At 46.2% G+C, this 141178-nt stretch overlaps 4 protein-coding genes across 19 annotated transcripts; 2 read left to right on the top strand and 2 right to left on the bottom strand.

Annotated features, from left to right (window-relative positions):
* Positions 1 to 35999: 35999 nt before the first annotated feature.
* On the bottom strand, positions 36000 to 51191 carry ZC4H2 (zinc finger C4H2-type containing). 3 transcript variants are annotated; one of them, XM_005229160.4, is made up of 5 exons: positions 49909 to 51191; positions 44225 to 44396; positions 42798 to 42970; positions 41515 to 41677; positions 36000 to 40367 (listed from the first exon to the last, which is right to left on the bottom strand). In XM_005229160.4, exons 1-5 carry the CDS (start codon positions 49959 to 49961, stop codon positions 40254 to 40256), a joined length of 675 nt encoding a protein of 224 aa, XP_005229217.1. In that variant the 5' UTR covers positions 49962 to 51191; the 3' UTR covers positions 36000 to 40253. The 3 variants fall into 3 exon arrangements, with proteins under 3 accessions (XP_005229217.1, XP_027637074.1, XP_055674258.1); XM_027781273.2 differs by lacking the exon at positions 49909 to 51191 and adding an exon at positions 49782 to 49902; XM_055818283.1 differs by lacking the exon at positions 49909 to 51191 and adding an exon at positions 47462 to 47862.
* Positions 51192 to 56433: 5242 nt separating this feature from the next.
* On the top strand, positions 56434 to 91508 carry ZC3H12B (zinc finger CCCH-type containing 12B). Of its 6 annotated transcripts, none has more exons than XM_055818281.1 (7): positions 56438 to 56517; positions 79624 to 80395; positions 83632 to 83771; positions 84526 to 84760; positions 84853 to 84959; positions 85526 to 85592; positions 86252 to 86483. In XM_055818281.1, the coding sequence occupies exons 2-7, from the start codon at positions 79785 to 79787 to the stop codon at positions 86334 to 86336; spliced, it is 1245 nt and encodes a 414-aa protein (XP_055674256.1). In that variant the 5' UTR covers positions 56438 to 56517; positions 79624 to 79784; the 3' UTR covers positions 86337 to 86483. The 6 variants fall into 6 exon arrangements, with proteins under 6 accessions (XP_055674253.1, XP_055674256.1, XP_055674257.1 ...); XM_055818282.1 differs by having other exon boundaries at positions 56439 to 56517; positions 86255 to 86483; XM_055818278.1 differs by having other exon boundaries at positions 56434 to 56517; positions 85526 to 91508.
* A 3154-nt stretch (positions 91509 to 94662) lies between these two features.
* Positions 94663 to 123076, bottom strand: LAS1L (LAS1 like ribosome biogenesis factor). Its single transcript, XM_055817906.1, has 13 exons — positions 122814 to 123076; positions 122080 to 122205; positions 121823 to 121892; positions 120609 to 120690; positions 119454 to 119645; positions 117499 to 117545; positions 114238 to 114347; positions 105546 to 105631; positions 104593 to 104808; positions 103239 to 103377; positions 102266 to 102648; positions 99618 to 99759; positions 94663 to 95068 (listed from the first exon to the last, which is right to left on the bottom strand). Exons 1-13 carry the CDS (start codon positions 123059 to 123061, stop codon positions 94978 to 94980), a joined length of 1932 nt encoding a protein of 643 aa, XP_055673881.1. The 5' UTR covers positions 123062 to 123076; the 3' UTR covers positions 94663 to 94977.
* A 95-nt stretch (positions 123077 to 123171) lies between these two features.
* LOC101916395 (potassium voltage-gated channel subfamily C member 1-like) lies at positions 123172 to 130967 on the top strand. 9 transcript variants are annotated; one of them, XM_027781350.2, is made up of 5 exons: positions 123173 to 123318; positions 126076 to 126122; positions 127574 to 127798; positions 127912 to 128449; positions 129054 to 130967. In XM_027781350.2, exons 4-5 carry the CDS (start codon positions 127958 to 127960, stop codon positions 129855 to 129857), a joined length of 1296 nt encoding a protein of 431 aa, XP_027637151.1. In that variant the 5' UTR covers positions 123173 to 123318; positions 126076 to 126122; positions 127574 to 127798; positions 127912 to 127957; the 3' UTR covers positions 129858 to 130967. The 9 variants fall into 9 exon arrangements, with proteins under 9 accessions (XP_055673883.1, XP_027637185.1, XP_027637151.1 ...); XM_027781342.2 differs by having other exon boundaries at positions 123173 to 123659; XM_055817908.1 differs by lacking the exon at positions 127574 to 127798 and having other exon boundaries at positions 123172 to 123318; positions 127958 to 128449.
* Positions 130968 to 141178: the final 10211 nt, after the last annotated feature.

The following is a 141178-nucleotide window of genomic DNA, read 5'->3' as shown; positions in this document are numbered from 1 at the left end:
GGAAAGGCGGGTTCACTGCCGGCCCGCGCGGCGCGCTGGAGCGGCCGTGGAGGTGCGGAGCCTTCGCCGGGAGCCCGGGAGACTTTCGGGCCGGGACGTGCGGCGGCGCGCTCGGGCTGAAGGGCGGCCGGGGGCCGGCGGGCAGCGCCCCGGTCGGGGGGGATGTGGCGGCCCGGCGCTCGGCCGCGGCAGGGAGCGCCTGGTGCCGGCGGCGGGCGGGCTGAGGCAGGCGGGCGGCCCGGCCCGGGACCGGCGGGGCTGCCGCCGGTTCTCGTCTCCCCGGCAGGGACGGTGGTCAGCGGGCTCCTCACGGGGCTGCCCTTTTCTGGGTGGGTGGTGTTTTGTTTTGGTTTTTTTTTTTTTTTTTCTCTCGGAGCCGCGCCGCTACCTCGGCGAGGAGCGGCGGCGGGGCGGCCCCGGTGCTCGCTTGGGGCGGCGGCGCCCGGGAGAGAGGGGTCGGCCCGCGCCGCCCCGCCGCCCACCCGCCGCCGCCTCCGGGCTGCCCGGGCAGCCGCCGCAGCTCTGCGCGGGGCTTTGTCTTTCCCCCAGCCGCTGGCCTGAGCCGTGGCAGCCGGCTGGGGCTGCCGGCTCCCGCGGGCCGCAGAGAGGCTGCCTCGGGGCCTGCGGTAACGCTGTCGCGGGGGGGTGTGTGCGTGTGTGTGTGCGTGTGTGTGTGCGTGTGTGTGTGTGTGTGTGGCTCAGGAGCCTCTTCCCGCCCCTGCCAGCGGGCCAGAGCAAGAAAAGGCAGCCGGCAGCGGAATCCCCAGCCGTCGCCCCCGACTGCTGCTTTCTCCGCAAGCCTTTTAACTGCCGGGGAGGGCTGGGAGGCAGCGGCAGCTCAGGTGTCTGGCTGGTCTTGTGTCGTGACAGTCAGCTCCGGGGCCGGAGCAGCCGAGGGGAAGAGGCCTTTTGGTTTGCTTCCCAGCGAAACGGGGGTCTTTTGTTTTCCCTTTGTCCCTAGGTTCGTCCGGAAGCGTCCGTCGACAAGTCAAGGGGAGCGGAACCGAAGGTCGCTCGAGATGTTACTTCGCCAGGCGTGCCTCGTGCTTGCGAGTCGGACTGCTGACTACGGAGGGATCCCTTTTGTAGCCGCCGAGGGCCCGCGAGGCTCCGTGTGCCCGCCGCTTCCGAGTGCTGCGCTGCGGCTCGGGCAACGGCCGGGGAGGAATTGTCGGTCCCTCCTGGTAACGCAGCCGGGCCTGCTAGGCGCTTAAAGCAGCGCGTCCGGCCGGGCGGTGTTGTTTTCCGAGGCTGTAAAGGAGCCCGAGGTATAAACCCGCTTGACGTTTCCGTACGGCGGTGCGCTTTGTCGGAGGGCTCGGCCGTACTGACGGAGCTGGCACAGGGTTCCCGCGGGACTCCGGCTTTGCCCGTCTCGTGGAAAGGCTCCAGAGCCTGCTTGGGAAGCCGCTTGACAAGGCACGGCTTTGCCGTGATTTTTACGCCGGAATTCCGACGGTAACGCCGATGCCACGTGTTAGCCTTTCTCCAGCAGCTCTTCAAAGCAGAGTGAGCCTTAAGAATCGGACTGCCTTGTAACGAAATTCGAAACAAAGCGGCGGGGTGAAGCGGCTGGAAGCGTCCTGCCAGTCTGCCGTGGGTATCGCTGCCGTGCATGTTACCTGCCTGTCTGCCGATCGCTCCTGCCTCTTGTTGTGCCCCGGTAATTCCTCTGGGGAAGGCGTTGGGCTCTGACTGCGGCGCACCCCGACTCCCTCCTGACCCCGGCGAGACGTGATCGGTGTTTGCCTTCCTCCCCTTTCACAGGGCCTCGGCTGTTGCGTGCAGAGAAGCTGTCAGCCTTGTGAGAGAGCACGCCGCCGGCAAGCGCGTCGTGGTGCTTCGGTACCGAGCTGAGACCGCAGGCGTCCGTCTTTTGTTTGCGAAAAGGGATCGCGAGGAAAGGTGCTGACCTCGGAGGGGGAGAGGTGGCGGGGGAACAGGTAGGAGGCAGCTCTTTCAACCGGTTTTAGGCTTAACTCCTGGGTGCCTGAGCACGGTTCTGGGCTTCGGGGAGTTGGCTTTCGGCTTTTCGCCTTCAGCGCGTCCTCCGTCACCGCTGTCGGCGCGCGCTGAGCTGCGGCTCAGGGGACCGCGGCGATACAGGCCGTGTGCGTGCCAGCCGTCCTCAAGGCTAGAGCTGTATTCTGCTTGTTACCCTGATGAAAGCGTTTCTTTTTTTCTAGGGGGCGTTCCCACAAGGCAGTGGTGTGGAGCCGAAGGGGACTGCGATTGAACGGGGACGGAGCCGTTTGGACCGAGTCTTGAAGATCTCTCGGGTTTTTGTCCGAGGAAACTTCGTCTCGAGACGGTCCTATCGCTCGCTGGCAACGTGGTAGGAAACTGCTTTGTTCATCTTGACGGCGCAGTGTGTTGGGAGTGTTAAGATTCCTCGAGAGCTCAGAAGCGAGTAGGTTGTTTCTCTAAGGGAAAGGGGAATAGGCCTGTATCGTTAAAGGGAAGACTCAGAGCGGGTTTTGTTTCTCTTAAGTACAAAGCGCCCCATCTCAAGTGATTGCAAAGTCTGAAACGATGGTTCAAAAGCAGACTTGTGCTGTTTGCAAAGCGTCTGTTGCACTGCTCAAAGACAAAAGGCGCTCACCCGAGAAAGCTTTTGGAAACCGATGTCCGATAGGCACGGGGAAAGAGCTGCAGAGGTTTACGTCTCGTCTGTCGAATTCTGTTCTCTTTCGTGCCCTTCCATTTTACAATAAAAACTTTCGTGACCCCTTTTCCCGTTCAGGCACTGTTGCTAGTGTTTTTATAAGGGGGGAAAAAAAGCGTATGCCTAGTCTCTCGAGTGATTATTATTTTTTATTTTTTTTTCTTTTTCTCTAGACTAGTCGAATCGAGAATGTTCGCTGTAAGAACTTCATCCACCGGGATGGGAAGCCAGGCAACTTCCGAACGGGCCGTGGGCAGAGTTCCCTTCTTGATGCCGTGCCTATATAATAAACTGTGCAGTCTCGTTAGCTAGACGGGCTGCAGTACCCAATTTTTTTCGCCAGGCGGCAGCACCGCGCCTCCCAGGCGGAGTAAGGGCAGCGCATGCGCAGACGCGGCCTGACGCCGAAGGGGGCGGGGCTTCCGGCCCCGTGCGTCCGGGCCGATGACGCAATCCCGCTTTGGCGCATGCGCAGAAGGGCTTTCTGGCCAAGTAAGGTCAGCGCATGCGCAGAAGCGGCTTTGACCCTCAGGGGCGGGGCTTCCGGCCCCGTGCGTCCGGGCCGATGACGCAATCCCGCTTTGGCGCATGCGCAGAAGGGCTTTCTGGCCAAGTAAGGTCAGCGCATGCGCAGAAGCGGCTTTGACCCTCAGGGGCGGGGCTTCCGGCCCCGTGCGTCCGGGCCGATGACGCAATCCCGCTTTGGCGCATGCGCAGAAGGGCTTTCTGGCCAAGTAAGGTCAGCGCATGCGCAGAAGCGGCTTTGACCCTCAGGGGCGGGGCTTCCGGCCCCGTGCGTCTGGGCCGATGACGCAATCCCGCTTTGGCGCATGCGCAGAAGCCTTGCTGGCCGACGGAGGGCGGCGCATGCGCAGAAGCGGCTTTGACCCCCCCCCTAGGGGCGGGGCTTCCGGCCTCGTGCGTAGGGGCAGAGGACGCATCCGGCCCGGGAAAGGCGGGTTCACTGCCGGCCCGCGCGGCGCGCTGGAGCGGCCGTGGAGGTGCGGAGCCTTCGCCGGGAGCCCGGGAGACTTTCGGGCCGGGACGTGCGGCGGCGCGCTCGGGCTGAAGGGCGGCCGGGGGCCGGCGGGCAGCGCCCCGGTCGGGGGGGATGTGGCGGCCCGGCGCTCGGCCGCGGCAGGGAGCGCCTGGTGCCGGCGGCGGGCGGGCTGAGGCAGGCGGGCGGCCCGGCCCGGCACCGGCGGGGCTGCCGCCGGTTCTCGTCTCCCCGGCAGGGACGGTGGTCAGCGGGCTCCTCACGGGGCTGCCCTTTTCTGGGTGGGTGGTGTTTTGTTTTGGTTTTTTTTTTTTTTTTTCTCTCGGAGCCGCGCCGCTACCTCGGCGAGGAGCGGCGGCGGGGCGGCCCCGGTGCTCGCTTGGGGCGGCGGCGCCCGGGAGAGAGGGGTCGGCCCGCGCCGCCCCGCCGCCCACCCGCCGCCGCCTCCGGGCTGCCCGGGCAGCCGCCGCAGCTCTGCGCGGGGCTTTGTCTTTCCCCCAGCCGCTGGCCTGAGCCGTGGCAGCCGGCTGGGGCTGCCGGCTCCCGCGGGCCGCAGAGAGGCTGCCTCGGGGCCTGCGGTAACGCTGTCGCGGGGGGGTGTGTGCGTGTGTGTGTGCGTGTGTGTGTGCGTGTGTGTGTGTGTGTGTGGCTCAGGAGCCTCTTCCCGCCCCTGCCAGCGGGCCAGAGCAAGAAAAGGCAGCCGGCAGCGGAATCCCCAGCCGTCGCCCCCGACTGCTGCTTTCTCCGCAAGCCTTTTAACTGCCGGGGAGGGCTGGGAGGCAGCGGCAGCTCAGGTGTCTGGCTGGTCTTGTGTCGTGACAGTCAGCTCCGGGGCCGGAGCAGCCGAGGGGAAGAGGCCTTTTGGTTTGCTTCCCAGCGAAACGGGGGTCTTTTGTTTTCCCTTTGTCCCTAGGTTCGTCCGGAAGCGTCCGTCGACAAGTCAAGGGGAGCGGAACCGAAGGTCGCTCGAGATGTTACTTCGCCAGGCGTGCCTCGTGCTTGCGAGTCGGACTGCTGACTACGGAGGGATCCCTTTTGTAGCCGCCGAGGGCCCGCGAGGCTCCGTGTGCCCGCCGCTTCCGAGTGCTGCGCTGCGGCTCGGGCAACGGCCGGGGAGGAATTGTCGGTCCCTCCTGGTAACGCAGCCGGGCCTGCTAGGCGCTTAAAGCAGCGCGTCCGGCCGGGCGGTGTTGTTTTCCGAGGCTGTAAAGGAGCCCGAGGTATAAACCCGCTTGACGTTTCCGTACGGCGGTGCGCTTTGTCGGAGGGCTCGGCCGTACTGACGGAGCTGGCACAGGGTTCCCGCGGGACTCCGGCTTTGCCCGTCTCGTGGAAAGGCTCCAGAGCCTGCTTGGGAAGCCGCTTGACAAGGCACGGCTTTGCCGTGATTTTTACGCCGGAATTCCGACGGTAACGCCGATGCCACGTGTTAGCCTTTCTCCAGCAGCTCTTCAAAGCAGAGTGAGCCTTAAGAATCGGACTGCCTTGTAACGAAATTCGAAACAAAGCGGCGGGGTGAAGCGGCTGGAAGCGTCCTGCCAGTCTGCCGTGGGTATCGCTGCCGTGCGTGTTACCTGCCTGTCTGCCGATCGCTCCTGCCTCTTGTTGTGCCCCGGTAATTCCTCTGGGGAAGGCGTTGGGCTCTGACTGCGGCGCACCCCGACTCCCTCCTGACCCCGGCGAGACGTGATCGGTGTTTGCCTTCCTCCCCTTTCACAGGGCCTCGGCTGTTGCGTGCAGAGAAGCTGTCAGCCTTGTGAGAGAGCACGCCGCCGGCAAGCGCGTCGTGGTGCTTCGGTACCGAGCTGAGACCGCAGGCGTCCGTCTTTTGTTTGCGAAAAGGGATCGCGAGGAAAGGTGCTGACCTCGGAGGGGGAGAGGTGGCGGGGGGAACAGGTAGGAGGCAGCTCTTTCAACCGGTTTTAGGCTTAACTCCTGGGTGCCTGAGCACGGTTCTGGGCTTCGGGGGGTTGGCTTTCGGCTTTTCGCCTTCAGCGCGTCCTCCGTCACCGCTGTCGGCGCGCGCTGAGCTGCGGCTCGGGGAGGGGACCGCGGCGATACAGGCCGTGTGCGTGCCAGCCGTCCTCAAGGCTAGAGCTGTATTCTGCTTGTTACCCTGATGAAAGCGTTTCTTTTTTTCTAGGGGGCGTTCCCACAAGGCAGTGGTGTGGAGCCGAAGGGGACTGCGATTGAACGGGGACGGAGCCGTTTGGACCGAGTCTTGAAGATCTCTCGGGTTTTTGTCCGAGGAAACTTCGTCTCGAGACGGTCCTATCGCTCGCTGGCAACGTGGTAGGAAACTGCTTTGTTCATCTTGACGGCGCAGTGTGTTGGGAGTGTTAAGATTCCTCGAGAGCTCAGAAGCGAGTAGGTTGTTTCTCTAAGGGAAAGGGGAATAGGCCTGTATCGTTAAAGGGAAGACTCAGAGCGGGTTTTGTTTCTCTTAAGTACAAAGCGCCCCATCTCAAGTGATTGCAAAGTCTGAAACGATGGTTCAAAAGCAGACTTGTGCTGTTTGCAAAGCGTCTGTTGCACTGCTCAAAGACAAAAGGCGCTCACCCGAGAAAGCTTTTGGAAACCGATGTCCGATAGGCACGGGGAAAGAGCTGCAGAGGTTTACGTCTCGTCTGTCGAATTCTGTTCTCTTTCGTGCCCTTCCATTTTACAATAAAAACTTTCGTGACCCCTTTTCCCGTTCAGGCACTGTTGCTAGTGTTTTTATAAGGGGGGAAAAAAAGCGTATGCCTAGTCTCTCGAGTGATTATTATTTTTTATTTTTTTTTCTTTTTCTCTAGACTAGTCGAATCGAGAATGTTCGCTGTAAGAACTTCATCCACCGGGATGGGAAGCCAGGCAACTTCCGAACGGGCCGTGGGCAGAGTTCCCTTCTTGATGCCGTGCCTATATAATAAACTGTGCTGTCTCGTTAGCTAGACGGGCTGCAGTACCCAATTTTTTTCGCCAGGCGGCAGCACGGCGCGCCCCCCCGGCGGAGTAAGGGCAGCGCATGCGCAGACGCGGCCTGACGCCGAAGGGGGCGGGGCTTCCGGCCCCGTGCGTCCGGGCCGATGACGCAATCCCGCTTTGGCGCATGCGCAGAAGGGCTTTCTGGCCAAGTAAGGTCAGCGCATGCGCAGAAGCGGCTTTGACCCTCAGGGGCGGGGCTTCCGGCCCCGTGCGTCCGGGCCGATGACGCAATCCCGCTTTGGCGCATGCGCAGAAGGGCTTTCTGGCCAAGTAAGGTCAGCGCATGCGCAGAAGCGGCTTTGACCCTCAGGGGCGGGGCTTCCGGCCCCGTGCGTCTGGGCCGATGACGCAATCCCGCTTTGGCGCATGCGCAGAAGCCTTGCTGGCCGACGGAGGGCGGCGCATGCGCAGAAGCGGCTTTGACCCCCCCCCTAGGGGCGGGGCTTCCGGCCTCGTGCGTAGGGGCAGAGGACGCATCCGGCCCGGGAAAGGCGGGTTCACTGCCGGCCCGCGCGGCGCGCTGGAGCGGCCGTGGAGGTGCGGAGCCTTCGCCGGGAGCCCGGGAGACTTTCGGGCCGGGACGTGCGGCGGCGCGCTCGGGCTGAAGGGCGGCCGGGGGCCGGCGGGCAGCGCCCCGGTCGGGGGGGATGTGGCGGCCCGGCGCTCGGCCGCGGCAGGGAGCGCCTGGTGCCGGCGGCGGGCGGGCTGAGGCAGGCGGGCGGCCCGGCCCGGGACCGGCGGGGCTGCCGCCGGTTCTCGTCTCCCCGGCAGGGACGGTGGTCAGCGGGCTCCTCACGGGGCTGCCCTTTTCTGGGTGGGTGGTGTTTTGTTTTGGTTTTTTTTTTTTTTTTTCTCTCGGAGCCGCGCCGCTACCTCGGCGAGGAGCGGCGGCGGGGCGGCCCCGGTGCTCGCTTGGGGCGGCGGCGCCCGGGAGAGAGGGGTCGGCCCGCGCCGCCCCGCCGCCCACCCGCCGCCGCCTCCGGGCTGCCCGGGCAGCCGCCGCAGCTCTGCGCGGGGCTTTGTCTTTCCCCCAGCCGCTGGCCTGAGCCGTGGCAGCCGGCTGGGGCTGCCGGCTCCCGCGGGCCGCAGAGAGGCTGCCTCGGGGCCTGCGGTAACGCTGTCGCGGGGGGGTGTGTGCGTGTGTGTGTGCGTGTGTGTGTGTGTGTGTGGCTCAGGAGCCTCTTCCCGCCCCTGCCAGCGGGCCAGAGCAAGAAAAGGCAGCCGGCAGCGGAATCCCCAGCCGTCGCCCCCGACTGCTGCTTTCTCCGCAAGCCTTTTAACTGCCGGGGAGGGCTGGGAGGCAGCGGCAGCTCAGGTGTCTGGCTGGTCTTGTGTCGTGACAGTCAGCTCCGGGGCCGGAGCAGCCGAGGGGAAGAGGCCTTTTGGTTTGCTTCCCAGCGAAACGGGGGTCTTTTGTTTTCCCTTTGTCCCTAGGTTCGTCCGGAAGCGTCCGTCGACAAGTCAAGGGGAGCGGAACCGAAGGTCGCTCGAGATGTTACTTCGCCAGGCGTGCCTCGTGCTTGCGAGTCGGACTGCTGACTACGGAGGGATCCCTTTTGTAGCCGCCGAGGGCCCGCGAGGCTCCGTGTGCCCGCCGCTTCCGAGTGCTGCGCTGCGGCTCGGGCAACGGCCGGGGAGGAATTGTCGGTCCCTCCTGGTAACGCAGCCGGGCCTGCTAGGCGCTTAAAGCAGCGCGTCCGGCCGGGCGGTGTTGTTTTCCGAGGCTGTAAAGGAGCCCGAGGTATAAACCCGCTTGACGTTTCCGTACGGCGGTGCGCTTTGTCGGAGGGCTCGGCCGTACTGACGGAGCTGGCACAGGGTTCCCGCGGGACTCCGGCTTTGCCCGTCTCGTGGAAAGGCTCCAGAGCCTGCTTGGGAAGCCGCTTGACAAGGCACGGCTTTGCCGTGATTTTTACGCCGGAATTCCGACGGTAACGCCGATGCCACGTGTTAGCCTTTCTCCAGCAGCTCTTCAAAGCAGAGTGAGCCTTAAGAATCGGACTGCCTTTTAACGAAATTCGAAACAAAGCGGCGGGGTGAAGCGGCTGGAAGCGTCCTGCCAGTCTGCCGTGGGTATCGCTGCCGTGCGTGTTACCTGCCTGTCTGCCGATCGCTCCTGCCTCTTGTTGTGCCCCGGTAATTCCTCTGGGGAAGGCGTTGGGCTCTGACTGCGGCGCACCCCGACTCCCTCCTGACCCCGGCGAGACGTGATCGGTGTTTGCCTTCCTCCCCTTTCACAGGGCCTCGGCTGTTGCGTGCAGAGAAGCTGTCAGCCTTGTGAGAGAGCACGCCGCCGGCAAGCGCGTCGTGGTGCTTCGGTACCGAGCTGAGACCGCAGGCGTCCGTCTTTTGTTTGCGAAAAGGGATCGCGAGGAAAGGTGCTGACCTCGGAGGGGGAGAGGTGGCGGGGGAACAGGTAGGAGGCAGCTCTTTCAACCGGTTTTAGGCTTAACTCCTGGGTGCCTGAGCACGGTTCTGGGCTTCGGGGGGTTGGCTTTCGGCTTTTCGCCTTCAGCGCGTCCTCCGTCACCGCTGTCGGCGCGCGCTGAGCTGCGGCTCAGGGGACCGCGGCGATACAGGCCGTGTGCGTGCCAGCCGTCCTCAAGGCTAGAGCTGTATTCTGCTTGTTACCCTGATGAAAGCGTTTCTTTTTTTCTAGGGGGCGTTCCCACAAGGCAGTGGTGTGGAGCCGAAGGGGACTGCGATTGAACGGGGACGGAGCCGTTTGGACCGAGTCTTGAAGATCTCTCGGGTTTTTGTCCGAGGAAACTTCGTCTCGAGACGGTCCTATCGCTCGCTGGCAACGTGGTAGGAAACTGCTTTGTTCATCTTGACGGCGCAGTGTGTTGGGAGTGTTAAGATTCCTCGAGAGCTCAGAAGCGAGTAGGTTGTTTCTCTAAGGGAAAGGGGAATAGGCCTGTATCGTTAAAGGGAAGACTCAGAGCGGGTTTTGTTTCTCTTAAGTACAAAGCGCCCCATCTCAAGTGATTGCAAAGTCTGAAACGATGGTTCAAAAGCAGACTTGTGCTGTTTGCAAAGCGTCTGTTGCACTGCTCAAAGACAAAAGGCGCTCACCCGAGAAAGCTTTTGGAAACCGATGTCCGATAGGCACGGGGAAAGAGCTGCAGAGGTTTACGTCTCGTCTGTCGAATTCTGTTCTCTTTCGTGCCCTTCCATTTTACAATAAAAACTTTCGTGACCCCTTTTCCCGTTCAGGCACTGTTGCTAGTGTTTTTATAAGGGGGGAAAAAAAGCGTATGCCTAGTCTCTCGAGTGATTATTATTTTTTATTTTTTTTTCTTTTTCTCTAGACTAGTCGAATCGAGAATGTTCGCTGTAAGAACTTCATCCACCGGGATGGGAAGCCAGGCAACTTCCGAACGGGCCGTGGGCAGAGTTCCCTTCTTGATGCCGTGCCTATATAATAAACTGTGCAGTCTCGTTAGCTAGACGGGCTGCAGTACCCAATTTTTTTCGCCAGGCGGCAGCACCGCGCCTCTCAGGCGGAGTAAGGGCAGCGCATGCGCAGACGCGGCCTGACGCCGAAGGGGGCGGGGCTTCCGGCCCCGTGCGTCCGGGCCGATGACGCAATCCCGCTTTGGCGCATGCGCAGAAGGGCTTTCTGGCCAAGTAAGGTCAGCGCATGCGCAGAAGCGGCTTTGACCCTCAGGGGCGGGGCTTCCGGCCCCGTGCGTCCGGGCCGATGACGCAATCCCGCTTTGGCGCATGCGCAGAAGGGCTTTCTGGCCAAGTAAGGTCAGCGCATGCGCAGAAGCGGCTTTGACCCTCAGGGGCGGGGCTTCCGGCCCCGTGCGTCCGGGCCGATGACGCAATCCCGCTTTGGCGCATGCGCAGAAGGGCTTTCTGGCCAAGTAAGGTCAGCGCATGCGCAGAAGCGGCTTTGACCCTCAGGGGCGGGGCTTCCGGCCCCGTGCGTCTGGGCCGATGACGCAATCCCGCTTTGGCGCATGCGCAGAAGCCTTGCTGGCCGACGGAGGGCGGCGCATGCGCAGAAGCGGCTTTGACCCCCCCCCCTAGGGGCGGGGCTTCCGGCCTCGTGCGTAGGGGCAGAGGACGCATCCGGCCCGGGAAAGGCGGGTTCACTGCCGGCCCGCGCGGCGCGCTGGAGCGGCCGTGGAGGTGCGGAGCCTTCGCCGGGAGCCCGGGAGACTTTCGGGCCGGGACGTGCGGCGGCGCGCTCGGGCTGAAGGGCGGCCGGGGGCCGGCGGGCAGCGCCCCGGTCGGGGGGGATGTGGCGGCCCGGCGCTCGGCCGCGGCAGGGAGCGCCTGGTGCCGGCGGCGGGCGGGCTGAGGCAGGCGGGCGGCCCGGCCCGGCACCGGCGGGGCTGCCGCCGGTTCTCGTCTCCCCGGCAGGGACGGTGGTCAGCGGGCTCCTCACGGGGCTGCCCTTTTCTGGGTGGGTGGTGTTTTGTTTTGGTTTTTTTTTTTTTTTTTTCTCTCGGAGCCGCGCCGCTACCTCGGCGAGGAGCGGCGGCGGGGCGGCCCCGGTGCTCGCTTGGGGCGGCGGCGCCCGGGAGAGAGGGGTCGGCCCGCGCCGCCCCGCCGCCCACCCGCCGCCGCCTCCGGGCTGCCCGGGCAGCCGCCGCAGCTCTGCGCGGGGCTTTGTCTTTCCCCCAGCCGCTGGCCTGAGCCGTGGCAGCCGGCTGGGGCTGCCGGCTCCCGCGGGCCGCAGAGAGGCTGCCTCGGGGCCTGCGGTAACGCTGTCGCGGGGGGGTGTGTGCGTGTGTGTGTGCGTGTGTGTGTGTGTGTGTGGCTCAGGAGCCTCTTCCCGCCCCTGCCAGCGGGCCAGAGCAAGAAAAGGCAGCCGGCAGCGGAATCCCCAGCCGTCGCCCCCGACTGCTGCTTTCTCCGCAAGCCTTTTAACTGCCGGGGAGGGCTGGGAGGCAGCGGCAGCTCAGGTGTCTGGCTGGTCTTGTGTCGTGACAGTCAGCTCCGGGGCCGGAGCAGCCGAGGGGAAGAGGCCTTTTGGTTTGCTTCCCAGCGAAACGGGGGTCTTTTGTTTTCCCTTTGTCCCTAGGTTCGTCCGGAAGCGTCCGTCGACAAGTCAAGGGGAGCGGAACCGAAGGTCGCTCGAGATGTTACTTCGCCAGGCGTGCCTCGTGCTTGCGAGTCGGACTGCTGACTACGGAGGGATCCCTTTTGTAGCCGCCGAGGGCCCGCGAGGCTCCGTGTGCCCGCCGCTTCCGAGTGCTGCGCTGCGGCTCGGGCAACGGCCGGGGAGGAATTGTCGGTCCCTCCTGGTAACGCAGCCGGGCCTGCTAGGCGCTTAAAGCAGCGCGTCCGGCCGGGCGGTGTTGTTTTCCGAGGCTGTAAAGGAGCCCGAGGTATAAACCCGCTTGACGTTTCCGTACGGCGGTGCGCTTTGTCGGAGGGCTCGGCCGTACTGACGGAGCTGGCACAGGGTTCCCGCGGGACTCCGGCTTTGCCCGTCTCGTGGAAAGGCTCCAGAGCCTGCTTGGGAAGCCGCTTGACAAGGCACGGCTTTGCCGTGATTTTTACGCCGGAATTCCGACGGTAACGCCGATGCCACGTGTTAGCCTTTCTCCAGCAGCTCTTCAAAGCAGAGTGAGCCTTAAGAATCGGACTGCCTTGTAACGAAATTCGAAACAAAGCGGCGGGGTGAAGCGGCTGGAAGCGTCCTGCCAGTCTGCCGTGGGTATCGCTGCCGTGCGTGTTACCTGCCTGTCTGCCGATCGCTCCTGCCTCTTGTTGTGCCCCGGTAATTCCTCTGGGGAAGGCGTTGGGCTCTGACTGCGGCGCACCCCGACTCCCTCCTGACCCCGGCGAGACGTGATCGGTGTTTGCCTTCCTCCCCTTTCACAGGGCCTCGGCTGTTGCGTGCAGAGAAGCTGTCAGCCTTGTGAGAGAGCACGCCGCCGGCAAGCGCGTCGTGGTGCTTCGGTACCGAGCTGAGACCGCAGGCGTCCGTCTTTTGTTTGCGAAAAGGGATCGCGAGGAAAGGTGCTGACCTCGGAGGGGGAGAGGTGGCGGGGGAACAGGTAGGAGGCAGCTCTTTCAACCGGTTTTAGGCTTAACTCCTGGGTGCCTGAGCACGGTTCTGGGCTTCGGGGGGTTGGCTTTCGGCTTTTCGCCTTCAGCGCGTCCTCCGTCACCGCTGTCGGCGCGCGCTGAGCTGCGGCTCAGGGGACCGCGGCGATACAGGCCGTGTGCGTGCCAGCCGTCCTCAAGGCTAGAGCTGTATTCTGCTTGTTACCCTGATGAAAGCGTTTCTTTTTTTCTAGGGGGCGTTCCCACAAGGCAGTGGTGTGGAGCCGAAGGGGACTGCGATTGAACGGGGACGGAGCCGTTTGGACCGAGTCTTGAAGATCTCTCGGGTTTTTGTCCGAGGAAACTTCGTCTCGAGACGGTCCTATCGCTCGCTGGCAACGTGGTAGGAAACTGCTTTGTTCATCTTGACGGCGCAGTGTGTTGGGAGTGTTAAGATTCCTCGAGAGCTCAGAAGCGAGTAGGTTGTTTCTCTAAGGGAAAGGGGAATAGGCCTGTATCGTTAAAGGGAAGACTCAGAGCGGGTTTTGTTTCTCTTAAGTACAAAGCGCCCCATCTCAAGTGATTGCAAAGTCTGAAACGATGGTTCAAAAGCAGACTTGTGCTGTTTGCAAAGCGTCTGTTGCACTGCTCAAAGACAAAAGGCGCTCACCCGAGAAAGCTTTTGGAAACCGATGTCCGATAGGCACGGGGAAAGAGCTGCAGAGGTTTACGTCTCGTCTGTCGAATTCTGTTCTCTTTCGTGCCCTTCCATTTTACAATAAAAACTTTCGTGACCCCTTTTCCCGTTCAGGCACTGTTGCTAGTGTTTTTATAAGGGGGGAAAAAAAGCGTATGCCTAGTCTCTCGAGTGATTATTATTTTTTATTTTTTTTTCTTTTTCTCTAGACTAGTCGAATCGAGAATGTTCGCTGTAAGAACTTCATCCACCGGGATGGGAAGCCAGGCAACTTCCGAACGGGCCGTGGGCAGAGTTCCCTTCTTGATGCCGTGCCTATATAATAAACTGTGCAGTCTCGTTAGCTAGACGGGCTGCAGTACCCAATTTTTTTCGCCAGGCGGCAGCACCGCGCCTCCCAGGCGGAGTAAGGGCAGCGCATGCGCAGACGCGGCCTGACGCCGAAGGGGGCGGGGCTTCCGGCCCCGTGCGTCCGGGCCGATGACGCAATCCCGCTTTGGCGCATGCGCAGAAGGGCTTTCTGGCCAAGTAAGGTCAGCGCATGCGCAGAAGCGGCTTTGACCCTCAGGGGCGGGGCTTCCGGCCCCGTGCGTCCGGGCCGATGACGCAATCCCGCTTTGGCGCATGCGCAGAAGGGCTTTCTGGCCAAGTAAGGTCAGCGCATGCGCAGAAGCGGCTTTGACCCTCAGGGGCGGGGCTTCCGGCCCCGTGCGTCCGGGCCGATGACGCAATCCCGCTTTGGCGCATGCGCAGAAGGGCTTTCTGGCCAAGTAAGGTCAGCGCATGCGCAGAAGCGGCTTTGACCCTCAGGGGCGGGGCTTCCGGCCCCGTGCGTCTGGGCCGATGACGCAATCCCGCTTTGGCGCATGCGCAGAAGCCTTGCTGGCCGACGGAGGGCGGCGCATGCGCAGAAGCGGCTTTGACCCCCCCCTAGGGGCGGGGCTTCCGGCCTCGTGCGTAGGGGCAGAGGACGCATCCGGCCCGGGAAAGGCGGGTTCACTGCCGGCCCGCGCGGCGCGCTGGAGCGGCCGTGGAGGTGCGGAGCCTTCGCCGGGAGCCCGGGAGACTTTCGGGCCGGGACGTGCGGCGGCGCGCTCGGGCTGAAGGGCGGCCGGGGGCCGGCGGGCAGCGCCCCGGTCGGGGGGGATGTGGCGGCCCGGCGCTCGGCCGCGGCAGGGAGCGCCTGGTGCCGGCGGCGGGCGGGCTGAGGCAGGCGGGCGGCCCGGCCCGGCACCGGCGGGGCTGCCGCCGGTTCTCGTCTCCCCGGCAGGGACGGTGGTCAGCGGGCTCCTCACGGGGCTGCCCTTTTCTGGGTGGGTGGTGTTTTGTTTTGGTTTTTTTTTTTTTTTTTCTCTCGGAGCCGCGCCGCTACCTCGGCGAGGAGCGGCGGCGGGGCGGCCCCGGTGCTCGCTTGGGGCGGCGGCGCCCGGGAGAGAGGGGTCGGCCCGCGCCGCCCCGCCGCCCACCCGCCGCCGCCTCCGGGCTGCCCGGGCAGCCGCCGCAGCTCTGCGCGGGGCTTTGTCTTTCCCCCAGCCGCTGGCCTGAGCCGTGGCAGCCGGCTGGGGCTGCCGGCTCCCGCGGGCCGCAGAGAGGCTGCCTCGGGGCCTGCGGTAACGCTGTCGCGGGGGGGTGTGTGCGTGTGTGTGTGCGTGTGTGTGTGCGTGTGTGTGTGTGTGTGTGGCTCAGGAGCCTCTTCCCGCCCCTGCCAGCGGGCCAGAGCAAGAAAAGGCAGCCGGCAGCGGAATCCCCAGCCGTCGCCCCCGACTGCTGCTTTCTCCGCAAGCCTTTTAACTGCCGGGGAGGGCTGGGAGGCAGCGGCAGCTCAGGTGTCTGGCTGGTCTTGTGTCGTGACAGTCAGCTCCGGGGCCGGAGCAGCCGAGGGGAAGAGGCCTTTTGGTTTGCTTCCCAGCGAAACGGGGGTCTTTTGTTTTCCCTTTGTCCCTAGGTTCGTCCGGAAGCGTCCGTCGACAAGTCAAGGGGAGCGGAACCGAAGGTCGCTCGAGATGTTACTTCGCCAGGCGTGCCTCGTGCTTGCGAGTCGGACTGCTGACTACGGAGGGATCCCTTTTGTAGCCGCCGAGGGCCCGCGAGGCTCCGTGTGCCCGCCGCTTCCGAGTGCTGCGCTGCGGCTCGGGCAACGGCCGGGGAGGAATTGTCGGTCCCTCCTGGTAACGCAGCCGGGCCTGCTAGGCGCTTAAAGCAGCGCGTCCGGCCGGGCGGTGTTGTTTTCCGAGGCTGTAAAGGAGCCCGAGGTATAAACCCGCTTGACGTTTCCGTACGGCGGTGCGCTTTGTCGGAGGGCTCGGCCGTACTGACGGAGCTGGCACAGGGTTCCCGCGGGACTCCGGCTTTGCCCGTCTCGTGGAAAGGCTCCAGAGCCTGCTTGGGAAGCCGCTTGACAAGGCACGGCTTTGCCGTGATTTTTACGCCGGAATTCCGACGGTAACGCCGATGCCACGTGTTAGCCTTTCTCCAGCAGCTCTTCAAAGCAGAGTGAGCCTTAAGAATCGGACTGCCTTGTAACGAAATTCGAAACAAAGCGGCGGGGTGAAGCGGCTGGAAGCGTCCTGCCAGTCTGCCGTGGGTATCGCTGCCGTGCGTGTTACCTGCCTGTCTGCCGATCGCTCCTGCCTCTTGTTGTGCCCCGGTAATTCCTCTGGGGAAGGCGTTGGGCTCTGACTGCGGCGCACCCCGACTCCCTCCTGACCCCGGCGAGACGTGATCGGTGTTTGCCTTCCTCCCCTTTCACAGGGCCTCGGCTGTTGCGTGCAGAGAAGCTGTCAGCCTTGTGAGAGAGCACGCCGCCGGCAAGCGCGTCGTGGTGCTTCGGTACCGAGCTGAGACCGCAGGCGTCCGTCTTTTGTTTGCGAAAAGGGATCGCGAGGAAAGGTGCTGACCTCGGAGGGGGAGAGGTGGCGGGGGAACAGGTAGGAGGCAGCTCTTTCAACCGGTTTTAGGCTTAACTCCTGGGTGCCTGAGCACGGTTCTGGGCTTCGGGGGGTTGGCTTTCGGCTTTTCGCCTTCAGCGCGTCCTCCGTCACCGCTGTCGGCGCGCGCTGAGCTGCGGCTCGGGGAGGGGACCGCGGCGATACAGGCCGTGTGCGTGCCAGCCGTCCTCAAGGCTAGAGCTGTATTCTGCTTGTTACCCTGATGAAAGCGTTTCTTTTTTTCTAGGGGGCGTTCCCACAAGGCAGTGGTGTGGAGCCGAAGGGGACTGCGATTGAACGGGGACGGAGCCGTTTGGACCGAGTCTTGAAGATCTCTCGGGTTTTTGTCCGAGGAAACTTCGTCTCGAGACGGTCCTATCGCTCGCTGGCAACGTGGTAGGAAACTGCTTTGTTCATCTTGACGGCGCAGTGTGTTGGGAGTGTTAAGATTCCTCGAGAGCTCAGAAGCGAGTAGGTTGTTTCTCTAAGGGAAAGGGGAATAGGCCTGTATCGTTAAAGGGAAGACTCAGAGCGGGTTTTGTTTCTCTTAAGTACAAAGCGCCCCATCTCAAGTGATTGCAAAGTCTGAAACGATGGTTCAAAAGCAGACTTGTGCTGTTTGCAAAGCGTCTGTTGCACTGCTCAAAGACAAAAGGCGCTCACCCGAGAAAGCTTTTGGAAACCGATGTCCGATAGGCACGGGGAAAGAGCTGCAGAGGTTTACGTCTCGTCTGTCGAATTCTGTTCTCTTTCGTGCCCTTCCATTTTACAATAAAAACTTTCGTGACCCCTTTTCCCGTTCAGGCACTGTTGCTAGTGTTTTTATAAGGGGGGAAAAAAAGCGTATGCCTAGTCTCTCGAGTGATTATTATTTTTTATTTTTTTTTCTTTTTCTCTAGACTAGTCGAATCGAGAATGTTCGCTGTAAGAACTTCATCCACCGGGATGGGAAGCCAGGCAACTTCCGAACGGGCCGTGGGCAGAGTTCCCTTCTTGATGCCGTGCCTATATAATAAACTGTGCAGTCTCGTTAGCTAGACGGGCTGCAGTACCCAATTTTTTTCGCCAGGCGGCAGCACGGCGCGCCCCCCCGGCGGAGTAAGGGCAGCGCATGCGCAGACGCGGCCTGACGCCGAAGGGGGCGGGGCTTCCGGCCCCGTGCGTCCGGGCCGATGACGCAATCCCGCTTTGGCGCATGCGCAGAAGGGCTTTCTGGCCAAGTAAGGTCAGCGCATGCGCAGAAGCGGCTTTGACCCTCAGGGGCGGGGCTTCCGGCCCCGTGCGTCCGGGCCGATGACGCAATCCCGTTTTGGCGCATGCGCAGAAGGGCTTTCTGGCCAAGTAAGGTCAGCGCATGCGCAGAAGCGGCTTTGACCCTCAGGGGCGGGGCTTCCGGCCCCGTGCGTCTGGGCCGATGACGCAATCCCGCTTTGGCGCATGCGCAGAAGCCTTGCTGGCCGACGGAGGGCGGCGCATGCGCAGAAGCGGCTTTGACCCCCCCCCCTAGGGGCGGGGCTTCCGGCCTCGTGCGTAGGGGCAGAGGACGCATCCGGCCCGGGAAAGGCGGGTTCACTGCCGGCCCGCGCGGCGCGCTGGAGCGGCCGTGGAGGTGCGGAGCCTTCGCCGGGAGCCCGGGAGACTTTCGGGCCGGGACGTGCGGCGGCGCGCTCGGGCTGAAGGGCGGCCGGGGGCCGGCGGGCAGCGCCCCGGTCGGGGGGGATGTGGCGGCCCGGCGCTCGGCCGCGGCAGGGAGCGCCTGGTGCCGGCGGCGGGCGGGCTGAGGCAGGCGGGCGGCCCGGCCCGGGACCGGCGGGGCTGCCGCCGGTTCTCGTCTCCCCGGCAGGGACGGTGGTCAGCGGGCTCCTCACGGGGCTGCCCTTTTCTGGGTGGGTGGTGTTTTGTTTTGGTTTTTTTTTTTTTTTTTCTCTCGGAGCCGCGCCGCTACCTCGGCGAGGAGCGGCGGCGGGGCGGCCCCGGTGCTCGCTTGGGGCGGCGGCGCCCGGGAGAGAGGGGTCGGCCCGCGCCGCCCCGCCGCCCACCCGCCGCCGCCTCCGGGCTGCCCGGGCAGCCGCCGCAGCTCTGCGCGGGGCTTTGTCTTTCCCCCAGCCGCTGGCCTGAGCCGTGGCAGCCGGCTGGGGCTGCCGGCTCCCGCGGGCCGCAGAGAGGCTGCCTCGGGGCCTGCGGTAACGCTGTCGCGGGGGGGTGTGTGCGTGTGTGTGTGCGTGTGTGTGTGTGTGTGTGGCTCAGGAGCCTCTTCCCGCCCCTGCCAGCGGGCCAGAGCAAGAAAAGGCAGCCGGCAGCGGAATCCCCAGCCGTCGCCCCCGACTGCTGCTTTCTCCGCAAGCCTTTTAACTGCCGGGGAGGGCTGGGAGGCAGCGGCAGCTCAGGTGTCTGGCTGGTCTTGTGTCGTGACAGTCAGCTCCGGGGCCGGAGCAGCCGAGGGGAAGAGGCCTTTTGGTTTGCTTCCCAGCGAAACGGGGGTCTTTTGTTTTCCCTTTGTCCCTAGGTTCGTCCGGAAGCGTCCGTCGACAAGTCAAGGGGAGCGGAACCGAAGGTCGCTCGAGATGTTACTTCGCCAGGCGTGCCTCGTGCTTGCGAGTCGGACTGCTGACTACGGAGGGATCCCTTTTGTAGCCGCCGAGGGCCCGCGAGGCTCCGTGTGCCCGCCGCTTCCGAGTGCTGCGCTGCGGCTCGGGCAACGGCCGGGGAGGAATTGTCGGTCCCTCCTGGTAACGCAGCCGGGCCTGCTAGGCGCTTAAAGCAGCGCGTCCGGCCGGGCGGTGTTGTTTTCCGAGGCTGTAAAGGAGCCCGAGGTATAAACCCGCTTGACGTTTCCGTACGGCGGTGCGCTTTGTCGGAGGGCTCGGCCGTACTGACGGAGCTGGCACAGGGTTCCCGCGGGACTCCGGCTTTGCCCGTCTCGTGGAAAGGCTCCAGAGCCTGCTTGGGAAGCCGCTTGACAAGGCACGGCTTTGCCGTGATTTTTACGCCGGAATTCCGACGGTAACGCCGATGCCACGTGTTAGCCTTTCTCCAGCAGCTCTTCAAAGCAGAGTGAGCCTTAAGAATCGGACTGCCTTTTAACGAAATTCGAAACAAAGCGGCGGGGTGAAGCGGCTGGAAGCGTCCTGCCAGTCTGCCGTGGGTATCGCTGCCGTGCGTGTTACCTGCCTGTCTGCCGATCGCTCCTGCCTCTTGTTGTGCCCCGGTAATTCCTCTGGGGAAGGCGTTGGGCTCTGACTGCGGCGCACCCCGACTCCCTCCTGACCCCGGCGAGACGTGATCGGTGTTTGCCTTCCTCCCCTTTCACAGGGCCTCGGCTGTTGCGTGCAGAGAAGCTGTCAGCCTTGTGAGAGAGCACGCCGCCGGCAAGCGCGTCGTGGTGCTTCGGTACCGAGCTGAGACCGCAGGCGTCCGTCTTTTGTTTGCGAAAAGGGATCGCGAGGAAAGGTGCTGACCTCGGAGGGGGAGAGGTGGCGGGGGAACAGGTAGGAGGCAGCTCTTTCAACCGGTTTTAGGCTTAACTCCTGGGTGCCTGAGCACGGTTCTGGGCTTCGGGGGGTTGGCTTTCGGCTTTTCGCCTTCAGCGCGTCCTCCGTCACCGCTGTCGGCGCGCGCTGAGCTGCGGCTCAGGGGACCGCGGCGATACAGGCCGTGTGCGTGCCAGCCGTCCTCAAGGCTAGAGCTGTATTCTGCTTGTTACCCTGATGAAAGCGTTTCTTTTTTTCTAGGGGGCGTTCCCACAAGGCAGTGGTGTGGAGCCGAAGGGGACTGCGATTGAACGGGGACGGAGCCGTTTGGACCGAGTCTTGAAGATCTCTCGGGTTTTTGTCCGAGGAAACTTCGTCTCGAGACGGTCCTATCGCTCGCTGGCAACGTGGTAGGAAACTGCTTTGTTCATCTTGACGGCGCAGTGTGTTGGGAGTGTTAAGATTCCTCGAGAGCTCAGAAGCGAGTAGGTTGTTTCTCTAAGGGAAAGGGGAATAGGCCTGTATCGTTAAAGGGAAGACTCAGAGCGGGTTTTGTTTCTCTTAAGTACAAAGCGCCCCATCTCAAGTGATTGCAAAGTCTGAAACGATGGTTCAAAAGCAGACTTGTGCTGTTTGCAAAGCGTCTGTTGCACTGCTCAAAGACAAAAGGCGCTCACCCGAGAAAGCTTTTGGAAACCGATGTCCGATAGGCACGGGGAAAGAGCTGCAGAGGTTTACGTCTCGTCTGTCGAATTCTGTTCTCTTTCGTGCCCTTCCATTTTACAATAAAAACTTTCGTGACCCCTTTTCCCGTTCAGGCACTGTTGCTAGTGTTTTTATAAGGGGGGAAAAAAAGCGTATGCCTAGTCTCTCGAGTGATTATTATTTTTTATTTTTTTTTCTTTTTCTCTAGACTAGTCGAATCGAGAATGTTCGCTGTAAGAACTTCATCCACCGGGATGGGAAGCCAGGCAACTTCCGAACGGGCCGTGGGCAGAGTTCCCTTCTTGATGCCGTGCCTATATAATAAACTGTGCAGTCTCGTTAGCTAGACGGGCTGCAGTACCCAATTTTTTTCGCCAGGCGGCAGCACCGCGCCTCTCAGGCGGAGTAAGGGCAGCGCATGCGCAGACGCGGCCTGACGCCGAAGGGGGCGGGGCTTCCGGCCCCGTGCGTCCGGGCCGATGACGCAATCCCGCTTTGGCGCATGCGCAGAAGGGCTTTCTGGCCAAGTAAGGTCAGCGCATGCGCAGAAGCGGCTTTGACCCTCAGGGGCGGGGCTTCCGGCCCCGTGCGTCCGGGCCGATGACGCAATCCCGCTTTGGCGCATGCGCAGAAGGGCTTTCTGGCCAAGTAAGGTCAGCGCATGCGCAGAAGCGGCTTTGACCCTCAGGGGCGGGGCTTCCGGCCCCGTGCGTCCGGGCCGATGACGCAATCCCGCTTTGGCGCATGCGCAGAAGGGCTTTCTGGCCAAGTAAGGTCAGCGCATGCGCAGAAGCGGCTTTGACCCTCAGGGGCGGGGCTTCCGGCCCCGTGCGTCTGGGCCGATGACGCAATCCCGCTTTGGCGCATGCGCAGAAGCCTTGCTGGCCGACGGAGGGCGGCGCATGCGCAGAAGCGGCTTTGACCCCCCCCCTAGGGGCGGGGCTTCCGGCCTCGTGCGTAGGGGCAGAGGACGCATCCGGCCCGGGAAAGGCGGGTTCACTGCCGGCCCGCGCGGCGCGCTGGAGCGGCCGTGGAGGTGCGGAGCCTTCGCCGGGAGCCCGGGAGACTTTCGGGCCGGGACGTGCGGCGGCGCGCTCGGGCTGAAGGGCGGCCGGGGGCCGGCGGGCAGCGCCCCGGTCGGGGGGGATGTGGCGGCCCGGCGCTCGGCCGCGGCAGGGAGCGCCTGGTGCCGGCGGCGGGCGGGCTGAGGCAGGCGGGCGGCCCGGCCCGGCACCGGCGGGGCTGCCGCCGGTTCTCGTCTCCCCGGCAGGGACGGTGGTCAGCGGGCTCCTCACGGGGCTGCCCTTTTCTGGGTGGGTGGTGTTTTGTTTTGGTTTTTTTTTTTTTTTTTCTCTCGGAGCCGCGCCGCTACCTCGGCGAGGAGCGGCGGCGGGGCGGCCCCGGTGCTCGCTTGGGGCGGCGGCGCCCGGGAGAGAGGGGTCGGCCCGCGCCGCCCCGCCGCCCACCCGCCGCCGCCTCCGGGCTGCCCGGGCAGCCGCCGCAGCTCTGCGCGGGGCTTTGTCTTTCCCCCAGCCGCTGGCCTGAGCCGTGGCAGCCGGCTGGGGCTGCCGGCTCCCGCGGGCCGCAGAGAGGCTGCCTCGGGGCCTGCGGTAACGCTGTCGCGGGGGGGTGTGTGCGTGTGTGTGTGCGTGTGTGTGTGCGTGTGTGTGTGTGTGTGTGGCTCAGGAGCCTCTTCCCGCCCCTGCCAGCGGGCCAGAGCAAGAAAAGGCAGCCGGCAGCGGAATCCCCAGCCGTCGCCCCCGACTGCTGCTTTCTCCGCAAGCCTTTTAACTGCCGGGGAGGGCTGGGAGGCAGCGGCAGCTCAGGTGTCTGGCTGGTCTTGTGTCGTGACAGTCAGCTCCGGGGCCGGAGCAGCCGAGGGGAAGAGGCCTTTTGGTTTGCTTCCCAGCGAAACGGGGGTCTTTTGTTTTCCCTTTGTCCCTAGGTTCGTCCGGAAGCGTCCGTCGACAAGTCAAGGGGAGCGGAACCGAAGGTCGCTCGAGATGTTACTTCGCCAGGCGTGCCTCGTGCTTGCGAGTCGGACTGCTGACTACGGAGGGATCCCTTTTGTAGCCGCCGAGGGCCCGCGAGGCTCCGTGTGCCCGCCGCTTCCGAGTGCTGCGCTGCGGCTCGGGCAACGGCCGGGGAGGAATTGTCGGTCCCTCCTGGTAACGCAGCCGGGCCTGCTAGGCGCTTAAAGCAGCGCGTCCGGCCGGGCGGTGTTGTTTTCCGAGGCTGTAAAGGAGCCCGAGGTATAAACCCGCTTGACGTTTCCGTACGGCGGTGCGCTTTGTCGGAGGGCTCGGCCGTACTGACGGAGCTGGCACAGGGTTCCCGCGGGACTCCGGCTTTGCCCGTCTCGTGGAAAGGCTCCAGAGCCTGCTTGGGAAGCCGCTTGACAAGGCACGGCTTTGCCGTGATTTTTACGCCGGAATTCCGACGGTAACGCCGATGCCACGTGTTAGCCTTTCTCCAGCAGCTCTTCAAAGCAGAGTGAGCCTTAAGAATCGGACTGCCTTGTAACGAAATTCGAAACAAAGCGGCGGGGTGAAGCGGCTGGAAGCGTCCTGCCAGTCTGCCGTGGGTATCGCTGCCGTGCGTGTTACCTGCCTGTCTGCCGATCGCTCCTGCCTCTTGTTGTGCCCCGGTAATTCCTCTGGGGAAGGCGTTGGGCTCTGACTGCGGCGCACCCCGACTCCCTCCTGACCCCGGCGAGACGTGATCGGTGTTTGCCTTCCTCCCCTTTCACAGGGCCTCGGCTGTTGCGTGCAGAGAAGCTGTCAGCCTTGTGAGAGAGCACGCCGCCGGCAAGCGCGTCGTGGTGCTTCGGTACCGAGCTGAGACCGCAGGCGTCCGTCTTTTGTTTGCGAAAAGGGATCGCGAGGAAAGGTGCTGACCTCGGAGGGGGAGAGGTGGCGGGGGAACAGGTAGGAGGCAGCTCTTTCAACCGGTTTTAGGCTTAACTCCTGGGTGCCTGAGCACGGTTCTGGGCTTCGGGGGGTTGGCTTTCGGCTTTTCGCCTTCAGCGCGTCCTCCGTCACCGCTGTCGGCGCGCGCTGAGCTGCGGCTCAGGGGACCGCGGCGATACAGGCCGTGTGCGTGCCAGCCGTCCTCAAGGCTAGAGCTGTATTCTGCTTGTTACCCTGATGAAAGCGTTTCTTTTTTTCTAGGGGGCGTTCCCACAAGGCAGTGGTGTGGAGCCGAAGGGGACTGCGATTGAACGGGGACGGAGCCGTTTGGACCGAGTCTTGAAGATCTCTCGGGTTTTTGTCCGAGGAAACTTCGTCTCGAGACGGTCCTATCGCTCGCTGGCAACGTGGTAGGAAACTGCTTTGTTCATCTTGACGGCGCAGTGTGTTGGGAGTGTTAAGATTCCTCGAGAGCTCAGAAGCGAGTAGGTTGTTTCTCTAAGGGAAAGGGGAATAGGCCTGTATCGTTAAAGGGAAGACTCAGAGCGGGTTTTGTTTCTCTTAAGTACAAAGCGCCCCATCTCAAGTGATTGCAAAGTCTGAAACGATGGTTCAAAAGCAGACTTGTGCTGTTTGCAAAGCGTCTGTTGCACTGCTCAAAGACAAAAGGCGCTCACCCGAGAAAGCTTTTGGAAACCGATGTCCGATAGGCACGGGGAAAGAGCTGCAGAGGTTTACGTCTCGTCTGTCGAATTCTGTTCTCTTTCGTGCCCTTCCATTTTACAATAAAAACTTTCGTGACCCCTTTTCCCGTTCAGGCACTGTTGCTAGTGTTTTTATAAGGGGGGAAAAAAAGCGTATGCCTAGTCTCTCGAGTGATTATTATTTTTTATTTTTTTTTCTTTTTCTCTAGACTAGTCGAATCGAGAATGTTCGCTGTAAGAACTTCATCCACCGGGATGGGAAGCCAGGCAACTTCCGAACGGGCCGTGGGCAGAGTTCCCTTCTTGATGCCGTGCCTATATAATAAACTGTGCAGTCTCGTTAGCTAGACGGGCTGCAGTACCCAATTTTTTTCGCCAGGCGGCAGCACCGCGCCTCTCAGGCGGAGTAAGGGCAGCGCATGCGCAGACGCGGCCTGACGCCGAAGGGGGCGGGGCTTCCGGCCCCGTGCGTCCGGGCCGATGACGCAATCCCGCTTTGGCTCATGCGCAGAAGGGCTTTCTGGCCAAGTAAGGTCAGCGCATGCGCAGAAGCGGCTTTGACCCTCAGGGGCGGGGCTTCCGGCCCCGTGCGTCCGGGCCGATGACGCAATCCCGCTTTGGCGCATGCGCAGAAGGGCTTTCTGGCCAAGTAAGGTCAGCGCATGCGCAGAAGCGGCTTTGACCCTCAGGGGCGGGGCTTCCGGCCCCGTGCGTCCGGGCCGATGACGCAATCCCGCTTTGGCGCATGCGCAGAAGGGCTTTCTGGCCAAGTAAGGTCAGCGCATGCGCAGAAGCGGCTTTGACCCTCAGGGGCGGGGCTTCCGGCCCCGTGCGTCTGGGCCGATGACGCAATCCCGCTTTGGCGCATGCGCAGAAGCCTTGCTGGCCGACGGAGGGCGGCGCATGCGCAGAAGCGGCTTTGACCCCCCCCCTAGGGGCGGGGCTTCCGGCCTCGTGCGTAGGGGCAGAGGACGCATCCGGCCCGGGAAAGGCGGGTTCACTGCCGGCCCGCGCGGCGCGCTGGAGCGGCCGTGGAGGTGCGGAGCCTTCGCCGGGAGCCCGGGAGACTTTCGGGCCGGGACGTGCGGCGGCGCGCTCGGGCTGAAGGGCGGCCGGGGGCCGGCGGGCAGCGCCCCGGTCGGGGGGGATGTGGCGGCCCGGCGCTCGGCCGCGGCAGGGAGCGCCTGGTGCCGGCGGCGGGCGGGCTGAGGCAGGCGGGCGGCCCGGCCCGGCACCGGCGGGGCTGCCGCCGGTTCTCGTCTCCCCGGCAGGGACGGTGGTCAGCGGGCTCCTCACGGGGCTGCCCTTTTCTGGGTGGGTGGTGTTTTGTTTTGGTTTTTTTTTTTTTTTTTTCTCTCGGAGCCGCGCCGCTACCTCGGCGAGGAGCGGCGGCGGGGCGGCCCCGGTGCTCGCTTGGGGCGGCGGCGCCCGGGAGAGAGGGGTCGGCCCGCGCCGCCCCGCCGCCCACCCGCCGCCGCCTCCGGGCTGCCCGGGCAGCCGCCGCAGCTCTGCGCGGGGCTTTGTCTTTCCCCCAGCCGCTGGCCTGAGCCGTGGCAGCCGGCTGGGGCTGCCGGCTCCCGCGGGCCGCAGAGAGGCTGCCTCGGGGCCTGCGGTAACGCTGTCGCGGGGGGGTGTGTGCGTGTGTGTGTGCGTGTGTGTGTGTGTGTGTGGCTCAGGAGCCTCTTCCCGCCCCTGCCAGCGGGCCAGAGCAAGAAAAGGCAGCCGGCAGCGGAATCCCCAGCCGTCGCCCCCGACTGCTGCTTTCTCCGCAAGCCTTTTAACTGCCGGGGAGGGCTGGGAGGCAGCAGCAGCTCAGGTGTCTGGCTGGTCTTGTGTCGTGACAGTCAGCTCCGGGGCCGGAGCAGCCGAGGGGAAGAGGCCTTTTGGTTTGCTTCCCAGCGAAACGGGGGTCTTTTGTTTTCCCTTTGTCCCTAGCTTCGTCCGGAAGCGTCCGTCGACAAGTCAAGGGGAGCGGAACCGAAGGTCGCTCGAGATGTTACCTCGCCCCGCGTGCCTCGTGCTTGCGAGTCGGACTGCTGACTACGGAGGGATCCCTTTTGTAGCCGCCGAGGGCCCGCGAGGCTCCGTGTGCCCGCCGCTTCCGAGTGCTGCGCTGCGGCTCGGGCAACGGCCGGGGAGGAATTGTCGGTCCCTCCTGGTAACGCAGCCGGGCCTGCTAGGCGCTTAAAGCAGCGCGTCCGGCCGGGCGGTGTTGTTTTCCGAGGCTGTAAAGGAGCCCGAGGTATAAACCCGCTTGACGTTTCCGTACGGCGGTGCGCTTTGTCGGAGGGCTCGGCCGTACTGACGGAGCTGGCACAGGGTTCCCGCGGGACTCCGGCTTTGCCCGTCTCGTGGAAAGGCTCCAGAGCCTGCTTGGGAAGCCGCTTGACAAGGCACGGCTTTGCCGTGATTTTTACGCCGGAATTCCGACGGTAACGCCGATGCCACGTGTTAGCCTTTCTCCAGCAGCTCTTCAAAGCAGAGTGAGCCTTAAGAATCGGACTGCCTTGTAACGAAATTCGAAACAAAGCGGCGGGGTGAAGCGGCTGGAAGCGTCCTGCCAGTCTGCCGTGGGTATCGCTGCCGTGCGTGTTACCTGCCTGTCTGCCGATCGCTCCTGCCTCTTGTTCTGCTGTGGTAATTCCTTTGGGTAATGCGTTGGGCTCTGAATGTAGTGCATCTTGACTTCCTCCCGACCCCCTGAGATGTTATCGGTCTTTGCCTTCCTCATGTTTCACAGGGCATGGGAAGGCCAGAGAGACTGGAAGCCTCGGCTGTTGTGTGCGGAGAAGCTGTCAGCCTACTAAGAGAGCATGTAGCCAGCAAGTGCATCATGGTGCTTCGATACCAAGCAGGATCCAGACCTCAATATTTTTGTGAAAACAGATCACAAGGAAATGTGCTGATGTTGAAGGGGGAAAGGTGGCAGGGGAAGAGGTAGAGGGCAGCTTTCAACCAATTTTAGGCTTAACTCCTGTGTTCCTGAAAATGGTTCTGGGCTTTGAGGGGTTTGCTTTTGGATTTTTGCCTTAAGCGTGTCTACCTTTCAGGGTAACGCTTTCTTGGAAGTTGGAAACAGTCCTTCTTGGACACCAAACCAGACCCCATACCTGGGAGGGCCATTTAATATGCTGTACCGTGTGTTTTATTCCCTGTTGGTCACTTGACCCTAGCCACGCACGCTCTCCCGGTTTGGCACGTTCTTACCCTGCTGGCTGAAAAATTCTGTCTTTTCACTTCCTCAGCTTGCCACAGGCCATAACAACTGTGTGTTCATAGACAGCTTTGCTTGCTTGCTGCTTTCAAATTTGAGTGTGGATGCCATGGATGTAGCAGGAGAGCAGCAGCTGGACGTAGAGCACAAGCCATTTAAACAACGCTTGGATAAAGCTGCCAATCATGTGACTCCAGAAGCCGAGAGATACGGTAAGATGCTATTCTGCCTTTCTTGGATGGATGCTCTCGTAGTCTTTCCAACACTGTATGCCTGCTATGAGGTTCATGGGAACAAGGGATGGCTGAATTCAGAGCATTTTAAACACCACAAATTCTTGAAGAGTTCATAGGACACCAGTCTATTACACTCACAGATGCGACCAGCTCCTGTTTGTTATAGTCGGTACTTTTGTGAGGCAAGTCTTTGCCTAGTCCCTCTGAAATTGCAACAAGGACTTATGGCTGCATTTCAGGAGTAAAGCTTCTGAGTGAACAGGCTTTTCCTACTAGAAATCAAGGAGCTGTTCTCGCCAAACTTGACTTTGGTTGCATCTTTAAATCCTGGTAGGCTGACAAATGGGACAAGCTGGTTAGAGGAATGAGCCTCTCTTCAGGGAAGGCTCCACTGTCTTGACCCTTAAGCCTAAACTTGCATCTTACTACATTTATGTTGTGTGTTTTAATGCATACCTCATAAATATATTTCAGTTGATTTATCAGTTAGTTACAAGTTGGAGTAAGGGATCCTTTGCTATACATAAACCTCTCCTGCATTTTTACGTGTTATGCCTTATGACTTACTGTTGTATTTCAATACAAACCAGGAACAATTCTGGTAGTGTTGCAATCTAAGTGTCCTGACTTTTCCTTTCCGAAACGTGAGCTCCTTATTAGTTGTTCTGGGAGATAGTGTAGTTCTGTGTATTGGCATGAACTAAATTTGTTGATTTGTTGTCACTCAGATTTAACTTTTCTATTCTTGAAGCTGAAAGGCTAAACTAAGCCAAGAGCTGAACAGTGGGTAGGTGCAAGAGCTTCTGCTGTTGTCACGGGTGTGGTGATAGCATACTTACTGTTGTGTCATTTAGCAGCCTTTCTGTATTCAGAGGCTGTGGTGTTACGAATGTAATCTCTGGGCACAAACCCCGCTTTTCTGGATCTAATTTTCTGTTAACGCATGTAGGCCTCCTGCCTTACTTGTGTTGCCAGCCTCCACCGGGATTACTCGGTCTGAACTGGTTGTTCTTGCTCTTTATATTATCAATGGAGAGGAAACTTGTAGGGAGCAAACAGTCTCATCTAGAAGAGGCATTTTGACAGCGATCAAGTTGCATTGCATGCAACAAGGAATTTCTTCTGCCATCTGGAAAAAGTACGTGGCTAGTTAGATGATGGTTTTTGTTTGGATCATCTTTGTAGTACAGGAAACAACTGTCCAAATTTTGGTCCTCTGTTAACATGATGATTTTCTTTTTTCCTTTTTTTTTTATTTCTCCTTCTTGTAACTCTTAAGGAATAATGAGCACAAGCTGACCCATTGTCAGCGAACAGAGCTGAAGTAAGTTTTCTTTGGTGCCTGTGTTTAGCTCTTCTAAGAAATCCTGTAGACAGCAGGATGTTGTTTGAGGTTGCAGAGGCCAAGTTAGGTCTTAAAGTTTTTGTGTGCTCTATGGTTTTTTTTCAGCAACACAACTTCTGTGTCACTGGATTCAGAATTCAACAGTCTTAATCTCCACCTTGAAGGGATTTCTGAATGACTTCTCAGTTGGCTTATGGAGGATTTTTTTTTTTAGCAAGATGGCATTGTATTCTTTGATCCATTTCTGAAACAGCCTGCACTTTTACCAAAATGCTACAAAGGTGTCCCAAGGTGTTTCTCATGTGCTGCATGTAAGATAAGGCCTTTGCGATATCTAAACTCGATGTTATTCAGCATGTGTGTCGCTCCCTCAGTACTTGCTAGTGTGAATGATGCTTGCCAAGTGGCTATTCCACTGTGCTGGTCTTGGAAAAATTATAGGTGTATTTGTAAGAAACTGCAGATGAAAACTACTAAATCCTGGTATATCTGACTTGGTTTTGTGTGAGGCTAAGTCTGGTGTTACTGCACGAATCATAAAATCATGGAATCTGTGAATCAGCAGACTGCCTACTATTGAGTGAGAAACATTACCCAATGATTGTCTTCTTGCTGCTCATCTCTGAGCCCTGTATCATATATGCACCTTCACCTTTGCATGTCTATGAGCATTTAAAGGAAAACACTGTGGAAATAAATACAGCATAATGCAGGTGATCCATCCAGGTTTCCTGCATCTTGTTAGTCCATGTCTTGCCCATGCCCATGGGTCTGGTCCTGGCATTGTGTTCAGATCTTGTTTCACAGCCACTAGAAAGTGCTGAACTGTAAGAACAGTTTCAGTGCAGTATGCTTTGCTTCTTGTCCCCAGTGCCACTACACGCACCTGAAAGAAGTGTGATTTCTTGTCTCGTATCCAGAACCCTGGCATACAGGGCTTAGGCTGGCTGGATCAGGCTGTCAGGGCCTGCGTGGTGCTTCCAGGCCACCATGCTGTAGCCAGTGATGCCTGTCAGTGGTGGTGGGGCCAGAGACATGACACATGTCAGCTGGTTGGGCAGGCCATGCACCGTGATTTAGTCTGACCTCTTTACCTCAGCGGTTGAGCAGAGCCGTGGCAGTCCATGTCCTCTACAGCTGTCTGTGTAGATGTTTGAGGAGCCGTGTTTTGGCTTTTGAGCTTCCATTTGGCTTTCAGCTTTACAGGTCACCTGTGGCCCTGGGTGATGGACCTCTTCCTGCCGATTGCTCACGGACTGAGTTTTGTCAAATACCTTCTGTATTTTTGAAGGACCATGTAAATAAAGATCGGTTATATGGTAATAGTAAGGCTCATAGCACCTTTTTTAGTTAAAGAGAAAAGTATACAACAAAGCCATCATCTTTTGAGACCAGCCAGACTTGCAACTGAGAGATTTGCCGTTGTTTTATGATTGTGAAATGTTGTTTTCTAAGCTCTTTGTGCTGATAAAGGGGAGCTTTAATTGTGACCTAACAGTAATACAAATTGTATTGTTACTTTTATATTCATTTAGTTGACTACACCTTTAAGATGCAGCACTTAAACCAGCTTCTAGCTGATATTTTGAAGTTTTCTGAGAAAAGAATCCTGAGGGAAGAAATGCTGAAAGCATATGTTAGGAAGTTTTGTTTGAGGACTTGAGGCAGTGAGGGCAAATGAGTGGCTGCCATACTGAATGATTTGTCTTCCCTCTTTCTATAGGAAATTGTACTGGTAGAGTTAAAGAAACTGGATCCAAGACTGTATTGCTACAGTTTGTGGCAGTTTCAGACAAGATTGGTGTTCTGTGGCATTTTCATGTTTATGTGGAGCTAATAAAATGTAGAACGTACTGGTATGCTTATGACTTGGAAATCACTGTTATGACTTTTAATGTGTGTTGTTCTTCTGGAGAAACAGTTTGTCAAATCCCTGCTGTCTGTTCTAGAATTAAGTGGGCTGGTTGGTTTGGTGACAAAGCTTCCACAAGCTTCGTTGCTTCCCCTCCCCCACCCCAAAGAGTAAATTGCAGAGTATAAATTGTTCTCTTTGTTTTACCTTTACGGTGTTCATTGCTACAGAGTACAGCAGGAAGTTCTCAGGTACTTTCTGAGGTGGAGGGTGGTGCCAAGTCATCTGTGGTGGAAGAGCAGTGTTCTCTTAAAGATCAATTCTTCCACAGCTTTCTTGCATAGTCACTGAGTGTTTTCTACTAGAAAACCACATTTATAAAACAGGCGAGGTGAATGTCTGCCAGTGGCAGTATAATGTCTGTTAGTGACGAGTACTAAAGTTTGGACAGAAAGTTTAGCTTTAACTGGTCTTGTTAAAGCAGCAGCAGGGTTTGCCCTGAGTTATTTTCTTTGCTTATTTTTCTAGGCACAGAGTCAAGCCAGGGGATAAGGATTCTGTCTTCACTAGTCCAAATTTCACATCAGAATCATCCAAACAGGTATGTGTCTTTGCGTTACTGTGAAATACTACTGTGCCTTATTACTGGAATGATGCATACTTTCCAATTCATCAGAAGATATTGCAGCTTCTTGCATCTCTCTGTTACTGTAATCGTGGCCTGTTCTCTTTGATCAGCACGTTTTGTGTAAGGACTTACAGCTGCTTCTCATGTCTATGTATTTTATGTTATTATGTCCTTGCAGAAATATTTAGTTGCTTGCTTGTTCACTCTTATCCTTCTCTCCCTTTGCTTTTCTCATCTTTCCCTCTAGGAATTTGTTTTACTTTAACAAGCTCTAATTGTAAGAACTAGCTGAATAAAGCAGTGATTACAAATAAACTCAGTATCTCCTTAGGTGGTGGTAACACTTTGGAGGAGAAACAAGCATCCTGCTGTGGTTGGTAATATTTCTGGCGTAACTCTGGGATAAGCCTCTGTGCAGAGTATTCATTCTAGTTGCGTGCTCTATGGTCCACTCCCTGAATGGTTTTCTCAATGTGTTGGAAGTGTTTCTGGTAAATACTGTAGTTTCCCAAGTTTTTCACCGTATTCTCGCCAGTATGGGATGCCATTGTAGCGGGGAGAGGCAGCCAACTCATGTACAGGCAACTCTGAGCACAGCACAAGTGTGCCTTTGGGGAGGTCCCTCTGCTCTGCAGTTTCTCTGCTGAGGTTAAAGGCCAGGTGTTCAGGTGTCACATGTTCGTTTTCCCATTCTTTTACCAAGGTTATTGGGTGTCCTTCAGTTATTCTCTTTTGGACTGTCCATTTCTCTTGTGTTAAAATGGCATAAGCTTGTAGCCCCACAGGTAATTAAATTCCCTATTTCCTTTGGCACTAGTTAAGAGTAACTACATACCTTTGTGACAGTGTGAGGAAGCCCGTGGCCTCCACAGACTGGTGTGAAGGCAGTGCTGTGTTCCCCTGCAGATCAGCAGCAGGTCAGACCCCTTGCTGTGTGCTTCCCCAGAGCTGTGGGAGGTGGCAAGTCCATGCTGGGAAGGCTGGGGGGCAGCTCAGGACCCACAAACTGAGGGCACTCGGGCTGGGGGGTGCAGCTGGGGAGGGCAGGGGGCACTGCCCCACACCCCTGCCAGCCCTGCCCCCTATCCACTGCTAACTTCAGTCCCCCCACCGGCCCCTGCTCCAACCTGCAATGTGGTTACCTGCTGTTAATTATAACAGCCTGGTTTTATTTTTAACAACATTGATTTCTGAAAGGTTTTCTAATGGATATTTTCACAGGACCTCTGTCCCGCCCCCATCCCCACAAAAACTCCTTGGCTTTTCACTATTGGAGAAAAAGGAATTTTCAGCATCTTTTGGTGAGCGAGATGCTGGGTGGATGCATAGATAATGTTTGCTTGTTTCTTTGTTTGGTTTTTCTCTCTTCTTTTCTTCAAAGCCATCTTTCAGAATGCTCTGTCTATATAACTCTCTAAATGTGCCCATTCTGGTAGAGCATCACGCTGCAGAATCCTTAAGGGGAACATGAAGGTAAAATTTTAAGCTAAGGAAAAGCCTAAGAAAATCAAAGGGTCAGGAAGAGCCAAAAAGGACACTGAAGGACTATGGAAAATCTCAGCCATTCTGCAAAACACAGCATGGGTTTTAGGCACGTCCTCTGCAAAGGAGAAATCCCTCCAGCTGATGGGATAATAGGCACTATTAATTACCAACTTTATTACAATACCAGAAGTGTTGTAAAAGCAGAAGAAACTATAGATGTCTGGCACTGTGGCCTGGTGGATTATGGAGTAAATGTAAACCTTTAAAAACAAAGCAAACAAAAAAACCCCCAAAAACGACAGAACATGTTAGTTAACCTAAAGCAAACTGTTTAGGCTTCAGTAACAGAACTGCGTAGCTTTGTGTAATGAGAGGTTATTCCATCAATCGCAGTTAAAGCTTTGGAAAAATGCTCAGAAATACGATAGCCTATTTGGTCTCAATGTTCTTTGTTCTGCAGGTTAATCCTCCGAAGGAGGGCACTTGAAGAGGAGCAGCTGGACATAGTAATACAGTAGTAATACATGTCACTCATTTTCTTTGAAGCAAGCATCCAAGTATAGGAGACGTATGAAAAAGGCAATAGGTTTAAACCAGCAGGAACTAGTTAAGTGCTTTCACTCTTCTAGGTAGTTAAGCATTGAAAGAAATGTGAGTTAAGTGTTTCTATATGAAACTTTAAAAGGGAGTACTGAGCATAAGAACACCAGAAGCTGCTTGGAGCTGTGGCAGAACCAGGTTTGTTCACTGATTCAAACCTTTTATTTTTTACTATTCTCTTACAAATATGAATGAAAGCAAAACAAAAATTGTGACATTTGTCTGAAAACCCCAGACTATTTGGGGATCTCTTTATATAAATTAGTGGGGGAAGATGAAAATCAGGATGCAGGAGGCAGTAGTTTTCCAGGAAAATGGGTACAGAAGTGTGCAGTTTTTATCCGCTGCTCAGAGCTTCAACACGGATGACTGTACTTGTGTTTGGCTGTATTAAATGAGGTCTGTATCACTAACGAGACTTTGTATTTAATGATGTTTATGTCAAGTGGATTTTGTTTTGAAGCTTAAACCGCTGGAACTTCAGTCTGACTGCTTGATCAGAACAGCAAACTAAGAGAATTGAGATGCTGCAGACCTCTTAGAGAAAACCTATGTAGCAAATCATCTGTTCTAACTACATGCATGTAATATCTGTACTGTGATAGAAGCTTGTGTGCATTGGGAACAGAAAAAAAGCCCTTCTAAAATTCTGTTTCCATTCAGTCAGAAAATGAGTCTTTTAAATAGTTGTCTGTACTATTGTACTAGTTTGACTGTAGCTGAAAAAAGGCTGTATTTCAAGTATTCTACTTCCCTACTTATAGTGAGAGCTACTGTGGTCTACTGGATTCAGTTACTGTTACAGAGTCAGGACAATTTTGTTTCTGTGATGGACATATAAAATTGTGCTAATTAAAGGAGGACAAAGAACAAAGAAGTAGGCAGTGGGACAGAGTAAGCAGAAAAACTCAGGTGCTGCAAGGCACTGAAGATCTTTAGTGGGTCACAGATAAGTAGATATCACTGATCTATTGGGTCTTTACTGGTTTCTGGGAAGAAAGCCAAGTTAGAGTAAGGTTAGTGAGACTAAAGGCTGAAGAGCACAACAGTAGATATTTTTAAGGAGTGGATTTAAGGCGGGGGGCTTCCCCCCCCTCCTCGCAATATATTAGGTGATTTTTAATGCTACACTTAAATAATTGAGTTAGGAAGCTTGGGGCTCTGGGAGATCATTTTACTGCAGAATCTTGCTAAGCTCAGGAAAATATGATAGAAGCTGATGTCAGTTACAGGAATATTTCAGGATTCTTGGCAAGGTATGAGTCAGTGCATTAGCTTTGTGACTAATGTTATAAGTAATGTTACAGCGTGGGTTAGGATTAAGGAACTGGGAAGAGCAGCTGTGGATGAACAGATTAGTGCGGGATGTTTCAAAGTTTGAACAATTCAGATAGGAGTAACTGCACAGAATTCAAAATTATTACTTTTATCTTGCAATAGCTGTCATGGTACAAAGGAGGATTAGGGCAGTCATTACGTTTTGTGGTTTGAAGACAGTGCCTATGGAAAAATCATGCTGTTTGTACTTAACCAAGCACAAGTTGTGAGGTCTGCGACAGACATTATTGTCTGAATCTAGGCATGCCAATGTAGTTACCTGCAATAGGTTACCTCCTTTGCTGGCACTGTACGTGATATGTGACTTTCTTGACAGCACTGGGTTAGGGAGTGCTTCTGTAAACTCCTCAGTCACCAGTGTTGAGAGAAGTAACTTCCAGCAACCGCTGGTGGAAGATATAATGTCCTAATGGCAAAGCAGGACTCTGGAAGACAGCTATCCCCCACCTTAAATCAGAGAGAGAACTGTGTGTCTCACTGCTTTCAATTTAACTTTAGGGATCGAAACAAAATAGGGTTCCTCAGTGGTCAGGAACTGTGAAGAATATATCTGAGTTTTGGCCTCTTTGCAATCTAGCACCTGACAGAAGGGGTTGGATATAACTCTTTAAACTGAAACTTGTCTGAGTAACACTTGTTCTCACCTAAGAATCTTTTGGTTTGAATTGGTTTAACTTGACTGGGAACTAGTTCAAGCTGAAGCTCTGTGAATTGGTCAAAAACTGAAATAAATGCCCCAGTCAGAGCTTTCAATGGTTGAACTGCAGCACAGGGACATGATTTTCTTGTTACTCTTCTGGGTCTGAGTTTCATAATTGGACACCTGCAAGTGCAAATCAGGCAATTTTATGCACGCAAACTATCCGGTTCCAGTGTTAGTAGCCAGCGGTAGCAGAGGATAGGTTTGTTTCAGAAGTACCTGGTTTGGAGAGTTAGACATGGTTTCTTTGACTCCTACGCAGAAATTGCAGAGCTTAGGCACACAGTAGTCTGCATTCCAGAAATGTGACTGAGAAGTTTGGCTAGGTTAAAATGTGCCTTGCTATCTCCTTTTCTTTTCTGTTTTGTAAAGCTCATTAGAGTGGATAGTTATTTCCCCATATATACCCTTATAGAAACTTTGTGGAGATATAATGGAATTGTGGCTAATAACATCCTGTAAAATTAAGAGAGCTGGGTGTTACCTCTCAGGATTTGGCTGCTGCTTAGTAGCATAAGCAAATAACAGATGTGAAAATACTCTGCAGGAAGAAAGCACGACATGAAACAAACATTTATTAAAAAGGACTGTACAGACAAATGAAATGGGTAGCACACTGTTACTCCTACTGGGCACAGGAGTAAAGTATTTAAAACACAGAAGCCAGTGAAAACGCCAGATATTGCTAGAATACCTAAATGCTAAAATGAAAACCTATGTTGGAGGAATTAGAAAACTGTAAAATAAATGAAAGCACTTTTATTTAAAGTGCTCATCTAAGTCTTAATTTCTTGAACAGTCTCCCATTTAGAGTAACACACAAATGGCTATTGTTTCTAAATTAGATTCTGTAACTTGAAGCCACTGGCAGGTTCACTTGGTCAGTGTGCTGTTTAGAAAGCTAAAGTCGAATTCAGGAGGTGCGAGTATTAAATTCTGTCTTACACTTTCTCTATAGTTAATGGGGTCCTTGGCACTAAAGTTTAAACAACTGATCTACCCCAGGTTGGGTACAAAAATTACTACAGCAAAGCCTTTAGACACAGTAGAGGGTTCACATCCTTCTAGTATGAGCTTAAGGTGGGGTGTGGGGCGAGTGATTTTTTTTTTTGTTTGTTCGTTTGTTTTGTTTGACTGTTTGGTTGCAGAACAGTGGTGCTATCCTTTGAGGCAAGAAAAAGGCTGGAAACCTTCTGTAACAAAAGAATCTGGTGATGATGTTGTTGCTTGAATACCCGTTGAAAAGGGAATGACAAAGCCAGGGTTAAACCAGATTTTAGTAATACAAGTCTTGTAAACTTTGAGAAGGGTCTCTGTGGCTATTAAGATAATTTAACCCAAATAAGAATTAATTTAAGACAAGTGAAGAAGTATCCTCAAAGAATCCTGCATACAAAGGAAGAGGCCGTTCTTGTTCCATGGAGCAAAAATGCGGTAGAGTTGTGATAAGAACTGTACTTCAAACAGCTTCCTCCTCTGACTAAAACCCAATAAGTAAGTATTTCACAATTATCCCTCTAGTCTCTTGGGAAAGATGCCTGGGGGAAAAGGGCGTGGGGCTGCTACAAGAAGAGCTCTTCAATTACACTTCCTTAATTAGCCTGTGAGGGAAAAGGGGAGAATACTGGTTCCCTATGAAAGAAGGTGCTTTGCTTGCTCACCACCACCCCCCACCCACCCCCAGGATTCCTTCAATATGTAACACAGATTTTGTCTCCTTGAAATAATTGGAATCATAGAATATCTCAAGTTGGAAGGGACCCATAAGGGCCATCAAGTCCAACTCGCTGCTCCTCACAGGACTACCTAACACTAAGCCATATGACTAAGAGCATAGTCCTGATGCTCTTTGAACTCTGACAGGCTTGGTGCTGTGACTGCTTCCCTGGGAAGCCTGTTCTAGTAACTGACCACCCTCTCAAGTGAAAAACCTTTTCCTCGTGTTCAGGCTGAACTTCCCCTGACACAGCTTCATTCCATTCCCTTGTGCCCTGTTGCTGGTCACCAGAGAGAGGAGACCAGCACCTCCCCCTCCGATGTCCCCTGCCCCCAGGAAGGTACGGGCTGCGATAAGGGCACTCCTCAGCCTTCTCCAGGCTGAACAAGCCAAGTGACCTCAGCTGCTCCTCATAAGTCTGGCCCTTGAGATTATTCACCATCTTGGTCACCCTCCTCTGGACACTGTAATAGTTTGATGTCCTTGTTATGTTGAGGCATCCAAAACTGTGCTCAGTGCTTGGGGCTGTGCCAGCACAGTGTAGCATGGGACAGTGACCTCCCTTAGCTAGCTAGTGATGTGTGCGTGATGCACCATCCCAGGACATGGCTGGCCCTTTTGGCTGCCAGGGCACACTGCTGACTCGTATTCAGTTAGGCTCATTCTCAGCAGCACATGCTATTCATATGGCAGAACTCTGAAAAGGATGTGAAAACAGATTTGTAAACGCTAGTGTATGATTGATACAAACACAGTATGTCATATTCACATTTTTTCTTTTTTTTTTTTTTTTTAAAAAAAAAACCTTGTTAAACACAAGGGCACAAGAGACTAGTTTAAAAAAGTAAAAATACAAAAACTGCCACACTAAAGTAGTAAATGGTGCATCCTTAAAAACACTTCAGTTTAGAGCTCTAGACATCTCCCAAGAAAGGATCTGGCAAAGTAACAGTGAAGTGAGAGCAGCTATGACTAACCCCATCTATTTCAGAACTGTAAATCGAAGTTTCTACACATCTATCCTCCTATTTGCGCTACTTCATTGCAGACTGTTCTCCATTGTCACTACTGAAATCTACGTACAGTTGTCATTGAAGTATGCTGCTCTCATGCATGCACTTTGGGGGAGTCCATATACTGTCCTTAAACTCTGTGTGCATTTTTCTTTAAACTCAATAGGAGTTGTTCTGAACAGGGCCCGCAGCATGTGCCAGCTCTGACATTTAAAAGTAGAATCCACTATCTGTGCTGGGAAGCATACATAACGATAGACTTTGCGCACTGCTGCCGTTTGGAGCGTGGGGTCAGGCTATCCTTTGTTACTGCTATCTCACAGAATCTGAACCCCAGCCATTCAGCTAGCAAGATCTGCTCTTCACCTATTTTCAGGGGCGTGTGATCCATGATCTGTCTCTGCTGCTGACAGATATTTATTTGGCTATGAGACTCTAAGATGGGAGAATTACCAACTGAACTTGGTATACATTATAGGACTATATTCAATAAAATACTCTTAAACTTTTTGGCATAGTTGGGAAATTAATAGCGACATATGTGATTTAGGCAGCAAAACTGGTTAATGTGGCTTTTTACAGTCCCAAGCATTTGGCAGAGTTCTGGCTGGAGACTTGGGGCTTCCCTGCTCTTCCTGTTGAACGAGCAAAGTTCTCAGTATAACCACTCCAGCATAGTAGTAGAGGAAAACCTGGGCTAAAGAGAGAAGAATGTAAGCAGGCAGTCCATGCCTCCTGGAGTTAGCAAAAAGAATATTTAATGCTTGACATCAATTTAGACAACCAAGGCAGTGACAAAACTGGGATTGGACATGAGTAAATTCTAAGCCCCAGCTCTGCAGTTGGGTTGCTGCCCTCTCCATTGGAGGAACTGTTGTTACGCGAGGTGAAGCAAAGGGGAGACGCTGATACAGGGAGTGGTCTAAAATAGCCTTTAGTCGGGGCTCTATTGCCACACATACAAAGCAAGAAAAAAACCTGCGTTGAAATAGAGCTTGCTTGAAAATGACCTATTAAAAGATAGAAAAACAGGATATTTTGGTTGAGGAGCAATGACTCCAAAGCCAGGTGGTTCTGGTGAAATATGTAATTTTAAGTTGACGCTGTTCCTGGCGCGTGTTACTGACCTTCCCTGTGCTTCAGTGGAGGATATGTCTGCCAAGGGAGATTTTGGCTGTAGAAACCAGGAACAGAAGCTTTGCAGAATGGCTGATGTTGCAGTCTGTGTGCATAGAGACTTGGGATATTTCATGCATGTTTCGTAAAGAAGCACAGTGAGCTGGTTGGCCGTAGGGCCTAGGAGGGCCACTAATACAGTTCATTTGAGCCTTGTACTTAAGTCAATTAGTCATCTGACTGCTGAAAATAATACCATGTTAAGATATTAAAGCATCACAAATTACATTATTTTGAGAAATTCATACACAGCCACCAACTTGATTCCCCTTCCAAATTTTAAGTCAAGTTTGAGGGAGTGATACAATCAAACTCCAGTAAATCAAAACTTGCATGTGTCCTTTAATGCACTGATGTCCTGTATAACCAATTTCTTTTTCGCTCTGAATATTTTCTGTATAAAAAGAGCTCTACTGGATACCCAAACCTAAGCGGTCTTGCTAGCTTGGAAAACAAAATTGTCCTTTAGTGGAACAATCAGACAGTCTGCTATTTCAGCACTTCAAATAGTCTCCTGTTATCAGAAGAAAACAGAATAACCTTTTAGTAACATCTGTTTCTCAAAAGAACATAAAAGCATTTGTGGTAGTCACATTTGGCCAATAGGAATAGCCTGGCATTTAGGATACTTGCATAAGAATTGTACTTTGTTTAGGAGTCCAAAATATGGAATGATTGAAATGTTAAACTGTAGCACCAGTAATACTTACTTTCCTAAAACCAAATCCTAAGGACTGGAAGGAAATTAGGACAGGAACATTGTGCTTACACTGCATTAAATAGAAAAAAATGTGTTGGTCATACTTGAGCCTGCACTTCGGTAAAGTCTGGCCACGTTTGCAGTTCTGCTGGAAGAGTACTGGAATAGGTCACGTGTTTGCTTGTCAGTCATCTGGGTTTCATTCATCCTGTTTCCTCTTGGGCTTTTTGGGATTCCGAGATCGGCTCTTTGCTTTGCAGAGTGGACATATAGGTGCATTCCGATGAATTTGTTGGTGACAGGATAAACATGCCTGAAACACAACATTGCAGCCTCGTTACAAACACTTAAGTGGTGGTGTTATATGGCCTATCAAGTATCATGTTCTAAGTCATAGTACAGAAAAAAATAACTTAAGGCTGCCTGCCTTCAGAGGCAAACCAATGCCACATTGTAATCCATCCAGGTCTCTGGAATGTACAGTAACTTTGGGCCAACCGGAAAACTAGAGTATCTCTCTGAATTGAAACTACAGTTCAGTAGACACGCAGTTAAGGCGCGTATTGATAACTTTAGCATTAAATTCTGTTTTGTGATTAATGTTCTGCTTGCTTTAAAGATGTTTACGTGCATAATAGCTCACTGAGTCAGAGAAATTACAGTGAAGGCCAGCCGCCGCGGTATCACAGAATTCAAGCCAGGAGCAGATGATTAGATGGATTCCATGTATTTAATGCAAGACACAGAACTCTGCCCCTTTTGCTCCATACTAAGCCCTCTAAGTTCCATTTGACTGAAGCGTATTATTTTCAGAAAGGCTTTTCAATGGCCTAACTCCAGATGGTAAGTGCCTGACTATGGAGCGTACCTGTCAGTTTGCCTCCTTAGTGAATCTTTCGACCTTGGGTGGGATGAATACCCCCTATGGAATTACCTAGCTCTTTTTACTGACTACAGAAGGAGCTGAGTAAAACTGTCACTTAAATGCCTGTGGTTAGGTTAAATTAACCCCTATGTTAGTCTTGACTTGAAGAGCCCAAGCAGTGCAGAAACAATCACCTTTCCTGGTAATTTGTACCATCAGTTCCCTCATAAAATATGTGCATTGCTTCTAATACGAATCCATTTGGGATTAACTCCCAGCTATTAGTTTTTCTTTTGGCCGGCATTTTTTTTTTTCTCATGTGCTTTCTCCCACATAAAACACCAGAGTAGGAACTGCCTCCCTCTCTGCTGATGGCGACTCATAAAGGAGTCAGATAATAGCGAGCCTTGTCCTTAACCCTTGATGACTGGCGCTACTACTTTAAGTCTGCTGGGGCTGCTTTTGATTTGAACTACCGCAGGAAAAATCAGAATTGGGACACATAATTTTTCCTTTTTGTAATTATTGATCAACTTTATAAACATAATACATTCCAATGACAACAGAGAAGACCCAGCACATTCTATCTCCTGACCTTCATTGGAGGTGGCTGTTGTCTGAACGTTGCTGTCTGTCTGGTATCTTGTTTCCTAGCCACTTGCAGCTGTTGGGCAGCCGCTGCAGCTGCAGCCAGAGACTCTGGGATGGGAGGCTCCTGTGGTTCTGTCTGCCATTCCGCTTTCTGCTTTTCAAAGTAGCTAGACAAAATAAGAACAAAGCAAAAAAATATAACCATCTTCTGCAATATTCCATTAGTTTGTAAAGGCTATTTTGTGTTAAAGTATAATGATGGATACATTTTTCTATTGTGTTCCTCCACTAGCATCAAATTGCCTACACTTGGACACCACTTGGACTGGTTCGTAAGTGGAATCGGTGCTATCTTCCTCTGCATTTGTACACTTCAGCCAGATTCCAGATTGTCAGCTTCTGAGGTATCTTGGTGTACAACTAGATATACATCTAATAGGACATAAAATAGACAACATATGTGTTTAACAGCTTTAGATGCACCTCTGTCAAACAATTTTTTTTTGTTTTATTCTGTTAAAATGAGTAACTGTTGTATGCAGTAGGTTAATACATTCTTTGTAGTGTCAAGGTGCCTGGAATAGAAAACAGTATTTCTGAAGAAATGCAAAAGCTGTCTTGAAAATTGTGTGTCTGTGAAAATAATGCCAAATGTGCTGGGCATTTGTAAGTTTCTTAAAACATCACTTGCATTTTAAACCGATCTGTTAAACAAAGGACACTGTTCTTTGAATAGTAGCTAATTCTGTCACTCTCCCCCACCTAGGTTATACGTAAAAATGAAACTGATTTATTATCCAAATCTAGTCCACAGCTAGGGTAGACTTCCTTGATGACAGTCACAGGTGTATGGATAAATGCTGCCACGTGCATGTAGCAAAAAGTAAAATTCTGACTAGCAGCAGCACAAACCAACTGAAGGATACTTGTTTTGTACTGTTTCCTAACTGCTTGCTAACAAGCAAAAAACCCCATTATTTTCAGGAAAAAAAAATGTTGCTAGAAAAAACAGCATACAGTATAAAAATCTAGGGAACCAACAATCCTTGAATTTTTGCATGTCATACATAGAGTTTGCAGCTCGGGATAACCTAAATTTAACTTGCAGCAAATTCAGACTGAATGTTATCAAATAATGTGGTCCCACATCCCTTTTTTGTCAACTTCAGTTTTCATGCTTACCTCCTAAGTTCTTTTTTCCACCTACCAACAAAAGTAAAATGACAAAGTAACTCATAGCATCAAAAGAAAGTATAAAGCCAGATAATGTTTGCTTTGGAGACTTACTCAAGGGACAGTTTCTCTTCCTCCTCGCATAGATCTGGCAGCCTCTGCAATCCCAGAGTCATCCGCAGAGCATCTACGTGTTCCTTCAGGGGTTTGTACTCCTCGTGCAGGCGACGAGTAGATTCCAAGAGCTTATTGAGGTCATTCTCAGACTGCTTGATAGTATTCTCCATCTGAAACAGGAGGATGGGCATGCTTCTAAAGAACTGTTCCTTGAATAGCTCTCTGATTGAGCAAGAGATCACATCAGAAAGAAGAGATTTTTCTTGCTCAAGTTGGAAGAGATTGGAGATAATGCAATAGTAAAGAGTTAAGATACTGGGAGGATGAAAACAGGGCAAAGAAGAAACACCTCAAAGTGACATACAAGATGCATTTTCATTTTAAAGAGGTGCATTCAACCTATATGATCTTCTGAACAACAGAAAAAGCAGGCAGACAGGCTACAGGTAAGTCAGCAAGTGAGGAGCTATGGAAAACTTTCAAGGGAGATTAAAAAAGAAATCAAAGTTAGAATAATTTGCTGTATTTCTAAGATACCTGAACACTGATGGTTAGAAGTTTTAACAAACAAGCTAAGGAAAGGTTCCTGTGTCTCTTACAAGAAAAAGGAGAGGATAAAACAGAGACTGAGGTTATGCAGCTGGGTAGGGAAAGAGATATTTCAAGTGATCAAGAAATGTAGTCTGCACATCCAGTATGTAGCTTGTACTTGCTTACAGTGTGGGAGATATTTTTCTTCTGGCACAAAGCACAGATACTTTCAGAGCCAGAAAGCACAGTACAGTCAGCACTGGAAGTGCCCTAACATTACATAAAAATTGCAGGTTCAAAAATATATTCCCCATTTAGCCCTTCTAATTTGCTGGTCTTCCTTGTCTATAAACTGGTTTTCTCTTACTTGTATTAATTCCCTTCAGGCTGGTGCTTCTTAATCTTTGGTGGTTCCATGTAGTGATGAAGGTCAGCTCTTACTAAGAACTTAACAAATACCATGTACCAAAATCTCTTTCCTTCCAAAAACCTCCAATCAAAAGTCCCGCCTAGCTGCCAAAGTTTCTCTGTTTCCAGGTGCTAAATGAGAAAAGACTTAACGGGAAGGACAGTTTTCTGTCGGACTGCCAGAGCCATGTTACTGTGCCTACTGCTGAAGCTGCAGCCACAGGGGAGCTTGGTTACCTATCCCCTTGGTGCAAATGATTACCATGCCAACATTACAAAAGACCCTGCCCGACACAGACAGGAAAAAAACAATTATCCTGAGGTAAATTTACTTTTCACTCTTTGTAGGATCCTAGGATGGTGGTGTAAAGTCCAGACCATTGAACTAGTGATAGTTCACTGATACACACAATTCCAAAACCTGTGGAATGATTCATAGAGGGCTGCGTCCTAGTCAGGCTGTCTGCAGCTGAACTGTTGCGTACCACGTTAATGTCAGCATGGATCAGTCGCAGCTCCTCCACGTGGGCCATCTTCTCTTGCAGCAGCAGGTCCATTTCCTGTTTGTATTCTTTCAGGTGCCTCTCCTCTGACTCCAGGGCTTCAAATTCTGCTTTCAGTCGTGCCTTGATTTTTTCCATCTGCAAAGTTTTATTCCTGGATCCCAGTAATAATGAAAAATGTAGAAAGACAACAGTAAGTCACTGTAACATATATTTGCATGGTGTCACTTTATATAGGAAAAGATGGAAGAAGGTAATAACTGTAATAGACAGGGAGACTAATCATGTATCTGAGAAAGGATGAGGTGCAATGGGAGAACTGAATTCCAATCCCAGCTCTTCCGCTGAGCTTTTCAGTGCTATGAGAATTCTTGTACTGAATTATGAAATTAAGAGTCCATTGTCAGACTTCAGCAGTTACTGTAGATTCAGAGAATTTGTACTGATAAGAATTGTACTTCATCAGTTAATTCAGATTAAACCCTAGTTACAAAGTAGAGAAATCCAGAAAATCTGGGAAGTTTAGCACAGGATCCTGAGAAATGTAAAATGAATTGGAAGTGATGATAGCGTCATATACACTGACCACAACTACGTGGACAGTAATCTGAACTGTTAAAATACTAACTTCAATGTCAGGTTAAAGAAAATTCCAGAGCAATGACACACCAGAATAGTAAAAACTCAAATGACGCTAGCCATCAACGTGCTGCTTGCAAGTACCTCTGCATTCTCTTGGTTCTTTGCTAAGATCTAGTACCTGTCATGTATCTGTAGATGTTTCTGCCCATATCCTGCATTCTGATTTTTTTTTCCTATTTGTGCCAATCTCCGTAGCAAAAATGTTTAGATACTCAGTCCTTATCTCTCTCTTCAAAGCCAAAAATCAAGGAGTGTTTTCATCATCAGTTTTAAGCAGCAGAACAAACTACTGCTGTTGTGATTCAACACTTGTCCAAGATGTAGAGCAGAACAAACTGTTCTTGTTCCTAAGATTTAGTTAATGATGAGGTCTTAAGTTATTTTTCCTGTACTGGAAGTTAAAATATGGTCCTAGGTAACCAGTGTAGCAGCAACACTTACACGTTTCTAACAAGAGGCTACAATGTCACGTTTCAGACGTGTAACCAAAGAGTCTCAGGACTCCTCACTTTACCTCATGTGAAGCAAACAAGCAGGTAGCATTGCTTTTTAGTCACCTAACAGCTAGCACACATAGATCCACATTGGTTTCCAAGCGCACTGCTGAATAATGCAGGGGGCTGCCTACAGGCATGATGTCAGAGGGGGCTGCGGCAGAAGAGGTTTGCATTCATGTATAAATACCCTATTCCTATCCCAGTGCAAAGGGGGCTGAGTGGGATTCAAATTCACTGTCAGACAGCAATGCTGACTGCAGAATGCAGTCTGTAGATTATAGGAAGCTGCCTCTCAGATCAGCAATGAGATCCCAGAAGAGGGCTCTCACCTGATCCTAGACCTGGGTGTGTGCCTTCCCTTCCCTCTAGGCTGACTAGCTCCCGCTGACACGTCTGACATTTCTAATGGAAGCAGAAGGCACTGAGCCCCCTGGAAGGGGCTGGTCTGTCACCTGCTTCTAGGAAAGGGGGTTCCTAAACCTCCGTGTGGCTTTTGTTCCCTGTGCAAACTGCTTCCGTACCCAGTCCCCAAGGGCTCCTTCTGAAATGGCTCCCACAGCACTGAGGGATGGATAGTTTATCTCAGTGTTATTCTGTATCATACTTGTAAAAGTAGGAGAATATATATATCCTGAGCTTTAACAGAGTTACTGTTTTCTCTCACTCCAACCAAAATTCCCAAAGAAGTTTTAAAGCTAGACTGAGGACTCTTCTTTAACATGTATAGCAGGTGTCTGTATAGATTTTATTCTTGGTTTCATTTGGCTGAGACCCACCCTCTGTCACTGCCCCTCTTGGGGAGGCTCTGATGTTGTACCTCCTCTCAGTCCCCTCATTCCTGTTTCCAAATTGATCTTTGTGAGTTCAGTATCTGCTTATGCACCTAGCTTTGGTAACCCTTGCCTCAGAGTGTGAGACATCACGGGCACAATGGACTTCCACCATTTGCCGAAGAGCATAGCAGAAAGCAGTCAGTCCCTGGCACAACTAATTACAGTTATCTGCTCTAAGTATTCTAGCTAGTAATGTGACCAGGGTTCCTCCCTCTCTCACTTCAAGAGTTTGTAAAGCTGGAAGAGATAAAATTGGTATCATAAATGACTTCTTCAATATGTATTCAAAAATGGGCTGCCTGGTAGGGATAATATGAATGAAGGAAGTTTAAAACAGAACGACTGAAAAATTGAAGGTCAGAGGGACTGCTGCTTGTTTCCTTAAAACAAAATAAGACAAAATTCTGCCTTGTGTTAGTACTTCAGAAATAATCTTAACAGTAAAAGCTCTTTCCCCTATATAAATAAGTCGTAGGAGATACAGATTACTATTGGTGATGGCAACCCATGACTGTTAAGAACAGAAATACCAGACCAAAGACAGATACAGAAAAAGCCAATGACAAGTAAGGTTACATCAGAGGTCACTGAGAGACATTTACAGGTATTGTGGAAGACACTTTTAAAACCAAATCTGATAAAAATTCATTTGGTAGGTATGATTATTATGTCTGTACTGTAGCTCACCATAAAGTTCACATTGTTTCATACAGTATGTTTATTATAGAAAATACGAATTGTATACCTGTAAGCATACATTTATTTAAAAAATTATGCAGTTATTCCAGTTCTGAAAAGTCTGTGTCTTACAATTAAAGAACAGCTGATGAAATGATAAGTCAACTAGTAACAGTTTTATGAATGAAGTGCAGAAGCAGCCTTTATGTAGATGGAATTCAGGTACATAGCGACAACATGGTAATCTTTGATGTCATTGGAGGTGTTCTGTTGATTACTGTACAATGGCATATATTAGTCTGAATGTAAGTATTGGACTTATATCAGTAAAAGAGATCCTCTCTGCCTTCCTATTTAAACGTAGCAATATCCCACTGAAAAATACCCATCTAACCATCTACTCCTGTTTTCATCATCTCATTGTTCCTATTTGCTTAAAATATATATTTAGTAATGATAGCTCTGATTACTGAAAGTGGAAGTATTTGTCCCCAGTTTCCTCCCTGTTTGCTCTCTTGTATTTATGGCATGCCTTCACCTAGACAATGGAATTAGATGGGGTTACTCACTGTTACTAGTCACTGGCTGACATGCTCTGCCAAACTGCTACAACAAATGAGTTGCAGGGCATCGTTTCAGTCCAAATGATAGGATTTCGGTATTAGGAAAGAGGAAGTGCACGCAAATCAGGACTCTTCCTGTCAGCATCAGGCAACTTGCAGTAACATTTTAAAACAGAAACCGTAAGTGTGATTTTTTAGGCTGCCTAATGAATTCTGCCCTCACCTTTTCCCTTGTATTTAAGTTCTCACACTTCATTGATGACAGTAGTCACCAAGTGTCTGCCAATAGGGTATTAAGCAGTGAAACTAGTATCTGCCATCAATAAGTTCACACTCATTCTCTTCCATCTCATCCCAGTCAGAACACTGAGGTCCAGTCTTTAGGTATTTGCTTAGTTTTATGCCTGGGGTTACTTCTGTGGAACTACTTAATGCATCTAAATAAGCATGTGCAGATACGTTTGGATTGTGGGCATATATGCACACATGTACTGACAGCAGTATTCCGTTGACTACAAACTACCGGTATGTATCAATACATATGGATACAGATACAGGTTTTCAGAATCAGATTCCAGAATTCCGTCGAAAATGCGGCCCAGTGGCCTTTAATAAATGATAGAGATCAACTACAGGAAGAGGCAAGTTCTTGGATTTCGATTGTGAGGGCTTTTTGCCTCTCTGCCTGTAGAATAACACATGGAATGCAGGTTAAAATAAAGCCTTGCCAAATTTATCAAAGGTGGGTCTGTAAACATTAGAATTTCTCACGTTTATTTTGAAGGAAATTCTTCAAGAAGAATTCATGCAAGCTCCTTTTAAAAGATTTGGGGATGAAAAAATAGGTTTGTTTGACCAGATTTTGTTAAAGGAAACTCAAAATTGACATCAGTGTTGCAAGCAGAACTGACTTTTTGACTTATTTAAAATATATTCAAGCAACAGTCTTGATACTTCATTGTACACTAAAGCTAGTAACATCGCCCTTACAGTCCCTTATGCGACAAACTAATAGCAGAATGTCTTAATCACAGTTTATGCATCACCCTTGAATGTATTATCAGAAAACCGAATGTACCATAAATTTCGAAATACAGGGTACCTCTCTCTCTGAAAAGATAATTTAATGAGATATTTGAATTAAGTGGTGTAATAATTGAAGCACACAGCGTCGTGGGCCGTGTTTGGATCTAGATGCTAACGCAGCGCTGGCCCGGCAGCCGAGCAGCGCGGCGCCGCCTCCTCGCGGGCCCGGCGGGGTTTGCTGTCGCTCCGTTCGCCTCGGCGGGCCCGCGGGCGACTGCACGCTACTGCCGAGCTCGCCGGTACCCCCCGGTAAGGCCGGCCCCAGCCGCGCCTCCCCCCTGCCCCCCGCCAGCGCCGCCAGCAATGGCCTGTGTTCCCCGCGGCCCCCAGGATCGCCGCCGGCGGCGGTAACGCGTGTCGCTGCGGGAGGCGGGACCCCCGACAGACGGGCAGCGCGGGCTGAGCCCTGCACGTCCGTGCCCGGAGCCAGGCCGGGCGTGCCCCAACCCGAGGCCGATGGAAGGGCCCACTTCCCCCGCCAGTCCCGGTATGGGCATGCGGACATCCCTTGCGGCGGGTCCGGAGGGCGGCAGAAACGCCTCGTGCCGGCGTGGTGGCCGCTCGCCACCCCCCCACACACACCCCCCGCCCGCCCCATCGTTCCCCGTAACTCCCCGCCAATGGCCCCGCTCCCCGCCGCGGGGTCCCCTCGCCCGCCGCGAGCGGGAAGGCGGGCACAGCCGGCCGGGGGTGGGCCACGCCCCCCAGCACTGAGCTGAGCCTGAGCCCCCCAGCCCGAGCCCCCCGGCATTGACCGCCGGGGTCCGGTCCCCCCGGCAGCTGAGCAGCCCTGCACCCTTCCGGGGGCTGGACCTACGCTCCCTGCCCTGCCGGCCCTGCCCGGATACCCCGGCCCGGCCCGGCCCGGCCCCTCTCCGTGCCGTCCAGGCGCAGGGCCGCCCCCGGCTTTCCGCGCCACCCGCCTCGCCAGCCCTTTCTCCTCCCCAGCCCGTCGCGGCCGCGAGTGGGCCACGATAACGGATCTGTGACAGGGAACATCGGGAAGAAGAACTACTAATTCAAAGGGCTTAAGGAAAAATCCACCCGCGGCTCGACTCCACTCCCCCGGATGCGTGGGGGGGCGGCGTCCTTCCCAGCCGCGCACTCCCCCCGGGTTACGGCTCGGGGCTCACGCCCGGGCAATGCGCGGCCAGCGCCGCCCTTGGCTGCGCATTCCCGCGGCGACTCCCCGCCGCAGATGCTCCTTCTTTGCTCAGGAAAACGCATTTTCAGCGCTTACCGTGCGGCCCAGCGGTGGTTTCCTTCCCCGCAGTAGCACAATAGCTACTTTCAGACGGATGCAACTCCTCCGCTTCCCCGAGGAAAAAGCTGCTTCATGGAACTGATGCGGCACAAAGCAAACGTACCTGATCTCCTTGATGCTCTCGAGTTTGCACATGATTTCTTGCTCATCTGCCATGCTTTTCGCTCCCGATTTAAACCTCTCGTGAAATGTACAAAAGGCCGGGGAAAAAAAAAGAAAAAAACATACAATAGACACAATGTAGTCACCCCCTCCCAGCGCACGGCCTCGGAGCCTGTGCGGTAGGCTCCAGTGGGAGCTGTGGGACTTGGAGTCCAGCTGCCGATGGCTGCCCAGGCAGCGAGCAGCCCAAAGACTACAACACCCACAAGGCAGAGCAGAGCTTTGCTGCCCTTCTTCCTGCAACTGTATTTTAAATCAATTTGTCACAGCTCATTATGTCAAAGGTTGTTGGGAGTGCACAAAGATCGGAAGGCCTCCTGAGACCTGTGCAATGTTTAGCATTTCCTTAAAATTATAGAATATGCACTAAGAGACCGCTGAGTGAGTTCACGATTTTGATTTAAAACTTTTTTGACACAGGCCTGCTGTAGTCATCATTGCTACAATGCTGGTTTCTACTAGATGATACTAGATGATAGTGATGTGACTGTGTCTGGAGTCCAGAAAAGACACATTTTGTTCTTTAGGGTTTTCTTTTTTTATTTCTGCTACTCTATGTAGCACTGGTAAGTATAGAAAAGAAAGACAAAATGCAAATAAAACTGTTGGATTGAGGAAAGCAACCATTTGTCGTTCTATGGATATTCTAGCCAAGGATATCAGAGCACTTTACAGAGCCTGATGAATAGGCTCTCAACCTTTCCTCAGCCAGGTCATTATTTTCCTTCAGCTACTGTAATGTACTAAACACTGTATTTTAAGTTAGGAAGGTAACAGTTATATCTCAACACTTTAAAAGGTCTCTTTCAGGATCTGTCCTAAGGGATCCACAGGGTAAATTCATGACCTATATGCCCAAGCATTTACCCTGAAGGTTACCAGCTCTGATGGTTGTGCTGGGCTGAAAGTTCAGTGCATCAGAGTGAACGTTAACCTGAAGGTCTAGACAGTCAGTAGGAAAACCAAATTCTGCAAACATACGCCTCTGTCTGTTGCAAATGTACAATCAGTGGTACTTTAGTCTTAGTGGGTATAGCAGACCTCTCATCAGTCAGTAGTGTGAGGCTGATGACAACAGGGCAGTTATTCTGGAAGATATTAGAGGAGTGTTATATGGAAAGCACTGGAAGTACTTAACCTCTACTCTGCACTGATCAGACTTGCTGGTGTCTGGTCTGGGACTCTGGAAAGGAGGTGAAAAATAAAGATGGACAGAATTTAGAGGAGAGCAATGAAAAAGGTAAGATGGCTGAATGCAAGATAGTATTTACATGGTGTGTGGTAGATCTGCTCAAGTTACGGCTTATAGTCACAGAACTGAATGTCTTGAGCCAGTTGCATTTACAGTTGCGGACTAAAGGGCAAGTGGTCTCCCTCATGTATGAATACCTGTGCCTAGAAAACTAGCAAACTAGAGTATGAGGTAATAAGCAGATAGGGTGAGCCACTGGGGTGTTGTGCTCTGGCTCCAGCACCCTAGCAAACAGGACAGTATAGCAGCAGCGCATAATAATAGTAATAGTCTTTCTGTGTGGAAAAGGTGTTGGGAAGAGCCACCATCATAGCAAATAATCCACTAGGTCAGCTGTGAGAGGACTCTAAAAAGTAATCTATCAAATGAGCAATACGGAGAGTTTAGGACAGATTCCAGTAGAATGTCTGGCTACAGAGCACTTCACCAGGAAAGGCCGTCTGGGAGGTGAGGAACCTCCATGTTGCTTTTAAAAACTACTCAGACAAAGGTGTCTCCATACCAACCCAAGTGCTGCAGATCCTTGCCTTGAGGTAGGGGTTTTGACCTGATCGGAGTTGAGTTACCCTTGCCAATGTGGCGCATAGCCTGCCCCTACACTGACCTGCTCCTGCTTCTTTTGTGACCTCTCAAGATGGCCAGGGGGCTGGAGGAGCTGTCACACATGAGCATGGATTTAAGTGTCTGCATTAGCTTCTCAAGGCAGAGAGCCTTGAAAAATGAAAGGCTGTGTCCTGGCATAGGAGGACCGCTCGGCAGGAGTCACTGAGAGTGGAAAAGGGTAGGCAGCCAGGAGGGCTTGTCTGCAGAAGGGATGGGGCCTGAGACGAGTGGCAGCTGGGAGGAAGGCAGGCAGGCACATCTGAAAATATAGCTAATTTGGAATTTTTGTCTATCTGAGGCTTCAGGGGGGTAACACCTACTTATCTGTAAATGCTTCTACTCCTGCTCATTTATTTTAAAGAAACTGAAGCATGTTCTCACTCTGTTCATGATGAATTTATATCAAATATTGTCTGGAACTTTCCCCTTTATTCAGTGTCATGATGAAGAATCACACAACCTTCTCATGTGCACTCAGCTGAGGTAAACTAAAAGTAAAATAAAAATATCACTTACTACCTTTGGAAATGGCATGCAGAAACATCTGAAACAAATGCAGAAAACCTACTGAGAAGCCAGACACAAAAATGCAAGCAGTAAAGAAAAATGCAACATGTTCTGTGTAACGAAAGAGATTTATGCCAGTAGAAGGGAATGAGACAGGCTAACATTGCCTCTGCCTCCTCTTGAGTTCTTGTCAAGAAGGAAGGAAAAGGTTTAAATTCCTGAATTCTGATACAAGGCCAGTCTCCAAAGAACTTCTGCTAGCATGTGCCTTCTCTGCCCTGCCCTGCCCTGCCCTGCCTGTGTAATGGTGTTTAAGCAAACCTTTTGTAGCTGAGGCAGCAAATGTTGATCAGTGGATTTTTTCTTCTTGCTGCACAGATTACATTTAGTGATCAGTGTAATGTAATGCAGATCATGCCTGTCCCAGGCTGTGTGAGAAGCTGAAACTCCCCAGAGATATGGTTTGGCCCTTTTTTTCTGCTTTCACTGATCAATCGAAATGAATGATCCAGGAAAGCAGGTCAATCATAAAAACTCTTCAGTTCTCAAGGATGACATCAGAACCGGTGCACTACATACAGCTTTCTGCTCATTTTTTTTCCCTGATAATAATAGCTTTAGTCATCTTTTTAAATGCTTTTAATTCCTAGTGAAGTAAATGGGAGTTTGGAATGGATGCAGACTACAGTATCAGACCCCCATTTATTTTAAAAATTGGGTGTTTTAGTAGCAAAAATTATTAGTTTTCATCAAGCACAGGTAAGCAGGTGGGGTTTTCTCCCCCCTTTAGTTTAGCTGTGTTCTCCAGCCTGCTCTTTGCTATTCTTTTGTTCTCTGTGGCAGTCTGTTTTCTCTAAGTGCCTTTACTGGTGCTTCTATTCACTGCTGTTGTTCCTTGTGCTGCTTTGGAGCAGGGACCCCATTTTTTATATACCTGTAAAGTAATACAAATTTACATGATGTTATGAAGCCAACCAACATAAATCTCAGAAACTAATGCCATGAATTACTGAAATACTTGGTAACTGAACTCACATAGTCTGGGTAAAATAGCTGGTTCTGAGCTAAAAATTGATCTTGCAAGCTCCTCACATGCCACAGTTCCTAGCATTTCACAGGGAAGATTTGTGCAGTATAATGAACTCAAGATGCTGAGAATCACCCTTAGCATTTCTCAGCCCACGGTTGTTTGTTTGTTGTTTCTTTTTCCAGAGATTGTGAACTGAAGCTGTGGAGGGGCTTGGGTGAGAGTGCTGGAGTTAGAAGAAATAAAAAGCCAGAAAACAAGCTTCAGAGCTGAGCTGCTGTGACTGAGGTTTGTTCTGAGTCTGAGACAGGGAAGCTCCTAACAGCTGGAGTAAGCGGCCATACTTAGGGAAAGTACTATCTGCACTGATTTTTGTATGTCCTGCCTTTTACTCTCTTATTACCTTAACCATAATAAAGATAAATCCCTTGATGGATTGCTTCTGATCAGCCACTGAAGCACCTGGGCTGACTCAGGATGTGAAGCAAGCCACATTCTCTCAAGGATTAATAGCTGATAGTTTGATTACTTCTTGACACTTCATGAGTAAATTGGTATTTGCTTTTCGAGAAATGGTTTTCATGAGAGTAGAGGTGTCAGTCCTGAGACCATGCGAGTTTTAAGTAGTTGGTATCTCTGAACAGTGAGATCTTCCCTGTCATGAATTTAATCACATTAGTGTCTACAGTCTTGAGCTATGGAGCAGGATCCCTTCATAATTAGCACTATAGAAATCCAAGGACAAAACTGGTGGTTCCTGTTCCAAATAATTTACTTAAATATAAGGCAAGAAATAAGAAGAGAGAATGAAGAAAAAATAGATGAGAGCACTGGACATCATGAGGAGCAGTGGCTGAGGTTCATCTAATACCTGAGCAAGTGGCAGCAATGATCAAACATTCCCCCTCCGATAAAAGATTATTAGTGTTGATAATCTATTTGTCACAAATTATAATTAATATCAATAAAGAAAGTTAAAAACTCAGATGACTTGCACAAAGCATCTACTTTCTTTTTCTATCAATTCCACTAGACAATAAATTAGGAAATAAGCTGAAGGTTTTAAGCATTATAAAAATTACTTCAGAGTCTCTTACAAATCTTCCAAGTAACGATTTTGAGGCTTTATCTGTATCATACAAATCCAAGTTTTGCAAATGCACTCTTGCTGGCATTGCAGAAGACATATTCCTGGAACAGATAATGAATAAGCAGCAGCTGTGAATGGGGAGATGTTTTAGTCATTTTCTGCATTAAGGACTTTTTCCTATGTTGTTGTGTTCTTTAATTAAAGAGAAAAACAAGATGAAGGAAATCAGTGATCAGCATCAGCATCGTCTTCGTCACCCCACAGCTTTTGTAAAGAAATCAGAACATATAGGATCTGATCCTGATACAATTTGAGTCAATTGCGAACTCTTGCTGCCTTAAAAAAAATCACACACTGTAGGACTGAGCCCTAAGTAAGCTGTGTGCTCAAAGGGGGCAGGCTTCTTTGATGGATGATTTAACTAGATGAACTAATTGATTTGAGGGGGTAGGAGACAAGTTGGCTACAGCGGGCCAGTGAATCTTTTTGCTAAGACACTGAGGGAGTGAGAGCAGGTGGGGTGAGGATATGAGAGAAGAAGGAAAGTCCCCTCTAAGAGGAGTGATGAGACTCAGCCAACATTAGCAAGGGTTATCCTGTTTTTCATTTCCGGTTTTACGCACTAGACTAAAAGATCGAGAACAGAAAATGAAAATGCAGAAGTTCAGATTTTTACTTTCCTCTGCTTTGAACGACATAAGGAAAAGCAGACTTCACAAAGTGTTACAAAAGCTTTGGAAGTTCTTAGACAGGAAGTGAGCCTACCCACAAGCATTAGCTATTTTTCTCTCCCTGTTTAAAAAAAGGACAGAAAATACTACATCCGCATGTTTCAAAGCACTTCAAAAGTGGTCACAAAGTTTGATAGTTACACTGTGTTATATATGGATTTAGGAATACTTTTAATGATGTAACATAGATATAGAGATGCTTTTAATGTTAAACATTAAAATAAACAATAGCTGAGGAACAATCCTTATTACCTTTCTTCCTTACCTGCAGGATGGAATCCTCCAGTCCACTCCTGCATTGCTAAAATTCAGATCACTGATGTCTAATTCTGCTATTTATACAATTTGATATGTGGGGTCCAAACAACGATCAGTTTTTCTAAGCACACAGATTAGATTCTTCAGAGAGCTAAGGAACTTAAGGACAAAACTGCCACTGAAAAAACTCCCTCGGCTGACCCTGAAAATTTCAACCTTGTTTCTAATTGATCTTTTCTAAACCAAAAATTAATACACAGATACATTTCAAAACAAGTTGCAGTATTATGAAGAATGAAATTTATGCTAAAACACTGCCCTACTCCATTGAGCACAGGACTGAATTTTGTTGCATGAAAAAAAAAAGCCACTTCCATTTAACAGCCTAACGTCAGTCCACACAGCCTTGTTTCTTACCACAAATCTGGTACAGAACAATTCCAACTGCAAGAATGATTTATCTTTCCCCACCCCGCCCCGATCCCACGTAACCACTCTGGCTAGAACAATCAATTCTACAAGACTGGACGTAATGATGGAAATTTTTCTTTCTTTTCTCAGTATATTCTAGATACAACACATTCATGAATATTCTTTTCTTTTTTTAATTTCTTTACTATTTTCTTTAAAAATAAAATTATAGTAGATACAGAAAAATGACTCAAAAGTATACTGATGTTTAATTCAGACATTTCTTCACTGTTTTTTACAGAAAACTCGACACGTGTTATAAAGAGTGCCATCTGACACATTAGTTTATATAAAAAAAATTACATAGGTAGTAACGTTGTGTATTTTGTCAACTTTCGCATTTTTGTCATCACAGTACCCAAAACATCCATCAATGGGTTAAAGCAGTCAACCTGCATCATCTCTTTCTTGCAGGTGATAAAACTCATTCAGTATTTCATAAAGTTGTCCAGCTGGCAGGGGAAACCTGGAGACACGAGAGCAGGTGGAAGTCGGTAAGGACTGACACTGGGGTACCTCTGCACCACGCAGTGCTGGGCCCTGCACCCAAGGGTGTGGAGGTGCTGGAGCGCATCCAGAGGAGAGTGGCTGAGCTGGCCAAGGGCTGGAAGGTATGTCCCATGGGAAACAGCTGAGCACGCTGGGTTTGTCTCGTTTGGAGAGGAGGTGGCTGAGGGATGACCTTGTTGCTCTCCGCAGCTTCCTGAGGAGGACACATGGAGTGGGAGGTGCTGAGCTCTTCTCCCTGGGATCCAGGGTCTGGACACCTGGGAATGGTTCAAAGCTGCACAGGGGGAGGCTTAGTCTGGACATGAGGAAGCATTTCCTTAGAGAGAGGGTGGTCAGACATTGGAACAGAGAGCTGGTCAATGCCGCAAGCCTGGCAGTGTTTAGGAGGCATTTGGACAATGTCCTTAATACTACACTTTGACTTTTGGTCAGCCTGAGGGGGTCAGGCAGCTGGACAGGATGGTCATTTTAGGTCCCTTCCAACTGAAACATTCAATTATAAAAAATATGCGTGCAACATGCTTTATGAAACAAATGGCATTAAAAGAAACACTAACGACCAACGGAGGAGAGCTCCAAACAAAACGTGTGAGCGGGTCGCGCCGTGGCCCCGCGCCCCGGGGCGCCCCAAGCCGTGGGACGGGCTGTACACCCCCGGGAGCTGGAATGGGAACGGGCTCGTTCTGCGCTCCGCGGGGCTTCTGGGCCTTCGGAACGGGCTCGGGCCGCGCTTGCATGGCTCTTCCCCGGGCTGTGCCGGCCCCTCACCTGCGCGGTCCGGGCGCCGGTGCGGGCTGTGGGGGGAGCTGGGGGCTGCGGCGGGCCGGCGACAGCCGCACGGCAGCCCCGAGCTCCGGGCGCGCCCAGTCTTTAGCGGTCAAGTTTAGACAGAGCTCAAAGCACTTGCAAAGCGGGTTTGTTACCCCGGCGGCGCCCCGGAAGGCGGCGCCCCAGGCTCCGGCCGCTCATCCCGTCCCGTTCCAGCCAGGGGCCCAACCGCGCCCGGACTCGGTCCCGCTCCACCCCCCTATCCGCTCCTGCACCGGCACCGCCTCCCCCCCCGCCGCCTGGCCGGCCCCACGGCGGGCACGAGCAGGCGCGGCCGCGCCGCCGCCGGGCGCAGGCCGCGCGTGCGCTGCCTCCGGGAGCGCGCGGGGCGCCGCGAGGAGCCGGGCGCCTGCAGCAGCGGGGGCCGGGCGCAGTTGCTAGGCGACGGCGCCCGGGCAGCGGTGTTGGCCCGGCTGAGGCGCAGGCAGGGATGAGGCGGCGGCAGCGGCCCCCGGGCTCCCGCCGGCGCTGAGCCCCACTCCCGCGCTCTCCCCTACCCCGTCCCGCCCTGGCTGCGCTCCTCCGCGCCCGCCCCCTCCCCTCGGCCAGGCCTGCCCTTCCCCCTCCATGCGGCGGGAGCGGCCGGCGTGGGGCCCGTGCCGCGGCCGCGCCGAGCCCCGCCGCCCCGCGCCTCTCCGCCGCCAGGCCCCGCAGGCAGCCGCGCGCGGTTTCTGCAGCGACGACAGCGGGTGAGGCTCCGGCAGGAGGAAAGGGCCCAGGGGCTGGGGTGGGTGGAGGGGCCGGGGGGCGCCAGCGCAGCGCCCGGGCGGTGACGGAGCCCCCTCCTCCCCGGCGGGGGGGAGTCGGGGGAGGGGGGCTGCGCGCGGGGGGAGGCCGGCAGGGCGCCCCCTGCCGGCCTGCCGGGCGGCCTCCAGGCCTGGCAGCGGTGGAGGCGCGGCCTTCCGCCGCTCCGCGGGCCCGGCCTCTGCCGTGATCGGCCGCCGCCGCCGCCTCTCCCGTCCCCGCCGCGGCACCCGTCGCCTCTCCTGTCCCCGCCGCGGCACCCGCCGCCCTGTGTGCATGGGGGAGGGGCGGCCGCCGGGCCCGGCGCCTCCTCCCGCCAGCGCGGCCGCTGCCCCTGGCGCGCCGCGGCCCGGCCCGCCGCAGGTGCTGCCCGGCGGTGGCGAGGGGCCTGCGCGGGGGGTTGCGGCGCGGCCCTGGCGGCTTTGGGCAGCAGCGCTTGGGGCCCCGGGGTCGCTGTAGCGGGCGGCGGAATGGGCTTGGGCGGGGGGCGCGGCAGCGGGGAGCTGGCCTGGTTGCCTTTAGTAACTGGAGTGCCGGGAGGGGCTGCGAAGGCTCCGCTGCCGGGCTGCCTGAGAGCGCCGCCGGCGCCTGAGCCCGAGGGTGGCAGGAAACTTGCGCTGGGGACAGCAGGGTGCGGAGAGAAAGAGATCACTTTGTAGGGGGTGCCTGGCGATCGCCGCTCGCATCCTTCCATTGTGCTTTGTAGTGCAAATGGGAATCAGCAGCTGGATGCTTACCCCAGTATGCGTGAGGTTTAAGATTCTTTTTCTAATCAGTTCATTTTAATGCGTTATTTTTCGTAGCAGCCTGCTTTTCTAATTGTCATTTAGTCATTTACAAATTACATTTGGCAAGGGCTGTGTATTTCCTTTGCAAGTTAGCAAGCAGAAAAATTGAATCAGAAGCTATGTTGTGTCTTATGGAGTTGATAAATGTGGATCAACATTAATTTGTGTTTATTAAGATATATGTGATGATGCTTACTTTTTTAAAAATCCTGCCATGTGTTTCAGTGATTATCATGTATTGTCATAAATGGGAAGGCAGAACAGAAAGAAAATTACAATACTGATCGTTTGTGAGCTTCTGTTATGCATGCCAGTAGTTCTGAGTGCCTGGGATCGTGCAGCATTCCCCATCCATCTGATTTCTTATGCTTGGTATGTTTGTTTATTGGAATGGACATGTCTGTCAAGCAGTCATCTTTGTATAGAGGGTATCCTTTGTTGATGATATGTATCTTTTGCTTGCCAGGCGTTATAAATGAGCTATGTGGTATGTAGAACTGGAAGGTGTATTTCACAAGTGTAGCTGATGTCACTTGTAAAATTATCTTTGCTTCTTGCTGGAAAAATTGGGTTAGTGGGAATGTCAAGGTCATCCTCAAATTTAGAGCAATTTATCTGCTGTTGGAATATGTCTTCTCTTCTTCACTGTCATGTTTTCCGTATATATCGATCCTGACATTTTCTGGACCTATGACCTCTTTGTCTCCTAAAATGATCTAATGCTTGGCACCTTGTAATAGAAGCAATCTATAAAGCTTGATGAGTCAATTTCTTTGAATGACCTCTTTAAGATGTGTTAAACAAAACAAAAAAAAAAGAAAATGTAACTGCACCTAAACTCACTGGTTGGAAAGAATGGAAACAAAAGGTGTTAAAGAGGGTGAATGGATACCAATGACACTTTATATGCAGATGAACTAGTCAGAAAGTTAATTCTTACTCTCAGCTGCTGTGAATGAGGTGAGTTCTGGCTTTCTGTTCTTTGATCTTTCTGGATGCCTTTTCCAATGTGAATTATTCTATTGTAGACATTTACTGGTTGTGACTTTCCTAGCTACTTTACAATTTGCAATGGAAATGTAATTTTGTTAAATACTTATAATTCTACTATAGATCTGTGAATAATAGAAATAAAACAAATTACTTCTGTCACTTGCCCTGTGCTACTATTTATATCAAGAGTAGGAAGCACTGGAGCTTTTGGGAATAAGGAAGGCAGCATGTAAGTTCAGTTTTGGAAGCAGGGCATGGAAAGTTGAAGAAATGTAATTTATAAGCTCAGAACTAAGTTTCCAAGTGTTGTCACACTGTAAATTAATTTGATGTATTGATTGGCCCATCTCATAATGTAAAAATAATATAAATGGATGTAATGCTGCCTAGACCTTACACACATCCATGAGAACACTGTCTTCTTTTGATCATGGAATCTGCCAGACATAAAGGTCCTTGAAGAATGTGTATATGGCTGGACAAATACATATTTTTATATCTATAAACTTACATTTTTTGTAAGTTTGCTGTAAAAAGGCTGGGTTTTTTTCTTGGCATTGTAAATTAAAAGCCTGTAATAATTCTGGTATTTAAAAAATTCTTTACATCTGTTAATGTGTGGGTTTTTTATTTCCTGTGAATTGTCCCTTTTTGTTGACAAGCTATATTTGATATGATATATTCATGGTAACACAGATAATTCATCTGGAAGTAAGAATACCATGACCACCGTTACAGATCTAGGCTTTCTGATGCCATGATATGTAGCATTGCATTTGAAATATTTCAGATTTAGGAAATGTTTTGGGAAGTGCAGAGCTAAGCAGTACAGCATTTCCTAAGGTGTACTTTTATTGTTCTGAGGTGAACGATTTGTTAATGAGACTGGCCATAATGAGAAAAACTCTTCATTAGCTGGCAGTTTTGCTTCAAATATATACATTCTTTCTACATATATACAAAAAGTACTTAAGCTAAGTGTCTTTGAGTTTAAAGGTAGCTATTGTATTTAATTTTCTTACATGAATTGTTTTTGACTTTGCTTGCTAGCAAAGCGGGTTAAATCACTCTGTCAAAATAAAACCTAGGCTTTACATGGCCTGTTATGGACCTCTTCCAGAATTTCCTTAGAATCTCATGGTACAGTATAACTAAAGCCTTTTACAAATCCTAGCGTAGGCCAAAGCACTTGTTGGTTACGTAGCTGAAATAGTAGAGTTCCTTTTCCACATTCAGTCCATCTGGAAAGAGTCCCCTCATCAAATAATCTGTTCTGATTATCTGATTTAACCTCTATTTCAGTTGTCTGGAGAGGAATGCTGCAACAGGGACAGAGTATCAACTGTAGGATAAAGCCAAAAGTTTAGACTAATTATTTTTAGTAGGAAAGAAATTTAACATACATGCTCCTTTAATGAGCCCACAGACACCTCAGCCGAATCGCATAAAGTCAAAACTAAGTCTGAGGATTTAGAACTAAAACCCATGTGCAGTTGTCCCCTCTGACCCACCCTGCCGCCTTCTTTTTTTTTTTTTTAAGATCAGACACTACTTTCAGACTCCGCCAAGTGTTTTCCCTTTTCCGATTTCTAGGTTGTCCTGATTTAAAAAATTAATAAACCCCCACCCCTAAAACAAAATAACCCAACACACCAAAAAAAATCTCCCTCTCTCAGACCTAGTCCTATATATAGATCTCCCTTTAGAAAGGGAGAGGTGAAGTTGCTGGAGCGTAGGGATTTGCTATTTTCATTTTTGAAAGCAAAGCAGTAGGTCTTTTTTCTCATCTTCTTGAAGATGACTTTCCAGCTTCTTCATCTTGGAGATGAGCAGTGTTGTCATGGTAAGAATGAGGGAATCTTAGAATAAAAGAAAAATTAGTTTGGATCAGACTTCAGGAGGTCATCTAGTCCAACACCTTGCTTAAATCAGACCTAATTAGCGATGGATTGGCTTTGTTTTTGCAAAAGCAAGGTAACAGGTGTGAAATACCAAGGTCACAAGATGCCTTTAAAGCTTTTTTTGCAGCTTTCCATAAAGGTACTGTTTCATGCCTACTGAGTGAGGTGTCTCTCTCTGCTTCTGGCATTTTTTTAGTAACTTCTAATGTGGTGGTTCTGGTTAATCAGAAGGCATATGTGCTAAGAGCTGAGTACATCCTGCCTCTTGTTGGATGGCATAGCATGTAAGGGTCCACCCGGTGCACTGAGACATTTAGAAACAGAATACCCTTTGTTTTTCAGGTTTCTGAAAATTGCTTCTGCATGAGATTTTTGGTTAAAGGAACGTTTGGTTTAGTCTGTCAAAGTAGTGTTCTAAATACTCAATTACAAAATTAGAATTAGTGTAAGTTAAGATGATAAGATGCATCACATCCTTGATGTGTCTTTGACTTAGCTGCAATCACATTTTTTTTCCTTCCCAGAGCATTAATGAGTCATGTAGATCTGCAGAGTAGGTAGTACCAAACAGCCTTCTATCAGAACGTGGATTAGGAGAATGAGTGTATTGCTTTGGGTTTAGATCTGAACACATAATCTCACTTTATAAGGAAGTGCTAATAAGTCATCTTTTAAGGGATTACACTCCTGCTCCAGTTTTATGTAATGCTGTTAGCTGAAGTGTAAATGTTGCCTTGCAGGGACAGCAGACTTTTTTGAGTAGCATTAATGCTACCGGTAGCTGCTTAAGTTATTAGAAAGAGAAAGCTGGTGGAAAGAGATATTATATTATTGTTAGAACAGCTTTTTTCCAATGTGTGTTTACTGTCTACTTTTTTTTTTTTTCTGTCTTAGGAAGTATAGTCGAGTACCTAAGGCAATAGAAATATTCCATTTCCTTCCCTTCAGAAGTCTGGCCTGTACTTTATACTTGTCTGTGCTTGGTACTACCTGCTCTTTCTAGGTCAAGAAATCTGTTAACTCCATATGCAAATCAGGTATCTTAGGAAACTGCTAAAATGCCGGTTCCTCTATTTATAATTCGAATTATGTCCATCCTGTCCCTTTGAATTCGTACTTACGAGTGTGATAAAATAAATGAAGTTTGAGCTCAGATGTTTAAATTCTATACTACCTTTGTGTTTCTCTTCAGTTCACACTTGATTTGTTGACTCTCACAAGCAAATATAAGTCCTCTATTTATGTGACATGCCTGCAACATGCTAGACAGCTTGCTTTTATGTATAGTCTAATACTGGTATCAGTGATCATTTGAAGTAATTACTGAAATAAATTTGAAGTACGTCAAACACTGAGGTGGTACTGTGTTTTCTTAGTACAATTTATCAGTTTAACAAAGCTCCACAGTATGCTAAGAAGGAGGCAAAAATGGATAACTTCTTACCAGGTTTTCTATTCTATTGTATTGTTTCTGTTGTATATTTGAGTTAAATCCTGTAGACATCACCAAAGCAAATGACTTCCTTGCAAATTCAGACTTGGTAAAGGCTGTAGATTTGGGCCTAGGGGTTCACTGCATAGTTGCTCAGCAAAATGTGTTGTTAAATGTTTAATGTTGCAAATCTACCGTGACCTTAGTGTTCAGTAGGTTTTATTTTGGATTTTCAGAAGTGGCTGTGGTTTCTCAAACTTCTAGCTAATGGAAATGTTTTCTCTTGTTTTCATGTGTTTCTTTTCCTGGCATTGTCTGAAATAGTCTCCAGGTTAATTTCTGAATCCTTTGTGAAAGGTTAGCCGTGGAAAAGTGCCACAGGTGTTTAGTCATACTCTTTAAACTTCTCAGACAATCCTGCAGGGCAGATCACTAGTGTTTGTACGGTGCTACAGTTTGAACAGAGTTAGAAAAATTAAGTTGTGGGCACCTTCTCTGAGGTCTTGTTTCTGACACAGCAAAGTGCTACACTTTTCTGTTTAGTGTCTTGCTTGTTAGGGAGAGGTTGAGCATAATAGCACAGTAACTTGGTACCATTTCTGCTGAGCAAGGAAGTTTTCATCAGGGTCAGCCAAAAAAAGATCTGTAACTTTGTAGCCTGCTGAACTCATGGCAGATATGGGGAGTTTATTGTCTTGGGATTTTTAAAGTCTTGATCACTAGAATTGTTGGAGTATTTAGGATAATTTTGCTCATATAAAAAGACCATAAGAAGGCAGAGTTGTGCTCATGAAGCTTCACAGTCTGGGAAGTAAGTGGTGGCATTTGGATGTATTTCAGCTGAATGTCTTGTCATTGCTGAATGACGTTGTTGTTGCTCTGTGATACCTTGTTCAGTAGTCCAGCCAAACACCAGTTGGTTGCATTCAGCAACATTGAAATGGAAAGTGAGAAACTGAGGTCCTTAGGGAGGTAGTTGCATGTGTAAGATGCTTGTATAGGATGTTTTTGTCTACTATGATGGTTCTTTCTTGACTTCCTGTTGCAGGGTGTTGTTCTCCTTTGCACAGGTGCAATTTTATTTTTTTTTTAGATGCCCTATAAACTTGATCTGTGTTTAAAACCAAACATTTCTCCCCTAACTACCCCCTCAAAAAAAAACCCAACCCACCAAATCACTTTTCCAGCTGGCATGCATGACCCCAGTCAACCTCTTCATACTGTAGGGAGAGTCATGGACAAGTACGTCCCTAGCTTAGACATTTTGGTTAAGAGCCTGTTGCAGGATTGCATGAATCTAGGTTTTCATACCCATGGATACTCTCATCAGATTTGAAAATTAACTGATCTGCTTGCACAGTAGCTTACCTTACATCATTGGCGGTGACCCTGAATTTCCGTGGTTCTTGTATAGCATTAATTATTTGTTTTAAACTGAGCCAACTGTAGTAAAAGCAGGGACAGTGGGCTAGAAGTTGGTAAGGAAGAACAGCTGTGTAATGTAAGTTTTTGCAGCATTTGGGAAGGAAGATCTCTATTCCACTTCTCAAAATTGGTCTGTGAAATGTATCAAGTGATACATTGACAGATTCAGAACTTTTGTGTGTGTGTGTATATATATATATATATATGCATATCTGTCTATGTTTGTGTGTGTGTGTGTATGGTGGGGTTTTTTCCATCATTGTTCCGTGTAGAGAGGACGTGTAGGCACAAAAAGATACAGAAGGTCAGAAAGGTAAAGCTTAGTCGTATTTCTAAAGTCATTGCTAGTTCTATATAATCTGCATGTGGATTCCTCAAATTCAGTCCTCTCTGCACAGCTGAACCCCTTCTGCTGTTAGAACTCAACATTTGTTTAGAAAGAATATCCCCTTCAGGGCTGGGTGGTGATGATGATTGCATCTTCCTCTGCTCTTTGCCTTTGTAACAGAAGTGTGCTAAGTTACATTCCTTATTGTTCTACTCCGAAGGCCGTTAAGGGAAGGAGAGACACATGCAGAAACACAAATAGCAGATTTGCTTTTCTTTTAAAATACAACATCTGAATTGACTCGGAAAGGAGGCAGCTTTTAAATAAAAATCATTATTAACCATAGCCACCAGGCTACTTTTCAATTACACTTTCAATATTCATTTTAAGGACAAGGTGTTCCCTGCTGGTGTTACCTGCTAGTACTTTACTTTAGACTTAATGTATATCAGTGTTTTATTTCAGAGAAGTCATGAGCAGAAAAAAATTAAATGTTTTTCTTGATGTTGTTCTAAGTTTGGCTTGATATACAATTAGGCCTTTGATTTGTGTAAATGTAAAGTTTCTCTGTTCATCAAAATGACAGCGTTGAAACTTCTCATTAATGTGTTGAGACTGACGTTGCATGGTAAGTAGAAAAAATCCATTAAGCTGAATCAAAATGCTGTCATTTATATGGCTCTAATTATCAAGGGACTAAAAACTCTGATCTGCCATTCTAATGCTTCTGTTAAAAATGCTATTTGACTTAGTGCATACTCTGGGAATACTGGTTATACATGTCTCTAAATGGATAAATTAGCTGCAGATCTGTGCTCAGGCCTTTGTTGTAGACCATCTCTTCTAGTATGGAGAAACAAGTTGGTTTAATTTATTAGAATAAAAAGTACAAAAAATATTTGAACATATGTTCATTTTAAATGTCTTAAATAAGAGTATTCCTTTTAAATAAGGAGGACTCCTCACTCCTCGGTGAGCGAAGTACTGTAAGTGATGTTAATGCCAGGTATCTGCACCAAAAGCCAGCTGCTTTTGTCTTGGTTGAAGCCTGACATACTTGTTTTCCTTCACTGAGCGACTAGTATGTATCTTGGATTTTTTATGGAAGCTACGTCACACTATATATGCTATACATCTGTTAATGATGTTTATATGAGTGTTGTTTGCTAAATATAAAAGCTCTTAGAACAGTCTTAATAAAACTCTGTAAAATACAATTTTAAAAGGAATAAAAGGACAGAATTCTTTGTTCCAGATCCTGCTAGGTAAATTCAGAGTGCTTGTTCACATGATCTTGTTTACATTGCTGAGAGATGCATTTGAAACTGACTACTAATTATGAATATTGTATTTTTGCAAAAGTATCACATTTTGGGGTCACTTTAATTTCAAAATGGTCGACTTAAATAGCAAAAATTTCTACAAAGCCTATTTTATCCTGTTTTCCTACAGTCTTGCAACACTTGACACAGTAATTGAAAATTAAATATGCTAAGCTACCATATATGTTACATGTTGAAAATAATTCATTCTAAGTTTCAAACAATTAATTGGTGAAAGTGATTAATTCCTGTTGAATTACAACATATGTATTATTATGGTATGCATGTGTAAATGGTAATGTATTCCTCTTATCTCTGTTTAAAATAATGATAAATATGGAAATCTACTGGTTCAAGGTACAAAAATACACGGGCAAAACACTACAAATCACCAACCCTTTTTATTTTTATTAAGGACAAAGCGTAATTGCATGTAATGTCATGCAGCGCAACTCTTCCATTTTTTAAATCCATTCTGAAATACCCAAACATTAATTTTAGAGTATTTTCTGCTTTTCTTCAGCTGTGAATGTGTCCCAGCAGATATGTACCACCTAAGTGTATAATTGGGATGAGAAAAAGCTACCGTTTTTATTTGTGACTCATATACTTGGTCAGCTGCTTTCTCAGTAGATAAAATAGTTCAGTATCTCAGAAAATATTCACAGCAACAGGCAGTAATGTGTAATATCTCTCCTGCTCCTGAAATCAGATTCCAACAAGAAGGTTGTGTCCTCAGTGCCATGACACCACCAATGTTGAGTTGTGTCACTTTTTTCATGAGCACTGTAGAAACGTGTTTTTCAAAATTAAGGGCTAATCCAGAGTTCAGTGCCATCTGTACATCTTGAGCTGCTCTTTGTCTATGTTTCCTGACAATAATTACTGCCTAATAAATACTGTTCTGTCACATTCTTGAAGACTTGTGCAATGCATTTCGGGTTGTTTGTTTTGGGGGTTTTTTTGTTCCACAGGCCCAAATTTTAATGTCCTTAAAATGACAATTAGTCATGTCTTGGGGAAGTTTTTAAAGATCACAAAAACATGCTCCGAGAACGTGTCTTTAGAGTAACCACTAGTCTGTGCTGCAGCACACGGCGGCGTTGGGAACCTCTTGGATGCAGTGTCTCTGAACACCGAATTGTTTTTGAAAAGATTTTTCTTTGTCTCTACTCATATTGTTTCCATGGATTTAGGCTCTTTAATTTACCATAATCGGTGTGTGTGTGACCAGGAAGTTGTCAGCTTTTGTGTTAATAGGCTTTTACACTGCACTGTAAACACGAGGCCTAATTGTAGGAGGTGTATAGTACACGAGCCCTACCTGTTTGTTTATTTGTGAAGATGGTAGAATGGGTTTCATTCATTCATGCGTTGTAGAACGAGTAACCTGGGATTGTGCTAGGTTTACGCAGTTTGTGTTTCAAGTCCATGTTGTTATGATTTTGTTGCTCTTTGTGCCTGAGCTAGCTACGTGAAAATTAGTTTGGGTGTATGTCTTTGTGTATTTCAGTCAGCTTCTGATGATGTAGAAATAGCCATAGCAATCAAGGACTTGGCTATTGTTTAGGATAGCCTTCTTCCAGAAAGATGCCTCTTCGGATATGCCTGTCTTACTGAGAAAATTCTATACAGAGGAGCATGCTAATTATAGTTTGGTAAATGAAGAGTAAAGAGAGATTGTACAAACAATTCTCCCGCTGCTTAAAATAAATACTATAGGGTCATTGTTATATGTATTTGTTATCCAGGTGAGAGAGACATTTGAAAAAATACTTGGGTTGGGTTTTGTTTTGTGTTAGTATCTGCAATTACAGAAAACAAGTAAAACTGCTTTTAAAGGTGATGCAAAGTTGATGAAAGGAGTTAATAAAATCTTTTTCATTTAAAGGTTGTTCCTCATAATAGACGTGTGCATCTTATAATTGCCCCTTTGAAAGAGCATGGCTCAGAGCACACTGAGATGGTGGAAAGATAGTGTCATAACAGACCAAAAGAAATTGTTCAATCTGTTCATTCACCCTGTCTTCTGATTCTTTGGTCCTGATGAAATGAACAGGCTTTGAATAGAGTATTTCTAGCACCAGCTCTTTGATAGTCATTGTCATTTGTATAGTAATTGATAAGTAATTCCCAAGTGTTTTTCACAAATACTACAGCACTTTATTACTGAGCAGACAATGTCCTTCTGCTTAATACCAGCAAAATTAAATAAGATACTTTCAGTTTGATCCTTTATTAACAAGATACTTATAATCTTGCCTCACTCTCTCCTCTGAATCACATCATCAATTCTACTAGTCAGTCGTGACTGTCCTGTAAGAGGTGTTTAGTAAGAAAACTTGGTTGCTTAGCAGTGAACATAATGAGAATTAAAAATTTAAAGCTGCAGTGTACATATTCCTGAGTAGTTATATCTTCAAATCAGAAATTCGTAATAGCTTTCTTTTCTTTCTTTAGGCATGTGTTCGTATTAATCTGTCTTAGAATGTAACTCATACGAAAGAGACACCAACATTTCAGTGATACAGTGTTACTGTTTGAGATCTGTGAGATGAGCTTTTATTCTGTCTGAGAAAATTTGGAGGCACACTCATTTCTCAATTTTGTAGATATCAGCAGAATCAGCCATTACTCAAATTATTTATTGTTTTCATGTTTGTTCTGATTTTGCTTCTAAATGTTGCATTTTTTAAAAAAAATTACTCCTGTGTGATAATGCCTTAAGCTTCTATACTAACTAAAGCACATAGTATAAGCAATAACACACACAAAAAAAGTGGAAAAGTTCTGTAAGGGTAGTTCTATAAACTGATTATTAATGCTTTTTTCCAGTAGCTGTTTTCTGTGCATGTAAGGGCAAAGTGAACATGAAGGCAATGAAGTAACAGAATTCTCAATGGATCACCTATTGCCTCCAGAAATAGAGCAATCAACTAAGATAACCCTGTCCAAAGACTTTGCTTGAAAGCTGTCATTTTATTCTACATGATGCATGAATTGCTTGTGCTAGATTAAATGTCATCCATACTTCACTCTTGTGCTAATCAGTCAAAAACTACCTTGATGAAGATACGTGTTTGCAGGCTAACTTTATAAGCAGAGTTGAGATTATCACTTTGTCTCTTCACTTTATCCTTCTCCTTCCATCCTTCTTCCTTCTGTAAAGGGTCCCAGAGTCTCATCACCGTTTCCTTTCAGTCTTTATTCTATACCATGTTATTGGGGAGTTAATTCAAATGGCTTGAACTGTTTATTTGTTTCACACAGTTCTACATCTATAGATCTTCTCTCCTCTTACTGAAACTTCTGGATTGAATAGAATTTTACATTCCCCCTAAATGTTCAGCTTCTAATTTAAACTGAAAATGGCTGAAATGCTGCTTTTATTTCTCCTGGATATGTGGGCCCGAAATCTAGGAGTCCTTTTAGACTTGGCTACCTTCTTAGACACGTGCAGCCAGACTGGTTCTGAGATTTCTCACTGTTTTATGACCAGAGAGATGGCTGAGACTGAGCCTTTTGTTTCTGTGAATCCACAAAAACATTTACACAGGCTCTCACTTTATTTTGAGATCCTTTTCAAAGCTGCTTATTTGGCTGTGTATGTGTATGTTTGTACACATGCATATTAAACGCATATCTTCTTTCCCCCTGCCCCTTTAAAACCTCTCCATAAACTCCCTTCATGTGCCCACAAAGTACTACTACCTTGCGAGGGTGTCTGGACAAACAGTGAACTGAAGCAATACGAAAATGTTTCATGTAGTCTTTCTGATATTCCAGGTTTTGCTTGTTTAGTCCATCCATAGCCTGTCATCTTAATTCTAGATCCTGTTTTCTTATGGGCAGGGACTATATAGTTAGAATAGAACAGGAGCTGATTGAGGTCCCTAGATACACAGCTGTACTACCACTGCCAGGTAATGTAAACCAGAAAGAAAAGAAATCCTTCATTTTTGCCAGTACTCTGCAAGATGACGTGTTTGAATTTCTGAGAAGTGCAGTGTGAAAAATCAAAGCGACAAACTATACTATTGCAGCTTTGAGGTTTTTTAGTCTAAACGCCAGTGAGTTAATTTCATACATATGTTGTTGCTGACTGGAAGTTCTTTAAGATGCGTAGCACTGATTGTGGTTGTTTTTACATTTATCAAAGAAATGATGAACTTTGTCACTGGAAATGAGAAACAGGAGGAAGATTAATAACTAAGAGCTGTTCTCATGTGAATGTGGAAAATGTGAACTACCAAGTGATCTTTTCTTAAAAAGAAAAAAAAAAGTTTTATAATTTTGCCCATACTTTCTTGTAGACTGTACATATACAAATTATGCATATTACGTACAGGCTATCACTTTATGGTTCAGGTATTACCTTTACTCCATATCTTTTGTAGAAAAATTCAGCAGTGACTTGGCCAATTCAAAAAATTAATTATGTGGGACCTGATTCCATTGTTAGAAAAAAAGTTGAATATATATGGCTTCAGCTGTTTCCTTTGTAAAACATGGACGTTTTGAAGGTGTAAGTGCACCACGTGTCTGCTTTATACAGTTAGTAGTAACAAAGATAGGCTTACAACTCACAGTAACAAAAGTACATTAATTCAGATATTAAGTTCTTTGCATTGTTTTTTATTTTTGTACTTTACTGAATCCTTTTTTAAAAGAATTTGAAGACAAAATTACAATTTTTGGACAAAACATATTTAAGTTGAGATAAATGTATGTAATATTCAAGTAATATTTAGCTGACTACCATCTACATTGCACTTCTTAAGTGTATTAAGAGTTTATTACTAGATCTACCTTTTGCTGTTTGAACCTTTTCTAACCTTTTGTTTATTATGATGCTAGACTGTCATTTCATTGTCCCCTCAGTCACATTTCATTCAGCTGCATGGAAAACATTCTAACAGAAATGCTTGTAACAGATTACTTAGGCCAAGTAGCAAAAATGTGGATATTTCTATGCACGTAATAGTAAAAAATCCGTCTTGCCTGAAATGTTTGAAATAAACTGTTACAGTTGTGGTAAAAAGCTTGTCTCCACAACCACAAAGGAGCATGGGGTCACAATGGCGGGCAAGGGAACCCCAGTGACACAGTCAGAGACTTGGTGGCCCAGCACAGGCTTCTCTGGGCACTGTCATCAGAGAGCCATCAGCCCTATGCTCTGGAGGTGACACCCATCACAATGAGTCTACTAATGACAGAGGCTGTCTGGACCGTCTTAGTCTAAAGGGGGTAAGGGACACAGTTGGCGGATGCAAAGAGAGAACATTTTGTGATTGCATATGACTTGGCCAGTCTTGGGGAGGAGCCAAAGGCATTGTAGGGGCCAAGGGAGAGAATGGAGGTTTTGGGATGACTTGTGAAGGAACCACCATGGGAAAATAGAGGGATAAAGGAATGAAAGGGACGGGTTGCCTCTAAAGGGGTTGTTGATCAATATGCTTGTCTGGCCATGTTGTGAGCCTGGTCAGCACACCCTGTCCTGTCCTCACATTAAACTCCATTTCTAGCTTTTTTTGTGGGAGAAGGGCTCTCCAGGGACCTGTGTGTCTGTGGTGCAAGCGAGTGGAGTATATGCATGTTGATGCACGATTACTAGCAAATATCAAGCTGAACTAACTGGCAAGATGTTTAAGTGGCTAGGAAGCCATGTATATGTGTATATCTCTGGGGTGAGGCAGCTGGAAGGGCTGTCTACCAGAGGGACCAGCAGGTTCAGAACAACTGCAGGAGGGACTGTGAGGTCTGGGGGCTGACCGAGAGTGCTGGTTTTGGTGATGGTGTCTGTGGCAGATGTAACAGGAGACTGAGAGAGACAGAGGTGCCACCAGCATTGCTGATGGGCTCAGCCTTGGCCAGCGATGAGTCTTCTTGGAGCCAGCTGAAACTGGCTTTGTCCAACATGGGGGTGGCCCCTGGCCTCTTCTCACAGAAGCCACCTACCTGTGCAGCCCCCATGCTACCCAGATCTTGCCACATAAATCTGATCTATATGTATATATGTATCTCCCACTAACGGACTTTCATCTTTATCAGCCAGAGAAGGAACGAGATGAGGCCCTTGGTATTGCTTGTGTTTGTGCGAGCGCTGAGTGTTTGTGTCTGTACATCTGCGTGTCTGGCCACGTGTGTGTGCTGTATGTGTGCCTGTGTGTGTAACCTGGGATTACATGCTCAGCCTTACTAATGGCTCAGACTGGGGGTGTGCAACTGCTCAGGGTTTCCTGATCAGAAGCCATGGTTGGTTGTTACAGTATACGTATTTGACCAGTGATACTTAAGAATCTGTAAGCAGCATGGGAAGCAGGAAATAATGCTAGGAAACGTGAATGTGTTTTGAAAATCTTTATTAGGTTAGGCTTCAGTTGCAAAGATTAAAACAGTGAAGCAAGGATCTCATTTTAGTTGAAGAGGTAGTGAGGGGAAAGCAGAACAAGCTACTTAGAAAAAGCATAACAGAAAAATGCAGAACTTGCTCAAAAGTATATTGGGAATTTTAAGAGCAGTATAAAACAGAGGACTTAGACTTTACTTCCAATCAAGATAAAATCTTAATCTTGTCTCTGCTTAACACCATTTCACCTTTCCTGTGAGAAGGTGTAAAGAGCAGTGTCCACAACTCTTCCCTGGGTCCTTCCTGTTTGTGAAGCAGCAAGACAGAATCTGGTCAGTATCTCACTCATTGTTTACTTCCTGGCAGCATCAATCTTCTTTTAAAAGAACTTCCTAAGTTCCTACTTACAGTTATTAATTCAGCAACTTCTTTAGTTTTACTGTTCAAAGGAAACAGTTGTACAGTTGAGATAGATGGTGAATTCAAGTCACTGAGCTTAAATGCCTTGAATGTACAGAAAACTCACCTCCTCTATATGCCTACATCATAGACTGTATTTGAAGGAGAACCACGTGGTCCACTGAGAAGGGGTATCATACTGAATGCGTGCCACACTGTAGGTGGAGAGGTAATCATAGCAAGCAGAGTTAAGTAAGAGGTACTTAACTGGAAGTCAGAAATAAACTGAGACCAAGTATGGTTTGAGACATAGAATGGTACAGAGCACTCAGCTTTCCAAGGACAGGGCATCAGAGTCTTTTTCTGAATGGTGATACTGATTACGTCTGGATTGCTGGCCTTGACAAAGGTGGCTTGTTAGATCAAAATACTGACTGACGGAAAAGAGATACTGTCTATACTGTAGTGATCCTGGGCTCCAGAACAGGATTGTGAATTTATTTGAAAAAAACACAGCTGCCATTTGAGGACAAGTAGTAATCAGTTTCTGTAGCTATGCCTTTTCTCACTGTTGAGAGCTGGCTTGCTCAGGGAGAAGGGTCTGTGAACACACATAATAAATCCGTAGTGATAGCCTTGGGGCTATAGGTAGTTCCAGGGGTTGCAGTAGGGTATGGATTGAACTGTTCAGGGCTCTGAAGAAATGGGGGAGGGACCTTAGCTGAAGGATGGTATTACAAGTCTGATTTCTAATCTGGAAGGTATCAAGAAGGGTGCCGTGTTAAAGTAGTGGTAGTTTCTGCTGCTGTTTTCTCTCTCAGTTTTTCATTCCGCTACGGTTGCCAGCTTAGGAGCAACACAACCCTTCTTCCTTCCTAGGTGCCCTCTCTCAATGGTCAGTGGGAAAACTTGGTACTGTGTGTAGTATTTTTGTTGTTATTTTTCTGGGGTTTTTTTTTTCTATTTGGTTGGTTTGGTTTTGGTTTTTTTTGTTGTTGTTGTTTTTTGTTTTGTTTTTTGATGCTCCTGAACCCAACAATGAGGTGACCTTCATTGTTTAAGAATCCTAACCTTGTGGTTTTGGGAACAAATCCTACAATGTTTCAAGTACAATGTTCCAGTTAAGTTGCACAGGTGGAGCAACTGGCTAAGGGTGGAGAGGCCTCGGTGCAAGCTGGCTTGTTTCCTCCAAGCACTTTGTACAAAAGTGTACGGGGCTGTAGACATGGGCTCTGGAGACTGCCTGCTTCGTTTTCTGTCAACATGGCAGTTGATGCTGAAATAGTTTATCTAAACTATTTGGCAAAAGTTACCTATTCAGAAATCGGTTTTGTGTGCTGGCTATTTAAAGAAAATGGGGGGGAAACTCCTTGTTCTTCCAGAAGTTCCAATGTCTACATATTGTATCATTTCTTGTGGAAGATCTGTGATACGTCTTGGTAGAAATGACTACAGATGGTACAAACAGACCTTTTGACTTCCGGTGCTTCCCTCACAAGATTCTAGATGGATATGAAGAGATTTTTATAAAACACTGTGATTTAGTTGTTAAATAGTTTGAAACTAGAGATTTATTTCTTTTTTAGTAGATTTTTAATTCTCATCTCAAATATTTCAAAGATAACGGTGATCATTACGTCACAGACCAGGTATTTTCCCCTGCTATGCCAGCGAGGGGTGAGACGGCTAAAATTTCCCTAGTTAGTGGCTTTCAACCAAAGGCTGACATGAATGAAAAAAAAAGGCAAGAAACTCTGGTGAGTCATAGAAGTGGGTGTTTCCACAGAGTAAGCTTTCATAATAGATCCACCAATCTATCACTCGCCACCAAAGAATAGTAAACCACAGCACAGGACTAGCAGGGAGTGATCCTAGATAGGCAGTACTGCTTTCTAACACTGATTGTGTCTGAGCCACTTTCTTCCTAAGCACAACAGAAGTGAGTACGCCACCAGCAGTGATATAAATTATTCTGAGAATGAAATTTGTTTATATTTTAAATTTTGAATTCAGGATTATTTAGATCTGACTATGATCAAACTATCTTATTGCTAAATAAGATCTTTCAGGGAACGACACATGAAATGTATGAAAAATTGCTTATGTGATGTTAAATAACAGAAAACTAGAGATATTTATGTGGAATTGGGACAATGCAACAAAATGGTGAAATCAGTTTGTATACAGGTAAGATATATTCTTTTCCAGCTAAGAAAGAGGGGGAGAAAATTAAGAGCAAAACTTGCATAGTTGTAATTTATAAAACCCAAAACCAATAACAACAACAAACCCCTGAAAACTAACTCAAAAAACCCCCAAAAAAGGATAAAAAAATCTAAATGTGGAAGTAATAGTGGCGGTGTTACCCAGATTATTTTATTACTGTAAAAAAAATGGCCTCTTTGACTGAGTCCAGTTGATTTAATTTCCACTTGGAAAGGGACATATTTTGCTTGTAGTTTACATTGATAATTAAGTGTTTATAAGAGAATATAAATTTGGTCCTCTAAAAATGGTTTTAAATGAATTACTTCTGGAAAATCATTTGTCGAGGAGAAGTTAACAGTAAACAGCCTCCTTTCTCTTCATCATATTTTCAGGGATATTTCCAGTTTTACGAACCTTTGGCTCATCATTTTTATGAGATTTCCAATAGGAAAGGGATTAGGATTATTTACTAGAGGTAGAAAAAAAGGCATGGTAAGTTTAATATTACACTTAAAGAAATGATGACAACTTGGGAGAAAGAATGGAGATCTATAAACTTGGACTAACAGAATCATGCTGTTCTTTGTCCACTGCCGAAGCAGTGCAGTGTCATAAATTTGAACAAATGAGCCTTACCACAGGCGTTGTAAAGTGTTCCTTAGTTGCAGTATTTTGTAATCTGAGGGTGCAGTGTGTTGATAACCTGTTTTTTGAATCTTCTGTTATAATAATTTTTTATATACTTTGTTTTAGTTTTGGCAAGGTACAGGGTTATACGTGAGACCTAACGAAATCCGTTCCAGATTAAGCTGATTAATACATCTATGTTGGCAAGTGCTTCAGTTGTAAATATACTGCTATTAGTGCTATGCGAGAGAAAATAACCTCAAATGGAATTAGAGAGTACTGTAATGTACCAGTTATGTAATGATGTCTAAGTATTTAGAGGGGTATTCTTTGAATGCCTAATACTAAAGAACAGCAAGTGTCTAAACCTAACCTGATCCAAGTTGAAAGTAAACCTAACTACTCAAATTTGGAATTTCCATGCAAGTGCAATGAATCTGTTTTTATTCCCTGTTGTCTAAAGGACTTAAAATATAGTTGTTCTTTATTAAAAAAATAGTGTTGCTTTTGTCAAAACTTGACCTTTTAGGGGTTTTTTTAGATATAAGTGATTAGTGTTTTCTTTAATTAGCTTGATTTCCTAAGGAAACTAGGCTTTTGAGCAGCCCTCTCTGCTTGTGTGTGTGTGTTTGTGTATGCATGTATGTACATCACAAAAAGAGCATGAACAAGTGAGAATTATTACATTTGCCACTATTTGGACTAATTTTGAGACCATTAATGGTTATCAGTCAAGCTAGCCACCTTTGCTACATGCTTTTCTTGCTTACTTAAGAATCACCCAGTTGTAGCTGAAAATCTTACTGTTCGTATTCATCAAAAGAAATCCTCACTCATTGTTCTTCACATGATATGAGAACTAGGACTATGTTTTAGAATATTCAGTTTTTTTCTCTAAACCTTTTTTTTCCCCGCTGTACAGTTAATGATGGGAGTAAATCCCTCTTAGCCCCTTTAAGAGGTTACAAGTGAATTGAACAGAATAGGAAAGATCTTTATCCCCAGAGCACACAAAGAAATAAAATTTCAGTGTAAAATATTTACCTGAAATTTCTCATTTGTAAACATACATATTTTTATAATGCCTGCCTTTAGGAAGTAGGCACTTTCCAGTGTCACTGGAAACGTGGGTTGATGTTCGTTGTATTCTGGATATATATCTACCATCTCCAACAGTATGCAAAGTTACCACAACCAAGTGAGATGTATAACTAAAGAGCATAAATTTGAGTGCAGTCTTGTAAAATGTTTCTCTTTGGCCTGTTTAAGGTGATTATATATTACTGTGTAAATGTTTTGCAGATCAATAATCTTTGTTTCACTTTGAGACAATTTCAGGGGGTTTTGTTCTTAGGTCAGTAGGGACCTGTCTTAGAGATCCTTTGACATTTTTATGATTTTGATTTATCAGATTTTATCACTCTTCTACACCTGTTCTCTGAAATACTCCCATAGGCAACAGACACCCACCATTTAATGTAGGGAAATAATCAAGGAAGAAAGCTTTCTGAGATGAGTGGTATATCAGGGGCTATGATTTTCAGCATCTTATTACCTAAAAATGAAAGGATATGAAAACTCAGAATGAATAAGCTTTGACTTGTATGCACACTGCTGATTCTTTTAATTTTTCTTTGTGGCTTACAATGCTTTGTAAAATGTCCGTGCTGTTTTTCAGGAAAAAAAACCCAAACAATTTTTCATTTTAAAGATGCTTTTAGTATTTAAGATTTTGGTTTTATGTTTATTATATTTGTTTTACATCACTAAATCAATATAATATATTCATGCATGTCTGCATTTCTGTTGTTCTCTTTATTTCAGTATCTATTGAACTTCATTCTAGGGAGAAAATTAAAGCTGTAGTTTTAGGAAGAAAATCAAATAAATAATAAAATGAACAATGTCAGAGATGCTCTTCTTGCTACCCTAGACAAAACTCGCCCCCCCACCCCCCCCCGCCAGATTCCAATACTTATGTTTAGTCCCTAGGTCTGGCATTAATGTACATCAAGGAAGTTACACTGCTGTGCATTAAGGGAGTATTTCTCCTATTATTTGCTGTTTTGATAGACCACAGTAATTAAATAAGAGCCACTGTGGTCTCTTGGGGAAATAGGAAAGAGATTTTTAAAAAGCTTTTGAATATAAATGTATTTGATAACGTCCTGTATATAAATAATGCATGTACTTAGTTGAGTGCTTATACTCTTTTGAGGAAAGTTTTGTGTTCTTCTAATGCTTGCTCATAGCCTTAAGGAATGTAAGAAATGTGAAATGAGACGAAAAAAGTGCATGAAAGATATAAATTTATTCTTAGTTATACTAGTGACTAACAGCCCCCCAAAACCCCATAAGTTATACTTCAAATTTTTTATTTTTTTTTTTTTACTTCGTTTTGGGTGCATGAGGAGCTTAATAAGAATGGACGTCTTTGATCAGTCTGTTCCAATGCCAAACTCATGCCTATTTTGTGTCACAAAAATCCTAATAGGAATCCTGGGAAAGAGCTTTTCATGCATGCACAGCTTGTATTACAGCATTTGACAGCACACAAAGGTAACTGGCTATACTGTTAAAAGCAAAGATATATTGGGAAACTGGTGTCACTACTAGTCTTTCTTCTGTGACTGCTGTTTAAATCCATGATCATGCTTCTCACGCCTCTTTGGACTACATCTTTGCTGACAGAAGTCTCTGCAGTAGATGTAGCTTTAAAACTGTGCTCTTTCAGAAGTTTGGTACCTTTTCATTTTTCTGTTTTGGTCTTTCTTCTCTTTGTCTGTAGCTACATCTAAAAGAGGTGACCTTAAGAAAAATGATATCTATTGAAATGAGAAAGTGGAGTTAAAATAAATGGTTTCATCAAGACTATTACATCATTGTTTTTCACTACTCACACTGCATCTTGCATTCTCAGGTCTGCTGTTTTGCAGAGGAGAGGGAAGTGGGACTTGCAGCTTTCTGAAAGTAGGCCTCTAGTTAATTACTTTGCTAATCAATTTTCTCCAGTTACCTGTATTTATATCTAGGTCTTAGTTTACCATTTTATCTAAAACGTGCACTGCTGTAGGTGCAGTTCCTTTTAAAAACTGTTTTTCAAAGGCTCTGTGATGTGTGTTCAGCCCTTTACAAGTCACTTGAATCTTTTCATTTGTCACACCTCTCATTAGAATTCCTTGAACAATTTTGCTTCTGGTATAAGACTAGAAAGTCTATCCTGACTTTCTGATAAAACGTAGTAATATCCATCCTTGATTTTGGAATTTTCAGTTTAGTAGGTACAGTAAACAGGGCACAAGATGATTGTTGTGTAGAACCTTTGTGTGTTTTGTTACTGACCTTTACATGTCTAGCAGCCAGCTTGCAGTAAACTTACCATGTCAGTTCTGATAGTAAACCCTTACTAAAAGAGGCTGAAATGGTTTGTGTTAAATTTTATGCACACTGGAACTCCACACAGTTGTTCCTGATGTAGACAGGCTGTTCCTGCAGTAGAAGGCTGTACAGAGAGGTTTCTAGTGAAAGTGTTGGGTCACCCTTTTCTGTTTTATTATCTTTAAATATTCCTGAGACACTCCATAAATTCCAGCTATAAGTTTATTGTGTGGGAAGTATACTTTTTTTTTTTTTTTTTTTGTATGTAGAGTAACTGAGGGAGGGAAAGAGAGAGGGTAATTTGTGATTAAAGAGACAACATAATTATATGCTTCATTGTGATCAACTTTTACACAGAAATGTGAATGACTAGAGACCTCTACTGATTTGTAAACAAAATCATTTTAGTTGAGTATTTAGCAGAATTTGTCAAAAGCTAATTTTTTAAAATTATTTCTTCTTCTTTCTTTTTTTTTTTCTTTTAGGGACTTCATGTTGGTGGCGTTTATGCCAGAACATAGTAAGCAAGGCAAATTAACTCCAGCCTTGTGTAAACTTTTAATTGGCCAACACAATGCAATTGAGTATGAGTTCCAGGTGGCTTTGGAAATGAAGAACTAAGCTCTCTGGCTGGAAGCTGAACGTGATGACGGCCTGGTCTATGATAGGGAAGCTGAAAATGGAGAAGAGGCACTCCAGAGAAGACAGAAATGTGGAACAAGATGCTGGGGAATGCAGTGCTGAATCAGAGGAATGGACGAGCTCAGAAAGCGAACCTGAGCAACCATACTTCAGAAGCAGCTGCAGCAATACTCAGTGGAGAGAAAAGGAGGTTTCCACTAAACCACATCGGCCGCTCTGTCGGTCTCCTTGTTTGGATCGCCCAAGTTTTTCACAGAGCAGTATCACACAAGACTTGAAGCTAGATGAATGCAAAACAAATTTGGACAAGGAATACCAAGCTAAAATGGATTTTGCTTTAAAGCTTGGGTATGCAGGAGATCAGATCCAGGCGGTACTGAATAAACTGGGAGCAGATGCGCTTATCAACGATGTTCTCGCAGAGCTTGTGAGACTTGGCAACAAAAGTGAATCAGAGGGACAAAGCAGTGCCAGCAGTGCCACTAGTACTCTCGTGCCAAGAGGTCCTTGTACAAAGGAAATAGCAAGCCCTGAATTGTCACTTGAAGATGAAGTTGTGGATAACAGTGATAACTTGAGACCAATTGTCATTGATGGAAGCAATGTGGCTATGAGGTAGATCTCCCTGTCACTATTTTTGCAAAGAATAAATCACTAAAATATTTATGAGAAAAATCAATATTGATAGCTGTGTTGCTGATTGACTGGATACAAAGCAAAAATTAATTCTACATAAAATATAAAAATAAATGCAGTTTATTGTATTACAATATAATAAAGGAAAGTAGCATGCAATGTGATAAAAGGAAACAGTACTAGCTATTGTGCACAATATGATAAAAGAACAATAGGAGCAAAGGATTAGATCATTGCTGCAAAGCGTTACAGAGACTAAGAAAAGGAGACATCACCAGTTCACACCTTAACATCACCCAGGCCCACCCTTTAGTTGGGAGCCCTGTTGCAGCTGGTGCCAGGAGTCCCTTGATAACTGGGGAAATTCCTATGTGGTGCATCCACCTGTAGGTGAGGCTTCTGGCTCAGTCCTGGAGCTTGCCCACCTTTATACTCAGTGAAGAACAAAAATAGGTTACACACCCAGTGTATGTAAAATTTAAGTTTAGGCTAAGTGCAGGTGTGCACTATCTCATGATCTGTAAGGTTCACACACGCCAGGGACGTTGGCCAGACTGCCTGGGTGTGGTGGAGCTGCCACTACATCATGACACAACTGCACACAGTATTTATTGTCTGGATGGTCCTGCCCTACCTTGCTTGTTCAGGGGGCTCAGGACAAACATCACCCGCTCATTACAGTTGTCCTTGAGCTCCCTGTCTAAGTTAAACAATTCCTAATTTAAGACAAAAACTTTGTAATAAACATTAATCAGTTTAATAAATTTTCACTACAATGGCAAAGTAATTTTAGTCATGTAGTATATTTACGCTGATAATACATCTTTTTTAATGGACTCTTTAGTCCAGGCTTTTATTTATGCCTATAGCCCTTTATATGTCATTCATATTCCAATTCCCCTCCCCACCTTTTGAAACCAAGTTCTTCCCTCAAACCTTTTGTTTTAGCGATCTAGCTGTAGTGTGCTTTTGTGTGGATGGGTTTGGTTTAATTTGTTGAAGTCTTGGAACAATGTTGAAAATTATTTTTCTTTAATGTCCAGAGGCAGCCAGATAGGCGAGGAAAACTTGGTTCTTTCCAAAATGACATGCAGTGGACTTCAGGGTGTTTGATCTCCTGCGGATCAAGCCTGCTCAGAATTTAGCTGTGTCAGTAGAGGGATACGAACGAGCTAAACTTGCTGACTCACACCGCTATGGTGCTTGTAATTTCAGATGTATGTACACGTGTGCTTGGTTGCTTGCATCAACGCTAACTCAAGGTATCTCCCCATGCTGCTTTCAAGCATGTTTGTAGAGCACACAATTCAGCTAGCCAATGATTTATCATCAAGAAAGTATGATTTTTCTATGAGGGAGTTCTTTAATCAGCCTGTTTAGTGATTGGTGATAACGAGATTTCTTCAGGTATTGTTTGCACAATAGATTTCCTTTTAGTACCAGCTTTCTGCTCTAAGAGAATCTGTCATAAGATTTATGCCCCATCCCTGGAAGTGTTCAAGGCTAGGTTGGATGGAGCTTTGAGCAACTTGCTCTAGTGGCAGGGGGTTGAAACTAGATGATCTTTAAGGTCCATTACAACCCAAACCATTCTGTGATTCTATTAATTTTTTTTCAATGTATTAAGAAAATTCAGACTTTTATAGGTGTGTGGAGCACTCTTGAGTTTTCAAATGCACAGACCCTTCCAAATTCTATAAGAATATTTCATATATAAGAATTTTCACTGCCGTATCGCAACATAACCACATTGCACCAATCCATTTACAGATGTTTCTGTAAAGCAACAACACCAATATTTGATTTAACTTTTTTCTTTCCTTTTTTTCCCTGCTTGTTGAATTTGCAGTCTCTGTACTACTTGAGTTCCTCCTGAGCATAATGTGGCAGGAACTGGAGAAAAGAGTGTGTGTACTCTTACTATTGTGTAGCTTAGAACTGGTGCTGTGTTTAGAATTTTGAAATATAGAATCATAGAGTATCTCAGGTTGGAAGGGGCCCATAAGGGTCATCAAGTCCAACTCTTAACAAAAGGCGTATGCATCTGAAAATTTAAAAGGATATTAAATTCTCTAAAATTTAAAATGTATAAAAATCTAAAGAAAAATGCTTTAGCAATATGTGGCTTCTGTATTAATTATGTAAGTTGCAAGGATTTGGACTATGCTGGTGATCCTTAGTTATGCAGATGTGCAGATGGTATTAGATCTGTGTGCCTTTGGTCTGTTTCAGTTTTACTTTATGTAACATTTTGAGCACAGGAAGAGCGTGCATTTTGCTGTGGTCCAGTAATCTGTGATGATGTTTTATAATAATAATAATAACAACATTGAAGTAAAATTTTGAACAATCATCCATAGAATAATGCTAAAGACTATTTTAATAAGATGCAAATATCTTAATTATGCAGCGTCTGCTCTACAAACTGAGAATATCTGGAAAGTACAAGCGTTACAGACTTCTCATGCTTAAAAAATACTGCAATTATTGATGATGCAAATAGAGACTGAATAAGATTCATAATTAAGGTTTACCTTTTTTCCTTTGCAGAAACTTCTTGGGCCATTGGAAAAATTAAACCCCTTTATATGAATTGTGTGCTGTTTCAGAGACTCCTATGTTTCAGAAAAGAAATTTTTGCTGGAGGCAGGGCTTAAACAACTCTGAGTTACTTCTTTCCCTTCAAAAGCCCTAATTAAAAATGCAGAACATTTAGTATTAGGGAAACATAATTTCTTAATCTAGATGTTTAAAAGCACCTATCACCCATGACAGCCAGCATTGTTAATTCATTCCTTTTTTGTTACTGATAACTTATTATAGTACTATTTCAGGTAAGCTCAATTTGTTGGGGAAAGTGGTATTTTTCAGTAGCTGAGCTAATAAAATGAAAAAGTGGAAAAATTTCAGATGCATTTGTTTTTGCTTTTGGAATAAAGGCATTTCATTGTTTTCTAGAGATTCAAGTAGCAGTGTTGCTGTAATCTGACAGCTGAATAGCTCTGGACAATTGTTGTTGTCCAGTTACGTAGGCTGGTCTAGTAAAGAGGTTTACTGTCTTTACAGACTTTGTTTCCCTTATATCCTTAGACCATGGCAGCTTTAGAAGAAATAAAAAAAAAAACCCATCCCAAACCACCGCAGCAATAAAACCCAAAACCAAATGTAACTTTTCTCCTTGCTGTTTCTAAAACTTTTGTTTTCATGTTCTTCAGCCATGGGAATAAAGAAGGATTTTCCTGTCGAGGAATTCAACTAGCTGTTGATTGGTTTCTGGAAAAAGGACATAAAGATATCACTGTGTTTGTACCAGCATGGAGAAAAGAACAGTCTCGACCTGATGCACCAATTACAGGTAACAGATCAAGATTTTCTTTGACTCCTTGGTCAAAAAGAGGGGGGAAGAGAAAACAAAAGTATTGCATTAAGACACAAGCATGTAATCATTCTGATGGGTGCCACATACTGGGCTGTGCATGTGATGTTGCATGATGATGTTACACTCTGTTCATTTGAAAACAGAGCAATTTCACTGGTGAGGAAATCAGCATTTAAGTGTCTGCACCTATAAATGATGCTGGTTTTTTGTAACATCATTGGATCATTTCAATGCTTTTGAGAAATAGTCATAATTTTCCCATTAGCAAACATTGCTAAGCATATAAGAACTGATTCTTAGTTGCCGGGTGAGTATGAAATAGGTAGAATCAGGCCAGGGACTCATTTAGTAGGATTATCTTGAACACTGAAGAGGCAGCATGTGTTTTTACCCATAGAAAGTACTATACGTTTTACTCTGGGCTAACAAGAAAGTTACTGTAATATAGTAACAACTGAGTTCTTGATGTTTTCAAGAAGACCAGGTAAAGGTTCATGGAGCAGAGTGGTTATGAAGCTTAAATATTGGATATTTACCCACTGCTTTGAAAGCTCGGAAATAAAATGGCACTCTGCAACTATGTATTTTTTAATGATAATGGGGGCTGTATATGAACATAATTACAAAATACTGTGTCAAAAAAGAGGGCAAGAAGTTTCATATTTCAAAGGCTGCATTTCTTTCTTTTAAAACTTTTTTAAAAAACTGCTCAAATAAAATTATTTTACAGATCAAGAAATCTTACGTAAATTGGAGAAAGAAAAAATTCTTGTTTTCACTCCATCTCGAAGAGTTCAGGGAAGAAGAGTAGTTTGCTATGATGATCGATTCATAGTAAAACTTGCTTTTGACTCAGATGGCATCATTGTATCAAATGACAACTACCGGGACCTTCAAAATGAAAAACCAGAATGGAAGAAGTTCATTGAGGAGCGGCTGCTAATGTATTCTTTTGTGAATGACAAGTATGATGTTTTCTTAAAAAAAAGTAAGGGAATTTGCTAATTCAGAATCCTCAGTAAAAACTGAAATTCACATTTCATTCTCTTCCCCTTAGATTTATGCCTCCTGATGATCCTTTAGGACGCCATGGGCCGAGCCTTGAAAATTTCTTAAGGAAAAGGCCAGTTATTCCTGAACATAAGAAACAACCGTGTCCTTATGGTAAGTGCCTAAGTCAGATTGATTTGTTGTATTCAAAGGTAGGTGAAGCAAGCAATTAATTAACGTCTTGTCATTACTTGGGGGGGAGGGGGGAGGGGAAAGGCCATTTTTTGTGTTGCCATCCAAGCACTATACCCATTTCTATACTCTTCGTATTAATAAAATATTAATAAAACCAATGTAGCAGAAAATTAAGGGTTACCAGATTATCTTGTGGATAATAACAGCTTTTTGCTATTTTCTTCTGGTTTGTATTCAAGGAAGAAGATTCATAACTATCCAAACAGTGTTAGAGCTGTTTTGTTTTTATAGCATTGAGTATGTTGTCAGTATTGAAATCGTGAGCCAGTAGGAAGAAAAGTGATATGTCTGGCCCCTGATGCAGTGATATATGTGGATACTGGTAGCAGAGTCTGCAACTGCCTGTATATATATCATTATTCTTTAGGGGGTTAATATAGAAATATTATTATTAAGAAGTGGTAAACGATATAAAGAAAAAAGATAGCAACTGGTGCTATTGATTAGTTTTTCGTTTATTTAACCTGAAAACACTTTTCTTCCAGGTAAAAAGTGCACCTATGGGCACAAATGTAAATATTACCACCCAGAACGGGCAAACCAGCCTCAAAGGTCAGTAGCGGATGAGCTTCGAATAAGTGCCAAATTATCTGCTGTGAAAACTATGAGTGAGGGAGCCTTGGCCAAATGTGGCACAGGGCCATCCAGCTCCAAAGGAGAAATCAGTTCTGAAGTGAAACGCATTGCCCCAAAACGTCAGTCAGATCCAAGCATTAGATCAGTAGCTGTGGAGCCTGAGGAAAAGTTATCAGTAGCCCGGAAGTCCGAGGCCAGCTCTGTCCCGTCTCTGGTTTCTGCATTAAGTGTACCAACGCTCCCTCCACCAAAAAGCCATGCAGCTGGTGCATTAAATACTCGTTCTGCAAGCAGTCCGGTGCCAGGTTCCTCACAGTTCATGCATCAGAAATCCTCACTGGAACATATGTCCAGTGTGCAATATCCTCCTATACTAGTCACCAATAGCCATGGCACCTCAGTTAGCTATACTGACCAGTATCCCAAATATGAATCATTGGGGGACCATGGCTATTATTCCTTACTCAGTGATTTCTCCAACTTGAGCATAAGTAGTATCCGTAACACAGATTATTATGGGGCTGATATGGACCAGGGGATGTATTCTAGAAACTCAAGCCCCTGTCCTGACAGTTGCTTAAGCCATACAAGTAATGATTCTTATTCCTCTTACAATGACTTGTATCTGGGTGTAGCAGATGCCAGTCCAGAAGACAATGTGAAGCTCCACAGACTGCCATCGCAAAATCGTCTTCAGCCTTTTTCCCATGGTTACCATGAAGCCTTAAATAGAGTTCAGAGTTATGGAACTGAAGAGCCTAAGCAATCCCTTCGCAAACAGTCAGTTTCCCACTTAGGCCTACATGCCCAGCATCCGGTTGTTGGAGCACGGTCCAGTTGTCCAGGAGAATACCCTGTGCCTCAAAATGTTCATCCATCAACTGCACAACCAAGCCGTGCCTTGGTCATGACAAGAATGGACAGCATTTCTGACTCACGGCTTTATGAAAGTAACCCTACAAGGCAGCGAAGACCACCTCTCTGTCGAGAGCAGCATGCTAGTTGGGATCCGTTACCATGTGCATCAGACTCTTACACTTACCACTCATATCCACTGAGTAACAACCTCATGCAGCCGTGTTACGAACCTGTAATGGTAAGAAGCATGCCTGAGAAGATGGAGCAACTCTGGAGGAATCCCTGGATTGGGATATGTGGTGAGCCACGGGAACCTCATATCATCCCAGAACACCAGTATCAAACGTACAAGAACCTCTGCAATATTTTCCCTCCAAGCATTGTCCTTTCTGTGATGGAAAAGAATCCCCACATGACAGATGCACAACAGCTGGCAGCTATGATTGTTGCCAAATTAAGAACAGGGCGTTAACTCATTACAGCCTCTTTTGGATAAATGAAATTATACAGCATATAGGACCTGGAGGAAAACTTAAATGAAGAAGGAAGGGGCCAATCTATTCTAAATATTTTCTACTAAGATAGTATCAAATTCTGTACACAGTAGCAATCATATATATGCTGAAGCACTATATAAGAGTTGATTGTATTGTAAATTTTAAGATTTTAAATATAGGGATTTTTAATAGTATTTTATAGGAAATGCATACCTTGCTGCATGGATAGCTCATCAAGAACTACAATGTCACGTTCGGTGTCTCAAAGCTGTTACTACAAAATTATTGTTAGCAATTATATTGCATGTATTAGTGTACACTTTCAATTTGCTTATAAATACCTAATCGGCCTTTAAAAGTATGCTCTACACACACCCAGATGACTTTCAGGGTTTCAGCTTTGTTATTTGACACTCCCTACTGGCATACTAAATATTGAAGAAAAAGTAAACTTGACAAAAATTAAAATACTCAATTTGTAAAAGGAAAAACTGATTTCAGCTTTTGAATGTCGATATTGTTGTTGGAATTCAAAACTGTTCCCCAAGAGCTTGAGTATCTTATTACCTTGTCCAGTATGTTGGCTCAATCCAACAGAAGCCAAATACTTTATTAAATTAGGACCAAAACATTAAGGAGTGCGAAGGCATGAGCGCCATTCAATAAACTAAAAGAAGTTTAACTGTAGCTTCTCTCTTCAGAATCGCCTCTCAACTGTGCAGTAAGCAGCTGCTGACCCAGATGACTAGACAAGCTGAGAGTAAATTGTCAGCTTTATGTAAATTGGATTACTCAACCTGAAGCAGCAGAAACTGGATGTTAACATGGAAGTTCATCAGTAACTACAGCCCTTCCTCTGGGGGCAAGGATGGTGCTGGAGTGAGCCTAACATTCATGGTGGCTGTACAAGATCAGCTTAAGAAGGGGGTGGAGGGGCAAGGCTGCTTCTTGAAAAGAGATGCTCTAGTTCGGGTTTGTGGCAAAGCTGGCCTGGTTTTTTGCTCTTCAGCTCCACGCAAAGGTGTGCATTTGCCTCATGAAGGCTTTTAGAGTTCCTGTTTCAACAGGTGAGACAATTTTATGTGGCATTGTTTGTGCAACTGGTATCTTGCTCAGGGTGGGGAACCTTTGTAGCTAAATGTCTCCAAAAGAGACATTTATTGTTTTTTAAGCTGCACTGACTGGACGCCCTTTTTTGAATCCATTGTATATTTCGACATTTCGAACCATTACTAACTCGATACATCTCGAGCTAGGACTTGTTGACTTCTACTGTAGTTTTTTTCATGAAAGTTGAGAAGGCCTGGTTTATGGCCTTTTGTTTCTTCATGAGAAGGTGTGACACTGCCTAAATGTTTCTTACTGTGAAACACACGGAACGTGAGGCTGCAGTCAGGGTTGTTTCTGGTGTTTTGATAATGGCTTGCATGCTGCTTTCTAGATATCTGTTTGTCTGAGGAACAAAGTTATACCATTTCTTCCACTTGTGTTACTGTAATGGTTGATTTGATTCAAAATATCTTGTGGGCTCTTTATCACATGCAAAGTATGTTCCTGTCATACCATCCCCCCCCACCCCCCACCCCCTGCCAAACCCCCAAACCAACAACAAATTACAATTACAGGTGCAACTGCCGTTAATTTACTGATATTTGATAACTGTATAATTTCACACAGGATAAATACTCTTGTGTAGGTACAGGTAACATATATAATGACCATGTCATTATGTATTTAAAATGAGTTAACTTGAAGGTGATTCTGCATTTATACTTGGCATTGAAAAAAACCAAGTTTTAATTAGTTGGTTATTGCCTCTATTAATAGGAAAAAAATAAAGTCTTCAAACATTTATAATAGTTGGGGAAAACAGATTTGACTCTTGACAGTTTTCAGAAATGTTTCTTACTAACCAGCATTTTATATTTTTAATTTGCAATTAATTCTTATTCTCTTCTCTTGCATGGTATAAGCAGCTGAGAGCAATGCCTCAAATAACCAGAAATGACCTTTTGTTTGTTGATACAAATTGTATCTCTTTTTCTTGATTGTATAAAAACTGTGTATAAAAAAAAAAAATCTCTAGATTAACTTCAGTATTACATTTTCACCACAATATTTGTGACACCATGTGTCACAGGGAAGTAGCCCATGAGTAATTATGGATCTTTTTTATTTAAAATGGGCACTTGTAGTTTATAGACAAACAAGAACAACTTTTCAGAACCAGTTTATTATGTGCACAGATACTGTGTGTACGCCTCAAAGCATTACATAGTTACCTTTAGTCTATTTATTAAGCAGATACATTCTTGCACTAAACATTATGTGAAAATGTTGCTGTTAACTCATCTGCATGTGTTTAAAATGTACCAATATAATTGCTATAGTCCCTGCTTTATTCTTAATGAATTAATTTATAAATTATTTAGGTATAAAATGAAGTTTATTGTGCACTCATGTTTTCCATCTTGCATGGAATTAAATATTTGTATGTAGAAAAGTGTTTGTTCCCTTTTCCCCCCAATTATGATAAGCTATTTTAAGAGAGGTTTAGTAGGTGGTTTTGATGTTTTCTAAAGTGGAGAACTGAGCAGAAATTTCTGTGTGGAGTATTGGCTGGATTATGGAGATACTCATTTTTGTAGGATTTGTCTAGTCATTTTAATTTTCACTAACTTTTGTCTTCCTGATAATTCCTTTTTAAACAATGGGAATGCTGTGCCAATACAAACCCAACATACTTATTTCCCTAAGGCACTTTGAAGGCAAATTGTCTTTTTTTGCAGAAGCTGTTAGCATCCACCATGCACAGAGTGACAGAATGGGCAGCGTAGCCTTGTGGAAATAATCTGCAAATTTTGTGCTCGTTTAGTCCTCCTTAGAGGTAATGAAACTTTTGTATGTGATGTAGTCTTTCCTAATCAGCTACTTCGAGTGATAATTCAGTCATCTACATCTGTTTTCAGATATGTTTACAAGCCAATTCAAAACACTGACACGTTCACTAATCTTCAGCGCATAAGCTTAGATTTCTTCTTACATGGAAGAGTTGATCTTATTAACACCTGATCATAACTGTCTATATTGTAAATATAAGACTTTGTATAAATGCTCTTTTTGAGAGCATGGTATTTAAATGTTTTTAAAACTGTAAGAGAACAGTTCTAGAAACTATATTTTAATAAAATCCATGAAATTGCAATTCTAGATGAGAAAAGAAAAAAAAAAGCAGGGAGGTAAAATCCTGGCTTACTGCAATCAGCAAGAGTTAGGCAGTAGACTTTAGTGCTTTACTGTGGCCGGAGTGTTCTCCAGGAGTTCCGATTTACTGATCTTTCATCTTTAGCTATATTACTTTCACGTAATTTGTCACTTGAGTGTATAACTTTTAAATTCATGAATCAAAAATCAAATGCTTTATGGGATGTCAGTCTAAGTTATTTAATTTTTTTTGGTAAGAATTACATGTCAGTAATATATTAAATTGTACAAATAGATAGCTTCACTACTGTTAGTCCTGTTGTTGTCGTGTTGAGCTGCAGTAGTTGGCTTTATTCATTTGTAGAATTAAACATTACTGTTTAATTGTTGTAATATTTTATAAATCTCTTTGGGTTTTTTTGGTTGACCCAAATATAATGTAAGTCTTAATGACAAAATGAGTGAAAATGGATGTTAAACCTGTATGTGGTATTCGTAAATCTCTGTAGTAATGTGTGCACTGTTGTAGATGCGGCTGCATGTAATTCATTCACTAGCATGAGTCTGTTTAGCTTTTGTAAAAATGCTGTAACTGTAAACTTGAAAATAGAAGGTGTGGGTATGTTGCTTAGAACAAGGAGAAGGATCCTCATAACAAAACCAAAATATCTGTGTAGGTGAGTTCCCCTCTACGTACTTTTAATGGCCAGTTTGCCTCAAGTTGTGAATTTTGGCTTTTTGAAATTCTTAATGATGAAGTCAGAACACACAAAGAATCTGTCCAGATAATTCAGTTAAAAAATACTTGGTGACATGCCTATAACTGTGACATATGTCAGATCACAGGCAGGAACATTTCAAGGGACATATTTTTACTATAAAAATGCTATGCTAAAGAGAAGGAACATGCGCCATTTCTGTGAGACTTTGCTCCAAAGAGCTGAAATATTATTCACCATCTGTCACTATTATGTCTATGGAGAGCATTCAGCTTTACTGCTCCTCTTGTACCCAGAGCAGAGCTTGTCTGTGTGACAGAGCCCTTACTACCTGTATTTCTTGCAATATTTCAACTTAAATTATTCTCATGCCAGTGTTTGATTAGCCTTGGAAGAGCCATTATACAGTATCTTGTGATTTTGGTCTGTGGTATTTAAAGTTTGTAAACGTATTAAAAGAACTGAGAGAAGAATCTAAAAGAAATATAGGCTATTACCTATAGACCCCCCACCCTGCTGTGTGAAAGGTTTGCACAATTATTTAATAATATGAAAAGTTATACTTTATATATATAAAAATTTTTGCTTATTTAATAAAACTGAAAGCCATTGGATTATTTGTTTCTAGCTTTTTATTTTGTAACCCTCTTTAGGTGAAAGCCCCAAAAAACTGCTTTGTCCAAAACAACTGTTGTAGTCTGTCCAAATTTTTTGTCAGTATTTTTAGCTGATGTACTGAAAAATACCTAGATTCTGAAATCACACATAATGCCCAGATTTTCCACCTGTGCTTAAATCTGTGAAGGAACAGGACAAGAGTTTTGCTTTTCTTTTAAAAAGCAGAGGGAAAAGTACTATTTAGGGCCCGCTGTCTCCTCAGAATTACATGCTTTGTCACTCTCTGTATTACACAGATTTGCTTCTGCTATTTAAACAATCACTTCCCCTGTGATGGGGGAGGCGATATAATGTCATTTATTACCATTGCTTTGACTCAAACTGCTTTAACTTGGGGGGGGGGAGGGGGGGGGGAGGGGGGGGGTGGGTGTGTAAAGCTAACAAAAGGAAAGAAAATGATACACAAAGATCTTCTCTATCTGTATTTAACTTCTCGCTGTGTTTGCTCTCACAATGGCCAGGAACCAGGTGATTCGGAAGACAGCACAAAACCAATAAAACACCTGTATTACAAAGTTGCATTTTCCTAATCCCAGGCCTTTTGTGCTTAATTTACATCCTCAAGTTTACCATTCCTGAAAACAAGTACTAGATTGTGTAGGGTATTCTTACTGTTCCAGTTGTCTCCCCAAGACTTTAAGGCCTGGGAAGAGCTGAAGTCCTTGTCTGAGTGGGTGCCTTTGGGAATGAGAAAACAGACTTAAAGACTCGATTAGCCAGGATTATCCTAATAATTATCCTAATAAGGTTCCAAGACTCTGTCCAATCACATTGAAAAGAAATTCAAAAAGTTGTAAAGGTCAAAGGGGGTCCTGGGCCACAAAAGCAGTGCACGCGGGCCTTAACTTCCTCAGCAATTCCCATTTGTGTGATTTATTCCATATAGTCGCAGCTTCTGTCTGTAAACCTTTCTATAGCTTCCCTTTGGAGATGCTTTTTCAATCAGCAGCAATCTGTCTGCAGAGATTAATTTACAGGGAGAAAAGACTCTCAAAAAGTTCTGCCCAAGGCAAAGGGAAAAGTAATTTTGGCACACATCAACATTGCCTTCCCTATCCCCACCCTGAATATGCTTCTAGCAAAGAAAGTAATTAGCATGTTGAACCCAAATTTTACAAAGTAAACTACCAAAGAGTGAAAAAAATTGTATGTAGTGCAGTGTTTTGCCAGCATCATCTTTTCCTTTTTGAACTGTTGTGTTTGTGTCGACAGACCTCAGCAGTGGCCAATACGGTAACTTTACTTGATTTTTAAGTTATTTGAACTGGCTGGCTTTAAATGTTACGGTTATCTATGCATTTATTATGTATTATTCATAGTAATGTTGCCATTTCCCAGATATTTGGGAAAGCAGCTACAAAATTGTTCCTCCTGTGAGTTAATCAGATCAAACAAACACCAAGTTTCATAATCTTCAACAAGGCAATACATAATTGTCTGGGATTTACACTTCTGTTGTAGTAGAAGCCCCGACTTCACTTTTTAAAAATCAAACCAGTTATGTTTCTTTTCTCTAGCCATTCCCAACTTCCCCCTCCCTGCCCTGCCTTGTTTCAAGCCTGCTCCCCCCTGCCCCCACCAGTAACACTTTGTTTAAAATTCATGCCATTACTATGGCTTCTCCTTAAGTCTTGGTATTCTTTTTTTAAAGCACCTAGCAGTTTTGTGCTTTTCTACAAGTCATCCACAGCACTGGATTTAACTATTTTATTTAACTGCAATTAGATCAAAGGCCAGTATTTTTATCCTGTAATTCACTAGGTGGGGTGACAGCAGATACACAGGGCAGTAACTACAGCTGACAAAGAAACGATAGTAGCATATTATTTTACCAAGTAACCCTTGACCAAGGAGAAGGTTACATACAGCATGGCATTTGCTAGCCTCACGCTTTCCTTTTTGAAGTTAGGCTTGTTTGCATTGATAGACCTCAGAAGTACCAAACAGTAATTTAAGTAATTTCATACTCTACCAAATACAGTAATAAAAAAACAAATCCCCTTCACTCAAAGTTTCCTAAATAAGCTTGAGGAACTCTAGGGCAAAAGGAGAAATTTCTAAAGATACAAGAGAAGGGGAAGGGCTTACATGAAAAAAATCCCTCCTAACAGAAAGAGAAGTTTGTTTTCTTTTGCATTAGTACTGCTTGTTTTTAGAGAAGGAAATATACAAAGTATCTTCCATTTTAAACACTTTTTGGCTATCTGGTAAAGGGTAACTTCAGTAGAACAGGATGACAAAAAATTAGAACAAAGAAATAATACTCAGATTATGGACCTCTAGCTAAGTCTTTACTTGAGAGCCAGCCCAAAGCATCCATGAAGTTGCTGTTCTGAACTTGTAATTCAATCCTATCCAATGTACAGGTAAAGCTCTAAGTCCCATTTTGTGTCTCTTTCTACAGAACATTAGCACCTAATGTCAGCAGTAACTCTAAAGAACCAAAACCATCCCATTTCACATGCCACATGACATGTTCCTGTTGCAAATTATTAGACTGACTCAGAAGGAGGCTCTGTCTTACCCTCTCACAGATGCACTCCAACAAGTTCTTACTGAGGAGTCCTGCAATAAATGTATGCTTAAACCCCTGATTTTTGACAGGTAATTGCAGAAGCCTCCAAGTTCCAAGAACCTTTGAGACAGGTAAAGAAAAATTAATTTAGGCAAAACCAGCTGGCAGTCCTTTTCCTCAACAACTTTCCAACAAGGCACTCAAGTCCATTTCTGCAGTATTCACACTAGCTCTCAGCAATGACCACCGTATTAGTTAACAGCCTCAGCAAAATCAGGAATAGAAACAACATCAAGCAGAAAACTTTAAATAAAAAGAGGCAGCAGTGGTCTCAAGATTATAATTTGAAAAAAATGGTGAAAAAATTTTTTTTCAAAGATATTTATGCACTCGTGTGAAATCCTAGTTAGATGAAAACTGTAGCACAGTATTATCCTGGCAAAATCACGCAAACTCATACAGGACAGTATTAGCGTCAACTGAAATAGGAAGGGCTCAGTGGTCTGGCTAACAGGGGCCAGAGGGCAGTTTCCAGAATACCTGAGTGAAAAGGAAAAACAGATCCAGAAAGGAGGTTTGCCTTCAGTCGTCTGTATTTATTAACAACGGAAGAAATTACAGAACACTGAGGGATTCCAAAGTACTCAACTGGATTTGGTAAACGTCAGCTAGAGCTAAACGTTCAGATGATGGTTAAGCAAGACAATGGTTACTACACATGGAACTTAAAACACACCATCTCTATAAAGTATTGGGTTTATGTGGTAAAAATCAGTAAATCTTTACCAAAAAAAATATATCCTGGAGCAGCTATTTCCTCATTACCATTACCAGTTCTTCCATGCCACTTCTCTTGTGCAAAACTGAACGTTGCAGAGCACTCTGCTGTCTTAGAAAAGCTGAAGGCCACTTTTTATTTTATGGAAGTCATTCTGGGTCCATAACAATCCCCCTGTTGCAGGAATATTCAATTCTGCAGAGCTGTAAGAGGAAGAGAAATAAAGCACATAAGCAGAGAGCTGATTCAGAAGCTTACATCACCAAAGTAACTTTGATAGCACTTTAAACTTGTTAGCAAGTTTTGTTTCCAAAACAAAATGCCATTTCTCATTCTTGGCTCTGAATGTTTAGCTGCTGGAAGGAACGTCCTTAGTTACTTCAAGAAAGGCAACAGCCCCCGAGGTGCCGAAGGTACCAAAGCACAAAGGTTACCAGTAACTAACAATGGCGAAGGAGATGTGACTTCAGAAATAACCAAGGACCAATTTCCAGCTGAAGCTTTGTCTGTCCTTTGCAGCCAGCCACACAAGCTGGTCAGGTGAAATGCTAACACAGCCAGTGGTGGACATGAAAACACTCTGTCAGGAGTTACAAATGTTACTTCATCTATACCTTCTGCACATGGAAACCAGCGGCTCCTACAGCTTCAGGAAGGCAGCACAGGAACTAGTGCATTAACAGAGACTTCAAAGGAAGCTGTTGTTTGGTGACATCCCCAGCATGCCAAGTACTTTCTAATTTTAGAAGGTAGCTCACTCAAACAGGCGTAAAATCCCTTTTCATTGCGGAAGTTGCCCAGTTAGGGCTGAGCCCCAGGAGATCCCCCAAACTACAACCCGTTTACTTGGTATGCTGCGTTAGGGAGCCATGGAACAAGTAGGATTTTATATACTGTACCCAGAATAAGGCACTGTCAAAACACAAGGCTCAAAGAACAGTTGGAGAACATACATAAACCTGTCCCTACCCGAAGTTTTACTGCTTGAAGGAACTTGAATCACTACCGTGTTGTTAAGTAGATCATTTTCACTTGTTTTATGAGAATGGTGAAGGTGAAAGCTACATTTTATCAATAAAACAAATCTTTAAAGGATCCACTTGAAACCTGGTATCTGACGTGAAGAAGAAAAAGGGAAAATCTGGTTGTCTTGTGCACTTTTTTCACCTTCTCTATTCCTTATGCCCAAGGAAAGCTCATGTACTCCTAGCTACAATCTAGCATCCTCCAAGACAGGAATATATTTCATGCCTACTCACTGTCTTTACCCTTCAGCATGTATTAACCATCCCTTTCATCTACTTGCTTATGCATCTCATCCTTAGGACAACAAAACCCAGTCATCATCCATGACCATTTAGTGATGAATCCCATTTTGAAATGTCAGTGTAAGCACTTGATGCAATCACTACAGCAATTTCATGTCAGTGACTCCACCCTCAGAAAACTCTCCAAGTGGTCATTATTTGCCAAATCTGCTCCTGTTGTCAGGTAAAACTGACACTGGGAGTAAACAAAAAGCACATATGCTTATCACAAAAACCAAACCACCTGCCTGAGGATGACAGCAGCTATTCAAAGCTTCAGAGGTTGCCCCAGCAACGCTAAACAGAAACTTTGTCAATACACACAGCATAGATCAGAAAACCCACCGAAGAACAATCTTTTGGGACTAGGGAGGAAGGAAGGGCAAGCTTTTCCAAAGTATCCAAGCATCACAGAAATTTATGTCTCACACTAAAACAAAGCCAAAAAAACATATGAAGACAGAAAATAATTCCTCCAAACAAGACTGAAATGTTTGGAAAATGTTATTTATACAACTTCAAACTATACACTGAAAAACTAACCAGTTTTTCTAGTTTCTAGAGGAATTCCTTTGTAGAGCACAACTCGGAATCATTAGGTATGAATCATTAGAAACCACTCCAAGAAATATACTGGGATTGTAGAACACCTGAAGCCTACAACACACAAGTCAAAATGGGCACATGCTACAGCTGATTTCAAGTCGCAGCTTATGAACAAGCCAGAACAGTGAATCACACTACTCCGTATGTACTTAATTACAGCCTCCATAATGATGATATCAGCTACCACGCACAGAAAAACCAACCAAGCCAATAAGGATTACATTAAGAAAGCCCCACCCATCTCTTGCCAAAGCCTGCTGACTAGGTGCCAATTGGTATTGATTACTGCAGCCAATTAGAATTCTGCTGCAGCTCCTTATTCTTATCAATGAACCCACCTACCCAAACATCAAGTCAAATGGCTTTAAAGTCTCTGAGATCAAGCATTCTATCGCTTGTGACTACAGTGAGAGAGCTGGGGCTCTCCAGACTAGAAGTAGATATGCAAATTTCAGGAATTTGCCTTATTCCCAACATGGAACGTGTTGCAAGAAACATGATTCATAGCTGGCTGATACCAAAGGTCTCTTCTGCTGAATCAAAAGGGGTTTTTTGCTTCCAGTATATCTTTACTCTTCTTTTGGGGATGATAAAACTACCAGAAGACAGAGTTACCTGCTCTCTTCACAGTTTGAGGGGAAACTCACACAGTGCTCAAAAGCACAGGTCTTGTCAGTGACTGACACCATTCAAGAGAACTCCAAAAGGATTTAACCTCTTGCAGAAGTGCTGGAACCAAGGACTTTATCAAGTAATTGGACTGTCAGAAAGAGGAGCAGTAGGAAAGGACAGTTTCTTTTTCATTACCTAGCTATCTCTGAGATGCTACTTTTACATTTCAATTGGATGAATCAGGCAGAAACAATACCTTCTCAGCAGGCCTGAACTGGCAAGAGCAGACTAGTCCCAGGGAAGATGACGAAGAGGGTGGAGAATGGGAACCTTGGTCTTTGGAAGGTTTGGAACTGGAAGCTAATCTGAAGACAACTCTGAGAATATTAAAATAGAGGAGTATGTGCAAGAGCTCTTCCCAACATAACACCTCAGGCTGCATGACTGTCACTGTTATTCACATTTTTTTTTAGAAGCTACTAGATTGGGCCCATCAACTACAGGTAAAGAATCACTGATTAAGAGAGTTATCCTATCAAGTGTTTAAGCAAGTAACTGCCATTCACTCATATTCTGAAGTGTTCCTTGGATTAAAATACATATAAGCCCATCTCCCATTGTGTATGTGATTAAACTGATTTGATAGCTTACAGCATTCAGGTTCCTTTGCCTTCAAAGGGTGAAATAATGACCCCATTAAAATGCCTTCAGTAGGATGGTTTAAATGGGTAAGCTTCATCTAGTAATGGAGGTGAACTGACTAAAGCTTTATAGAATGCTACCATTAGTTCCATGACAACCTGTGTTTCTTTACTGAGGTCAGACCTGCAGCTTAAATTACTAGCTGCAGCTCTGAAAAGGTCACTGGGCAATGCCAAAATGCTGTGGCTCAGGATCAAAGCCCCAGTTAACAGAAACTTGAGTTTTCAAACCTGCTGAGGCTGTGCTAATAACTTGAAACTGCTAAACAGCAGTATCTCACAATCCTTGTGCTGGTTTCTTTTAGAAAGAGCAGGAGTGAAGATGGTAAGGTTATAAACTCGCTTCACCAAAGGACACCACGGAAATCACATTTTTTATTGCCAATTATGCCACTGCATTTAACTTTCAGGCAGTGCAAAAGACCCACGGAGTGCAAAACAGAAGCACCTTCCCAGAAGGAAAGAACAGCAGCAATTACAAGCAGCAACTCCCAGACCGGATGACAGGAAAAGATGGAGACAAATGCAGAAAGCCAAGTGTTGAATATATTCTTTTAACTTCAAAGGATGACTGTTAGGGCTTCATGAAGTATCTTCCAATGATACTGGTGAGCTGTCACAGCAATACAGGTAGCAGTAACTTCTGTGCCCATCAACAATGCAAGCACACGGTCAGATTAACGCAATACAAACAAGCAGGAAGCTTCCCGTTGCAGCCGGGCAGGGTGAAGAGAGTTTGCCTCATGCTGGGTTACCCACAGGATGGAAAACTGGGACTGCAGTGACACAGACCTTGCTCAGGAAGTGTACTGTAGTCTCCCCTTTCAAGCATACAGAACAGAGACACATCTGATGTGAAACTCGCAGCATATTCACCGCCCCAGTTACAAACAGCCAATTCCCTCCTCAGGTGTTACAAAAGCAATCTACAGCCAACCACCTCCTGGGGCTACCTTCTCTCCTCATCTTCAGGCTTTCCCACTAATGCACCTCAAAGTGTCTCAGCAAACCACTGTGCATTTTAGAACGACGACTCCTTAGCCAGTCTGGGAAAACTGACAATGGGGAGGCTAAATGACTTCCAAGGCTTCTAGTCCTGAATGTTTTAATTGCAAGGCCACAGTTCTTCCCATCGAAGTTATTCACCCCAGCGTATCACCAGGCAGTCTGCACCAGCTCTCAGTAGCTTGTTTTAAAAATTTGGCACTTCCAGACTAGTAACTCTAAAGCATCAGCAGACTGCATCTTACCAAACAGCATCAGGCAACACTGAAAGTTGTTGGCCCAGTCTGAAAAGCAGATTGTTATGCTGTTAACACCACCACTGCAGAGGTCCTTCCGAACACACATTACTTGAAAAATCCATGAGAAGTGCAGTTAGTAGAGATTGTAGTAGATACATAGATCAAACAGAAGTAAAAAGGAAATATTATCCTTAATTTTTCACAACATACAGTACAAGGCACAGAGAGAGAGAAATGCATTTCATGGTTCAGGGGCAAAGTCCTGCCCACACCATTACTCACTTTGTACTGGGAGGCTTCCACTCATCTCTCACTGGCTGATCAAGCAGGGACATCATGGAATAATTATCCAACATGAGACCATCAGGGTCATCTGTCTGACCTGGGAGTTTGCCAAGAGGAAAGTCTTTCCACTGTACTTCATCTGGGTAAAAACAGTACATAAAGAAGTCTGAGCTCCCCAGAGAGATTTTCAAAAATACAAGATCCCCTTGAGTCCACAAACACTGTCTCACACAACTCAGCCATTCAGCAAGAGTGAACAATTTCAGTATTCTGCAAAAATAAGCTTGAGTTCTAACTAATTTTATTTCTAACTTTACTATCTCTTCCAAAGAAAGTCACTGTAGTATTTGAGACAACAGGGACACATCTAGAGTCATGTAACATCATACAGCCTACACAGCACAGCTCGTCCAAGCTGCTGTGAGACAATGCCCATTAAAAGAAACCTCACAGTATTCTGGAGCAGCCCTTCAATATTTACCTTCCTCTTCCAAGCATACTTTGGTTTGAAAACGTACACATTGACTTACATACAATAATTTAAAAAACAATTACTCTGCATACTTCTGTAAATGGAAAGAGGTATTTGTACACATAGGAAGATACAAAACAGCACCTTTGCATCCAGTAGCTCATTTCTGCAGTGAGACGAAGCATCAGCTTCTTAACGACTCGCTGACAATAGCAGCTGCACAGCAACAGTGCAACAGTGACTAAAGAAGAACTGAAGCTACAAAAGTAGAAGGGTGCTTCTCTTCTAAAGAGCTTCTAAGAAAGCTAAGAAAGCCTTATTAATCCATAAAGCAATTCTGGACCCACAAGTGGGCTGGGATGAGATGGCAAAGAAAAAGAATATCACAAAGTCTTGGAAATTCTGTTATTTGTTTTTATGAGCACCTATTGCTGTTTCCACTCCATGACTTCATATCCGTTAAATTTGGCTTCCAATGGGGGCCAGAAACGGCACAATGGGAAATCATCACAACCGATAACGTCAGTAAGCCCATTCCTTTATGGCGTGGTGCTAAAAATTCAACGACAGTTAAAAGACAGTTCCCAACTAAAAAGATACTAATTGTTATGTGTCATTGTTTTGACAATAAGATTTCTTAAACCTATGTGCTCTCTTGATACCAGAACACATTTCTGGAATGCTTACAAGCAGCTCAGCAAAGACCAGCAGACAGAAGCCTTCAGAAGATAAGGCACCCCACTCCACAGAGCATGCAATAATTACAAAAGCTATTTGAGATCCCTGCTAAAATCACCTACAACTTGGCCATTTCCTTCTCTTTCCCTGAAACCGATTTGTTTTGCGTACCTGATATCTGCTCAAAAACCCAAGCATTGCCCTAAAGAACTGGCAGATTTATTTGTTTACTGTTCTTGGGCATTTAATAGAACAAAAAATCTTGACATAGGATAGTGCTTTCTAAGTGTTATAATTTTACAATTAAGAAAGGGGCAAATATAGCATTTGGTAACATCCAACACAGCTATAAGACCAATTACCATTGTAAATATTTAACAGGCTAAGAATACTCTTTGGGGAACAACATAGTAAGTAGTTGATACACCACATGTTACCATGGGTTTGTACATACCTCCTGGCTATAGTTTCAAATTGTTTCAGGATGGTAACCACACAAATGTTATTCAAACAGAAATTAAGTTTACCCACAAACAACTACAAGAACAGAATCTTCACAGAAATCAGGTGCTTCAGGACACAACGCGTGTTCTTTCGGTGAAAGCTTTGCTTGACCAGAACCGAAGTCACTGAACTGTTCTCAAAACATCCAGCTCTAACAAGCTGTCCACATCTGCATAACTAAGCCAAGCTGCTTAGGCAGATCTCTTTTGGTTTTGGTGTTTGTTTGTTTTTGGGTTTTTTTTGGGGGGGACAGCTGTTTGACTTGAGTAGGGTACAAGACTTCATTGTCTTCTAATCGCTGCTTTTCTTTGTCATCCTTTAAATACCATTTTGCCTCCAACTCCTCTCCACCAACTTCCTCCTCCTGTCTTCAGTCCCTCCATACATCACTTATCCAAAAATCTTGTTAGCTACAGAACCCTCCACCCCAATGAGAAAGTATGGCTACCATAATAAAGCTAAAAAAACACTGGATATGCTGTTTATTCCCTCTAAACACTTGCCTTGCTCCTTTCTTTTGCTTGCCAGCATGTCGTAACAGCAGTTTTCCTGGAGCATGGAAATTACAAGCCTATGAGTGGTGCTTTCCAGCATAGCCAAACTGTGCTTTCAAATATCCCCATGTGTGACAAACAGAAGTCCAAGAAACATGCATGTTTTCTTTGCCATTCACAGCTGGGATATATGTGCCCCATCAATGGGATACACTGAAATTCTAAACAGTTTGCAAAAGCCTGATAAAAAATTTAATGAGGCAGTAACAACACGCTCCTGGAAAAAGCACTCATAGTATTTAAAGAGTTTAAGAGAAATGACCCCTGCACATAAACAGAAGATTGGAGAGAAAAACCCCGAGTTTTCAGTGATTTGGCAGTCAGGTGATTTTGAAGCATGCTTCAATTCTGGTCAGGCCCAGAGAGCTGAGATGCCTTTGCATTTCAATTAACACTTGCCAGTGACAAAGACTAAGTCTTGCAAAGTCATTTTTTACCTGCAGTGATCTGCCAGGCCGACCCTTGCAGTGCTGCCCTTTTCTCAGCAATAGCCGCCAGGTTACCAGAGCGAGCAAGTCCTTCCAAAGGATTTGTTTCAGTTACCATCTCTTCTTCCTCCTCCTCCTCCACCTCCTCTACACCATCATCTCTCTCCAGCACATCATCTTGTTTCTCTACAGTCTGTGCTTGATTTTTAACCTGATTTTCTTGCCTGGCCCTCCACTGTAAGCTCTCTATAGTATAAATTGGCTGTTCACTGCAGTCTGAAGAGATGCCTGGACTGGACAAAGGGCCACCTCCTTCTGTGTAAACTGAAGCGAGATAGAGAAGGTTCTTCCGCGAAGAACGTGGCAAGCGAGGTCTCATGATTGTGAGAATCCTAGAAAGCAAAAGGTCAGCGTAAAAGTCTTAGAAGCAAAAAAAGACTCCAGATGAAAGTTTATCAAGCTGAGCAGCCTTTAAGTGTGAGTTTCCTCCAGGACAGCTCATTCATATATCTCCTCTAACAGGTAAAATCTGATTCTTCCCTGGTGAGTGGATGCTGAAATATTCCTTCTTTGTGATTAAGGACTTGGGATACTTCTAATGGAATTCCTGCTTTGCTGTTCTCATGTGAACAAGTTACCACCTGTGCTAAATTCGTATAGCCTGTATAAGCGGTCACATCTCTGCTACCAAGTCACTTTTTTTCTGATCAGGTTGCTTCTATTCAAGCTTTTACCTCCCCCGATAATCTCCGCTTTCATTTTGAGGGCACAATCCTCTTAAATTCTCCTCCTTCTTCTCTTGGTAAAATCAGTGGGGAGACGAGCAGCAACAAGTAGGGCTTCCTACGTACCTGCCACAATTTCTACTAGATGCAAAGGAAGGGAACACACCTATAACTCAGCATATCACAAGAGAGCCGGCCAAAGCTATTACAAGAGCACTATTTGCTGTCCCTTTTCTAGGTCACCGGATCAAACTTACAGCTGAAGAAGGTGTGGGGTGGCCCAGCAGGGAGCTTCCAAGCAACTATCAGTCAGTCTTATCCACTGCAAAGGAACTTTATGGAGGAACAGCTCCTTCACGGACACCTGTTTGTTACAGTGTTGTTGTCTCTTCTTCCCTTCAAAGAAGACAATGAAAACAACAAGGTGGTCAAAACTCGTTACAAACACGCCCTTTATCCCCTTGCTTTTTTTACCAGAACACTCATTCTCAGACAAGCTGACATCCCAATCCCAGTCCATGACCAGATGTACTGACCAAATACATCAAGGTGCTACAAGGGACTTGCCAATGCACTGACAGCTAGGTTATGTGTGCATATAACACAGATGTGAGCACAGCAAGATGTAGATGTTCCCAAGCTGGTTCTCTGCATGCCATGCCAGACAGAAAAGCCACAAAATGTATTTGTACAGTATTGTCCCAAATATTGTCCCAGTATGCTGCTTCTGGGACCTGAGATCATTCCAGATAGCACTGCAATGAATAGACTTAACAGCTGGGAACTACCACCACTTAGGAATCTTGGTACATAATAGATATGCTCAGTGCTGACTGCAAGCGTCAAACATTAACCCACGACTGCCACAGATACTGGCAAAATCTTGGTGCACACTGAGCCAGACCAGCAGAAGACAGAAGAGGCGGCACAATTAGCCAGCCAGAAACCTCCCCAGGGTTACACTATATTGCACTATAAAAGTCCTGTTATCAGAACTCCCGTGACACTCTTTGAATAATTAAAGCTCTTCCCTGCCCTGTCTCTGGAGTGAGACATTCTGTCTGCCTGTTTAAACAGTTCTAAGGAGTTAAGAACAGAAAACAAAATACTATTTATTACTTTTGTGTAAGCCTAGAAGGCATGAAAATCCTGTGATAGGATTAAAAAAAGACAGCAAGACTATGTAAGTATCTTGTAAAGGCAGGCTTCTGTTAAGTGAGGAGAGAACTGGGAACAGGGACAGAACAGGTTGCATACAACATCATCTATTTGTTGTCTGCTACTGTTATTTCCTACAAGTACTAATATCTGGAAAAAAGAGCACTTAAGGGCCCAAACTTTCATGGGGGAGATTGGCTATTCCTATCTTGAGGAGGCTGCAGCATAGCTGCTAATAACAATTTCAACATGCTAAGAAATGCATGACATACATAAGCTGCTGGTTGAAAAGTGTAAGAAATGCAACAATAAAAGCTCTACACACACATGCCAAAATGTAGCAATTAGGTTATTGCAGTTTCCATCTAAAGGTCACACCACTCCCCCAGTTTTCACAGTAGTACAGAACAGACCCTTACACTACTTACACACAGAAATTCCATGCATACTCACCAGCGTTTACTTTGGCAATGCCAGTCAGCATCTCAGAAATCCAGTTGATCAAGAACTGAGGCCGGAGTTCTGAAGAGTCAGAACATTCCTTCAGTTCCACAAACATTTTCTCTATTAGGATCTGTGTAAAACTTCGGGAAAGGAGGCCTGTCAGCAATGGCTGCCAAAAGCAGTAAAAGGTCTGAGGAATTTTGAACTGCCATAACTCTTTATTTGCTGCAGTAAAAAGAAAAAACCAGAGAAGCCAAAATTCACTGGTTTGTAATTTTTTGTGAACCACTGGTGTGACACTTGTTTGAAACTGAAGTAGTTTGTTCTGAGGTATTTCCTGGGATCCTCACTGAACCTGGAACTATTATTTTCTTATGCTAGGGAAGTAAAACAAGCAGCAAATTGATAATTAACAGCTCACTGAAAGCAAAAAATACAATGCCTGATCTAATCACACGGTGAACCATAGGAAAAGCTGTTGAGGTCCCAGGGAAACTGACAAATTCTTAATTTTCAGTGCCCCTAGGTACCCAATTCTCTTGCAGAAAATCTGTGCAACTCCAGGCATACAGGCAGCAGCATGGAACTAAGATGCAACTGGTGCTCAAAAATAACCATTTAGATTTGCTCCAAATCTTCAGTGTAGAAAAGAAACTAGTGGGAGTTCACAAAATCAGTAGCTATTGCAGACATGAGCAGAGATGCAAGCTTTGAAAGATGTTTTGGCCAGCCAGCATTCAGTGCTGAAGAGCTATCTTTCCATGGTAAGAGATTTATGCAAAAGCGACAGCTATATATGGCCATAAAGGGGTCTGGAGAACAAGTCAGAAGATGTTTAAGGACCCAGACATATGAAAAATATGCAGAGAATTACAGATTTCAATATAATGAGAACAAAAGAACAGACCTGGACATAACACTAGCTATGCACTTTTTACTTATGTGGTGCCCAAAACACTAACCTTCATACTTGATATTTAACATCTTCAGACAATCCATCTTTGGGATGAGAAAGCCATCACTGAGAAGAGCTTCAGCCACTGCCTCCCTAGAGCAATCACAGAGTCTGATTAATGCCACTTAGTCCTTTACATATTAAACCCCCACTTCTACCAGTTCTGAAACAAGTTTGAGAGCCAAATGCCTGGAACTACGAGGAGGTGATCCAGCTTGTTGTAAAGCACTAAAATCATGTGCCAGTTTGGGGCTGGATATATCCCACTAGACTTGGAGGGAATGTGCAAATTGCAACAGAAGCAGAACCCTGAAGGAAACATTTCTGCTCGAGTTGCAGAGGCAAATATTTCGGTATTTCAAAAGCACAGGAACATTTGTCATAAACATTTCACAAGCACAGAACATTCATCATACTGAAATACCTATGGTTTGCAATATGATCCAAGTCTTCTGCCAGTTGGCCAGCCAAGATTTGAGGATCTCTGGCTCACAGAGCCAGGTTCAGGGGAAAAGCCAACCCTGCTGACCTGCTGGCAAGGCACACTTAAGGCGCAGTTCACACAGCTGTTCGGCAGGTAGGCTGTGGCAGGGTCACAAATGCTCTTCCCTACAGCACCTACAGTTCTTGCTTGGATGTCTTCTGCCCTTATAGCTATCCTGCGAACTTCGGTTAGTCTGACAGCACTGAACGGTCAAGCTAAAGTACCACTTCATCTCCTGTTAGGCTGGCTTAAGTCAAGTGGAAGACTGAGGGGACCCACATAGGCTCAACTGACACTTGAAAGTAAAATACAGCAAAAGGGACCAAAGTAAAATTCCCATAACTACCCCAATATCCAGCCATGGGATACTCTTTGAGTTCTTCTGTTTGTGCTTCTATCCATAAGCTTGTCTATCTGTGCAAAGATACAGCACTAAAATGAACACTTCTCAGAATAAAACCCAAGGTGGCCATCTTTGAACACCGAATAAATTCCAAAGAAATAACTGCTTTTGCTATCAGACCTGTTGGATTTGGAACGGTAGTACCCATGTCAAACACAGCATAGTTTGGTATAGAATGAATCAAAAAATTCACCTTCTCCAGTAGGGGTGACTTCCAAATCTAAACATCCAACCGTGACATAGATCCAATACAGGATTTTTATAAATACGAACAGCAGCTGAAGATCTCGGAGTGCAGAAACAACACACACAAACACTAGACCACTTTGTCATAAGCAGATGATGTGGTGGGAAATCAGAAGGGCAGTGGTAGAATGTAATTTGTTTCTAAAATACAAGCCCACTTTCAATTCCCCTCTTCTCTGGAAACTGCTCCAGCCTAACTACCATGAGTCCTACATGCAATGACTGATCATCACCAACTATTAAGGACAGCTCCATGCAGACGGCAGCTTCAGTTGAGAACTTTTTAAGCAGAAAAACATCTGACTAAAAAAGGTCCACTGGGTCAATTCTCTGAAGCAGACAACAGAGGATCCTTTGCAGTTAGCTCATTCTGCTTTAGGTCTGTAGGAATCTTCTGCCCCCTGCATAACCCAAATTACAGGGTATGTTGGCAGGGGAAATGAAAGGCTTTACTCAGAATTACATTGGCATTCTAAATTACAAATGTACTTTCATAGGTCACTTGACATATTCAAGGGAACTCAAACTCTCATACCTCTGAGTGCACAATCCAAGTTGCCAAACCTAATGAAGTCACAGCCTTGCCAATGCATTCTGCGCCTTCCTCCCCTTCATGTGCTCTATTTTCCATGAGTGAATAATAAAAAAATTATTTTAAATTAAGCACCTTCAGAAATACACAGGAGACTGCAGGAACAACCCTGTCTTCAGCTGAGAAGGACAGTACCATTAGTCGGTCCTTCAGAAAATTCCAGCCTCACAGAGGCCACTGAGGAAGCACTAGCGATACATGACAGACTCCATATGAATGAGAGAGGAAACAGTTGCACCATTTCAGGAGAGATATGAAGCAAAGCAGAAGTGATTACCACAATGGCATTCAAAAACAACTTCTAGGAATCTCTGTGTTCACTAACATAAACATAAAAGCACAACTTAATGTGTAAAGCTTGCAGAGTTTGTTTTTTAAGTAAAAAACTTACTTGATTATAAATTGCTGCCTTAGTAGCATACTACTATTCGTCTTCTCAAACAAATGTCATGGTGGAGAACAGACTGATAGCAAGGGCTAGAGAAAGTAGAGCTTTTATTGAGTTTCTGAAGAAGAGAATCTATGACCATTCACACAAGAACGTTTAATGGAGAATTCCCTCTAAAGATAGATAAATCTGCACTTAAAAGAAACCCCATGCCATGTCACTGTATTTATGTTGCTATTTAAAAACCAATGGAAACCAGAGTGTGATAGGGTCTCATTTTCAATACCGTTAACATGCTATTATTGATAAACAGAAGTAGAATATACATGGATGAATCCTTTCTGGGAACTGTCTTTAATCATTTTGGGCTCTCAAATAAAGTGCATAGGTGGTTCTAAAAAGCTGGATAAAAGCACAGCCTTCCATTAACTGTGAATACAACAACTTGTGTTATTTAAAAAATGCATCTGGATGCTGGAATAAAAATAGCATGAGATGAAGTAGGCGCTCAAGGATGAAATATGGGACCAAGTGCCTAATCCTAGAGTTTGCTCTACCATTCAGAGGCTTCCAACCCACCTCTGTCTCCCCTCTACAGGAAGAATTTGCTTTTGATTTGCCTGACTGTTCATCACGCTCAGCCAGCTAAACTTGGTTCTTAGTGGGATTTAGCATTTGTCCATAAGGCCACTTGTTTGATGTCAGCTCATGTAGCATTTATTCAGATGCAGTGTGGCCTTTGTCCTGTTATTCTCTGAAATGAGCAACACAGTATAAGTGTTCCAACAGAGGAGAGCTTCAGTAGAAAATGCAGATTAATTGAAATCATTTTCTCTCAAGCAAAACCGTATTATTCAAGCAACTTTCCAATGTTAAACAACAGACAGACTCTAATAGGATTCTTCATTAAGCCACCTGCCATACTGCAATACAAATAACTGTACGATACTAAGATTCTCCCTTAAGGATCCAGACAGGAGAACAGGTCAAGTTGGGTTTTGAGACAAGGACCTGGCTGCATGAAGCACACTCCAAAACTTCCTGAATAAGACATCATGGTTCTGTCAGCAGGCTGCCAAGGAGATGGCAAGAGGCAAGTGGTTAGCGAGATCTTCTTGCTTCTCCCTTCACCCCCAGCTCAACTTTGACACAGTCAGGTGTTTTTAAAAGCGTAGTGAAGGCAGCAATCTCACTGCAGTGCTAGTTCCAGCCTTTGCTGTTCTGGAAGAAAAGGACCTGGTGGTGCTAGCTGATGGCCAGCTGAACATGAGCCAGTGGTGTGCCCAGCTGGCCAAGGAGGCCAACAGCATCCTGGCTTGTATCAGAAACAGTGTGGCCATCATGACAAGGGCAGTGACTGTCCCCCTATACTTGGTGCTGGTGAGGACACACCTCAAATGCTGGGTTCAGTTTTGGGCTCCTCGCTACAGGACAGACATTGAAGGGCTGAAGTGTGTCCAGGGATGGGCACCGAGCTGGGGAAGGGGCTGGAGCACAAGTCCTATGGGGAGCAGTTGCGGGGGTTTAGCCTGGAGAAAAGGGGCTCAGGGTGGACCTGACTGCTCTCTGCAGCTGCCTGAAGGGGCTGTAGGCAGGTGGGGTTGGTCTCCTCTCCCAGATAACAAGTGACAGGACAAGAGGAAACGGCCCCAAGTTGTGCCAGGGGAGGGCTAGACTGGATATGAGGAAAAATTTCTTCACAGAAAGAATGGTCAAGCACTGGAACAAGCTGCCCAGGGAGGTGGTGGAATCACTGTCCCTGGAGGTGTTTTAAAGAACACATCGATGTGATGCTTAGGGACATGGTTTAGTGATGAACTTGGCAGTGCTGGGTTAACAGTTGGGCTTGATGATCTCAAAGGTCTTTTCCAACCAAAATGATTCTGTGATTCTATGGTTCTGGCTGCAGGGGAAAAAAACCAACTGTGTGCCTGTAGGTTGATTAGTCTGCTTGAAATAGCTGGTCTGCAGAAAGGACACTCCAGCAAGATTCAAGATGTGAATTTTGATAAGGTCTTAAATTGATTTTTCAAGTAAATAATTTTCACCCTGCATGATTAAAACAGAGAAAGTAGGCATAAAGAAGGCTTAAATAAGGGGAAGCATGGCAGCATCTGGCTTACATTGCTTGAACCAAAAACGGAGTTTGAGAATCAATAAAGTAGCTCTTTGATATAAAAACAGTCAGTGGAAAATGAGTACATCTCAACACCCTGCTAAAACCTGGTTCCAATGATTGCTCCAGTGACTGTGGAACTGAGCCTATACTGTCACTGTGGTGAAACATTTCCATTACATCACTATTATTTCAGGTACTTCACAGAGAGCATTGCAGAAGTGCCACAAAACCCATGCAGAGCTACCACATGATGCATGACTGCATCTTACACAGGGGCTTGGAAACTAACACCACCCTCACAGTGGTACCCAGCACTAGAGCCACGCTCAGCACTTGGTTTCCAGTTGTCCTAGCAAGAATGAAGGCGGCAAAGGTTAAGGATCATCTATTCAGCTTTGAAGAAAGGCGTCAGTGAAGTAAGTCCCTTGACCCACTTCTCTATCTCCTAATACAGAAGTGAGAAACTCACCAGGAGAAATAATAAGCTGGGTGACCAGACTTCCACATTCTCCTGCAACACAATGCCCCCTCCCTGCTTTGGCTTTGCCAGCTCCCAGGAATAAACACGTGTGTGAACACAGTCAATCCACTATGCAAAAATCAAGGCAAATGCTTTATTAAAGCAGCTGGCCTATTTGACATCTACTGCTGACAAGAGCAGAAAAATACAGAAAAGTACCAAAACTAGGCGTTTGTAACCAGTATGTTATGCAGTTCCTAGGGCTTTCTGGAGCTAATACCGCTTAAAGAAGCAAAAGGAGTCAGAGAGAGCTTGTAAAGTAAAAGGAATAAGGGTTGGAAACTCACTGCCGAAGCTGTTCTGATCCAGTAACATGTATGTTCCCTTTCCACAAGTTTGGCTCAAAGTCTGGAATTGTGGAACCAGTATTTACTGGAAATAATACCCACACATATATACCAAGAAAAACATTCTTGCCGAAACTTCTCTCTGAACACAGGCAGTTAAAGGCAACTGCAAAATCTCTCTGCAGTAGCGTCACCACCAAAGGGTTTGGCTCTTTGCGAGTTTTGCAACCTGTGAGCTGTGAAACAGCCCCCCCCCCCCCCCCCGTTCTTGGCTGCTGGAAGTGGGAGATTTCCCCACATATCAGAGTAGTTATTTTAATGAAGTTGCCTCATCATTAGGAGTCGATCAGGAAACCATAAAACAGCTAACAGAAACAAAACCCACAAGACAGAAAAGAATACATCTTTATAGCCACAAAACCCAGCTTCCTCCCGTCTGTTTTCTTTGCCTTATTTGAAGCCGGTGCTTAAGGGAAACATCAAAAAAGCCTTATTCAATGTAGCACAATGCAGGGAAGACCAAGTTCTTATGAAAACATTACTGCCAGATTTGACTACTTAAGAAATGACAGATACCCTAGAGATACTATACCATCAGACTTTTTTGTTGGAACAAAGGATCCAGTGATGCTGTTTTTCACAGATTCTTGTCTCACCTTTGAAGTTTCTTTAGGTTACACCTAGCATCTGAGTTTCATACCCTTATCTATATTATTGGGCTGGAATTCCAAACAAAGCTCTCAGAAAGCTGGAAATGAGATCAGGCTCCTGAGGTGTGCCACCTAGTTCTAGGACTTTCCCAGATAGACATCAATCTTTTTAAACTGCTTTAACTTTGGAAGCAGCATCTCCTAAGCATGCTGGTGCCCTGTAATCCATGCTATCACATACTCTTGAAGAAGGCAGGATGTAAAACCAATTCTATTCTACTGCCAGTTTACCTTCTAAGCAAAGCAGTGAAATTCCCAACACGTTGTGCAGGAATTGTTTCATTTATAATCTACAGCTATCCTAAAATATTTCCACAAGTGGGTCTTTTTGAAAGACAGGAAAAGCCTAACCCTTCCATTTGACTGACCAACACATAAGCAAGCACACAAGCCTACGCATTGCAGTTACAACAGTGAAGCACCCTAACTGCTCATCCACAATAACAGCTTTCCAGAACAGAAGATTCACACACGGGCACTTTTGGACTAAGAGAAACTGTTTAACAGAACATGAAAACAACACAGACTCCTTCCAAGCAGGAGGTGGTGTTGGGGGCGGGATGGTTACTTTTCAAGTCTTCTCTACATCTGCCAGACCAGTTTCCCGTAAAAACAGTAATGCAAAAAAAGCTGTCACATTCTGACGACAGCACCCTGTACAAAACAGCTTTCCACCAAACCAGATTCAAGCAGCTTAAAGCTGCACTTAAATTCAATTCTGTTAAACTGTTTCAGAGGTGTCAGGCTGACTGCAGGAAAGCAAACTCCTGCTTATTTGCCCACTGATCACACACTACAAGCAGGCCTACGCAGGCTCCTTCCACTATGTTGTCCTTAGAATATCTGCTATTTGCTCAGGAGCACCCTTCAGAAGCAAGGGGAAAAAAACGTAACCAAGCTTGTCAGCAGAAAAGCTAGTTATGGCAAGCTGTGATAACTGTTGATAACCATTGATGCTGCGAGCAAGCACCACTTCAAGCCAGACTGCTACCAGTATCCTGGGGTTGGGAAGTGCTCTGGAGACAATCAGTCCTCTGCAAAGCAGAAAACTGGCTATTGACATTAGGGGGTCTGGGGGTTTGTTTGTTAGTTTTAAGGTTACTAATTCCAGAGAGAGACTAGAGATTCCCCATTTTACTGCACACTCCTGGGACAGCAATGGGTCCATATTAGGATTCTATGTTAGAAAACTCATCACATGCTGTGGTCTTTTCACTGAACAGAACTCCAAAGAGACTTCCCTTCCCCACACACCTGCTCTCCAGCCAGAACACAGACAAGCACAGTAGCAAAGGTTTAATTGACAGCCCTGCCTCAGAATCCATCCCACTCACTTGCTGTCTGTTCTAACAGTTTAGGCACTGCCGAAACTGTGAATTCAGCCTAAAGAGCTCCTCTGAGAATTGCCCATGACATAAATATATAGTGTGAAGCGCTTAAAATAGGAACTTGAGACTGTTTAAAGGGAAAAACATTAGCATGGTTTTGTTGTGCTAGTAGTAAAGAACAAGCATTGCTGAGCCCTGGGAACTGGCTGGGTATTCCAAGTGTTGCATCCTCAAATACACCATCAGTTCCAAGGCTTTCAAAAATGAAGCTGCCCCAACTCCTCTCTTCACCCTCCAGCACGTGGTATTTCACAGCTTGACGAGGACCACAACTTTGAAACACTGGTGCCTCAAAGGCCACAAATACAGTCACTAGCATCTAAATTCTGAATATTCTGTCAGAAGACCTAGTTTGATTGATGAAGTAGATTATTTGTTCTTTTGGAAATGTGCACAAGTCGGGTTGAATGTACTTTATGCAGCTTTATGTATGGGACAAATAGCAAGAGCTGACACAACAGGCAGTCCGTATAAAGGTGATGACAGACAACTGCTAGAACATGATTTAACACACTTTCATGGAACATCATAAAAATGTTTTGCAGAATCACTGCACAGCAAGTGAACCAAAAGCACAGTATTTTCAAAAACAACTTGTTTTGATCATGTACTTATAGGACAGTACTGTTATGAAAAGCAACTTTTGCACAAACGTAAACTAATAGGAGAGCATGCGAACAAGGTGTGGCTAACAGGATGCTCAGTGAGAATCAGAATCACAGGTAGGTGTAATGGCTTGCCTTTGGTACACAGGTACCTTCCAAGCATCTAGCAACAGGCAGTTTAAGTGATATAGAAGTCCCATGTTTAGTAAGTTATGCTTCTCATCGCTGAATATTCATGCCTTCTTGCTCATTACTCCATGCTCAGTAACCAATGGGCAACACCAATAAGGTGCAAGTCTCTTCCTCAGGGTTTTCTTTGGCACAGGATCTGATAACCTCTTAATCAGCAGCTTGTATGGCATATATATTTATACTCAAAACATAGAATCATCTAAGTTGGAGAAGATCTTTAAGATCATTGAGTCCAACCATTAACCCAACACTGCCGAGCCTACCATGTACATCCGGAGTTACAGCTCATCCCTGTAACATGCTACTCTCTCCCCTCTACAGAGTTACACTGATCGCATTTCTCAGTGGGACAAGATCTTAATGCAAATTTATACAGTAATGATAAAGTCTCAACTGGGTTCTAGAGACCCTGCAGTAATAGAAAGATAGAAAGTACGGAAAAAGCCAAGTACTGCTCTGCAATTATGAAGAATTCTAAAGGCTACTGTGAAACCAAAGTCTACACAAGGTTGCTAGGAGAGCTTTTGAAGACACTGAAGATCCTGACATGCCTTGGGGTCAGCACAGCTAAGTCAGGGACAACACCCTGGAGACCATCTGGCACAGGAAACATTACTCATTAACACAGATCAACAACTCAGTCCTCAAAGATGTTGAGGAAATCAACCAGGTGCTCTCTCAATGATCAGCTGAACGACACAGTGAAAAGGCAGTGCAATAGCTCCATACGGTACCTTTCACCTCAGTTCCTTATCAGAGACACACCTGTTCTCTTGCATCAGGTCTTTGATCTGAGCCAAAATCCAGTCCACTTCTGAAGAGGAATCAGACCACAGCTCTCGAGATTTTGAAACAGACTGCACTGTCTGCATAACCTGAGTGAAGGAAAAATCCAAACATTAACAGAAAATATTCCTCAATGGTGAACAGAAAGGCATTGCTACTAAGAGAAGATGCACATGGCCATATGCACTTCATTATCAGCGCTTCAAAAAACTCACAAAAGTTTCCCTTCCTAGGAGTATATTAAAAATTAACATAAGCCACATCATACTTGGAAAAGGCCTCAATTAAAAAGGCAGCAGCACCAAGAAGTCAGTCCTGGCATCCTCATTCTGGTTCTAAACCTTGCTCTCCCTGACTTCAGCACAAACCAGGACAGACTCATTTTGAATCATTAACTCAACATCTGGGGTGGGAATGAGGTTGCCTACTCAGGACAAGGTTTTGCCAGTCATATTATACATACAGTAGATCAAAATGTCGAATCAACGCAGTCATCTAGGCAACCTGTAACCAGCTGAGAGCATCTGATGAGTAGGAGCAATACACGAGACTACTAGGCTGTACCAAGAATGGAAAAGAGAATACTGAAAGTTAAGAGTTTTCTTGGTTTGACATACACCTTATCTGAGCCTGTACAGCAAGCTAAGACCTGCCTTCTACGTATGCTCCTTGAGCTACCCAAGTAGCAATTTACCATCACCACTTCCTATAAAACATTGGTATGAAGCATGTTACATCACTGACAAGTATCTGGCAGATTCTTTTTGGAAGATAGTAACTACTGAGAGAAAAGAAAGAATTATTTTTCCTGCCAGGTAGGAATGTAATGTAAAATGAGACTGGAACACCAAGGTGTCATTTTCAGGACTCTGATTAGCTCTCTTAACCTATATATGCAAAGCTACCACTGCAAAAGATACTTTAGATGAAAAATCAAGTGTAAAGACATGACTTAAAGTGACTAAGTACCTCTACCCTATGCACATGAACAATTAGACAACAAAGTACACAGCCCCTATGACAGAGCTTATTTTGGCCTAGTTTACAACTTCAGAGATTTATATAAACTTCTAACTATAATAAGTAGTTAACAAAATAGCCAGAGAAGTATCTGGATCAGAGACTGTACAGTTATACTGTTATAATGGTGACTTAGGTATAGGTGATTCTCCTACTTCATGAAAAAGATTAGAGACAGACTATACATTTACGCAGGGAGACTAGCAAAGACACGTGCTACTCTTTCTATGCCAAACCAGGGAAAGCATTTGAATATCAGCCTAAAAAAAGCTTCAAGTAGTATTTATTTGATATTTGGAACATTCAGTTGCTGTCATGGTTAAGAAATTATTTGCATGCACCAAACCATCTGCCCTTAAAGGGTGCAAGAACAAACCCACGTCATTTTTTTCAATCCATTTCTAAGTTTCAGAGATTTTATCAGCTATAATCAGTTTTAGATTACAGGTCTACTGTTCTACAGAACAGAGTTTCAGAGGCCAACAAAGGGCCAATATGCTTGCACCCCTTCAAATTACTGGCAACAGTAATTAATGCATAAAATTAGTATTATGTTTTTCATTAAAGACAAACTCAGTAAGAATTGGCAGGTATCAGCCACAAGGAAAAACATTCCTTGCGCTGACCAATCTTGGCAAGGCCTCTGCTCACTCTTACGCAGTGTACCTTAAAGTGGCAAAAATGATACATTAAAAGAAGCTATATCCACAACACAGGTATATACAGAGCATTCATTTTTCACAGTTCAGCTGTACTTTGTCAGTTGACAGACTTGGAAATGCACCACTTGAAATCAGTCAACAAGAAAGGCAGCTTTACAGAGTGAACGGAGAAATTTCAAAAGCACAGTATGCAGAATTCAATTAAATTGAGGCATGTAATATAGATTACTCTTCAGCATGTATTTACACCGTTTTGACGGGGTAAGAACAGCTTCACATGTGCTTTGAAACAAAGGCTTTGAAATTACTCTTTAGCAACTGCCTGCCTACTCCCTTCCCCATTAAACCCTGGCCAGTTTAAATTTTGAAGTTGCATTTTCCTACTTGGTTTGAAATACTTCCCTCTGTTCTGTTAATATGTTAAGAGTTCACTCACCACACATAATCAACTTGTCTCCTTTATGATGCAACACAAAAAGTACAAAATAAGCCAGTACCAGCTACAGAAAGGGAAGGACAAACAAAGGAGAATCATGTTATATACTCCAAAACCAAGACAATGAAGGAAGTGGGATGTTCATTTTCAATAAAATTCTTGACCCTAGTTCTCATTGCTGATTAAGTCTGCACTTCACTGGAACATTAGCACACTTTCTCCTTTAGGCCCTAGTGATATTAATTGAAACAAAAGTGAGAACAGCTCCCCAGTAACAACAGTATGTTGGTGAGGTCATATCCAAAGACATTCTACAAGGTTTGTAACCCAGCTCTCAACACATTTTAAGAACCATCCCATTATTAAGAAGGGGAAACTGATCAGGGAAAGATTTCTGGGGCAAATTATTCACAAATCTTAACTGCAGCACCTTAGCCACTGGTCCCCTGCAAAAGTATATGATGGATGATAGAACACAGAAGCTAATGACTTCTGAATGACAGGTCTCAATTTCCAGACATGCTAGGATGAAAACAAACCAAGCACTATCCACATCCACAAGGAAGACTTGGGATCTCCAACAAGTACGTATCTCATTTATAAACATGAACAAAGTGTTCTCATCCATCACAGCTCAAACTGCTTGTTCTCTGCAGTGAAGCTTCTCTTTGGCAGCCATGACTGACAACAGCAGGAGAGGTATCTGAAGAAGGAATTAAAAAAAAACTCTCCACACATGCAGCAGTCATGGGTCTACTGTGGGCTATGCACTAGATGGCAGCTCTACTTTAGGCCAGAGTACATAAACTGGCAAGCGTTAGCAGCCTGTGGCCACTGGCGTACTGTCACCCCTACAGCACTGATACAAATACCACTTCTGTATCACTGACACTTCTGGAGAGATTATAATTGTGGGAGGGTGCTACAGGGGAAAAAAAAAAAATCCCTGCTGTTACATGAAACAAACTCCTGGCACAGCAACTTAGTCGTGCTAGCATTCAGGTATTTCAAATGATGCCTGGCCAAGAGCATTAGTTCTTCAGTTTGGGCAAGAATGAAGACTTACCACCCCAAGCAGGAAATGAGAAGAACCAGAAGTGCTGATGATCAGACCGTACTTACCCTAAACTGCTCATTCTTGTAGGATATCAGCACATCTCTGACTTTTTCTAGAAATAAACATAAATATATAGTTTAAGCAGGGAATGGATCAACTATGTAAAGGAATTTTGCATCTGGGCAAGCTGCTTAGTTCTGCTGAGTATACACTCAAGGAAGACTGCAGTCAAATGAAATCATAAATTCCAATTCAGGCAACACTGTGGAAGACTCCTACAGCTCCCAGACTTTTCCAGTAACATAAAATTTATGAAGTGGGGTTGAACCATGAGTTCAGTATTTTATCACAGCCAAGCTGGATAAATCCAGACAGCTCCAAAAAAACCCCTAAATAGATCAGATTAGGAAGAAATTGTTCCCACAGACAGTTCATGTTCTGCTGCATATTTGCAATCCTCATACTTGCATTTCAAATCTATTTCAACAGCACTGAGGCTACTCACATCCTTACTGGACTTCATTAAAGTTGAATTGACCATCCACATGAGATGTCCTTTCTCTCATCTGTGGACCACTTCTACTTTACCTGAAATAGCACCATCTTTCAAAATACTTCACCATTCAGGTGTGATTGTCACCTGCTATCAGAATGCCCACCACCCAGTATCAGCTAGATTAAACTTCACAGGCATTTGAACTGTAGCACTGATACATCATTGCCATTCCATCACTCTAGACGTATAAATCACAGAATCTACTGTATCGATCTGTGGTTCTCTCTTTTGGTAGCTGGGGGCGGGGTGTTGTTCTTTTTTCTTTTTTTTTTTAATTTTTGTGTGAGGGGCTAACCAGGGAGAAGGAGGAATAGCACATGCTTGGATCTCATCCAACATGAAGTCAGACAGGAGCCCCCACATACACTCTGACAAGAAGTGATAAGTGCTGCTGTGTTCCAAACGTCAGTACTGCCTCTATGTTTGGATTGTTCTGATAAATTATGTATTAAAATCAAAGTGCACAACAAATTAGCTAACGCTTCTGGACTGCAGCTACTGTATCTATGTATGCGTCTGTTACAAAGGAATCTAGAAGACTTGCAACAAATTCATAGATCCTAAAGCCAGAAAGATCATTATAGTCACCCAGTGTAACCTTCCAGGGAGCAGTAAGGGTCACTTCAGCATTTCTGCTGAAACACTCTCTGGACCTTGGATTGGGCTGCTCTAATCTGCTGGGTGAGTTACTCCCCATAAGCATGCCATGTTTTGTCTGAAAAAGTTATGACTAACTCATTTTACTGTTGGAGGTACTGTTTGATACCTCAAACTCACAGACCAGCCACCTAATCTGAACTCCTGCTTCCTCCAGTAAGTCATTCAAACCACAAATCGACTTTGAGTAAAGTTCTTTATTTTGGGTTCAAAAACTCCCGGTGATGGAAAAGCAACCACCAACACAGTTTACCAAAGTTTTCCCATTGTTTTGCACTTTGTATCTTAGATTATGCCCATGTTGAGTTACCTGTGATTACTTTTTATTTTACATACTATTGGCAGCTAGTAATTTTTCTGTCCACATGTGAAGTATTTTGAAACTGGCTGAACTGCCCTTATCCTGTTCTTGCTCAAGTTATGAATCTGCAGAGTTTTGAGGGCTATAAAAGGAGCACAGCATTCTTTGCCAGTAATGGCCTCAATACCAAAACTGTGGCTGTCAAGACACTACAACTAATTTTTACAACACTTGGTCCTAAACCATCCCAGTATAACTGTTGCTACTGATTAGTATACTGCATATTCAACAGAAGTAAAAGATTTTACGATACAAATTCAGTCAGCTAATACCAAAAAAGTCAGACACCCCAAGAATCCACTCAGGTCCAAAGAGGAATCCCAAAACCTGAGCTGAAGATATATCTTTATGCGTTGTCAGGGCTAGAAGATGACACTTTTAAAGTGTTCTCTCTAGCATGGGACATACCTAATCCCTGTATGTGCCATTATTCTAGGGACACCTACCATGGAATTCCTTGTGTTTCTGACAGGCCTCATGCTGTGGGGTTTGAATCTCCCATGCGTCATTGTCTAACTCTGCACTTGCTTCCACCCCTTGCTGCTCCTCGTCCTCGTCCTCACTTTCTTCACACAAGTTATTGCCTAGCTGACGGCTCCAATATGTCTTTCGCAGCCAGTCCAGCACAACATCACAACCTAAGGGAGAGCAGAAAACATTATCATCTCAGTGACATTTTGTTATTGAAAAAAAGTAATATAGGTGGCACATTGCTAAGTTGCATTCTGAAAAGAAATGCTGTTAACAAGTTAGGAACCTTGAAATCACATACAAGTCCGTTAATGAAAAAACAACGGAAACCCACACCCCAGTATCACAGGACTGGTAATACCCACCCACTGTCTTTTTGGCCACAGAAAGGACTGGACACTGCTATAGCACTGCACCTTGCTCAAGCCACACCAAATTTAAGCAGAAACTAAGTCCCAGCAGTGGTCCCTTAATGAGAAAATGAGTCAATTCTTTCATATCACCACAATCAACACAGTGTCTGTAACAATAACATAATTTTTTGTTCAGAGACTACATTCTATAGAATGAAAAGAAAACCCCTTTTCTCCCATCACTATTTCACTACCCAATTCAACCTAAGGGTCCTGCCGAAGGTTATTTAACTGGTTCCTCAGTGCTTAACCCAAAATTCCCAGGAATCCCTTCAGATGCCACGGGCTGGTCATTCACTCAGGCTTGCAGTACCTACTGCATTTCTCCCTGAATGGGATTTTTAAAGGTCTCAGGTATCTCAGAGCCACCAGGAGCAGCACTTACCTCTTTCCCTGAGAAGACCTTCCTGTGCCGTAAAGAAGCAAGAGGGCTGAATATTGTTTCCATTATTTTTTTCAGGGGAGGGAGAAAGTCTGTAAACACCTACCCTGTGATGCATCACAATTTGGAGCCACTGGACACAGTTCAGCTATCCACAGCGAGCAGTGGCAAACCCTCCCGATATCTCACACCACAGCTCTTCCTGCCCACTGCCTGCCCTGTAGTGTCCCAAAATGGAGAGAGGGGTGCTCGCTCAGGGCCTGTGGCACTGGCACTGCCACCCCAAGCCCACCTCAGGCTAGGCCCTCATAATGGCGCCCGCCAGCAGCACTCACCCTTGCGGCACAGGGCCAGCCGTGGCAACTTTCCATGGGTCAGCTCATGACGGAGATCCACAACCCAGATGGGGATATCCACCTGGAAGAACAGGTACAGGTGTTACACCACATCTCCTGCTGCATCATGCCACAACTCTATGCAGCCCTGCAAGGCTTCAGAGAACCTCTACCTGAGTGGGAACAGCCTCTTCCAGGCCACTCCCGCACCCCAGTCCCCCCTCCCTCTAAGGGTGGGCTGAGATCTCCTCCTCTCTGATCTCACTTCTCTGGTGGCCTAGTATCCGTACAAACTTGGGATTTTACAATTTACGGTCTTCAATGTTACTTGCAAAACAGATGCCTTTTTAGACAAGATACTGAAAAGCAGTTAGATTAAACTGACAAATCATATGATAAATAATACTCAAAGCACACATACTCGAAGTTGCATGCAGTTTTCTGCCACTTTCCTACAGACAGCTAACTTTAACTACGCAAGACCTCTATTTTTAAGCTTGATCAGTTTTAAAAGGTGAGAAGCAGCACCACCTTTCTTAGAAACACAGAAAAAAAAAATCAATTCATCAGTCTCCCACTGGGGCCCCAGACAAGGCTGCATATACAGGTGAGTCTCAAATACTGTCTCTTCTTTCCTTTCAAAACCTGCTCTTCAGACCCAGATACAATGTTCAGTGCAGCTCGCAATAAAAGGACTCAAGTTGATCCTGCTACTACAACTACACCTTGAACCTCCCCTCCTCCACACAGAAGTGGGCAAACATACCTCAAGCAAGAGATACAAGATGAAAATGCCTGCAAATGTGATCAAGTGCTTTTTATGTATAACCTTGCTTGTCAGAGACTAGAATTTAAAAACCACAGATTAAGCTTTTTTCCCCCCCATACCTCAGTAGCTTAGAAGCAAAAATGCGCGGTGTATGTCAAGTAAGACTATCTACATGTAAATCAAGACTTCTGATCACACACGATTCAGAACACTTTAATGATCATCACCCTTTATTACTCTTAATCTGACTTCAAAGAAGAAAGTTTTAGGCATAGTTACATCAAGCCTCTTTAAAACTCTGCAGCTGGAAAGAACCGGCATTTATAGCCATTGTTTTGGTTACAAAAGAGTGATCCCAACTCCCTCTGCCCAGTGTTGCTAACAGACAACGCACATGCTCTCTGTATAGAAATAAGTTATCAAGTAACTATTATTAAGTATTTACCTCTTTAGCTAATTGTCTCAGAGGAATGCTGACCATTTTCTGTTTCCTTTCTGTGATCAAGTTGACAAACCTGCATGCAGGTTACAGAAAAGATAAATGACTATCAAGAGCTGCTGAGCAACTTGGGACCCCAGAGACAAATTCCCCACACGCTGTACAAGACTGGTCCCAGAGATGCAAAGTGAAATCAGACAGCTGAATAACGCCATCTGTCTGGGTCTCTCTGTCTCACAGCACACAGGCCTTCAGAGCCCTACCTTACAAGAGCCAGCCCGTATGAGAGGATGAGCTCATGAGACTTCAATCTGCCAGATGAATCCAGGACCTTGCAACGAATCAGTTCAGCAGTGCAATCCACTGCAAGAGGCATTTTGGGACCATACCTAGAGATAAAGGACAAAAAAGGGAGCAGTCTCGCAAGAATACACTCCCCCTGCAAAAAGAGTAACTTTCTGGCTACTTTTTCTGCTCTGTGGTACATAACAGCCTGAAAAATGGTATGTAGAAAGATGGCGTCAAAGGCTCTTACCAGAGTTTTATTTAGAACAGTGATTACACAGCGGCTCCTTAGCACATGTTAAACGAATACTTACCGACATGGCAAGCACATACACAATACAAGATGCCATACCTAGACTCGTCTTGTGTGCTGCTGCAGCAGTGGCAACACAGAGTAAAGTGATTTGGGGGCCCTGGATATGCTCACTGCAGCACCCTGCCTTCAAAAACCACCCTGCGAAGCTGTGGCCACACAGGGCTTCTGCCTGCCCCACTACCCTCGGTCCTGCCTGCTTCGGGCCTGAGCTGCGCGCCCCAAATCTGCTGCGCCAAGGCGCCAGCCAGAGGGAGCCCGGCCCCGGCCGTCTGCTCGCACAGCACCCAGGGGGCTGCGGCTGCGTCCCGGGCGCCCAGCGGGCCCAAGCCACGGAGCGCCGGGAGCAGCGTGGGGCAGAGAGGCGGCGGCCCCCCGCCCGCGGTGCGCGGCCCGTACCGACTCTTCCAGGCCGAGACCCGGTCCAACGCTTCCTGCTGCAGCCGGCTGTCTCCGCAGTACAGCCCCACCATCACCTGGTCCCACTCCGCCCTGCCCCTCCACGCCACCACCGTGCGCAACGGCTTGAGCCGCTTGCGGGCCGGGGACGAGCCCGGCCGCCCGCGGCGGCAGGCCAGCCCTGCGCGGCCCGCCATGCCGCCGCGGCTACGCCCGCTCGCACCCAGCTTCCGCTTCCGCTCCTCCATTCCGCTCCCCCTCCCCGCGCCGCGATCGCTTCCGGGGCGGAGGGAGGGGTGGGGAGGGCGGCGTTTGGCGACGGGGCCCGCAGGGGGCTTGGGGCCCGCGGGGACGCTAGGCTCGTCGGAGCGATGTAGGACTCGCTCCCAAGTGTAGGGGGGCCTCCTGCAGCGGCTCCCTGCAGGGCCTGCGGCCCGTGGGCTGCTGAGGCCGGCGCCGAACGGGCGCGTTCTTCCCCTGCGTGGCTGTGGGGAGCGGAGGGACGGTGAGGGGTGTCGGGCTGGCCTCAGGGGAGCGGTGTGAGGAGGGGCGGCCGGAGGATTTCGGGGCAGGCAGCGCTGCGCCCGGTGGGACGTGGAACACGGTCCCGGTGGCAGCGGACAGCGCCGGGCTTCGCGCTGTGTCTGCCGGAGCTGACTGGGGTGGGGGCCGCCGCGGCCTGAAGGGAGGCGGCAGGCCCGGCTAAAGCAGCGCGGAGCTTTCAGTGTCCCCGAGCTTCCAGCCTGGCTGCACGTACCCGCGCTTGCAGGAGACTTTACCTGCCCTTTTGTACAGTTGCATCATTTTACAGGTTTTTGCAGCAGGCTGAATCAAGGACTGATCCAGGTGATAAACCGCTTATCTTTTGAAGTGTTTTTTTTATACATTTTTTTCACTATCTGTTTGCATAATCCCAGGAATACACTTGTGTTAGACATCAGCAGAGGTAGAACTGAAATATGGGATGGGAAAAAAGCACTGGAGGTGGAAGTCCACAGAAGCTGCTTGCACCGGTTTTGCTAGTAGCCAAGCCTGTCGGTTCTGGTGCTATCTCCAGCACTGAAAGAGTAGCTTCTTTCCCCAAGGATAGCTCACGCTTTTTTGTTCAGTATGTCCAATGTTCTGAAGCAAGATTTTGTTTGCAAAACTGTTAATAATCCTCACCAGTTTTTTTATGAGTGTTCTCTAAAGAAATGCTTACACTGGGAAGTTTAAACTCCTACTAGTGTATTCTAGCACAAATGCAGTTAATGAAGCACACACACGCACACACCCCCCAATGTAGACTAACGTGAGTATGCCCGAGTACATACGCATGTGTACCTGAGTATGCGCAAACAGGAGAAAATTACAGAACTTCTGCCCTGTACAGAACATTTATTAAATACCAAATACTATGGGAAAGAAACACCGAATGAGGTCTGTTAAAATACTATCTTCGAAAAATGCCTCAGTTTATTACAGCTCCAATTTCCTCCCCACTCCCCCCCCCCCCCCCCCCCCCCCCCCCCCCCCGAAAAGTCCACTTTGTTCTTTGGTGTGAATAAATGTAGGCCAAATCGAAACAAGAGTTTCGTTACTCAAAAGAAGTGTGAGGTTGAGGGAACAGATTTGACATTCCTTGCCAAACTCCTGCAGTGCCTCATGCTGTGAAAGTGAATTCTCAGAAGATATGAGGCAGGGAGAAAACTTGGAATAGAGCCCTGTTCTCTGGAAATTGAGTTGCACTTTTCATCTGCTTAAAAAATGTTCTGAAAGGACAAGCTGTTTAATGCAATCAAAAGGTCTTATTCAGAGCATAGGAACACCATGTGTCATTTTGCTTGCCAGATTATTTCTGGGTTTCAGAAATCAACTGCAGTGCAAAGGTTGTAAAAGACAAATACTGCAGTGCTGTGGAACAGATAGGATACATCAAGCTTGATCAGATCACCTGCTTCCAGAACCTCACAGACATCAGAAATTAAAAGTATTTTTCATTTGTACTCTCTGAGGGAGAAAGATGTGAACCATTTGATGTCTGTTACGGAGATGGAAAGGCGCAAGGACTGAAACAGCAGAGATTTCACATGCTTCTTGTCCTTTTCGAGTCTGGGTGTAAGGGGAATTATGCTTGCGCTGTTGCTCTGCTTGTGATGTCTGGCTACGAGGTTGCTCAGTACAGAATCAGGAGGTGATAGGCAAAGATGGCCCATTGCCCAGAATGTCCCGCACAAGATTGGCAGTGATTTGCCAGGATTGTCTGTGGTGTCCCTGTAATACTTGGGAATCTGGATGGTTAGGGTGAGTGGGGTTACTTGCATCTGCAGGTTAAGTGCCAATGAGGAGCGAAGAAACAGACTGTTAGCTAGGTAAAAGGTCTAAATGGAAAACCTATTCTTTGAAAGAAAAGAAATTTCAGTGTGTCAGGGTAATGTAGGCAGTGGATTAAAATGGAAAATCCAGCAAGTGAACTGTGATGATACTTCCTCTAAAGAAACGTGAATCTGCTTTTTATTTGTCTAACTGAAAAGGGAGCCCCCAGAGCCTTCCTGAACAGTCTTGCTCTTGCTGGGAATAAGGAAATTCCTTTTCCTGCTTTCTTTCCAGAGAGTTTGAAGTAAGCAGAGGTGATACCTAGGAACAGCCTCGGAACATCAGCTGAAAGGGAATTTCACAGGCAGCATTCCCTTCTTGACTGGGATTAGCATCTATGTGCCAACCTTCTTCCTGGAGTAATCAATGACAAAAAAAGCATTTAAAATCAGTGGGTGCAAAGGGTTAAGTTTTGGGTCATTCAGAAATTAAGGAAAAGTCCTTTAAACTGAAAAGGGAGAGAGCATGACAAGAAGATGGGAGGTCACGTGGGTTTTTTTGTTTGTTTGCTCCTGTTTTTTATATATTATTTTCTAACTCAAACTTGAATAAGGCACAGCCAAGAAAGAACGATGCTTTGTCTGCCTTTCTGTGGCTTGATAGTTTAATCTGTAATTGGTCCCAAGACATTTGAGCTCCACTCATTTCCCAAACACCATGTCCCTTTGAGCTTGTTAGCAGAGCAGTGGGTGGCGGAGTAGCCAAAACGTTGTTGCCTTCTTGTTTGACTGTTATCCCCTGGAGTAGGGAGAGGGACTGCTGATAGGGCAGAGAACAAGGCAGAGGGGCCTTTGCGTCTTTTCAGTGCTGTTTGCTGGTTTTGTTTTCTGGCATCTCTGAGGCTTAAGCTTTGGAGACCAGCCATCGAACATCCTGTTTTCACTGAATTTTCCCCTGTTCTTCCCAGTCTCTTCTCCTTTCTTCTGGTTGCAGAGTTGCTGCAATAGCACCAAGGTAAGAATATGAAACGACACTTCTCGGCTCATTTCTCACATGGTGATTGTTATCTTTGAGTAAGAGGTATCTGGTGTTCTAAGCAGATAAAGGCAAGTTTAGCTGGGATCTCAAAAATCAGCGTGCTCTTCAGAGAGCTTGGCAAAAGAGGCCAGTAATGTAACTCCAGATTTACTAAGTGCTGAATTAATCTAACCTGCTTAGAATTGTGCTGTGTGGATTCCAGTGCAGCAAGTACTGAGCAATGCCTGCACACTTTAAGTCCTTATGCTCAATCCTGCTCTCTTTGGTCAGTGGAAGTTTTAGGGCGAAGCTGCATCAAGCCTCACTTATGCTGGGATTGGCAAGAACAGCAGACAGGCAGTAATTCTCTTGTGCCACGGTTGTGTGACCAAGCTGCAGCTTCCAGCCTCTCCTGATAAAGCTGAATGGGGTGCTCTATGTAGTTCTTTACTTCTGGGAGTCTCCTCTTGTGCAGGGCTTGTTTCCCTGCTGGTCCTGGATAGCAAGGTTTGTTGCAGAAGTGTGACCTGTGGCCCATGCTCAGAACTTTCTGCAAAAAAGAGCGGAGGGACAGCTGGAGTTTCTGTGTGCATGGTCCTGGCACACTGAGCAGCCATCCCTGGGTAAGAGAGTCCAAACAGGAAAAGTAGACAGTCTTGCTCTGTTACAAGAAGAGAAAAGCCAGAACTAGAAATGCAGGGCATAAGAGACAGTTGGATGGAAATGTGTAGGAAAGGAGGAGGGGAAACAGAAGGATACAGACAGAAGTGGATATGTGGGTGAAAGACAGCCCTAGTCACTGTCTCAAGAATATCCTACCCCTATTCTGCACCTCTCCTGCGTGCTCCTGAGGCTACAGAGATCATTGGTTTCCCTCCTTAGAATGAGGTTCATAAAGCAGGGCTCCAGTTTCTCCCAGGTATGTTGGATTTTGAGGAGCAAACCAGAGGATGTATTACAGGAAATAAGCAACTGAGCATGCCAGAGACCTTGGCAGCAGGTTCTGGTGCTATTCTGAGATGTCAGCCAGCCCTAAAGGAAATGCAGGAATGTTCTATGTTTCTATCTAGCCCAGGAATCCTGCCTATGGATTCCAGGTAAGGAGCAGCTTCCTGCAGAGGGAAAGGTGCTTTGGCTCAGTGGGACTCTGTACAGGGAAGACTCAAGGAAAAAGCATAATTCAGACAGCCTAAATGTTCCCACCAGGCAGCAGGGTCTCTCGTGAAACTTGTTATGCTAGGCTAGACATGGGAGATTATGTTCAAAAACTTGCTTGGAGGATAAGCTGTTGATGACCTCTTTGGCACTTGAAGGTCTCTGCAAGAAACTGTGGAGAAAGAAATTGGGGGTGGAGATGAAAGAAATAGACAAGGGGAGGGATAGTGGAAGAAATGTCTTGGGAATGAGAACTTTACCTCAAATGAGTTTATTGCAATGATTATCTACAGTGTATGAACAAATGTGGTGGAACAGATGCTGAACTGTGTTCACTGTCTCCATGGGGAGAAGCTGAGAGGGATCGCAGTGCAAACCAGATGTTTGTCATTTTGTTTGATGCATCTCCTGAAAAGTGCTGAGACAATATGGCCGTGGAGCAGAGTCTAGGAACAGGTGCTGGACATGATGGGGAATGGCAGAAGTGCCTTCCTGCTTACAGGAAATGCAGGTTTCAGGTATAAAATGTGCTTTAAAAGCACTGGAATGAGGTACCCTGGAAAACCTTCCTGCTCTGAAACTTGCTTTGCTTTACTTCCTTTAATTTGTGTTCTTCTCTTTTTTACTGAAGATAAACAAGAGCCTATGAGAACTTGCACCTCCCTTCTCCCTCACAGATGGAAGGCTCCAAGGAAAAAATCATCCTGAATATTGGGGGAGTGAGATATGAGACATACAGCAGCACCCTCCAGACCTTCCCAGGAACCAAGCTGTGCAGCCTAACAGAGCCCCATGCCCCAAGCATCTACGACTATGATCCCGCCACCAAAGAGTTCTTTTTTGATAGGAGTGCTGAAATCTTCAGCTACGTGTTGAACTATTATAGGACCAAACATTTCCACTGTCCCATTGATATCTGTAGGTCAGTCTTAGAAGAAGAGCTGGCTTTCTGGGAAATAAATGAGACACAGCTAGCATCCTGCTGCTGGTTGAAGCTGAATAACAAAGAGGTGCAGCCAGAGGAATTTAACATTTGGGATGAAAATGAACAGACTGATGACCAGTGCCTCATAGTCCAGACAGAAAGAAGGGATTTCAGCTGGCGAACCAGGTGGCAGCCAAAGATTTGGTCTGTTTTTGAAAAACCCTTTTCCTCTTTCAGTGCTAAGGTAATACTATGTGTGGAGATGGACATAGCCTGTGTCCTTTGGGATTACTGGAATGAATCCATGAAAAATGATAATGGGTTCATAGCTTTGATAAGTACACTTTGAATCCCAGATTAAAAAAGAAAATTAAATGCTGTCTTCTCATTAACAAATATCTCCTCCTTCTCTCCTGCTCTTGTTCTATGTACAAAATGCATGCTCTGTGCCTCTTTAAAATGTCAGGTGTGCAGAGCAACAAACAAGTTAGAGACAGCAAAGGACGTTTTCTGTGCTGCTGGTATTTCTGGAGCCAACATTTGGTGCCAAAGTGGCTCTCAGTGTGAGTCTGTCTGTGTTACTCCAGCTGTCAGACATTTCCCCTTCCTTACAAACTCCAATATGGGAGTTCAGGTGTTGTTTATTTTATTCCAATCTTCTCTATTATTTTGCAAACCTGGAAGGAGAAAATGCACCCCATGTAAACAAAATGATGGTGATTTGAGAAAATTAGTCTGGGACTGTACCGTGCCCGTGGAGGTGATCCTGGGCTTGTTTTGGGGCAATGAGGTTATGTGATACATGTTTGTTGAACTAATTGCATTTGTGCCCTTTCCTCCCTCTGCAGTGCTTGGCTTTTGTTTCCCTGCTGTTCATCGTTGGAATCGTCATCATATTCTGTGAGGAGACCAAGGCACAATTTGAGTTTTTTACTGCTAACTTCACCTCTATTGGCTATTCTGAGGTCTCCCACAATGACCGTGAACCCTATTACCACCAGCCTGCCTACTTGCTTCATCTGGAGCTTTTCTGTGTCCTCTGGTTTACTTTTGAGTTCTCTGTGCGATTTTGTTTCTGCCCAGACAAGAAATTGTTCTTCCAAAATCCCCTGAACATGGTTGACTTCCTCTCTCTCTTCCCGGTTTATATTGAACTCTTTGTGGCTGGGCAGATTCAGAGAATGCCAAGCCTGGGGCTTTGGTTGGGCTTTGTTCGCGTTGTCTATCTCCTCAAGCTCCTGAAGATATCCAAGCTGATAGAAACGCCATTGATCCTCAGGGTTCTGTGCTACACCCTCAAGTCTATCCTCAGAGAGATATTTATCCTGCTGATGCTTCTGGCCTTTGAGACCCTCTTCTTTGGCTCTCTCTTTTTCTATGGGGAGTTGCTGGGTAGCCACCCCTCCTACACAGGGGAGCTGCACTTCACTGACATTCTTGTTTGCTTCTGGTGGGCTTTGATCACGCTCACTACAGTGGGCTACGGAGATATTATCCCTCTCACCACAGCTGGCCAAGTGACAGCAGCCTTAGCCGCGGTGTTCGGCATGTTAACTATTATCATCCCAATACCCATTTTCCTGGTGAAATTTAAAAGCTATTATGACATTGCTATCTTCAAACAGAAGCTGAAAAGGAGCAAGAAACTTTAACACTTCAGAACCTGCGTTCCCCTTTGCTTTTAGCAATAAACCTTCCCTTTTGTGGGAAGGGAGTGCAAGTAGTTCTTACTGCATTTACTTGCTGCCTTAGCACATTTCAAACCATTGGTGAGGCCTCAGGTTGCAGTACTTGATCAGACCTGTCAAATCCCATGGGTCTTTCTCACATTGTACTTCATTCCATGCTCTTTTACATGCCACAGTTTCTCTCTCTCATCTAGCTCTTCGGAGACAGGCTGTGATGCTGCATTATAGCCTGAATGTGCACCACATAGCTCAGTTCCATGACCTGGGGCCGCAGCATATTCCCTCAGCTGGCATACAACCCATGATGCTAGCTATGCATTCCATCACCTGACAGACCATAATAACACTTTGCATGCTGGGAAAGAAGATTTGTGCACGGTCCTGCTCTGACAGTGGCGAGGAAGCATGGGTGGTTTGGTTTTGGTTTTTTTTTAACAGTGTTCTGTTTCCTCATTTTACCTTAACAAGCCAGTGCATCTGATTTGCCTGCCCTCACACAGATGTAAGGAAGGCAGCAGGCTGAACTGGGTATCTGCAGTCCTGAGAGCCAGCACTGTTTGATAACCTGCTTTGCAGGCTCACAGGAATTGCTGTGGCATTCGGGTAGCAGCAAGGAAGCCCTCTGACGGCAAACCCTTTTTGGTTCCGCTGAAGTTAATGGCAATTTTTCCTTGACCTCAGGGAGATCAGCATTGCATTGGACACTTCCAGTGGATCAACATATTTCAACAGTTCTGGATTTTTCTGTAATGAAGTCACTGAGCTGTTAGCTAAAATACCTGTGTGGGTTTTGCTGTTCAAAAGGAAGAACATAATCTACAGTACTCAATATAATTTTAATGTCATTTACTTCCTTAAGGCAGAGATATAAACTAGGAGTATTTATCTCTTAACTGGGTAGTCTTAATTGTTACCTATGTTGAATTTTGAAATAACAAGTATTGTTGAGGTATGAAAAAAACCCATATCCCATTTTTTACATAGCAAGACGATGTGCTAAAATTATTTTGTTTACTAAGTAAAAAAGTTCTGTATACAATAACATTTATGTATTTAAATTTCATTAAGGCTGCATTTTAATTGTGATTTTGATTAAGTTTTGCCTGTCACTATAATTTTGCTGTTCAGGATAGCATTTTAAGGCTGCTTTAGTTTTATTGGAACAACAGGTAGTTTTACTCTATTCTAGTACAATTACAATGAATTAGTTTCTGTAAAGAGAGAGAGAGAAAAGCACTGCAGACATTTCAGGCACAAAGCACACAAGAGGTTGAAGACACCCTGGCAGTGTAAGGAAGGTGTGGGTGTTCTCCTGCACCCACTTTTGCTATCCACAGAGTGGAGGAGTGCGCAGGATAAAGCCATGCGTGCTGGTGCATAGTGATTTGTCTTAATTAGATCAAAGTAGTGATATGTTTTCTGTGGATCTGTATAGTCTTCTTGGAAATTCTTGGAAAGTAATTGCAGCAGTTTAACAGAGATTTATCAGGCCTGTTCTCAAGTTTTCGGCAGTCTGGGAAAGGGTCCATGATATAATCATAGGCCATGACCCCATTTAAGAATCCAAGCCAAATCCACTGGAACAGTTACATCTTACTGGCTGTGAAGTTAGGAGGTGGTTCAGAATGCTGCAATGGTTATTTTTGTGTTCAGCCAGCTCTGCTGGTGTACATCCTTTTTTTCAGCAGATGCTTCACAGGAGACAGATTTTCTGCAGTTGAGGAGAACAACTTCGCTGCTGCCCCCAGAAGAGGATGCTCTCTAAGGGCATGTGGCAGCCCTGTTTCTGCACAGGAAGTATGATGTGAACATCAGAACAGGGTGTTGCACTGCTCTCTGTAACATGGCTCCATTCAGATCCAAATGTACATTCCTGTCACATCTGTTAGTGTCCACTCCCGTTTGTCATAAAACCAGCAGTTACAGCAGCAACATTAAGTTGACATTGATATGATGGAGGAACAGTAGTTCCTCTGGATCAAAGGATCTAACCCTGCTGAGAACTCAGCACTGGATTTATCAGAGGAAGAATACATACTCCAAGCTCAAAAAACCTGCATGGAGTTTGTGGCAACCAGAATTGGTTAGATCAATAGCTGTTGTTCAGTGAAAGAGCGGTATATGGAAAATCATCATCTGTGAAGTGTTGCCAGGCTCTAGCTGAATTTAAATTCCTTAAACATAGTAATGTAGATGTTACGGTGTCCTTGGGGAGTCTCATTTTCTGAGAGTCAAATTGCTATATATATATATTAGGAAAACAATGACTTAAAAAATACACTTAACTTAGAGAACAGTGCAATGAATGATATATTTCACTCCAGAGAATAATCATCCAGCTGAGTTTCAAAGTGCCAAAGACAGAAATCTATTATCCTGGCTACATGCCGGAATTGCCTCTGAGGTTTGTCCAGTCACCAGAAGATACTGTGGAAAAATAGCTTTCTGTATAGTAATAACATACAAATCATAAAACTATCTCTGCACTAGGGTTAGGGATTTGAAAGCTTGGAGAACTGATGTCTTGGGGCTGAAAATAAAATCAGTGGTATTCAAAAACCCATTTAAGTTCTAGCTGTCATTTGTTAAAAAAACCAGAAGGTAACTGTTGAAATGGAAGGATGTAGGTGACAGAAGGACCTACACGAGACTCTGAAGTACCTGTGACTTCCCTAATCCTTAGGGTGTGTTTCACATACGCCTCAAAGCAAAGAGAAGGTGCCCCAAGACAGAGGTGTTGCCAAGATAGATGCTCCTGTCATTTGCCCAGCCCACTGCCACAAGGCCAGCTGGATCACTTCAACGCGATCAGAAAGTGGTTTCTTACGTTACTGTTTTCAAAGTTCAGCACCTCCTACTGTCTGCTTTCATCCCAAACTAGACACATGTCCAAGCTGTGGCATTCATGAGCATATGTACAGATGCAGGACTAATTCCATTCCAGCAGTGAGGAGTGGCTGCGCTACCCTCGTTTTGCTGTCATCTGTGTGATGTTAAAACTAGGGCACCTGCTCTTGAATCGAGGCTCCTTTGGGCCTTCAGGCATCCTCAGTCTGGGACCCTGGGGGTATCCAGATCTATGTGGTCAGTGAATCAAGGATCCAGCTTACTCTCAAGACCATTTTGTGGTTTGTGCATGAAAAGCCACCTCACCCCATGCCCTAGAGTGGCATAAACAGGGACAGCCTGAGAAGTCACATGATCCTGGCCAAGTTCTTCTGCTTGTGTAGAGCAGGCAGGCAGGACACATTTCTTCCATGTTACTAATTGCTAACAGCACACAGCTAAGCACACTGCAGGCAATTTCACCACGTGCTGTATAGCCCGTGTGAGACTGGTGCATGATGCACATTACTGCGGTGACGGAACCCTGACCAGTAGCCAGTGCCCACACAGCTGGTTCCTTACTCTCCTCAGTGGGATGGGGAGAGAAAATAAGATGGAGAAGCTTATTGGTAGAGATAAAGACAGGGAGATCACTTACCTATTACTGTTACTGGCAAAACAGATTCAACCTGGGGAAAGTAAATTACTGCCAATTAAAATAGATTCAGATAGTGAGAAATAAAACCCAAAATTAAGCCAATAAATCAATAAAGGTGGAAGGATTTTGATGAGCCTTTATAATGCCTCATTACATCTTTCTTACTTTTTGGACATTACATCTGTATTAACACCTTATTATTGTGTTTGCATGTTAAAGACATATAGGTGTTTTCTCTTGCTTTGCCCTTTATTGCAATCAAGTATTGCATCACCAACACTTTCCTGTGGCATATGAAGGCACAGACTCCATGTGAGATCCTTCATTACATACATAAGTGCTGGTTATATACAGTCACTTATCAACCCAAGTTCTGACCCTGGAATGTGCCTATGTGCAGCAAAGCACCTTTGCAGCCAGTTCACACCCCACCAAGCTGCTTGCCTTGCCTTGCCTTGCCTTGCCTTGCCTTGCCCAGCCCAGCCCAGCCCAGCCCAGCCCAGCCCAGCCCAGCCCAGCCCAGCCCAGCCCAGCCCAGCCCAGCCCCGCCCCCTTAACAGATCTCTTCTTCCCCCATACTTAAACTGTGGGAGGCTTTGGCGACGTTCCTTATTGCAGGCAGGTGTGCACAGTAACTGATTTGCAGATGAGCTCAGAGAGCCAGATTTAGTGTTAGTGATTTCCTCGCTACATTTTAAGACACAATCACTCTGCAACCTGGCACCCAGACAATGCACAAAGCCCTTTCTTTATCTCCACATCCGGGGCTTGGGAGCAAGCAGGAAAAGCCTGCACAGATTTCAGAAAGAGCCCTTACGCTTTCCCCTCCCCATTTTTTCTGGGCTTAACGCCACCCCTTCACTCCTGACTCTTCTGCCTATTACACCACCCACCCAGCTGACAGCCTAGCTGCCCTGCTGGGGCCTGCCCGGGCCAGCTGTGCCTAGCCCAGGGTGCCCTGGTCCCCTGCAGCCACCTGCACCCAGCGCTGCTGGCACGACGCGCATCCTGTCCCAAGAGCACCGGGCTGCAGTGTGGCACTGGAGCCCCGCTGTGCTGCGGCAGCCCGGTGAGACAGGGGGAAAAGGTCATGCTCCCAGGTGAAGGTAAGCACAGGGATGAAACAATCCCTAATGCACAAGCTCATCTGCCACCAGCTCACCTCAGCAAACTTTGCCTCCGGTGATGAGTCCTGGAGCTAGAAACCAGGGTGGGGGTGTGTTGCCAGTACAGGCTGTTCCTGTCAGCCCAACTGCTGTGCCATTGCTGTTTTCATAGCTCGACCATGGACACACGGCCCTTGGAGAGGGCATGGTAGGCTCTTTGTGAAAAAAGGGGAGAGGATATGAGCTTTGGCAACAGACTATGAAAAAGCCTGCAGCAGATTTCAGCACTGAGAAGGCTGGGATTCATGGCAGAAAGCCAGAGAAATGGCTGGCATTTTACATCAGTGCATTGCCCTGACCCAAAAACCTTCAGCTTCCTGGTCACCAGAGTGCGGGGCGTTGCAAGGCGTTCTTTGCTATGGCATCACCTACCCTGTGGGATTCAGGTAAGAGTCTTTCATGTACAGCGAAAGTGGAATTTGTGAGGATTCCCACCCCAGAGGGGTCTCAGCAGTTGGTAATGTGCTTTTATTTTGAATCAGAATAAAAAGTCAAAAATGGCTATCAGGGAGGCAGAAGCCAAGCACAAAACCACAACAGCCAGAGCAGGGTCTTTGTCAGCCAGGACCCAGCTACATAGTACCAAGTGAGGTCAGCACCTTGCAAGTCCGTGGTGATAAGAAGTGAGTCTGCAAATCAGGACCATGTCCAGTGACAGTTACCAGGACCACGCAGTCTGGTGATCACCAGGTAGATCCAGAGTGAAACAGACTCTTTGAGAATACCGAACTGCCTCATTTTGATTCAGTAAAACCACTTGATTGCAATAAAGGCAAAACAAGAGAAAATGTCTGTATGTTTAACATGCAAACACAATAATAAGGTATTAATACAGATGTCCAAAATAAGGAAGTGTCGTGAGGCATTTCTAGCTCATCAAAATCCTTCTACCTTTATTGATCAGAAAGGAAAAAAAAAAACCACTTTTCACAGAACCATAGAATATCTCCAGTGGGAAGGGACCCACAAGCATCATTGAGTGCAACTCCCTGCTCCTCAGAGGACTTCCTTAAACTAAGTCATATGACAAAGAGCACTTTTGACTTCTTTCATGAAAATATCAGCAGAAAGAACACAGTCCTGCAAAACAGCTTAGGATTTCTCAGCAGAAAATTTCCTTGCACATGCTGACCATTGCTGCTGACTTGTGCTGACCTCTGAATCAGGACCGAAGAGATACAGCTTCCCCTCCTTTCATGTTCCCAGTGCTCCCCAGTGTGGAAGGATGAGGAGTTGCTTGTCACTGGGAAATGCCGGCACTGCTTCACACAGTACAAAAGTGATGGGGAAAAGGGGCCTGTTCCTGGCAATGCGGCTTTGCCAAAGCATATGAGAGTTCCTTCCCCTCTCTAGACCATGCTTCTCTCCCTCTTGTGGAGCCTCTTACCTGCAGATTTCCCAAGCAAAAGGAGCACCACAAGGAGTTGTGCTTTAGTGGGTAGCAAGGGGGAAACATAGCTGCCTGCTGGCTTTACCCGCCATAAGAGCAGCTTGTGGGACAGTTCCCTGATGGCTCCAGCACAGACCAACAAAGGCTTATCCGTGCCTGTGGCCAGCTCCTTTGGCCCTGCGTAGGAGTTGGAAACTGCAGCCCTGATCAGCTTTCAATCTCTTTTGCAGTGCTTGGATGCGAGCAGGGAGTCAGGTCTCAGGCCACAGGTGATCTAGGAGCCGATAAGAGCAACGGCATGGAGATGGATTGTACTGGACTCCCAGACATGATTTTTAGGTAGGTGGTTTTCTTAACCAGCCATGCTGTGCACTTTGTGCTTAGAAGCCACTGTCTCCCTAGGTTGCCGTATTCACCTGCAATGCTTGTTTTCTTACCGTATTCCAAAACTTTCTTCTTTCACATAAAAATTAAATGTTTAACACAAATTTTCTCACAATGGGTTAAGGACCAAGCTGTTTCTGATGCCCTGCATGATAAATAAATTCATGGCCATGAGGGCTCTGCTAGACCCCCACACCCTTTGCCACTTCCACATGAGCTTGGTTTCCAAGCTAGGTTTCTGAAGAAGTGTGTTTTGTGGCTGCTCCCCATCCCAGCCAAGCAGTTTCAGACTAGTGTAGTCCACTCATCAGGAGCAGCAGAGAGAGGAAGAATAAAACCTTCTGCAGCAAGACAAAATGAGCCATCCAGGTTATCCGTTTTCTTGCTTGAATGAGATTTTGAGGCATAACTGCACAAAGCGATGTTCTTTGCTGCCACTGCAAGTGGGAGCCTGACCAAAGTAGCCAAGTGTGCTGTGTCCCACACCCCTTTCTTGCATTGATTTGCAGCCGGCTTCATGCTCCATCTCCCTACCCCTTTTGCCACAGAGTGGCAGCAAATTAACAGGTGCAGTTTGATCTTGTGTCTTCTGACACAGTTGCAGAGCTTGTGAGGTGAGCAGGACTCAAACTGAGGTAGAGGACTGCTCACAGTGGCCATTGGTCACTGCTAGATGATACTAACTCCTACTTGCTTCCCAGCTGGTGATAGCCTGGAAGCAGTTAAAAATTCAGTACTCCAGTCCTTCTCTTCTGAGTCTGTTCTATTAATATTGTCTGCACTCGATGCACTGAATTTCCAGTGATTTTAGCCATGCTAACTCCATAGAGTCTCCAAATACTCCAAAGCATGTGCTTGCTGCTGTGCTCCTTGGGCTTGTGACAGCTCTGTGCTCCCTGTGCTTTGGACCTTGTGTGGTTATTGGACCCAACCTGCCCAAGGCTGGGATGAACAAGCCGTAAGCCCCATGCAAGAAATCTCTTTGTTAAGTGTTTCATTACGGGAACGGCCAAACCCTGTCCACTGCTTCTCTCTTCCCCTACTACAGAGGCGGATACTGGTCGTAGAAGGGACAGGCTGTCAGGCTTACTGCACCCATGTGTCCTGGTTTCAGCTGGGATATTGTTAGTTTTCTTCTCAGTAGATGATGCAGTGCTGTGTTTTAGCTCTGGTGTGAGAACAGTGTTGAATAACACACTGGCGTTTTGGTTGTTGCTGGGTAATGTTTATACTAAGTCAAGGTCTTTTCAGTTTCTCAAGGCCCTGCCAGCGAGCAGGCCAGGGAGTACAAGAAATTGAGAGGGGACCCAGCCAGGACAGCTGACCTGAACTGGTGAGGGAGGTATTCCATACCATGGGATGTCATGGTCAGTATATAAACCAGAGTGGTTTGCTGGGGGCGCCAATTGTTGTTCGGGGACTGGCTGGGCATTGCTCAGCAGGGGGTGAGGCTTGTTGTACTGTCCATCACTTGTTTTCTTTCCTCCTTTCCCTTTGGATTTCATTCCTCTCTCCTCTCCCTCCTTTTCACTAAAATGTTATTGTTATTATTATTGTTATTGTACTTTTGGTTTTATTTTATTTCAATTATTAAATTGTTTTATCGCAACCCATGAGTTTTACATTTCTTTCCAGATCTCCTCCCCATTTCTCTGGGTGAGGGAGGAGTGAGTGAGTGGCTGCATGGTACTTGGTTACCAGTTGGGGTTAAACCGTGACACCATGAGATGGATGAGAGGGGCCACTGATGCAGCTCAGGACACTTTACAGAGAGGAACACGCCATGTTCTCAGGTACCCTGAATGCTGCCAGCACCGGTAGCATGGTGAGAGCTTGTTTGCCAGTGAGGGCAATGACTTTCCTGGGCCCTTGGGATGTGGAAACTTTAGGGTCTGGTGCAGCACACTCCCACAGTCATTCAGCCTGCATCTGCACAGGGCATCTGTGCAGCTGGTCTGTGGGCAGAATGACTCAGGAGCAGAGGGAAATTCAATTGCGGATGGTGAAGTCAGAGCCTGGTGAAGCCCCAGGCTCTGACTCACAGAAAGCAAAATGCATTGGACGTGTGTGGGAAGTGAATGAAAGTGCCCAAATCTGGATGTTTCTCAGGATGCAAGAAAAGTACCTTCAAGAGATACCCTGACTCTCAGATGGCCATACTATTAAACTTTTGCTCACTGAAGTGCAAGTAGTGCTCTTTCCAGGTATTTCTGCCTTTGTTTCTGTGCAGTTGTAGCACTGTTCTCCTGGACATATTTTGATTTGATGTCGTTGTGCTTGTCTGAAATGCTTTTAATTCAGATCCCACAAAGTTTGCAAAGAAGTGGTGGAAAATCCTTGGTGACTGAACAATGGGAGAGTGTGTGTGTGTGTGTGTATGTGTGCGAGTGTGTATGGGGGCCTCTCCACTCACTGTGGCCAGGCAGCTTGTAACCACTCTGATGCTACCACATGTTGAACAAACCTGTTTTCAGCCTAAAGGTTGTGCCTGGAAAAACAACTGCTTGTGGTAAGGCTAAATTCTTCCTACCTAACACTTTGAGTATCCTTCTTTCAGCCTAGTCCTACCTTCAGAAGGAGCATTGGAGAAAAACTGGTGAGGAGTGGACTCTCTCTCACAATTCCCCACCAAAGGCATTAATTGCAGCCACCCTGTCTCCTGGCTGCCAAACTGCAGAAGTCATTCTCCAGTGAGGCCACATTTGTGACTATTTAAGAAGGAGGCATGGATCATCTAGTGAGGTCGACTTTAATCTACTGCTTGCTTGCGTTTCTCTGAAACAAATCTCCATCCCACCGTTTATTAGGGAGCGAAATATGAAGCGAATATCCTTCCTTCATTCCAGCCTCACACAAAGCTGACCCTCTGTGCCCTCTGTGTTAGCAGTGTTAAGAATCATATACGTATCTATTCACATGGTTCCTGGCAGCCAGCGTGGTTTGATAGTGTAGACCAGGTTGTAGTTTTAGGCTATGGATTTTTGTCTGTTAAAAACCTTGTGACAGAGTGCACAGTTCTCTCTTTCACATTGCTGCCTCAGAGGTATATTTAATAATAGTAATTAGAGTGCGCAGGACTCTTCATCCTTAAAGGGCTTCCTAAAGATGAGCTAATTAGTCCACACAACTTACCAGTGGGTAAACCCCTACAATTTTTCTTTGAGATTATTAAAGAGTGGAAAGCCTATGCCCATCATTCAGCAACACATTTGACATTGTGCTTGATTTTAAGCATGTCTGGGAGTGAAGTACCTGTTTAAGTGGGCTTAAGAGCCCAGCTACCTGTTTGGGGGAAAAGCTTCCAATTGATTCTGGACTAGGATAGACCCATGCTGGAGGATAACGAATGTGTGAGCATAGCTGGGATGGTCTTTCCCTCACAGCCCTGATTAGCTGCCTCAGGTAATAACATCCTTGGTAATAACATTGAGGACATAGTACCAGCGGCTTTAACGCAGTTTGTGTCAGCTTGTCACTGACTCCTGGGAAGTATTTGAGTAACTTAAATAGGTGAACTCACATCTTCGTGGTTCCTGTTCCTTCCGCTAACTGCTGCAACTTGCACTTTACACTTGCAGCACAGATGCAAGGTATAAGTGTCTCTGTATTTTCTGCTAAAAATTTTTCCTGCCTTTCCGCTCTTGAACTTTATGAAGTGGAGATCCGCAGTTTCTACATGCGCTGAACAGAGCCATTGTGCTCTGAGAAAGGCTTCCTGCATCTAGGAGTTTTGCAGAGTGACTGTCTCAGGCTTTTTGCTTGCCATTTGGGAGATTTCTTGGCATGATTCAAAGCTGTCAGTGTGGCTGGTGTTGCATGAATGGAGAGAAATAGGCAATAGAAATAAAATCATTTTTTTTGCTCCTGTCTCCCTTCCTACCCTATTCATGTCTAGACTTAGCAGGATAAGATAAGAAAGGAGCAGGGAGATGCAGCAGAAAAGTTGCACAGTTGCATCAGCCAAGCCTCCATTTACCTCCATCTGCTGGGACAAGCGTGACCTCATTCTCTGCCTTGGTTTCTATCACTTCTGCCTGAGACTTGGTTGACAACTTAGAGTTTCAAGAAGGATAAACAAATATACCACTTTGTTATCCAGCATTTTTTCAGCTCCAAAGAAGTATCATTTGGGCTGAGGATGATTCATGGCCCAGGTCAAGATGGTGAACCCTCTCACTGGACAGGGGAAGGCAGGTGGATGTCTCCTGTATTGGAGTCATGTGTTCCTCAGTCAGAATGCAATGTCTTTCCTATCTGCAAGAGAAAGCAAATGTCCCACTGAGTGAGCTTACCAGGGCCTGTTTCTGGGAGGCACTCAGTTACGCCCTACCAGAGGGTTGCAGGGAGAGGATGCTCGTATGGTTTCAGGAGATGCCCTTTCCACTATTTTGTGGCTGTAGTCAGAGGACCTCATGGCCAACACACACTGAAAAAACATACACAGAAAATAAGGATTTTAGAGCAGAAAGCCCACTCCTTGCAAATCTATCACAGTTGCCAAAGGTGTCAGAAAAGACCTTTCTCCACAAGGATGGCTAAACACACACCAGGATCTTTATATGGTTGCAAGCCATGAAATTCCTGTGTCATGGAAAACCAAGGGTCAGGAGAGCTCAAGGAACAGAGACAGGGCTCCTGTGGGTCTCTACCATTTCCTTGCAGCAGGATAAGTTTGCATACAGTCTAGCAAGGTACAGGTTAGAAATCAGCCTGATTGTATACCCTGCTGCTCCAGTCTTTGTTTCTGTATGTTATACACCAGGGACCTTTTTACCTGTAAAAAGTCCAATTGTCTCCTGAACAGGGAGAAATTATGTGGTCTCAGTGATATCCTGTTATCACATTAATTGCATACTGTGCT

Source organism: Falco peregrinus, chromosome 13, assembly GCF_023634155.1.
Source record: "Falco peregrinus isolate bFalPer1 chromosome 13, bFalPer1.pri, whole genome shotgun sequence".
Lineage (NCBI taxonomy): Eukaryota > Metazoa > Chordata > Aves > Falconiformes > Falconidae > Falco > Falco peregrinus.
Note: the sequence above shows the minus strand (reverse complement) of the source record. Positions and strands in the feature narration are given on the sequence as shown.

Bases quoted from the DNA above. Each gene is read 5' to 3' on its own strand.
- ZC4H2 (XM_005229160.4), bottom strand. From the start codon at position 49,961: ATGGCAGATGAGCAAGAAATCATGTGCAAACTCGAGAGCATCAAGGAG. The intron at 42,971-44,224 runs GTACGCAACAGT...CTCCTGTTTCAG, and splicing joins TCCATGCTGACATTAACGTG to ATGGAGAATACTATCAAGCA. The intron at 40,368-41,514 runs GTCAGGAGATAG...GTTGTGTTTCAG, and splicing joins AACAGCCACCTCCAATGAAG to GCATGTTTATCCTGTCACCA.
- ZC3H12B (XM_055818278.1), top strand. From the start codon at position 79,785: ATGACGGCCTGGTCTATGATAGGGAAGCTGAAAATGGAGAAGAGGCAC. The intron at 80,396-83,631 runs GTAGATCTCCCT...CATGTTCTTCAG, and splicing joins GGAAGCAATGTGGCTATGAG to CCATGGGAATAAAGAAGGAT. The intron at 84,761-84,852 runs GTATGATGTTTT...TCTTCCCCTTAG, and splicing joins TATTCTTTTGTGAATGACAA to ATTTATGCCTCCTGATGATC.
- LAS1L (XM_055817906.1), bottom strand. From the start codon at position 123,061: ATGGAGGAGCGGAAGCGGAAGCTGGGTGCGAGCGGGCGTAGCCGCGGC. The intron at 120,691-121,822 runs GTAAATACTTAA...CTGTTCTTCCAG, and splicing joins TGAGACAATTAGCTAAAGAG to GTGGATATCCCCATCTGGGT. The intron at 95,069-99,617 runs GTGAGTAATGGT...TTCCTCTTACAG, and splicing joins TGGAAGCCTCCCAGTACAAA to CTCTGCAGAATTGAATATTC.
- LOC101916395 (XM_055817908.1), top strand. From the start codon at position 127,958: ATGGAAGGCTCCAAGGAAAAAATCATCCTGAATATTGGGGGAGTGAGA. The intron at 128,450-129,053 runs GTAATACTATGT...CTCCCTCTGCAG, and splicing joins TTTCCTCTTTCAGTGCTAAG to TGCTTGGCTTTTGTTTCCCT.